The following is a 144179-nucleotide window of genomic DNA, read 5'->3' on the forward strand; positions in this document are numbered from 1 at the left end:
ATAACATGGTACATCTTATTCGTATGCATTGCAGTTCACATATTGTGCATTATATAGTCAATTATATGCATTACTCGTGACCATGTGGTGCATTATTCGCAGATACCAAAATGTGGCAGTTACTTTTTCCGTCAAATGTCAATAATAACCCTGTAATGCATACAACCACCTTCTATAATGCAACACGGAACCAGTTTTATAGAATCAATCTGATCCGTTGATGCCTTAGATCTAACGCGTAATATTAAGAAGGAAAAAGGATCTAAGATGTGAAAAGGAGAATAACGCTCCCATATATATATATATATATATATATATATATAGGGGAGCCTTATTCTCCTATTCATCCTTTAGATCCTTTATTCTTCTAAATATGGGTCGTTAGATCTGATTGATCAACGGTCCGGATGGATGCTTGTTAATCAAACCCGCGTTGCATTATAAGACTGATTTTGTGCATTATAAGGGTAATTTAGTAAAGAAACGAAAATTGGAACCGCTAGAATATGGAAGGTCCGCAATTTAAGCAATCTGATGAATACGACCCCTCCATCGACTAATTCTCTGTCATTCAACACTCTCTAACTTCCTCTCCACTCTTCCGCCTCCCCCTCTCCCCTTCTTCCATTAATCAGCAAACCCTAGCCGCCCATTTTTTCACACAGTAGCCATTTTCTCAGCCGGAAGTCGACGGAAAATTTAACATCACTCTCCTAGATCCCGTCACCCACCCTCCACCAGTGCAAGCATCGAACCCAAACCACCAACACCGGTGCTGTGGTATTCACCAAGTCGACAAGGTATGTGTGAAAAAGGCCGACTAGAAGCCGAATTCATGAATTTTTAGACACGAAAAGCAAAGATTTGAACATCGACTAGTTTTTGATTTTCAAAATTCATAAATTAGTAGTTGTTTTGGTTAGGGTTTTCTCTGTCTCCGAAGCACAGACATTGTTTTGGGTTTAAAAGGATGGATTTGAGTATCTTATTTCTTTTTGTTATGACAGATTCACAATGACTAAACGAGGTCGTCCGTCGCGCTCTCAACCTACTCAAGCTGCAAGTATAACTGCGTGTATAATTGCGTCAGTTGATTGAGTGTATAAAATAAGTGTATAATTGCTTCAGTTGTTCGACATCAATTAGGCTTGCAGTGTGCATTCATCTTCATATCTGGTTAATGTCTGGAAGGGTAATTGCATGACTGTTTTGTGTGCATTAGAAATCTAAAATTTACATTATTGATGTATTGGGATGCATTATTTGTTTAATATTTTGCATTATGTACCCGGTACTTTTGCTGTTGTGGGAATTTGTGGTTATTGGAAGATATGTATGTGCATTATTTGGTTTAGGTAGTGCATTATGAATCTGTTAATTGTCATTATCTGCAGTATATTATGCATTATTAGAGGTATTGTGTATATGGGTTAATCAACACAGTGAAGATTACATATGTGCATTATTTGGTTTAGGTAGTGCATTATGAATCTGTTAATTGTCATTATCTGCAGTATATTATGCATTATTAGAGGTATTGTGTATATGGGTTAATCAACTCAGTGAAGATTACATATGTGCAGTATTTGGTTTAGGCAGTGCATTATATAGTATGTAATTGTCATTATTTGGAGTATATTATGCATTATGAGAGGTATTTTGTATTTGAGTTAATCAACTCAGTGAAGATTACATATGTGCATTATTTGGTTTAGGCAGTGCATTATGTAGCAGGTAATTGTCATTATTTGGAGTATATTATGCATTATGAGAGGTATTTTGTATATGGGTTAATCAACTCAGTGAAGATTACATATGTGCATTATTTAGTTTAGGCAGTGCACTATGTAGCAGGTAATTGTCATTATTTGGAGTATATTAGGCATTATGAGAGGTATTGTTTATATTGGTTAATCAACTCAGTGAAGATTCAAAGTGCGCATATCATGTTGTATTATGTTTTAATGATAATTTTCTGATGTTTTATGTTGTTTGGTCCATATCAAAGAAGCAGCTAAGACTCGACATCGACGAAGCGGCCGACGATGTAATTTCGGTAGCACTTGCGAAAAATTCAGGGATAGATTGGCTGAGGTAGGCCCAAGTACGGCTGGAGATCATGGTGAGCCAAAGAACCCTAGAGGAAGAAAAGGCGATCGTCTCTACTGTCGACGAACCCCATTAGAATTCCTTAGTTGCTTGAAATAGTTGAGTCCAAGACAAAAGTTGGTTGTTTCAGAAATTGGATTTGGGGCGATCCTTCATTTTGACATAAAGGAAATCCCTGGTTATCTGGCATATTGGGTGTTGAACACCCTAAATCTAGCCCGATGCCAAATTCAGCTTACGGGGAGTGAGACCCTGACCCTAGACGAGGAAGACGTCCACCTGACGTTGGGGTTTCCGCGAGGGCCTACCCCGATCTCAAGGCCCGTGGACAAACAAACAAACTTCGCCTTTAACGACATGGTGGCCGAGAGGTGTCAGAAGGGTCGCTTTAAGATGACCCCTAAGGACATATCGCAGCTCATGATGGCTGAAGTTGATGGCGTGGAAGAGTTCAAGAAGCTTTTCATGTTCCTCCTAGGGAATGCATTGATAGAGACCCCCAGCGACGACAACTGCAAGCCAAAGATTCTACATTTCATAGACGATGTAGACGAGATAAAGAATATGAATTGGTGTGGTTATGTGCTCTCCGTCCTCGAGGCCACTCACCCCAGCTGGGCAAACGGACGAACTGTGGAATCCTATGACTGCCACTAAAACCTCTGTATATCATGCATTTTGTGGTTAATATGTAGCATTAAACCTCTACATATCATGCATTATGTGTATATTAATTTGTATTATTGACCATTTACTTTGTTTGCCTAATAATATCAGTGCGCTTATGTGGACCGCGTGGTTCACATCCAGAGGCGCGTCATCCGTGCCTGGCCGACAACGAAGGGGTGGACAGCAGAGACCCTGAGGCAACGAGAGGACGTGGAGCGCGACCAATTCGGCACGGGGAGGTTAGAGGCCCGGGTGGATAAAAAGAGATTGCTTGAGGAAGAGGAAATTAGAAGGCGGGCAACTGTGAGTGGAAGAGATGGCTCATCTACAAGCCTGCACAGAGCGAAGCGGATTAGAGACAAGTTCATCGCTTCGAGCTCATTGCTGGCCCACGCAGTCTCGATGTGGGTCGATGATTTTAAGAGTATACCCGTGGAGCTCCCGGACGATGATTGCTTCCGTGTGGGGAGTCAAATTGGAAGAAAACTGTTGGGAATTGAAGAGCAAGAAGTGGTGGGAAATGACGAGATCGCAACAATGCTGACCCAGGCAAGGGTCGACGAAGAGGAGTACAATAAAGATTGGATAGACGAGATGGAGAAGATGATGGCCGCGTACGACAAGAAGAAGACTATCACAACCAGCTTTGCAAGGCCATCGTTTGTGTTGGATGGATTTGACTGCCCTGACCCGTTTGCTACACATCAAACCCATGAGGCAGGGGTGAGCTGTGGAGGAGGTGTAGCTCCCCAACCTGATGACAGAATAGTTTTTGCCCCGGCTGTTGATCAGTCGGGAATTGAAGAGCATCAAGGAGGCTCGGCCATGCCTGATCCAGTAGGTGATGTTGCCGGACTTGAAGTCCCAGTTGAAGTGCACACTTAAGATGTAGCATCAGACATGGTGGTAGTCGGTGGCTTGAGGAGCAAGGCAAGCGTACCAGTTAAAAACCTAAACACTTTTACAGTCACAAGTTTTTACTTTATGGATTTGTTTTAATTGTTGGTTATATTATGCAGGGGACTGATTCAGTAGGTGACTCTGTTCATGATCCAAGTGGGATTACGAAAGGTGGAAGTGGGAAGGTGGCAAGAACAAAAACTAGGGCTGTGAAGGCAACAAAACATATAGAAGGGGCAGAGGAGAGAGCCAAGGAGTGCACAAACTAAAAATTCAGTGCATTATAAACTGTTTCTGTTTCATTGTTGCAACTACTTCTTCTTTACATCTCATGTGTGACTGAGTTTACAACATAGGGTCAGGCTGAGAAGGCAGCACACCCCATTAAGGATGGGGCTGCTAAGCATGAGCGGGGGAAACCGCCTGCCATGGCAAAGGTTGATGCTAAACTATAGTATACCTTTCTTGTAAATATTGAGCCATTATTTAACAAATTGGTTTGTGATGTGGGGTAGATGGTGAATGCAAGATAACTATGTGCATTATTTTATTAATCTATAAATTATTTAATTTGTTGTGTGCATTATTTGTTATGACTTATGCATTATTTGTACACTGTATTGTTGTAAGTATACACTGTATTGCTATTTGTGCATTATTTGTTATGGCTTATGCATTATTTGTTATGACTTTTGCATTATTAGTTATGACTTATGCATTACCTATACTTGTCTTTTGTGGTCGTATTCATAACGTGGCTTGTGTTTTGTGCAAACAGAAACCTCCCCAAGCTAAGGAGAAGGGGATTGTGATCGCTGGGGCCGGAAAGGGTGCGATCGGTGTAGAGGTGCCGTTACTTACTGCGGCTGTGCAAGGGAAAGGAAAGCAGAAGGAGGTCCATTCGGAGGAGGCTGGACAAGTGGTATGGGAATAAAAGTTTTACATTTTGTTGATGATGATGCTTAGTTGTGTTAAGAACATATGTTGTTTGCAGGAGGAGGAAAACGTGGAAACAGCCCGCGTGAAGAACGCCAGTTTGGCTGTGCGGTCACCTTTCAACGAGCGGGCTGTTAAACTAACAGCCAAGGCCAACATCGTTGACAAGGAGCTATACTTCTGGGTCCTTAGCACAGCCGAGACATATGCGTCAATCTGGTTTGTTTTTTTTTGGTTGGCACATTGGGTAGATTTGCTTACTTGTTTTATTGCTATGCAGGGATGCCATTGTCTACGAAGACAATTTCAAGCAAACGGTGCAGAGTGAGTTCCTGACGTTAGCACCGTTCAAGGCTATCAGCCCACCATTGTAGACACATGGAGCTCTTACCTTAATAACATGAAGAATCTCAAGGCACCGGAGACGGTGTCCAGACTCTTCTTCTCCACGAGGCCATGTGTGAGTGACATATTTTGTATACTCTTATTACCAAATTGATGTTCTACTTCAACATAATGAACTCATTTACACAACAGGGCAGTTTGATTCTTTCTGGACCATCCTTTTCGAGGAAGCACTTGGCGCGGGATGCTATCAGTGGGGGAAGTACGATATGGTGAGTTTGATTATAAACTAATGGCTCTGAGAATCAATTGTATTGTACAAAATAAAAGTTCATTTAATGTGCCCTTTATTGTGTAGTTCTTCTTCCCAATTTGGGGTGAAAGACATCAGTACGTGGTGTGTTTCGATATCCAAGATAGGAAAATGAATATAATAGACCACAACTTGGCAGAACCTCAAGGATCCTTCAGCGTCAAATATGGCAACGCACCCTCTCTTCTGGTACGTAATGCGGTCTCTCGGTTTTGTTGTATCATAGTACACAAAATTTACATTATATTGATGTCTTACACACTTTTTCTATTTGTTGTAGACAAAATTAATGGCTGATGCACTTACCAAGTGCAAAGAACCGAAAATGGTAGGGCTGGTACAAAGCTGCCGTACCCATGTGGTGACAATGCCATGGAAGAACAACATAGTAACAATGGAGACGATTGTGTACGTCATGCACTATATGGATACGTACTTCGGGGAGAAGGAGAAGGATTGAGATTGCGGGCTGAGCGCAAAAGGAACAAAAAGCTTAGAGATGTTTAGAATCAAGTTTGCAAAGAAGCTCCTTACTTGTGCACACAACACCAGAGGTGCCGCAAACCAGTCTAAAGCAACGAGGTATTGGAGAGAGAGACTGGTGAAGTTCAACTTCGAACAGTGGGTCGAGAATTATGGGCTGGAGTGAGAGTTTCGGCTAGGGTGATGGAGGCTCGTGGATTATTTGATAGCTTGATTGATTATTTAAAACTGTAAGGTTTTTAGTAGACACGTGATGGAAAGTGGACGCAGCCACCTTGTGGCGTGGTATATTTATAACAACTTTTTATGTACGTTTTGCTATAAGACACTGATTTTAGGACTATGCATTTTGAATGGGGTATGTGCCATTATTCAGCAATATAGTATGTGCATTACGTTTTTTGAGGTTGTGCCTTATGTGTAAAGCAATTGTCATTATTTTCAATATAGTATGCATTATGATAATTATTGTGTATACGTGTTTTTAGTTTTTTAAGTTCTTTTGTACTTGGGAGATTAAATCAGTTAATTATCACTGTGCGCACCAGTCAATTAAAATTTTACATTATTTATGTTCTGGGATGCATTGTTTGTCAAAAGTGGATATAGATATGTGATATGGATATGTGCATTATTTGATTGAGACCTTGCATAATGCATCGAGAAGTTGTCATTATTTTGAATGTTGTAGGCAATACGAAGAATCAATGGGCACATGGGTACTTCACTTAGTTAATCTCACAGTTATATAGAGTAATTGAAGATATAGAATACAATAATGAACGAAAACAGTGAACTAATGCAAGAAACAAGATGTTGACACTTGGAATACTATGACAACCATTCAAAAAACAAGACGACTAGGACCAACAAAAATCAGTGATGTTGTGTTTATCGAAACTGAGTCAAGCTGGCCTTTTGCCCTTCCGCGTATCTTTCTCCATCGCCATCTCTTTAAGCAATGGATAGTTCCTGGAGTCGTGATGACACATCTCATCGCACGCCTTACACCGTCTAAGAGGCCTAGTCGCATCCTTTATAGCCCTCTCTCTCTTCGAAATCAGACGGCTCACAGAGCTGCTAGCGTGGCCCTTGGTCTTCACGACATCCGCGGGATGGACCTCAACTACTTCAGGCCTTACCATACCATAAAACTCTTCAACCATCCGCCTCTTTTCAGAGGCGGAGGTTGACGGAGTACCGGCTTGAAGAGAGTTGCCAAGTTCTTCGACGCCACCTACGAATGCACGTAGCACTTCAATGTCGGTCTCAAATCGTCTAAGAAACCCATAGAACATCGAAATCGCCTACTTAGACACAGTTTGCCTATCGTCAAGGGTGGAACAGGTAGGCAGGGGATCCGGAAACTCCCCATGTACAACCTTGGCTAAGGGAGTCTTCATCCATCGGCTTTCACAGTATTTATCTGAGATTTTTTTCACTTCATTGTTCTGAAACAAAAAAAGATATGGATGCACAAATAACCATGCCGACCAAATAGTTTGCATTCGCACGAGTAAGTATCATCATTCTTATCATGACGGACAACATATGCATTGCGCTTGCTGTCCCCAAGCTTGTAGGTGTCAACCATTTCTCCGGATGAAAATCCAAGCACGCGACATCTTTCATTACCCTCAACAATTTCTTCTTGTATTTTGTTGAACATACTGTCGGTATACAGCGTGGAAGCACGTTTCTCGAATGGCATAGTAGTGGCTAGTATGGGTAGGGCAGTGGCATCGTGGTAGTTCAACGTTGTTCTACTGTTCCGTTGGAATTCAAGGGCATGGTTGAAATTCAAGTAGAATTAAGCTATGTTAGCTAGGGGCTTCAGAAAATTTTTGTAGAAGCTGTTCTCTGATTCGGATATGTTCGTAGTCCTAATCATCGATCCCATAGGAAAATCCCTGAAGTACGTCGGTATCCAGAAATGCCTATACACATACAATGTGGTGAACCAGTCAATGTTCTCCAGCCGATGATGTCCAACCAATCTATTCCACCCTCCTCAAATTCGTCTGGCTCTACCAGGTCCGACCACACACAAGCATTGAATTCCTTTTTGAACTCGTCGTCCCTCAGCAACCTGTTCGGTACCTTGCTGGCCAACTTATGCATTATATGCCACATACACCAATGGTGGCGAGTGCCAACTAGAACCTCTTCAATAGCTGATCTCATGCCCAAATCCTGATCTGTCACAATCATCTTGGGTGCTACACCCATGCATTCGACGAAATGTCTGAACAACCAAGCAAATGCCCATGTTTTCTCGCTGCACACCAATCCGGCCGCGAAGGTCACAGGTCTACCATGATTATCCTTTCCAGTGAAAGGAGTGAAGATCATACAGTACCTGCGTATCACATAGTAATGTGTCGTCAGCAACGTCAATAACGCATAATGCAACGTCAGGTGATTAGTAATGCATAAATAAATAGTTATAATGCAAGGTGTAATGTACAACTTTATGCTACGTAATGTACAATAGACATCATGGAGTTTATACCTGTTTGTGTTGTACGTGGAGTCAAAGGCCACAAAATCACCAAACATGTGATAATTCCTCTTCATCAAACCGTCACACCAAAATAGAGCAACCAACTGGTTAGAAGCATTAACTTCGTAGTGATTCGTGAACGCCTCGGACATCTCCTTCTTCTTAGCCATATCATCCAACACCATTTGCACATCAAATCCATGTGCGTATGCTTTGATGTCTCGCGAAGCATTCCTGCTATCCCCAACAGTGCAACCAACTAGGTCACCGAGAATTTCCTTCAACACCTTTAATGTAAGTGTGGGCCCTATATTAGCCTTGAAACAGTCAAGAATGAATTTCTGATGTACATCATCCAACTTTCGATTACTTGACATAAATTGCTGATGTTCCGACTCAACCATGTGATGGTTATGAACCTCGTTAAACTCCTGAATAATATAACCTGACAATCCTTCTTTAGATAAAAACTTGAAAGATATACTAGCCTTACAACCACAACGCTTAGATAACTTCATGCGCTTGATAGAGAAACCAGACCGGGCATTCAAGTGGTCATCTTCGTCCGACTTCTTCTTGCCTTCCCTATTGCATACAACGGGATACCAGGTTGTGACATTATCCACCTTTCTCATCGCTTGTTTGCGAGTATCAAAACCAACAGCATGGGCATATACATCGTAAAAAGTGAAAGCACGGATTGGAATTTCTGACCGACGACAGGCTTCAACTCCGGAGAACATTCAGGTACAACCACCACTGTACATAAACAAAAATACAAAGGGGTCAGCAAACATGTACATTACAATTCATGTTCTGCCAATTAATGCACCTAAGACAACCATTATTATGTATAATATGTACATTATGTAAATCCGTCAAAATGAGTCCATAGCCGCGATTATAACAAAACCCTAGTTTTATAACTAAAACTCGTGGTCTTTATTAACGTTGTTATTAATGTGTACATACTACACCCTAGCCCCTAGGGTTGTTAAACCCTTAGGGAAAACAAGAAACGTGCGCCAAACATCGAAACACAACACAACTTAAATTAAACGGGTCAGGATAAATGTTCATTACATATTACAAATAATGCATTACAGAAACTAAACTACGCATTATACTATACAAAAATGTAGATTATGTATATCTATTGTAAAAAATACCTACGCGCTATGCATGTGCAACCCGAGATGAATTACTGCAGCTCGTGTATTTGGACACAGTTTTTTAGACTTAGAACATACTACACCCTAGCCCCTAGGCTTGTCAAGCCCTTAGGGAAAATAAGAATCGTTCGCCAAACATCGATACACGACAAAACTTATATTAAACGGGTCAAGATAAATGTTGATTACATATCACAAATAATGCATTACAGAAACTAAACTACGCATTATACTACAGGATACATCACAGATTATGCATTACATAACTCCGTACAAACACTATATGCTAGACTCTGTACATTACGTTTATGAATTATACTAAAGTAACTAGGGTTTAGGCTCCCCTCAACCTTCGACCAATGAATGAAACTCGTGAACTTTTGTTAACAACACCAAAAAAACAAATACGATTGCGCAGTGAACCTAATAATTTACTATAGTATGCGTGACTTTTGTTAACAAAACCATAAATCACATACGATTTACTACACCAGAAATTCTGCAATCTGCGAAGAAGTAGGCGAACACAGTATTGGAACAAAAACGATATGTACCTTCTTCCATTGTTCAATTAATAACAAACACCAACGAGGCACACCCAGAAATCGACGACGAACCGTTGCAATTCAATATATAAACGACTGGTTTTCTTCAATAACCAAATCCGGAGACGAACTTCAGGCGCGATGATATTTGTGGAGTGCAGATGCATAAATTTTTGGAAGATACCACAAATTGAACGTGATCTCCATTCAAAATAACCGATGATATTGGAAGAGAAAATCATGTGATTTTCCATAACAACCACCAACGTCGATTCCCTAAAATAGCCTTCTCGCAATTTTTAATGATTTAATTTAACATAAGTTGGCATTATTTGGGGCCGTTAGATCTTCAGAATGAATGGCCGAGATTAAAAAGAACAATAGAATAAAAGATACAATAAGGAAATGAATACATCTCTCTCTCTCTATATATATATATAGAGTAGTGATCTAGGGAAAGTGCCCATTAAGTACATAACTAGAGAACAAATCTCAGCCACCTATCTTAATACTCCAAATTAATCTTATGGCTTAGCTATTTTTACATGTTTAAAATAAAAAGTAATTAACAAGGGCATATTTGGAAACCATATTCAACTCCAACTGTCTCCTTCAAATTTCCAACTCTAATTTCAGAAAAAATGGGGCTTCTATTCACACTCATTTTCCTCTCCCCTCTCTTCCTTCTCTCCTCAGCCTCCGCCGCCGAGCTCAACACCACCCGTCGCGCCCTCGCCGGCGCCGCCAATTGCAACATTTTCCTCAGTAAATGGGTGTACGATGCCTCCTACCCGCTCTACGACTTCTCCTCCTGCCCCTCCATCGACGACCAGTTCAATTGCCTCAAATACCGCTGTCCCGATCGGAATTACCTCAAGTACCGGTGGCAGCCTTTCTCCTGCAACCTAGCTAGGTAATCAATTGATTCAATTTCTTCTGATCATCGCTTCCGGCGAAGCAGCGGCAGGCAGACAAAGGTGGCAGAGGAAGCCATGGATGAACCACGGAAGCTTCTGCGGTCCCAGCGATCGCCTCGTGAATCCAACGGCTGAGCATCCGCTTCCAGTTCCTAAATTGCCTATTTAGTTTCAAAATCTGGCGACTTTGCTCTGTTCGTGTAGGTGTTTGTTTGATTGTTGACGAAATTGATAGCTAATATGAAATTGTTAGATTTCACAGACACATCCCTCTAACCATGAAATACATCACTCTTAGCATGTTTTTTACTTCACTGATGTTAACAAAATAGATCACAATAACAAAAAATCAAAGATACCTCACTCTAACCGTGGAACACATCACTATAACCATGTTTTTACTTCACTGATTTTAACAAAATAGATCACTATAACAAAAAATCAAAGAAACATCACTCTAACCCTGGAACACATCACTATAACCATGTTTTTACTTCACTAATGTTAACAAAATAGATCACTATAACAAAAAATCAAAGAAACATCACTCTAACCCTGGAACACATCACTATTACCATGTTTTTACTTCACTAATGTTAACAAAATAGATCACTATAACAAAAAATCAAAGAAACATCGATCCAACCATGGAACACATCACTATAATCATGTTTTTACATCACTGATGTTAATAAAATAGATCACTATAACAAAAAATCAAAGAAACCTCACTCTAACCGTGAAACACATCACTATAACCATGTTTTTACTTCACTGATGTTAACAAAATAGATCACTATAACAAAAAACCAAAGAAACATCACTCTACTGGAACACATCTCTATAACCATGTTTTTACTTCACTGATGTTAACAAAATAGATCACTATAACAAAAAATCAAAGAAACATCTCTCTAACCCTGGAACACATCACTATAACCATGTTTTTACTTCACTGATGTTAATAAAATAGATCACTATAACAAAAAATCAAAGAAACCTCACTCTAACCGTGGAACACATCACTATAACCATGTTTTTACTTCACGGATGTTAATAAAATAGATCACTATAACAAAAAATCAAAGGAACCTCACTCTAACATTGGAACACATCACTATAACAATGTTTTTACTTCACTGATGTTACCAAAATAGATCACCCTAACAAAAAATCAAAGAAACCTCACTCTAACCGTGGAACACATCGCTATAACCATGTTTTTACTTCACTGATGTTAATAAAATAGATCACTATACCAATAAATCAAAGAAACCTCACTCTAACCATGGAACACATCATTATAACCATGTTTTTACTTCACTGATGTTAATAAAATAGATCACTATAACAAAAAATCAAAGAAACCTCACTCTAACCCTGGAACACATCACTATAACCATGTTTTTACTTCACTGATGTTAACAAAATAGATCACTATAACAAAAAATCAAAGAAACATCACTCTAACCGTGGAACACATCACTATAACCATGTTTTTACTTCACTGATGTTAACAAAATAGATCACTATAACAAAAAATCAAAGAAACCTCACTCTAACCGTAGAACACATCAGTATAACCATATTTTTACTTCACTGATGTTAATAAAATAGATCACTATAACAAAAAATCAAAGAAACCTCACTCTAACCCTGGAACACATCACTATAACCATGTTTTTACTTTACTGATGTTAATACAATAGATCACTATAACAAAAAATCAAAGATACATCACTCTAACAGTGGAACACATCACTATAACCATGTTTTTACTTCACTGATGTTAACAAAATAGATCACTATAACAAAAAATCAAAGAAACCTCACTCTAACAATAAACAAAATTTACAGATAATCAGAAACAATTTCACGAAAAACCTTTTAGGTGTGGTTCGCCTCCTGCTCCACCACCGTCACGATCTTCGGCCGCATCGCCTTGATCAAATTCAGAACCTTCTCAACCGCGCCGGGCCGGGCCAGCAGCTGATGCAGCTTGAAAATGGAACTCATCTTAGATATCGAAATAATCCTCCGACGATCGCATCGAAATTGAATCCATGTGATCAGGATTCGGATGTCGCTGATTAGCCACGATTGATCAATCATATTGGAGGAATGAATCGTGGCTGATCAATCGCAATGGATGAATGAATCGTGATTAATGAATCAGAAAATATCACGCTGGAGGAACAAATCGTGGATGATCAATCGCGTTGGACGATACACGATGAAGACGGTCAGAAATCTGAAATAAAGTGAGATGAATAATTTAGGAATCACACAATTTACGATGAAGAACAAATCTGGACGATTCATGATGAAGAACAAATTTTGAATTTCATATTTTTGGAAGAAATCGTAAGTTGAATTCGATTCAGATTGTACAAATTGCGCATAAGGCAATTCATGTTGATACATTTGAGAAATTCAAATTCCAAAAATGCCCTTTGGCTATTATTTTTTGTAAAAAATCTGCAAGATTATTTAAGCCATAAGATTAATTTGGAGTAATAAGATGTGTGGCTGAGATTTATTCTCTAATTATACACTTAATATTAGATATACTTTGATCATCATCCTCTCTATATATATATATATAGGGGGGGTTGTGATCAATTGAGATTTTTTAGCCTAATTGAGAATTGAGATGCATTATAAGCCACTCATTTTTATTAAATGAGTGGTCCAGAATTTGCCACATGGAAAATATTTTTACATTAATTAATTGTGAAAGGGCATATTTGTAATTTCATCATATATTTTATTTAATAAATATTTTTTTTATTTTTTTTAAAAAAATTATTTTTTTTTGATTTTTTATTTTTTATTTATTTTATTTATTTTATTTTTTTTTTATTTTTGTCAACTACATATACAATTCATGTCAACTACACACATGTAATGTCAACTACATATACAATTCATGTCAACTACACACATATAATGTCAACTACATATACAATTCATGTCAACTACACATATATAATGTCAATTATAAGTTGTTGACATTTGATGTGCAGAGCTATTGACATTTGATGTGCAGACTACACATCGTAGTTGACATAATGTCTCAGTAGTTGACATCGCGCGAAAATTTAAAAAAAAAATTAAAAAAATTAAAAAAAATTAAAAAAAAATAAAAAAATTAAATTTTTTTTAGTTGTTGACATTTTAATACGAGTTGTTGACATTTGATATTCTGGCTATTGAAATGAAATGACGATAATACCCATTAGTTGACATAATCTACTTGCAGTTGACATTTCAAAATGAGTGGCTGAAAATGCATCTCAATTCTCAATTAAGCTAAAAAATCTCAACCTAACAAGACCCTATATAGGGGTGCATTATAATGATAACCCCAATTTCCGTAATAACCCTATTATTAAATCTGGACCACACATTTTTAAAATCACGCGGTTGATATTCAAACTTAGATTTACTTCATAAAAAAAAGCGCGGGGGTAAATATGTCATTTCGCTCATGATAAAATTTACGTATCCAAATTTCGCTCATTTAATTTCTGAATTTCGCTCATTTTATCATTTTATCAGTCAGTCAAACGTATCATTTTATCAACTTAGAGTATCATTCTATCCAGGAAAACTATCATTCTATACAATAAACCTAACATATATCATTTTATCATTTTATCAGTCAGTCAAAAGTATCATTTTATTAACTCAGAGTATCATTCTATCCGGCAAAACTATCATTTTATCAGTTTTAAGTCATTTTGTCACGTTAAAGTATCATTTTATCAGCTTATATGCAATTTCTTCAGCTAAACTATCATTTTTATAAGGTTACTGTCATTTTATCCGCTTAGATTATCATTTTATCAGGTAAAAGTATCATTTTATTAAACAAAAATGTCATTTTGTACACCAAAAATACCTATCATTCTATCGGCTGAAAATATCATTCTACCCGACAAAACTATCATTCTATTGGCTGAAAGTATCATTCTATCCGGCAAAACTATCATTTTATCAGTTTTATGTCATTTTGTCACGTTAAAGTATCATTTTATCAGCTTATATGCAATTTCTTCAGCTAAACTATCATTTTTATAAGGTTACTGTCATTTTATCCGCTTAGATTATCATTTTATCAGGTAAAAGTATCATTTTATTAAACAAAAATGTCATTTTATACACCAAAAATACCTATCATTCTATCGGCTGAAAGTATCATTCTACCCGGCAAAACTATCATTCTATCGGCTGAAAGTATCATTCTATCCGGCAAAACTATCATTTTATGCAGTAAACCTAACATTTATAAGCTAAAAGTATCATTTTATCAACTCAGAGTATCATTCTATCCGGAAAAACTATCATTTTTATAAGGTTTCTGTAATTTTATCCGCTTAGATTATCATTTTATCAGGTAAAAGTATCATTTTATTAAACAAAAATGTCATTTTATACACCAAAAATACCTATCATTCTATCGGCTGAAAGTATCATTCTACCCGGCAAAACTATCATTCTATTGGCTGAAAGTATCATTCTATCCGGCAAAACTATCATTTTATGCAGTAAACCTAACATTTATAAGCTAAAAGTATCATTTTATCAACTCAGAGTATCATTCTATCCGGCAAAACTATCATTCTAAGCAATAAACCTATCATTTTATCATTTTATCAGTCGGTCAAAAGTATCATTTTATCAACTCAGAGTATCATTCTATCCGGCAAAACTATCATTCTATGCAATAAACCTATCATTTTATCATTTTATCAGTCGGTCAAAAGTATCATTTTATCAACTCAGAGTATCATTCTATCCGGCAAAACTATCATTCTATGCAATAAACCTATCATTTTATCAGTCAGTCAAAAGTATCATTTTATCAACTCAGAGTATCATTCTATCCGGCAAAACTATCATTCTATGCAATAAACCTATCATTTTATCAGTCAGTTAAAAGTATCATTTTATCAACTCAGAGTATCATTCTATCCGGAAAAACTATCATTCTATGCAATAAACATATCATTTTATCATTTTACGTGATATTTGGCAAAATTTAGAAATTAAATGAGGGAAATGATAGTTTTACCCCCGCGCTTTTTTTATGAAATAAATCTAAGTTTGAATCTCAACCGCATGATTAGAAATATGTGTGGTCCAGATTTGGTTATAGGGTTATTACGATATTTAGAGGTTATCATATGATCACGACTCTATATATATATATAATAACAATTAATGAAGTCATGGTGATGGGGGAGATGAAGAGGATACATATGGATATCAGTAGACTAGACATTGGAAGCTTGAATCCTAGGTGGAGAGACACACTTCCAAATGGCGGTGTTGCACTTGAATCCACTCCCAAACGCCAGCTGGCACACCTTGTCCCCTGTCTCCAACCTCCCATTCGCCTCCAAGTATGCCAGCGCGTACCACGTGGAGGACGACGACTTGTTCCCAAACCTCCACAGCGCCATCTTCGACGCCTCCACGTCCCTCTCCCTTAGCCTCAGCCTCTCCCTGATCGCTTCGATCACTGCCTTCCCTCCCGCATGGATGCAGAAATGCTCCATCCCCTTCCTCAACTCCGGCACGCTCCCTCCCCACACGTACGCCACCTGCTCCCAGTACGACAGCACCACCTTCCCCACCGCCGTCATGTTCTCCTTCAGCGCCTCCCCCGCCACCTAAAATTCAAATGCTCTTACTTTTATGGGACGACAAAAATGGAAAATATACATATTTTTATGAGATAAAGGGAGAATTAATTATTTCATTTTATTATTAGTCCCTTAGATTAAAAACTACTCCCTCCTTTCCCCAAATTGTCAGAGTATGACCGGGCACGAGAAATGTAATGGAAAATGAGTTGAAAGTTGGTAGGATGTAGGTCCTACTTTTAAATTATTAGTTTGATAATAAAATGTGAGTGAGAATAAGTTAGTGAAATGTGAGGTCCATTACAAAAAATAGTAAAAAGTGAAATAAGACAAATTTTGTGGGACGGACGGAAATGGAAAAAATGTGACAAAATTTCAGGGACAGAGGGAGTACTATCTAATTTAGTACTTCCTCTGTCCCATTAAAAATGCAATGTTTTCCTTTTTTGTTTGTCCCAAAAATGAAACGATTCCTAAAATAGAAATAATACTCTCTCTACTTTTTCATCTCTCTTACTTTACTCTCTATTTATTAACAAACAGAACAACACTACATAAAATCTCATGCCGAAACCTAAATGTTTCATATTTATTGAGACGGAGGGAGTAAATTTTTATTTTTTTTATGTGAATTTTACTTTATCAAACTGGTGGATGAGTGGTTCATTTATTACTGATACCTGCGTAATACGCCGGTGTGGTCCTGGGCGTCGTGCTGCTGCATTACGCAGTAATAGGCGGCATTGTTGGCCCCGAGGTGGGTCCTGACGATGTGGGCAAGCTCGTACTTGGAGCGGGGGGCGGTTGGAGAGGAGGGCCCCGGCGCCTCCCATGCGGAACAAGCAGTTGGAAAGGAGCATGGATTTGGTATCCCCTTTGTAGAAGTTGACGGCGACGGACTCCATGCTAAGAATCAAAGCTAAGGAGTTTCCGTGCACGTTCAAAACATCCCTAGCGAGATGGAGAGCGAGAATGCCAGCGCTGCACCCCATGCCTGAGAGATTGTAGGCCTTGACGTTGCTTCAGAAGCCGAACCTGTTGACGACCATGGAGGCCCGGGAGGGGGTCGGGTAGGTGAGGCTGCAGTTGGTGATGATGACGTCGATGGACGTTGTTGTCGGTGAGGAGGTTGTGGACGATTTGGAAGAAGACGGTGTGGATCTCGTAGATTGATGATTCCGCGAATTTTTGATGATGATAAATGCTCGTAAAAATAAATTACGACACCGAGAATTTTACGTGGTTCGATTTACTGAGGTAAATCTACGTCCACGGGGAGAAATGGGGGCAGGTTTGTATTGCTTGATCTGCGAATTACAGCTTACAACACAGACTTGCTATATGATTATTTCTCTAGAGAGATTCTAACCCTTTTCTACCAGATCTAAGTTCTATTTATACATTGAACTAAGATCGTGGCTTACATCATCACTCTAGGTCGTGGAGGTCGTGTAGGTCATGGCCTAAGATCGTGGCCTGAGTTGACGCCACGTGGTAGTGGGTGTGTTGGAAGTTGTGGAAATCCTGCATGGGTCCACTAACTCCTTGTTCGGTCGAATACTGAGACCGAACTGCTTTGGTTGCCGATCTGAGAGTAGAGCTTGATGCCGACCTGAGAGCAGAGCTTGATTGGTTGGCTTTTACCGAGCTGTAGGCTGAGGCCGAACTCTTTGGTAATGCCGAACTCATCCGAACTCTTTGGTCATGCCGAACTCATACTCTTCCTTGGGCTTCGGGCTGATGGGCCGTCATTGCTGTTGGGCTTGTTTAGTCCGTACCCCATCACTACCCCCCCCGAAAGACGAAGCGAGTGATGATTCCGCGAATTTTTGATGATGATAAATGCTCGTAAAAATAAATTACGACACCGAGAATTTTACGTGGTTCGATTTACTGAGGTAAATCTACGTCCACGGGGAGAAATGGGGGCAGGTTTGTATTGCTTGATCTGCGAATTACAGCTTACAACACAGACTTGCTATATGATTATTTCTCTAGAGAGATTCTAACCCTTTTCTACCAGATCTAAGTTCTATTTATACATTGAACTAAGATCGTGGCTTACATCATCACTCTAGGTCGTGGAGGTCGTGTAGGTCATGGCCTAAGATCGTGGCCTGAGTTGACGCCACGTGGTAGTGGGTGTGTTGGAAGTTGTGGAAATCCTGCATGGGTCCACTAACTCCTTGTTCGGTCGAATACTGAGACCGAACTGCTTTGGTTGCCGATCTGAGAGTAGAGCTTGATGCCGACCTGAGAGCAGAGCTTGATTGGTTGGCTTTTACCGAGCTGTAGGCTGAGGCCGAACTCTTTGGTAATGCCGAACTCATCCGAACTCTTTGGTCATGCCGAACTCATACTCTTCCTTGGGCTTCGGGCTGATGGGCCGTCATTGCTGTTGGGCTTGTTTAGTCCGTACCCCATCACTACCCCCCCCGAAAGACGAAGCGAATCACTTCGGCGAAGCGAGTCACTTCGGCATTCTGGATAAAGGTACGGGGGAGGCTGACGTCAGGGGACGTGCCTTGCATGTGACTGCATTAAATGCGACAGTAAAATCCGGCCGTTGAATCCTGAAAAGGTGGGATTCGAAACGGTGCGACGATTTTGAAATCTTCGCCGAATCTGATAAATATGCTCTTTCTTCCTCATTTGAACACCTTTGCTGTTGCGTCTTCTATACTCTCTCTTTCTCGAGAAATTTTCTTCCGCTTTCAAGAGCTTCTTCAGACTTTCTTCACTTTCAAAAAGTAAGAAAAATGTCTTCTTCTTCTTCTTCGGTGTCGGGTAGCGGTAGGAAAGGGGATAAGGGGTCTTCTAGCCGGAAAGAATCCGGGGAGAAGACCGTAGAGTATTTTCACAGTATCTTGAGTAAGGATACTGTGATATCCCTTCACGAGAAATATTTTTTACCTGGGGGGAAGGCGGTGGTTCCCGACGATGATCATAGGGCTAACGACCCGCCGGAGGGTTATGCCACCGTTTACGAAGCCTGCTTAGAATGCGGGCTTCGTTTTCCTCTTCCCCCACCTTTTGTAGAGCTTCTTGATTTTTTTCAACTCCCTTTAGGTCAGGTGACTCCGAACTCTTGGAGGCACTTATCGGCTTTTGCTGCCGAACTGCGTAGGCTAGATAAGGATCTGTCTCTGAGGGCAATCCTTAATTTTTTCCAGTTTAAAAGGAAGGGATCTTGGTTCTACTTGATCCCCTTACAGCCTTTTAGGGCCTTCTGCCGAACCAAGTGGCCGAAATGGCAAAACCGTTTCTTTTTTTATAATAGGACTTCGGCTCCGGGCTTTCCTTGGAGAAGGCCGAAGTCCGTGATTCCCCATCCTCGGTTAGAACCGTTGGCCGAGCTCGAGGGCGAGCTCAATAAGATTCCTATGATTAGGAAACAGTATTCGGAAACTGAGCTCGTCAAGGGCGACCTCGTGTTCAATATCTCGTCTTCGGACGAAGAGGCCGAGGGTGAGGATCTCTCTTTATCTTTATGCTCTACTGCTTTAACGAAGAAAACTAACCTTGTTTTCTTGCTTTTTGGCAGTGTTCATGCTGAATAAGGCTATCCGAAAGTCCTCCGAGCTTAAGGAGCCGGAGAAAGAGAAGGCTACCAGCTCGGCGCCTGATGCCGAGAAGAATCCGAAGAGGCAAAAGACCTCTTCGGGTCCAAAGAAGCCGGAGTCGACTTCGGCAAGTAGGAAGGGGAGGACCCAGAAGCCCCCGAGAGCGCCAGAGAAAGATGTGGTCTTGGCGCCTCCTTCGGAGCATATCTGTGAGCCATTTTTATGGCCCACGGACTTCGCCGAGGTGAATTGTCTTCTTGATTCTTTGGCTTGGCTTCTGTCCTGTATTTTTGGTGCCCTCTGTTGACTTTTTTCCTTATCCATTTTCAGAGGAACGATATGCTCTCCAAGCTCGTCGCCGTCGAACTCTCCAAAGCGTCCAATGACTATGCCGAGATGCAGAGGAAGTTGGCGGCTGCTTGTCATCGGGCCGAACAGGCTGAGGCTAAATTTGAGAAGGCCAGAGCTGCTAGGATTTCGGCCCAGGATGAAGCTCAGTTTGCCAAAAACCAGCTCGTCATCCAGCGAGAGCAGGCGAAGCGGAGCGATGCTGCTGCCGTGGTTGCCCAAGGGGAGGCTCTCCGTGTTTACACGGAGAAACTCTTTTTGAGCAGCCAGTTCTCGGCCTTTGTCGGTAGCCTGGTAAGGCTAATTGCCGATAAGGGCGAGCAGGGGGCCGATGTCGTGCTGCCTCTGTACAGCCGAGAGATAGCAGCTCGGCTTCAGAATCTGCCGCTCCTTGAGGAGCTCGCTTCATCCTCGGTCCTGCTTTCTGCAGACCGAGTCCGGAGTTGTCGAGCTGATCGGGACGAGAACCTGGAGGCTATCTTTGCCTCCGTGGGACCCGTTTCACCCGCTTCGACTTACAACGGAGAGGGTGAGGCCGAGCCGCTGGAGCGGGAGGCCGAAGTCGAGCGGGCCGGGCATCCGGAGAAGGAAGCCGATCAGGAGACGCAGCAGATCGGCTACGGTGGCGCCGAGCAGGCTGAGGAGAGCAAGGAGGCAGAGGCTGAAGCTGAAGCAGATGAGAAGGAAGCTGAACCTCACCGAGAAGGTGGAGACGAAGCTAGCGAAGTATGATTTCGTCTCCCTTCTCTTAGTTTAGTTTCTTCCTTTATGTAAAATGGCCTTGAAGCCCTCCTTGTATAAAAAAAATTTTTTTCTTATGAATGAAAAAATTCTTCTTTCTGCTCTTGTGTCTTCGTATAGCCTTTCGTACTCTCTTACTCCTGTTGTGGTTTACTACCTGCTCGGTAAGCTGAAATGCCGAACTGACGTAGCTGCTTTGTATTCTTAACTCTCAAGGAGCTGGAGGTACTTCACTGGAAGCGGCTGTACTCTTCGGCTTTAGACGAAGCTGAGAAAAGAGCTATAGCCGATCAGACGAAGAATGACGAGCTTCTGGCTCGTTTAGTGAAGCTGGATGCCGATAATAAGGACTTAGAGTCCGATAAGAATGATCTGGAGGCCGAGCTGAACACGACCATTGCTGAGAGGACTGCGTACGAGGATTACATCCGTGTGCGCGGGGGAATGACCATATCAGATGTTCAGAGTCGAGTTGACGAACTGTGGGAGGAATATAATGTACTCCGGAGGAACAATGCGCTGGAGAGCTCGGCTTGCCAACAAGTCGTGACATCATTGCGGCGCTGGGCTTCTCGGTACAACATTGTTCTTTCTCGGCGCCCCTCCATAGAAAGATTCCTTCGGCATATCGTGCCAACAGATGCTCGCACTCCAGATCAAACCTTTGATTCACTTGCTCAAAACCGTACTCCAAGTCAGCAACGAACTCTGGAACAGCCGGAAACGTCAAGACGAGAACAGGCTGAAGTTCGTAGAGGAGCTGTGATTATGAGTGAGCAAGATCGACAAATGCTTCGTGAAGAGACTCTTCGCCGCCGAGGTGCTAGGGCTTCCCGGGCTCAGAGAAGAGGTGGCAGGTCGATTAGAGCATCTCGTCGACCTGCTTATTCTGCAGCTGCCTGGAACGCCCGAATTCAGCTTCACGAGGATTTTGTGAATAGATGGCTCAACTTTAGCAACCCTGGACAGTAGAATAGTCCTTTGTAATAGCGTAACGCCATCTTGTAGGGTAGCGGAGTTGTGTGCCGAACAAGATTTGAAAATGAAATTTTGTTTTTGTTTTCGCTTCTAACACTGTGTATTTACAGCTTAGCGAAAAAATTTCATCGTACTTGTCCTCGGTCTTATGAAGTAAACTTCTTTGACCGGACTTGTCTTTGGTCTGATGAAATAAACATCTTTGACCGGACTCGTCTTTGGTCTGATGAAATAAACATCTTTGACCGGACTCGTCTTTGGTCTGATGAAATAAACATCTTTGACCGGACTCGTCTTTGGTCTGATGAAATAAACATCTTTGACCGGACTCGTCTTTGGTCTGATGAAATAAACATCTTTGACCGGACTCGTCTTTGGTCTGATGAAATAAACATCTTTGACCGGACTCGTCTTTGTGTTCTAATTTGGCGATTTTCGTCGCCGGGATCGAACTTTCCCTTGTCCTAATTCGGCGAGTTTTATCGCGTGGATCGGACTTTCCCCGTTAACCGAAGTGGTCTTATGCAGTAAACCTCTTTGACTAGACATGGTCGTCCTCGGTCTTATGAGGTAAACTGCTTTGACCGAACTTGGTCGTCCTAATTCGGCGAGTTTTATCGCGTGGATTGGACTTTCCCTTGTCCTAATTCAGGCAAGTTTTATCGCGAGAATCGGACTTTTGTTGCAGTTCGTTTCAGACGAAGTGCTTGATTCTTAAGCAGAATTGTGGTCTTGTATCCTCTTTAGAAGCTTTGACACACAATCGTGGGCTTGTTGCAGCTCGTTTCAGACGAACTGCTTGTTTAAGCTGAATTGTGGTCTTGTATCCTCTTTAGAAGCTTTGACGCACAATCGTGGGCTTGTTGCAGCTCGTTTCGGACGAACCGCTTGTTTAAGCTGAATTGTGGTCTTGTATCTTCTGTAGAAGCTTTGACTCACAATCGTTTAGCTTGTATATGTTCTAAGAAGGGGATCAGCCTTCGAAGAACAAGATACCTCAGTAACATTTGTAAGAGACGACACGCACATAGACAGACAAGACGCATATAGACAAATAAAAAGCACATAGAGACGAACAAAAACCAAGCAAACCAAAGAAAGCACATTGACCGGACTGTCTCTTACAAATGGAACTTTTTGAGGTTGGAAACGTACCATGTTCGGGGTACTTGTGCTCTTGACACGTGAGTCAATTTGTAAGACCCTTTGCCGAGGACTTCTGACACCCGATATGGAACTTCCCATGTGGGTTCGAGTTCGCCCAGCTTTTCTGCTCGGCTTACTTCGTTGTTTCTCAAGATGAGATCTCCCACTTGAAATTGCAGCTTTTTCACCCTTTGGTTATAATACCGGGCTACTTGCTCCTTGTACTTGGCTGCTTTTATGCAGGCCAATTCTCTTCTTTCTTCGGCCAGATGTAGTTCGGCTCTCAGTCCGTCACCATTCATTTCTGAGGAGAAATTGAGTTCGGGGACTGGGTATGCCGATCTCAACCGGAATCACGGCTTCAGTGCCGTACACCATCGAGTTCGGCTCCGGTGTGACTTCGGTCATTTCGCCGGCCTCTGATTCCGGCTGCTGTGATTGCTATGCTTGATGGTGCCGAACTGATTGCTCGGCACTTTTAAGCGCAATCTGCGAACATTCACTTGCTCTTTTTCGATCACCTCGGATGACCGCTATCTCTCCTTTAGTGGAGAAGGTGTTCGGCGAGGATGCCTCTGATCGCTATGACCGGGCTTCTTTTTGTCTTCTCTAGATGAGCTGTCTAAAGACCGTTTTCGACGGTCTGCCTCATCGGCACGAGAAAACTTGTCCGCAATGTCCCACATCTCTTGAGCTGTTTGCGGACCGCACTCCACGAGCTTTCTGTAGAGAGCTCCGGGCAGGATTCCATTTTGGAATGCCGAAATGACAAGTAGATCATTGAGATTATCTACTTGTAGGCATTCCTTGTGGAATCTCGTCATAAAATCGCTGATCTTTTCGTCGCGACCTTGACGTATAGAAAGCAGCTGAGCCGAAGTGCTTCTGGCTTCCGCTTTCTGAAAGAACCTCCTGTGGAAAGCATCCATTAGATCTCGGTAGGATCTAATGCTGCCTTGAGGAAGGCTGTCGAACCACCTTCTGGCGTTCCCGATGAGCAGCTCGGGGAACAGCTTGCACATGTGGACCTCGTTGAGACCCTGGTTCGCCATGTTATATTGATAGCGTCCCAAGAAATCATGAGGATCCACGAGTCCGTCATAGGTCATCGACGGAGTTCGGTAGTTCTGTGGTAGGGAAGTTCGGGTAATATCGTCCGAGAACGGAGTCCTCAATGCTCCGTACATGGCGAACCCGACATTTCTTCGGTATGGAGGAGATGGAGTTCTCCTGTGATTCCGGTACCGAGGATTCTTTCTTCTGGAAGACATGATACTACTGCGGGTAGTGACTGTCTCGTATGGAGGGAGAGAGAGAATCCGCCGTTTTCGCCTCCGGCTGCTTTTGGCTTCTCTGCAGGAAGGTTAAGAATTCCTCCTGCTTTTCCGCCAAAAACAGCTTGACAGCCTCGTTCAAATCGGGCTGCTGGGAAGACTCGGTGTGACGGCTTTTGGAGCGGCTTGTTCCTCCACCATGAGAACTGGTGGTGGATTTATCCCTAGGCTGTTTTCCCGACCTATGGGATGGATTGGCTTCCTCCTGGTTCTCACGGGCAGGAATACGGGTACTCTGCGATCTGGTATGCATTTTTTGGGTTGAAAAAATGGTCAAAAATTCGCTTTATCACAAATTTGGTTCTCTGTTTCCCACAGACGGCGCCAGTGATGATTCCGCGAATTTTTGATGATGATAAATGCTCGTAAAAATAAATTACGACACCGAGAATTTTACGTGGTTCGATTTACTGAGGTAAATCTACGTCCACGGGGAGAAATGGGGGCAGGTTTGTATTGCTTGATCTGCGAATTACAGCTTACAACACAGACTTGCTATATGATTATTTCTCTAGAGAGATTCTAACCCTTTTCTACCAGATCTAAGTTCTATTTATACATTGAACTAAGATCGTGGCTTACATCATCACTCTAGGTCGTGGAGGTCGTGTAGGTCATGGCCTAAGATCGTGGCCTGAGTTGACGCCACGTGGTAGTGGGTGTGTTGGAAGTTGTGGAAATCCTGCATGGGTCCACTAACTCCTTGTTCGGTCGAATACTGAGACCGAACTGCTTTGGTTGCCGATCTGAGAGTAGAGCTTGATGCCGACCTGAGAGCAGAGCTTGATTGGTTGGCTTTTACCGAGCTGTAGGCTGAGGCCGAACTCTTTGGTAATGCCGAACTCATCCGAACTCTTTGGTCATGCCGAACTCATACTCTTCCTTGGGCTTCGGGCTGATGGGCCGTCATTGCTGTTGGGCTTGTTTAGTCCGTACCCCATCATAGATGGTGGCGGAGAGGGAGTGGTCCATCGGGAACTTGTGCATGCCCTCGGGGAGGCACGTGTGGTTGCCGATGCCGGACCGTTGGATCATTTTGTTTTGAAAATCCATGGATTGTTGAGACCAGGTGCCGATGAGCTCCATGTGCTCGGCTAAGGTGGTGGCGGTGACGCGGTGGTGGGCGGGGGTCTGGTAGCATTTGAAGTCCATCAGGTAGACCTTTCGGGGTTTGTGGAAAAAGTAGATCAATATGGCTAACACTACTACATAGCTCAGGGAATATGCCTGCGTTTCCCAAATGCCGCTGCTTTCTACCGATGTAGTGATATTCATTTTTCAGTGTTTTTTTTATGAATTAATGGTATTAGTATTTAGTATGGGTATTTATTGAGGTGAGATTGCAATGAGGAAATAATGAGATGCTGTAAGAAAGCATAACCGCCGGAGGAGAAAACGGCCATGCGTCATATATTGAACGACATGCCATCCGGGAACAAGCTGTAACGCTGCACATCAATTGCCCAACTCCAAACTACTGCTACTATATTCTTTTTTGTTTAATTCAATATTATAATTAAATAATCTATTACTTGGATGAGAATCTACACAATGCATGTGTTTACATTTAAACTGTTGGAGATATAGCTATAAAAACACTAACCGGGCGTAATACAACCCGAGAGAAGATCGAAGAAAAGAAAAACAAAAACGAAAATTACAAAAGAAATTTGAAACCGTAAAGATGAACTTAGCCGAGTCGAGGAAGGCCTCTTTACGCAAGACGAGATACGCCCCGGTAGTGTTCTCGGCTATGGCGCGTCGTCCCCGAAGATAAAACAGTTACGTCTCGTTCGTTGCAACACCGCAGTTAGAACGAGCTCCGGTGAACTGGAAGAGGAAGAGGGCAGAGCTTCGAAAAGACTATGCAGAGATGAAGTATGCTTGTGATATTCAGTGTGTGAAATGCAGTGGAATGGCTAGCCTATTTATAGGCCAAGCCACCATGCAGGGTCAACCAAGCCATGAAGGCTCATCATGGCTCATTCGTAACCGTCGGCGGTTACAAGCTTGTGGCAGGAGTGTGCCTTTCGCGTGTGGAGCGTGTGAATTTCTCACGTGGCAGCCGTGTAGTCCAAGATCAAGATCAAGATCGAGGCCCGCGGCGGCGGCGGCGCGCGCGCGTGTGGGCTCTTTCACCCATCTCGCGCGTGTGGGCTTTTAACTAAAGCTCTTTCAAGCTTTAGTTAAAAGCTAATTATGCCCAATTTTAATCCACTATTTCTCACTTACCGAAATTCGGATTTGAGAAAGTGAATATACTACATTTATCTACGTAAAATGTAAATTGACGCTATATCATTTAATTTCACAAAATTAGATGTCTCGTCACATTTATTATTTGGTCAAAATCCATTGACCGAGCATATTTTATTCCATGATTTCTATATAAACTGTATAAATGGACCTTTAGTTTGAACATTAACGATATTTTTTAATATTCTAAAGTCTTTTCGCATTTTTATTCTAAATACGATTGGAGTCATTGGACTGGCATTAATTATTTTAAATAATTTTATTTGTACTTTTGCATCATTCATATCTTCTCTATACTTTAGTCCTTTTAGGTGCATCTATGTAATTAATCAAATTTCACTTACGCAGAGATCACGAGGTCTTATATCTGTGGAGAAGTGCTAATAGCATCTCCAAGTTAAAAAGTAACTAGAGCATTTATAAGGAAGAGAGGTAAATTAAGAAGATATATTTCTCATTTATTATCTAAAAAAAATGATTATATCTTCTTAAAAAGTAATGCACTCCAAGAAATTAAAAAAGATAAATTAAAGAGGCGAACAAAATAACTACTTCATCCGTCCCTAATAATTAGTTACCATTTGATCCGGCATATGTTTTAAGAGATGTAATAGAAAGTGAGTTGAAAAAATTAGTGGCATGTGAGTCCTACTTTTATATATTAGTTTTATACTAAAATGTGAGTGAAAATGAGTTAATGAAATGTAGAATCGACTACCAAAAATGTAAAAGTGAAAGGTGGTAAATTTTTATGGACGGACGAAAACGGAAATAAGTAACAAATTTTCAAGGACGGAAGGAGTAACTTTTTACCTTTTGTATCAAGAAGATGTAAAGATACATTCTCAAAATAAAAGAATGTATAATATCTCCTCAAATACTGTTCCCATTGGAGCATGAAATTTTATGAAGAAAAGGTAAATATGATAGTTATTTATCTTTATCTCTCCGTTTATTATTTTCCTTGGAGATGCTGAGAAGGTATAATATACTCCCTCCGTTCCATTAAATATGCAACATTTGTTTTTTGGCACGAGATTTTATGTAGTGTTGTTTTGTGAATTAATGAAGAGAGAGTAAAGTAAGAGAGAAGAAAAAGTAGAGAGAGTATTGTTTCTAATTTTAGAAACATTTCATTTTTAATGAGACAAACAAAAAACGAAAACGTTTCATTTCTAATGGGACAGATGAAGTATATATCATGCTGACAATACCAGATCAAAATACTTTGAAAATTTATATGGAAATATTTGAAATAAGAAAATACTCCCTCCGTCCCACACTAAAGATATCCACATTCTTGAGTGGCATGAGATTTTAGGAGGAATTTTAGGTGTAGTATCTAAATTTTATTAGGAGTACTTATTTAGGAGGCCCATTGCCCATATTTTTATGGGATGGGAGGAGTATGAAGTGAAATAAAATCGGAGTTTATTAGCATATTCATTTGGTGCAAAACTTAAGCGACATGGCCAAATAAATAAAAAGGTATACTGCAAATCTAATACTAGTATATGGTGAAAGCATGATATATACTGCAAATCCATGAAAGCACAGCATATGGTGCTGTGGACAAAACGCACAAATATAGGCATGAAACGCAGCCTCATTTCCTTTTCTCTACTTTTTTTTTAATATTTTCATTCTTATTTAACATTAACATTATTATATAATTTTGAATACTAAAATACATTGTAAAATCTAATTATCAAAATATTAACTATGATTATCAATTTGTAATAAAATGACTATCTCGAAAATATGTTATCATTATTATTTTATTTTTATATTTAATTGATGATTTCATCAATATGTAATTAGGAAATATATTTATCATTCAATATTTTATTATTTCGAGTTCATCATTTTATTTCAGAAATGATAACATAATATTTATATAATTGAATTTCTACAATGTTTTTCGTATATAAAACTGTTAAATAAGAATGAAAATATTAAAAAAAGTAGAGAAAAGGAAATGGGGCTGCGTTTCATGCCTAAATTTGTGCGTTTTGTCCACAGCACCATATGCTGTGCTTTCATGGACAGCAGGGGATCCTCCCCCGATATATACTTGTGGTATTTCATGACAATAAATTGCAATAAATGACTCTCGACTAGGGTTTAAATTCAGATGAGATATTTTTTCACTTTTACTTTCTTTTTCTCATCAAGGAAAAATTTGACTATTTCTATTTCTTTTTATCTGTATTTTCTTTTATTTCTTCCTTTAACTAATTAAGAGAGACTAATTAAGAGAGAGTAAAGTATGTGAAAAAAAAATAAAGTAAGAGTGATGATATGTTTTATTTTTAGTAAAAAATAAATAACTCAACTTAATTGAGACAATCCTAAAAGAAATACACAATTCAACTTAATTGGAGCCGAAGAGCATGAAATGTTCTATTCCCTGGTTATACATAACATAATTTCTTTGAAAACAAGTAAATAATTCTTCACACAATTGATATGAGATGATATCAAAGATATCAAATTATATACTCCCTCCATTTCATAACAATAGAGACGGTTTTTTCAGCATGCAATTTAAGAAAAAATGTGTTAAATGAACTAAGTGAAGGAAGAATAAAGTAGTATATATGAAAAAAGTAGAGAGATGAAGAGAGAATAAAGTAAGAGAGAGTAAAGTAAGTGAGAAGAAATGTGTTCACTTTTACTAAAAAGAAGAAATGACTCCACTATAAAATGTATCAAAATGGCAAAATGACTCAACTATTATGGAACGAAGGGAGTAGTATGTCTGTATGTGTGAGTTAGCTATGACACGACTTTAAATATTTTCATATTTATACAAAAAATGCTTACATCTATGAATTAACAACTGAAATTAGGAGTATTAAAATATGTAAACATTCTGGATTAACCTTTGAACTTGAATCTTCCATTAATAAATACTTTATTTTGCCATTTTCACCAATCCACTGGTAAAGGACCATTTTCAATTTCTATTTAATACTATTTTTGGTAATGGACCGCGCATTCTACTAATTTTATCTCACTTACATTTTGTTATTCCATTCGTCCCCAAAGAATATGCAATTTAGGTTTGACATGAGTTTTAATATAAATTTGGTAAAGTAAGAGAGATGTAGAGAGAAAAAATAATTAAAGTCTCACCTCAATAGAGAGAAAAGACTTTCCAAAATTAAAAAAGTGCATATTCTTGTGGGACGAACTAAAAAAGAAAAGAGTGAATATTTTTATAGTGGGGAGGAAGTATAAAATTAATAGTAATATATAAAAGTAGAACTCACCTTACACTAATTTTTTCCACCCATGTTTTACTGCATTTTATAAAACCCATGCTATATCAAATTGTGGAGGGAGTAAACATTTTTCTGATCCATATATCCATGATTAAATACCAGCTCTTTGAAGGGTAGTTCTGGTAAAAAAAATAATGTGATATGAAATTAAAGTCGACCAATAAAATAAAATAAGTACTACTAATAAAAATTAGAGCCAAAGTAATCCGAAACGAGTAGAGCACGACAAACGAAAACATCAAATATTGAATCTTCAAACACAAGTTTAAACCAAAGAATAAAACAAAAACAGAGAAAGGTAGCCATTACTTTTCTTGGTGATCGTATTCGTCATTTATCATTTGCCTTTGTTTTATCCAAAGACTCGAATTCAATCCAATATTCTTAGCGCCAAACACAGGACCAGATGACAATTTGATTGAATTGTAGAAAACAAATGATGACGATGGAGGGCATGATGGATACGGCGGTGCTGGATGATATAATCAGGCGTCTATTGGAAGGGAAAGGAGGGAAACAGGTGAAGCTCTCCGAGGTTGAAATTCGCCAGCAACAAGTGAAGCTCTCCGAGGTTGAAATTCGCCAGCTCTGCGTCAACGCCCGCCAAATCTTCCTCTCTCGCCCCAAAGATAATTTTGGTGTTGAGATTTGATAATTTTGGATTGTGCTTGAAGAGATTTTGATATATGTGGCCGGAATCATGTACTAAAAAGATAATTAGTATAATTGTTTGGTGAATTGTGGTTGTGTGGTGTCAATCTGATCAGGTTTAATCAATGTGTTAGTATTAAATGAGATTATATGAAATGAGTGTTGAAAGAGATAACAAAGTTGGTCAAGCCGCTGCATGCCAAGTTGATCAAGTTGAAAGAGATAACAAAGTTGGTCAAGCCTCTGCTAGCCAAGTTGATCAAGCCGCTGCTAACCAAGTTGATCAAGCCGCCACCTGCCGAGTTGATCAACAAGCCGCGATCCGTGATCTCAAGTCACTGGACCGTCAAGCTGATCAAGTTGCAGTGCGTTGTGCGCAAGCCAGAACAACCACGAACTCCATGAGAGCTGAAGCTGGGAATGAGACAAAGAAGAGTAAGGAGTGTGCGGCACAAAAGAAGCCAATGATCAACCTCGCACGTGTTGAAACCACGGACAAGCCAGCTAAGATGGAGGACCACATGTGTACTTGGCGCGACGTGGTGTTGCGCGGTTTAAAGAGGAAACATGTCTTGCAGAGTTTGTTAAAGTAGATTAGTACAGTGTTTTAGGTCTTTTGAATGTAATATATATGTATTGCATCTGGTTACATTTGAAGCAATGAAAAATGCCGATTTAAGAGAACTCTCCAAATATATCTCCAGTGTGCGTGTTCATGGCTCCCGCAGCTTTCTTTCAATGAGGTTAGTGAGATTATATGAAATGCGGTTATATAAGATAGTTGTATTTGTGATAAGAAGTTCTCATGTTTGTAGTGTATGTCTGGTTTACATTGTCTCTAGAAGTTCTAATCTTTTGGCATTACTGAGATTAGATTTCATGTTTTGGATTTCTCAGTGATCACACTTCTATAGTTGTTGTTCAGATAATAAAGGATAACTCATTCTTCACCCTGTATATGAGGGAAATAGGTTGATTTTTCCACCACTTAATGCTTCCTTGTAATATCTATGCTTCTGAAGCTTCCTAATATGTTGATGCATTCATTGCAACCTTGATCATCATTGCTGAGCTCCTCAGTTCTCGCACAATCGTAAAATCTTTCCATAAAGAACATCGTTACATCTAAAAAAATCCAGTTGTGTTCATTTACCTGTCCTATGCCACCCTTATTCTAATATTTTAGCAAATGAGCTACTTAAAGGTATAGTGCAGGTGGTTTTACCTTTCTCTTTTTCACCGTCTAATTGATGTGTTTATACATTTTGATATATTCATCCGGCTCTACATTTAGTTGTATCTAATTATGCATCAAATGAAAGTAAAGATGCGATTGAGAAGATGAGGGCATGAAGAATGTGTTCAAAGTATATAAAGTTAGGTTATCTTATCTGTTTAAAAGTGTCATTCCACCACCATAAATTGCATCATGCATTTCGTTCAATGTGAGCATTTATTTTTTGTGGTACGACAGGGAACTGATAATGTGAGACAGAATGTGTAGATAGAAACTAATTTCAAGTCACCAATTAGAATAGTAGGCTCAACACATTGAACTTACCGGAGACACTATTTTTACAGGTGACATACACGGTCAGTACCAAGACCTTTTGAGGCTCTTGGAATATGGTGGATATCCCCCATCTGTAACTTACCTCTTTCTCGGAGATTATGTTGATAGAGGCAAGCAGAGTTTGGAAACAATATGCTTAGTAAGAGCATCTCCAATGGTGGACGTCCGGTCGGACATCCGCGACGGGCGACCGGGACATCCGCCATTGTGGCGTTTCAACACGGATACGGACGTCCCGTAAGGACATCGGATGTCCTCGGACGTGGGGGCGACGGGCGGGCGGACGTCGCCATTGTGGCGTGGGTCGGACGTCCGGGTCGGACGTCCGGGTCGGACGTCCGGTATTTAATTTTTTTTTTAAACTCTATATATACGGCTCGTTGAACTTCATTTCATTCGCACCGTGGGTCGGACGTCCGGTATTTGTGAATTTGTGATTTTTTTTAATTGCGGGAAGTCCTAGTGGGAAGGGCGGATTGTGAAGGGGATGTCCTAGTGACGTGGCAGTGGGATGGGAAGTCCTAGTGATGTGGCAGGAGGTGTTTTTGGGAAGTCCTAGTGGATGTCCGAATGGGACATCCGTGCATTGGAGATGCTCTTATTGGCTTACAAAGTAAGGTTCAATGTACGGCTTTGGAAGAGGAGGTTCAATGTTCGGCTTTGGAAGATATTCACCGACTGCTTTAATTGTTTGCCCGTTGCTGCACTCATAGATGAAAAGATACTCTGCATGCACGGTGGACTTTCTCCAGAGCTAAAAAATTTGGACCAGATTAGAGAGCTTTCGAGGCCAACTGAGGTTCCCGATAGTGGTCTGCTATGTGATTTGCTTTGGTCCGATCCTGATGCCAAGATTAATGGCTGGGCTGATAGCGATAGGGGGGTTTCTTGTACCTTTGGGGCTGGTGCAGTTGCGGAGTTTTTGGATAACAATGAGTTGGATCTCATTTGCAGGGGTCATCAGGTATATATGCTTCTCCTTGGCATGTTTCATCTTATTTTTCCTTCTGCTTTCTGATTCCTAGACAAATCACAATGTTGGTGTTTCGTGCCTTGTTTTTATGTCGTAATGGTTTGATATTTTGAAGGTGGTGGAGGATGGATATGAATTCTTTGCCCAAAGAAGACTTGTGACTATATTTTCCGCCCCAAACTATGAATCGCTAATATGTTCGTTTGAGATACTAAAACCTGCACCAAGCAATTCAAAAGTTCCTCTAAAGAAGGTACGGTCATTCTCCATTTATTAGCTGAAAATTTGATGGCCTTATGATATCTCTGACTATCATATATTCCCTTTTCTTTACTTTGTGCTTTGACAGCCTCCCAAAATTGGAGGCAGCATGTAGACCATAAACCCTAGATGAACGATTGTCACAGGGAGTAGGACGAGGAGAAGGCTGCTTTTCTTTCTCTGTTTCGTACATCTATAGCCTCATCATTAAAGAAACTATATGTAAATTGGGATAGATGGAAGGTGCTGATATCAGTTGGTTGAAGAGAAGCTTATTATATATCTCAGCACTGTTGCATTTGCGTAAAGCTAATATATATTTGGTGTTGAGAAACTTGAAACGCAGTGAATTGTGTTTGTGTATTATCCCTTTCTCACTCATCGTACTTTACTTTTCTTCATAATCCTCTTAACGATGGTGATCGAGAGAGTTGGGATATTGCATAATGGCGAAGAGAAGTTTAGAGAAGGAGGATTGTATATTGCTTGTCTTTGATCAATTACACGGCTCCTCAAAATATAGTGGAGAGCTTTTCTTATCTATGGTAAGAGCCATAAATTGTAATCAATCTATTCTAGGGAAATATACAATTAAATCAATTACTAATTTCTTGCAATCTTCCTTGCTTGTGGGAATATCCCTTGTGATATGCGTTGACACTCCCCCTCAAGTTGAGAAACGGTATCCCCGATGCTCAACTTGCCCAAAATCTCCTTGAAAGCTTTTGGATGAACTGCTTTGGTCAAGATGTCTGCCAGCTGTTCTTCCGATCGTACAAATGGGAACTCAATGGTACCTGCCTCGAGGTTTTCTTTAATGAAGTGTCGGTCAACTTCCACATGCTTAGTTCTGTCGTGTTGCACCGGATTCTCTGAGATACTAATTGCTGCCTTATTATCACAGAATAATTGACTTTTCCGCGTAGGTGGGTAGCCAATTTCTGTTAACAGCCTCCTTAACCACATGATTTCCATAAGTCCACTCTTGATTCCCCTGAACTCGGCTTCGGCACTTGACAATGCCACCACCTTCTGTTTCTTGCTTCTCCAAGTGACTAGGTTGCCTCCCACAAAGGTAAAATAGCCTCCAGTAGACTTCCTATCAACGGGATTACTTGCCCAATCCGCATCGGTGTACCCGTCGATTTCTAGATTTTCTCTCTTAGCTAGAAACACTCCATAGCCCACCGTGCCTTTCAGATATCGAACGATCCTCAAGGCGGCTTCCATGTGGTCGGCTTGTGGTCGGTGCATGAACTGACTAACTATGCCAACTGCGTATGTAATGTCTGGTCGAGTGTGGGATAAGTAGATTAGCTTCCCTACTAGTCGCTGATACCGTTCGCGATCTGCAGGTACGACTCCTTCTTCTATCTTCAAGCCGTGGTTCGGGATCATGGGAGTTTCTGCCGGCTTGCACTCCAATAGGCCTGTCTCTGCCAATAAATCCAGGACATACTTTTTTTGCCTTAAAAATATTCCGTATCTGGATCTTAACACTTCTATTCCAAGGAAGTACTTCAACGCTCCTAGGTCTTTCATTTCAAATTCCTTGAACAGGTTCTCTCGCAGGCTTTGAATTTCCTCACTATCATCCCCCGTGATGATCATGTCGTCCACGTAGATAATTAGGCAAGTAATCTTGTCCCCCCTTTTCTTCGTGAAGAGTGTGTGATCCGACTGACTCTGTTTGAACCCTTGTTTGGCCATTGCCTGGCAGAATCTCCCAAACCAGACTCTTGGGGATTGTTTTAGTCCGTACAGTGTCTTTCTCAGACGACATACTTGGCCTTTTCCGAATTCTGCCGAGCAACCTGGAGGCACTTCCATATAGACTTCTTTATTCTCTTCTAATTCCCCATGGAGAAAAGCATTGGTGACGGTAAACTGATGTAGGGGCCAATCTTTACATGCTGCTACAGATAGTAAAGCTCGGACAGTGTTAAGTTTGGCAACTGGAGAGAAAGTTTCTTCATAATCTATCCCATACACTTGCGTGTATCCCTTCGCCACAAGTCTCGCCTTGTATCTCTCGATCGAACCATCTGCTCTTCGTTTAATGGTGAAAATCCACCTACATCCAACTGGCTTCTTCCCATTAGGTAGGGTGCACTTCTCCCATGTTTCATTTTTGATAAGCGCATCTATCTCTTTCTTCATAGCTTCTCTCCAGTGCCTGTGTTTTGATGCCTCTTCAAATGATTGAGGAATTTCCTCTTCTTCGTATAGAGCTGCTTCGAATGCTCGGGCCATTTCTGATAGTTGTCCCTGTGTGGTATTCGCCACAGCATATTTGCCCCTTTTTCCCCTCCAGTCTGGTGAGTACCTTCGAGGTGGGACTCCTCTTGTACTTCTTGGAGGTAGTTCATATGGTTGTTCTATCTCTCCATTCCTTCCATTAGTTTCACTTTCGACTCCATTGTTCCTATCATCATTAGTATTCTCTGAAGATATAGTATCATCAATATTCAAACTTTGTACCTCAGGAATCGAAGTCGGGGCTGATCGCTGGTCGATGTCACTTTGCACCTCGTTCTGTATTACTGGTTGTGACGGCCCGGCGGTACCGTTAACCTCCTCTGTTGGACCAACCTCTGTGACAGGGTTTGACTGTGACTCTCCCTCAGAATGGTTTTCCCTTGGACCAATTTTGGGTATGGGTGTAGGCAGCCAATTTAGTAGGTCACTATTCGGATGACTATCAGATGGTTGTGTCTCCCCCTGACTACTAGATTGGCTGTAAAAGTATTCTCCTTCCACAAAGTCACAGTTCATGGTTGTGTGTATCTGGCGGGTGTTTGGGTCATAACATCTATATCCTTTCTGATTTTTTCCATACCCCAGAAACACACACTTGAGAGCACACGGAGAAAATTTTGTACGTTCGTGTTTAGGGATATGAACGAAGACAGTGCATCCGAACACCCTAGGTTCTAAAGATAAAGATGATGGGAGCTCAAAGTGGACAGAAAAAGTATCTAAGGGAGTTTTGAAGTTTAGGATTCCTGTCGGCAAACGGTTCATTAGGTAAACTGCCGTAGCTACAGCTTCGGGCCAAAAAGAGTTGGGTATTTTGGATTCAAGTAGAAGGGCTCGGGTGATTTCAAGGATATATCGGTTTTTTCTTTCTGCGACCCCATTTTGTTCCGGGGTATAGGCACATGACGTTTGGTGAACTAATCCCTTTTCCCTGAAAAAATCTCGCATTTTTGTATTGACAAATTCCCCCCCGTTATCTGACCTAAGGATTTGGATATTTCGGTGATATTGGGTTTGAATTAAGGTATAGAATTCGGTGAATTTGTCAAAGACGTCGGACTTATGTTTCAAAAAATAAATCCAAGTCATGCGAGAATAATCATCAATGAAAAGCACAAAATAACGAAACCCTTGTCCCCCCGTAATAGGAGCAGGGCCCCAAACGTCAGAATGGATTAAAGCAAAAGGAGTTTTCATTCGCGTGTTGTTCAATTTAAAAGTATGTTTGTGGCTTTTGGCTAACAAACAAGTTTCACAATGAAAGGAATTCATAGAAGCTACTAACTTAGGAAAAAGCATGCGAAAGTATCCTATGGATGGATGTCCTAACCGACGATGCCACAGCCAAGCCTGCCTGTCAGTCGGTCCGTGAGTCAGCATTGCAGCACTCTGTTGGGCTATCTCGTCCACATAGTACAGTCCGTTGCGCTCAGTGCCACGCCCAACTATCGTCCCCGTCTTGATATCCTGTAACATGCAAAATTGAGGCTGCATTAGCAATTTGCAATTGAGCTCCTTAGTCACATGACTAATAGAAAGGAGCTTATGTGATAATGACGGTACAAAAAGACAGTTAGATAGGCATAAAGTGGGTGAAATATTAATTGTGCCGGCCCCTTGGACCCGGGCTAGGTCCCCACTGGCCGTCTGGACATAGGACTTAGTGGATTTTGAGATATTCAGAAAATCTGAAGCATCAAACGACATTGTGTCAGTCGCTCCGCAGTCAAAAATCCAATGGGTATCTTTAGGGCCTATTTGGGACATGGAGGAACAGGCTAAGGCATCAAAGGAATTTTTACATGGTATAGTGGGTAGGTTTTCAAATTTTCCAGAACTTTGGGGTGCAATTTGTAGGGTTTTTTTCGTGTAGGGGTTAGGATGGGATTTTCGACATTTCTGGGGTTGAATATCGGATGGGTTTAAAATTCTGGGGTGGCTGTGTAATATGTGGGGTTTATGGGGTCGAATCTGGGAGGTGTTTTTGGCTCGGGGCTCGGAGTAGAATTTTCGGGTTTTAGTGGGGTCGGAAGAGGTTTTTTGAGAGTTGGGGGATTTTAAACCTAAAAATAGGCTTTCCTCTTCATGAACCCTAGCCGAATCCGCCGCCGTTGAACCCTTTCCAGTGGGGACCCAATCCGCCGTCTTCCTCTCGCCGGGGTTGATTACTCTCGTCATTTTACCTTCCGACCAGACTCGTGCAACCGAGGCCACTGCTTTCTCTTCCGGTAATGCCTTGTCTCGATCGCCGCCTCCATTCATCCCGGTCGGACCGACGCCGCCCGCCGAGGATTCGGCGTAGGTGGCTCGGTCTCCGGTCGTTACGGCTGCCGCCGCTCTTCCACTTCCACCGCTGCTACCACTCCGGTTTCCCCTGTTCTGACGGGCTCTCTTCATCTCCTCCCACCACTCCGGGAATCCATGTAGATGAAAACACGTTTCTTTCGTGTGTTTCTTCCCTCCGCAGTGAGTGCATACCATTTTGCTTTTGTCCTCTTCCCGGCGGTAGGGTTTGGAATACGGTGGTGGTGGTGGATTAGGGTTTCGGCTTCGGTCGAATACTCCAAGTCCGACGCCGATTCCTGGATCCTTTGGTTCGGGATTCATCAGTCGCTCATTGACACATTCTCTCCTGACCAGTCCATACGCTTTCCTTGCAGTTGGTATTGGATCCATATTTAGGATCTCTCTTTTAATTTTGTCATATCGATCATCTAGCGCCCATACAAACTGGTATAACCTGTGTCGTTGAATGTGTTGATTGTATTTTTCAATGCTTGATGGTGTGTCCATTGGATTTGGATCCCGAGTGTCGATGGAGATCCATAAATCCTGTAATTTTTGCCACAGACTCTCTAATGACAGGTTTCCTTGTTTCAGGCTGTAGGCTTGCCGATGTAAGTCGGAGATTTGGAATTGGTCGGCGCCGCTCCCGTACGTAGTGGCCAGGCTTTCCCACAAGTCTTGAGCCGTTGCGTATTGGGATACCTCATTTACGAGGCTGGCGTCGATATTGCCGATGATCCAATTAAAGCAGCAATCGTCTCGTTGCTGCCATCGGTTGTAATTTGGATCGGTTGGTCGTGGAGGGTCTGAAACTCCAGATATGTGAGACGCCAGACCTTTCCCACCAATTGCCCGTCTCATCAGCTTTGCCCATAGGGGGTAGTTATCCCCATCGAGCTTGGTGGCGATGTGTACTTCGCCTAGTGATTCTGGATGAGATGAAGGCTCTTCGTTTGATACCTTCTGAGACCCATTCAGTTTCAGAAATTCAGCAAATTGTTCTGCTGAAAGTGTTATTGGTCGATCTGACATTTTTGTGGTTGTTTGGTTGCAGGTTTCAAAAGGTCGGGAAAGGTACCGAGACTATGATGATATTTTTCTGAGTCTCGATCCCGGGATAGAACTGCTCTGATACCATCTTAACGATGGTGATCGAGAGAGTTGGGATATTGCATATAGTGCATAATGGCGAAGAGAAGTTTAGAGAAGGAGGATTGTATATTGCTTGTGTCTTTGATCAATTACACGGCTCCTCAAAATATAGTGGAGAGCTTTTCTTATCTATGGTAAGAGCCATAAATTGTAATCAATCTATTCTAGGGAAATATACAATTAAATCAATTACTAATTTCTTGCAATCTTCCTTGCTTGTGGGAATATCCCTTGTGATATGCGTTGACAAATCCCACTCATCCATGCATCACTTAGAATGTAATTGCAGGAATTATTTCATCTTCGATGTTTATATGATACCTTTTTGCAAGGGTTAATTTGGCCTTCAAAGGTCACATTTCTCTCTCTCTCTCTCTCTCTCTCACACACACACACACACTCTTGCTTTTGTACATGTTTTCTTTAATAACTGATTGAAATGCAGATTATATGTATTGTGTTACAGTAATACACTGTGAGTTCTCCTTTGTGAGGAGAGAAGTTTTAGTAGTAAATTCAACTGAAGTAAGAGATGTATATTAGTAAGATACATAAGATAACAGCATTAGAAGACGGTGTCTTATTTTTCTCATTAAAATCTTATCTTCTTTAATCCAAAAAGAATATGCGAAAAAAAGAATGCAAAAAACTGCCACTTACATTTCACACAAGACATCTATTTCTTCCAACAACAATACAATGAAAAAATTTGAATTAATAATTTTACTCATCAGAAATAGGTAGCAATGGATCTGTGTGGTGAGAATGCTTTGATGGTTGAGTGTTATAAATGGCGTAGAGCGCCAACTGAATTATTCCCAGCAATAATCCAATAACATTTGGCACCTGTCAAAAATAATCATAATATTATCTCTCTATTTTTTTATTTAATTTTAATTATTATCACTGAGCCTACATGTCAAAATGTTTAAGGGGATTTCAATTTATTGAGAAAATAAAAGAGCAATGTTGACTTTAGTGCATGCGCATAGTTGTTAACAAATTAGCAAACATATTAACGCTTACGACTTTATTTTCGATTAAATTCAATAGGTTATATATGTGTAAAAATAGTAATATGTATAATTGATCCTATTAAGTTGACAACAATCTTAAATTAATAACTGACAATTATGTCAATAACCTACATTATAAATGTCAACACAAAGATATTTATACGTCAGCTAATAGTTGATATATGTATGTCTTTTTATTAACATCTATATTTACATGTCAACAAAAGACATACGTATGTCAACTATATTTAGTTGATAGACAATTATCTTCGTATTAACATAATCCATAACGTAGATTATTGACATAATTGTTAGTTATCAATTTGAAATAGTTATAGTATGATAATATGTACTAATATAGTAATTAACAATAGAAAGGATCATATACATGGTAGGTAGTTGTACTTTTTTCTAAACTGCCCCACTAGTAAATTAAGTAGTATTAAGGTAAGGTTTGCTGATTTAATTAATAATGGACACTTATGATATAACTAAAATATTGTCAAATATATGCTCCACTCCCACCTAACCCAAGAGAGAATATAAAAGTTTAGTGGGATTTAATTAGTGGTATAAATTTTGTTAATTTATACTAAGTGCAGATATATTTAATAAAGAGGTAGTTACCCCAAGGAACCAGTCCTGCGCTAGCACTGCATAGAAAGTCCAAACCCCTCCATTCAAGAATAGGAAAAATGTTAGAAGGAAAGGCATATACTCCACACTCTTTGTTGTCATTACCCTTTTCTGCACGCAAACACTTTTCATTATTCATTCACTCATTTTTGTAACACAAAACTATAGTAAAATATTTTAAATGTAGCTGCTTAGTTACTCAAGAAATTACAACTCTAACATTTTGTTAGTGTAGTAATCAAATTAGTGTTGTTTCGACGATGATAAGAAAGAAAGAAAGATGGTAATTACCATGGCTGCAAGAGGTGAAGCATACATAACAATATTGAGGGCTGATGAGATGAAGCCAATTGCATCAATCCTGGCATCCCCTTGCAAAGCCAAATATGTGGCTAATACAGCTGCAACTAAAAATCCCACATCTATCACTCCAAATAGTATTGCTGTCTTAGCCTGCATATATCATACTTAGGTAATTAATTATACAGTCATCGAAATGCATCAATAATGAATGAAAATTTGAAAATGAGGTTAGTAATATAGTACCTTTATAGATGGAAGAGAAGCAAAATAAAAGAACAAAGCAACGTATATGAGCTCCACAACCACTCCGAAGCCATTGACCGTAGCTACAAGGTAAGCGTCGGGTTTAATGATCCCGTAGTATGTCCATAGAGATGAATTCAGCAGCGTACAAATGTAGGGAAGGCTCTCGAACTCCTCTGTCGTCTTATGTTTCACAATCCGAGCAAACGTCTTCCTGCGTAATTATTTTATAATTATATCACCACTCATCAATATATAACTTCTTATACTTATGAATACTTACACAGGAGATAGAAACACAAGAACTGAGATTATGTTCCCTGCAATTGCAAACGCGTTTACCAAATTAATCATCACAAAAAAAAAGATAGTAGTATAAGAAAATACTGGGTTGTGGTTGTGTATACCTATAACACCAACGAAGAAGATTAGAGGCTCCATAATAATTGCCGGAAAGATTTTGATCTTTGCACAATAGAGAAGCAAAATATAAAGGGAGCTATGTCTAGAAAAAAATTGATTTTTCTATTTTTTTTTATATAATTGGATGAGAGATGATGATGTTCACGTTCCATATGGAGACTTTTTATCACAAACGCCTGTGCTGTGATTCACGTGGAGAATATATTATTACTACTATTTTTAAATTAACGATGACAATATTTACTGATCTCATTTTGGTTAAGAACAAAGAAAAAGACAAAACCAAAATTAAAAGTTATTAGTCAATTGATTGCAATTTGAATTCACTTAAAAAATGGTGATAATGTCTGTTCTTAACTTTTTATTAATATAATTAATGTACATCTCAAGAAGACCAATGTTTATGTATCTTGTCAAAATATTAGTAGTTACCAATGTAGAAATTAAGAATTGAGATAATTTCTGATATATTATTCACACTGCATTGTACGTGTTTATATAGACTTAGGAAGAGACTATACAAGGTAACAACGTAAATAAGGTAAAACGTGTATAAAATCTTCCTAATTTCTTGTGATTGATTTCCTCTGATTTCTTCCTTGATTCCATATAATCTTCTCCTTGATTGTGCAGGATATTCTTCGTGATCTTCCAACACTTCCCCTCAAGTTAAGTGATGGGATTCCCGAAGCATAACTTGCTCAAAACTTCTTGAAAGTTCTTTACAGATACGGCTTTGGTCAAGATGTCCGCTAGTTGGTCTTCGGACTTCACATATGGGATTTCTACTATCTTCTCTTCAAGGTTCTCCTTTATGAAATGTCGATCAATCTCGACGTGTTTGGTTCTATCGTGTTGCACCGGATTTCTGAAATACTAATCGCGGCCTTATTGTCACAGAGTAATTTGCACGTCTTTTGTGATTCAAGATTTAGTTCCTCCATTACCCTCCTAAGCCAAAGGATTTCAGTGAGTCCACTTTTGATGCCTCGGAATTCTGCTTCTGCACTTGACAGAGCCACTACTTTCTGCTTCTTGCTCCTCCAAGTGACCAAATTGCCACCCACAAACGTGAAGTACCCTCCTGTCGACCGTCTATCAACCGGATTCCCTGCCCAATCTGCATCAGTGTATCCATGAATGTCGAGATGTCCATTTTTCCGGAACAGTTTTCCATGTCCGGCGGTTCCCTTTAGGTACCGCACTACTCTAAGTGCTGTCTCCCAATGTTCGTCTTGTGGGTTATGCATAAACTGACTAAGTACCCCAACTGCATATGCAATATCAGGCCGAGTGTGGGATAGATAGATGAGTTTCCCTACTAGCCTCTGGTATCTTCCCCGATCAGTTGACGCTGCTCCTTTGATTATTTGAAGGCCATGATTCTGCACCATGGGAGTATCTGCTGGTTTGCACTCGAGCATTCATTCCTATTTCCGTCAAGAGGTCAAGAACATACTTTCGTTGACTAATGAAGATTCCTTTTCCAGATCTGAGCACTTCCATCCCAAGGAAATATTTGAGATCTCATAGATTCTTCATCTCAAACTCTGTAGCCAAATGCCCCTTGAGATCGTTTATTTCCTCTACATCATCCCCTGTAATGATCATATCATCCACATAAATTATCAGACAGGTGACCTTCTCTCCTCTTCGTTTGATGAATAGGGTGTGATCTGAGTTACTCTGCCGATAGCCGTATCGTTTCATTACTTCCGTGAATCTCCCGAACCAAGCTCTCGGGGACTGTTTCAACCCATATAGAGTTTTCTTTAACTTGCATACCTTGCCTTGTCCAAATTCCTCTGTGAATCCTGGTGGGGCCTCTATATAGATAGGATCCTTCAATTCTCCATGAAGAAATGCATTTGTGACGTCATACTGATGAAGTGACCAGTCTTTGTTTGCTGCAATAGACAGTAAAACTCTTACAGTGTTCATTTTTGCGACCGGGGAGAATGTCTCTGAATAGTCAACTCCCTGAGTCTGCGTACACCCCTTTTCCACCAATCGAGCCTTGTATCTCTCAATACTCCCATCTGGTCTCCGTTTGATTGTGAAGACCCATCTGCAGCCGACTGTATGTTTCCCATCGGGCAATGAGTCTACTTCCCAAGTACCGTTTCGTTTCAGTGCTCTCATCTCGACGAGCATTGCCTCCCTCCAGTCCTTGATTTTGAAGGCTTCTTCAAAGGTTCTCGGGATCTCTTCTTCACACAGGGCTGCATGGAATGCCCTTGCCATTTTGGATATGTTGGCTTCAGCGAAGTTGGCCACAGAGTATCTGCTTTTCCTCCCTATCCGTTCCGGGGAGTATTACTTGGGTGGAATTCCTCTCGTACTTCGTGGAGGAAGCACGTACTGCCCTGTGTCCTGATCAATAGTAGTATCTTCTTCCTCTTCTACTTCTGTACCAAGTGGGTCAGGAATAATATCGGTACTTTCATGATTCGGACTAGATATTACCTCGGATTCCGTTACGGTTGGATCAGAGGAACGCGGCGGAAGCGTTCTCGAGATCGTCTCTGTGGACGGGATCGGCTCAGGAATAGTGCCAGCTTGCTTTGTTGGATCCTAATCAAAGTTACTTGGCACATACCACCGTAGGGAGTCATTTTCTTGGGTCTCCCCCTGTCTCACACTCTCCCCCTGAGTCCCAAGGTGGTAGAAGAATTCGGTTTCAAAGAAGTTGCAGTTCATAGTGGTAATAACCCGTTTGGTTTTGGGGTCATAACATCTATAGCCCTTTTGGTTAATCCCATATCCCATAAAAACACACTTAATTGCACACGGGGAAAATTTATTACTTTCATGCTTGGGAACGTGGACATAAACAGAACAACCAAATGTTTTGGGTGGTAAGGATAAGGCTGAGGGGATTTTGGTTAAGGTGGAAATGTGATCTAGAGGGGTTTTGCGGTTTAGGATTTTTGTGGGAAGTCGATTGAGAAGGTAAACTGAGGTGGCAAAGGCTTCAGGCCAAAAAGATGGAGGTACTTTTGAGTCAAATAGGAGGGCTCGGGTCATTTCAAGGATGATTCGATTTTTTCGTTCTGCTACCCCGTTTTGTTCTGGTGTGTGGGAACAAGAAGTCTGGTGTACTAACCCATTTTCGGCAAAAAAATTTGTCATGGAACTGTTTAAAAATTCCCCCCATTATCAGATCATAGGATTTTGATAGACGTCTGAAATTGAGTTTGAATCATTTTATAAAACAACATGAATTTGTCATATACTTGAGATTTATGTTTCATAAAATAAACCCAAGTAGCTCTACTGCAATCATCAACAAATATCACAAAGTATTTAAGACCAAAACTTGTTCCTATAGGCGCTGGGCCACACACATCAGAATGAATCAGGGAAAAAACAGTGTCAACACGAGTATCATTTGGTTTAAACGAGTTTCGGTGGCTCTTGGCCAAAACACATGCTTCACAAGAGAAGTTCTTAGGAACAAAAAGTTTAGGAAATAAGGATTTCAAATAACCCGGAGAGGTATGGCCCATCCGACGGTGCCAGAGCCAAGTATCTTGATTAGTGGATCCGTGAGCAAGCATCGCCGCACCATCTCGTCGAACAATCTCATCCACAAAGTAGAGCCCACTACGCTCAGTGCCACGTCCAATAATCTTCCCCGTCCGGATATCCTGTAACATACAGAAGTTTAGGTGCATTAGTAGAGAACAATTTAAATCCTTAGTCACATGACTAATCGACATTAACTTCTGAGATAATCTAGGCACATAGAGACAATTGGGAATATGAACATTAGGAAAAAGTTCTATAGTTCCAGCCCCTTCGACTGGTGTAACCCCTCCATTTGCAGTTTTTATATGCGACTTAGGAGTCTTATGATATTTCAAAAAATCATTTCTGTCATAGGACATCGTGTCGGTTGCCCCACAGTCAAAGATCCATCCCGTGTCATTAACAATATCACAATTTTGGGTCTCAAAAGCATATGATAAATTCTCTAAGGGTGCAAAGGAATTTTTGCAAATAATGGGGTCATTTCTGCAATTTTCAATAGGCGAGAGGCGATTTCTAACATAATTATCAGGATGGGGTTCTTTTCCATATTACTTAACATGCTTGGATTTAATATCAAAATCGGATTTATTAGGGTTAGGGCATGAAATCCCCAACCCTTTACCTCCAACTTCACCTCCGCCGTCAAGTCTGAGAGAGGCGATCATCGCCTCTGCCGTCTTTCCCCCACCACCGCTGTTCTCGCCTCGCCCGCCACCGCCGGTTGGGAGACCACCGGTATCTGGTCTCTTCTCTTGGAATGCCACCGCCTCTTGGCTTCCCTCTGTCTGGTTTCGGCCTCCGCCGTTAGTTCCGATGGCGACTTTCGCCTTTCCAGCTTTCTCTTCCTCCCACCATTCTGGATATCCCACTAATTGGAAGCATGTGTTCTTTTGTATGCTTGTGCATTCCACAGTGGGAGCACCAGAGTTTGGATCTGTCCGGTCAGTTGTTTCCCCGGCGGTTGGCGGCGGGGCGGTGTATTGGTGGTTGTCCTCTGTTTTGCGGCTGTGATGGGCGGTACTCTCGAGCTCTAAATCCGAATCCAACCCCCGATGATGTCTCATTCCTGACGGTGATGGAGGTCGAATCGGATGTCGGCGACATGATCTTGAGTCGAGCCGTCTCCCGTTTTACCCATCCATACGCGACGTCGGCTGAGGGGTAGGGATCCTCCTTGAGGATCTCGCGTCGGATCCAGTCGTACATCTCGTTTAATACGGTGAGAAATTTGAATAATCGTAGTTCGGATTTGATGTCCCGGTATTGTGCTATTCCTTTGTCACAACAATTAACTGTCTTGTGTGGGCATCGATCGACGTTGATCCATAGCCCGTGGAGCCTGCTCCAGTAAGCCTCCAATGTTGAATCTCCTTGTATAATTCTGCTCGCCTTGTCTCGCAGGTCATATATGTATACGAGTCCGCCAAACTTGCAAAAGTTACGGCGAGTGTATCCCACAGTGCCTTCGCCGTTTGGTGATGTGCGAAATCGGTGATGATGTTGGTTTCCATGTTGTCGATAATCCAGAAGAAGACTATTAGGTCTATCTCTTCCCAATTGGTCTCCCCCGGCTGTGGTGGAGACGGGACTCCTGATATATGGCGGTAGACTCCTCGGCCGCCTATAGACACTTTCATTAATCGTGCTCACAGTGAATAGTTTGAGCCATTCAGTTTGAAGGCTACGGTAACACTCTTGCTTGATCTGATTTTCTCTGCAACAGGTTCGGTTGTTTCTGGTTTATCTTCTGCCATGTTTCTGGCTGAGTTGTTCTTCTCGCCGTTTTGGTCAAGAGAGGTATATTTTTGGGGGCTATGATGAAGGTTTTCTGAGCCTAACCTGCTTGGATGCCATGTAGAAATTAAGAATTGGGATAATTTCTGATATATTATTCACACTGCATTGTACATGTTTATATAGACTTAGGAAGAGACTATACAAGGTAACAACGTAAATAAGGTAAAACGTGTATAAAATCTTCCTAATTTCTTGTGATTGATTTCCTCTGATTTCTTCCTTGCTTCCATATAATCTTCTCTTTGATTGTGAAGGATATTCTTCGTGATCTTCCAACAACCAATTTCGATCGGTAATTTTCTTAGGAAAAGAAATTCTTATATGCATGATGCTCTAATATCTTGGTGTTAAAGTGAGCACGTTTCCTCCTCATATCATATGATAGAGTATTAAAATATGAGCTTGCCAGGTCTCATGGTTTATAGTTTATACATAGTTCGGTCCACATATATAAGTTGTTGAAAAAAATTATGAATAGTTGGATAGGAAGGAAAGACTATCTATATTTTTATTGAATACAAAAGATATGTCAATCTATATGTCCCCATCTTAATCTCATTTAGTAGTACTAAAAAATTATCATAATTCATTCATGCGCACTTCCTTTCAAATTTGAGAAATAATTATATAAAAAATATTAGGTGGCAGAGTTTGCACCTATTGAAAAATACAATAATATGTATTTTCAACTAGATGCGACAATGTTTGTTAAGAGTGGGTCTAATATTTGTGTTAGCTTAGCTGCGACTAGCTGGTTTCTAGTTTTCAGTTGGCCCTCTCTTATTTATTTTATTTTTATTTTTTTGGTTCATTCTAAAAACCAAAAAAATCTATGCTATTTTAAAGTTTCCACAAGATAAGAAAAGAGATCCATTTCGATGCATCATCCAAATTAAACCATACTTATGAGTAATAAATTTTAATTGGAGAATAAATAATTACTAATTGGGGATTGGTGAATTCTAATTGAGATTGTGCATCCTCCTCATGTATGCAAGGATTTTCTATAACAAAATAACACAAGGGATATAGTAATGGAGGTGATGCATGCATCCCAAATAAATTAAGCAAGCATTATTACCAAAACCATAGCATTATTATAGTATTATGCTTATCTAAGCCAAAGAGTTGGGCTTTGAATACGAGTGGATTTAAAGCCCAATATTTGATCCTGAACCTGTTTCAATGTCTCTCTGAGTGAATTTATCCAATTCCAAAGGGCCCAATGAAGGTGTTTTCATAACATTTTGGGTGATGATTGAGTTGTTGGGAAGGCTATTGGCTTTGTGTAGACTACTCCCATTTTTCGTCTTCTCGTCCAAATCTTGGAGTTGAAGCCCATCTTTTACGAGATGGGCCGATCCTTCCTTTTCTTTCCTCTCATCATCCGATTCTACGGGCCTCGATTTATTCTTGTACATCATGTATAGAATTAATTGGAGCGAGCCCAATACGAATCCAATTCCATTTGGCACCTTTAATTAACATCATTTTCAAAATTAAATATGAATTAGTAAAATTAGATTTCCGAATGATGAAAAACAAAAAAGTTTGGTATTATTGAAAAGCTTACTCCAATGTAGTAATCTTTAACGAGTAGGGCGTATGTGGACCACACGCCTCCGTTGAGAAATTGGAAGAAGGAAAGGAGGAAAGGCATATACTTCACACTCCTCGTCTTAATCACTGTCCTCTGCAACATAAGTACAACTAACTCATTAATCACGAGTTAATTAATTTCAGACCAAGTTTTGAACTCTAAACACAGCCCTATAAATTTTAGCTCATCAACCTTACATATTATTATTATTAAAACCCCCAACTCGGCCTAATTCGGTTATTGGACTTCACAATCCTTAAGTTTGAACACCCAAATCTATAATGATAAGCCCAAACCGTTATAAAAAGTACTCCGTCCGTCCCTCTATAGCTGAGTCGTACTCCCTCCGTCCTATTAGAAATGAAACATTTGATTTTTGGCATATGATTTTATGTGGTGTTGTTTTGTGAGTTAATGATGAGAGAATAAAGTAAGATAGATGAAAAAGTAGAGATGATGTTATTTCCATTTTAGGAAATGTTTCATTTTTTATGGAATAATCCAAAAAGGAAAACGTTTATTTTTAATGGAACATAGGGAGTATTTCTTTTCGAGTTGTTCCACTATAGCTGAGTCATTTCATTTTTTGGCAAAAGCCAACACATTTCTTCTCTCTTACTTTACTCCCTCTCTCCATCTCTCTACCTTTTTCATTATCTACTTTATTCTCCTTTTACTTAACTCACTTGACACAATTTTTTTTAAGTCTCGTGTAAAAAAGAAATGCTTCTAGTATTACAAAAGGAGGACGGAGGGAGTACTATTATTGTTGAGAAGAAAGACAAAAAAATGTTCTCCCATTTAATAGATGATAAAAATGAAAACGAAGATAGGTGGGTACCATGGCTGAGAGAGGTGCAGCATACATCCCAATAGTGAGTCCAGCACATAATAGTCCAACCAGTGTGATCCGAGTTTCTCCTTTCAAAGCTAATAGGGTTATAATTATCACAATTCCAAGAAACGCAACATTCACTGCGGCTACCAACTTCACCGATTTTATCTATCATTTAAAAACAACAACATTAATTACTATATATGTATATGTATACGATCCCCAATTAAGATTCAATTTTAGAAAAAAAAACTACTATATGGAGTATGACCTTGATGTTGTGGGGGGCGTATATGAGGAAGATGATGACGTAGACGACGTGCAAAGCAGCTCCTGCTCCGTTTACGGTCACGACGAGCAAACCTCCGGTCTTAAGGAGTCCGTAAAATGTCCACAAACTTGTACTCAGTAAGGTGGTTATGTATGGGAGTCCTTTGTAATCCTCTGTTGATTTGTTTTTCACTACCTGCTTGAATGTGTTTCTAATACAATAACAAAACCCTAATCATTTATACTTGACATCACATAATGCTACAAATCATAACAAAAAGTGACACCTTTCAGTTGTTGGGTTTTGGCTAAGAAATGGGTGGCTACAATACAAATACCTATTAATTAAAAATATGCCTTCTACACTTCATTTATATGTGTGTGTTTATACTAAGGAAATGAACCTAAATATTAATCTTAATTAAAGGAAGAAAGAAACTTACAATGGAGACGTAAACATAAGTATAGAAATCACATTTCCTGCCCCCATCAGAAAAAAAATGGTTAGTTTATAACTGAAACCAAAATTTTGATATAATCTTGTTGAGTAACATGTCATGTCGGTATACAAGGAAATTAGTTATATATTGCAAACAATATATCGTAATTACCAATGATCCCAATAATGAAGCTTAAGCTAGCCATGCCCAATCAACTACTATATTGTAATGATAAGAACAAGACTTGTAGAGTTGAAGGAGCACAAGAAAAAGCAAGCAAATGTTTCTTTTTTCTTGTATGCATATGTTCTGAAATTGAGAGAGAGAAAGATTGTGTTATGGAGGGGTAAGGCTAGAATATATGTATATATAAAAAGAAGGGTTTTTATATAAATGAATGTGTAGTAGGGTTTAGAAGATCATATATATTGTGCAATAGGATGTTGCCATGCCTAACTTTATTTCACTGTACAACAATTTCTATTTCAATCAAACAGATTTTGTGGGCACGAAACACGTGTTGCATTTTGGAGGCATTACATGTTCTTTTCTATCTCATTCATGCATGTCGCATAAACCACTTTCCATTTGCCCTCCTTTTTTCATGTAAGAAATGATTTTCTGTTTCGTTTGCATTATCTTAATAATTAATTAAGTTTCCGAGAAATTGTTAATTTAATTCGATCACGCAATAAATAAAAGAATTTAATGTTGCACATGGGGAAACTCAAAATCATGACGAGAAGGTTTTATGTGTAGCCTACTTTCTAAATTTACTTTCTCCTCATCTTACTGTTATATTGGATTCTTATAATTTCTACACACGTATCACTAAATTAAATATTATTATAACATATGGTTTAAGTGGCATCTTTTTTTCCCACCACCTATATGAGATATGACCCTGACTCAATGGTGGCTATAGAATCAATTGATGATGTCAAACCACGTCAAAACCGTTACATGCTTTGAAACTAAATTTTATAAAGGGTGAATATCCTTAAAAAATCATTAACTTTTTATGAAATTTGTTATTTTCTATACACCGTAAAAGTGGTGGGAATTACCATGAACTTTGATAGATATGTGAATTTCTCGTGAAAGGAATTTTCCGGCTAACTTTAAGTGACATGATTCGCCCAATGTACTACGCATAACATCCGTAAATAGGACAAAATGAAGCGTTTTTAAAATAGCAAAACATTATCGTTTGAATCCTGACTACCATTATAATCATATTCCCCAAAATCAATGAACTTGGATGGAAAATTCATTTAATTGGAAATTCGCACATCTATCAAAGTTCATAGTATTTCACACAGCTTTTAAAGTTAGTTGGCAATACCAAATTTTGGGAAAGTTCATGATTTTTAAGGCTATTCTCCCTTTTATAAACTAGTTTCTGTTCGTTAGCAAAATATAGTAATAAGATATACATGAGATAAGTCACAATAAGATTTGCATAGGATTAGATTAATAACAGGGGTAAAGATAAAATGATTAATCATAAGTACAATCTAATCTTGACATTTATGAAGGCAAACCAAGATATATTGTCACAAATTAAACTTTTTAGAAAAACACACAAACGATATGATTAATCCTAATCTTTAGTCACAAACAATTATGACAACCAAACCTGCCTTGTTAATATGTCGCTCAAAATTACTCCCTCCATCCGCGGATAGGAGTCTCATTTATTTCCGCATGGGTTTTAAGAAATGTTGAGAAAAGTGGGTGGAAGAAAGTTAGTGGAATATGGGTCTCACTTGTAGTATATATTAGTTTTAAATGATATGTGAGTGGAATGAGTTAGTGGAATGTGAGATCTCTTTACCATTTATAGTAATTATGAACTGTGACTCTTATTCGCGGACGGATCAAAATGAAAAAACGAGACTCCTATTCGCAAACTGAGGGAGTAAAATATAAAGCGGAGATTACTATTACTAGCTAGCCAGTTTATCATATGGAGTATGATATTGTTCAAAGAAAATTTTTGCATCAAAATCTGAAACCAAATTGTTGATCTGGTTGTGTTGAAGCCACGTGATATGATAAGCATGCATAATCATCATTAGGTAAATGTCGGTACGAATTTTATGTGCTTTGATTCTTCTAAGTAGAAAAGTGTCATTTCAATGTAGGGGAGAAGTTGCTTTCAAACTTTTGCAAACTGCAAACTGGAATATCAACTCAAAACGTAAAGAATCATACATCTCTAAATGTTGAAAGCATTCAAAGCAAGCTTCTCCAAACATTCAAAGCAAGCTTCTCTATATTTAGAATACATTCAAATTTTCTGTATTTGTATATATAATTTTCATATTTATTTAATTTCTTTGTCGGCTTGCTGGTAATCTTGGACTTTATTTGTAAAGTAATTTATGTGTTCAATAATTTTTAAGCTCACACACACAATGTATATATATAAGTTGATAGTATGTATAATCAATGTACACTTCAATTTTGATTAATTAATTAAAATACTTATTATAGCAAAACAATTGAAAATAGAGTACACTGAAATTACTACTTTGAATTAAAAGATTCTATGCGCATTTGAAAGCTCTTTAGGAAAACTGTTTGACCACGTGTTAGGAGGAAACTGTTACCAATATAACAACCTTCAATTGGAGCATGAGACCAGATTAGCTCAAGATTTTCAAAATTACCATTATGTGAATTAATAATTTCTTTTTCCGTGATGTATTTATCAATAAAATTACACATGAAGATTAGTAATATACTCCCTCCGTCCCCAAAGAGTATGAACTATTTTCTTTTTCGTCCGTCCCTAAAGAATATGAACTTTCTAATTTTGAAAAATTCAAACAACATACTACCCCTACACGTCATTTTATTTACATCTTATACCATTACCATTAAGGGCTTGTTTGATTGGGATGTTGGCAATCTTTGGATATAGCAAGATAGTAAAATAGTGTGGTGTTTCCTGATTTCCTAGATATAGTTATGTATCATAATTTAGTGTTTGGATGTCTAGTTGCTACTTTGTCAATTAAATATATGTGTTTGATTAGGCAGGCCATACCAAAAGATAAGATTTTGAATTGACATCAATGACCCTGCTTTATAAATGAAATTACAGTTTTATCCTATGAAACCCTAATTGGCGCCAAATACAAATAATTCATCTTCATTTGCCGCCACTCGATTTCTATTTTATACAAGCAAATTAAGCAATCCATCTCACTTTGAAACTTGCAATTAGCTCTTGCGGAAAATACGAGGAAGTCGACTACATGTAAAAATCGCCCAATTTGTATCTATTATTGAAACTTAATTATGTTGTCCATATTTGTAATCCTTCATCGTGCAATAAATATAGTGGTTCATATGGGTGTGTCATGCTTTCTTGTTGATTGTGTATTGTGTTGGTTCTTTCCTGTTAGAGTTTTGTATAATAGAAATCACCTTTCGAGTGATTGGATACTGCAATAACTCTTATTTTATTTTCCAAGGAATATAACGGATTATTTTTATCGTAATGTTGTTATGTTTTACATTTAATGGTTGTTTTATTACATGTTTAAATGTATAAGAAACTTAAGAAAGTCTAAGTCTTTGTTTTAGTAGACCGGTTGTGGGCATCGTCCACTTTAAGGTAACAAGGTCAGTTCTGAACAGAAAAAGAAGAATTTCACAACCTAGATAGGCTTTGACTACCTATAGGAATACGGTTCGGCAACCAGTCAGAAGATCTGTGGTCGAGTATTGAAGATCGACACGTGGAGAAGTAGCAAGCCATCCGCGATTCTTTGGAAAATCAAGAAGGTACAACTTCTGCTCCGTAGAAAAGCATGTTTTAGGTGTCAATTAATCAAAAGCATGTTTTAATTCAAGTTATGAGCATGATACATGTGATAATTGCGTGAATATAATTTGTCTAAATAATCTACTAAATAGATCTAGTTCTCTGATTTGTTCATACTTCCGCTGCCAACCCCATCATTTCCACTCAAAATTTATGACTGAATTTGTGAACGTTTAATACATTCATCTCCCAATTGCTTTATAGCTCTGTCTGCGTGATTTACGGCATCATGGGAGACCATATACACGGCAATGATAGGTGTAGCCCACTCAGCGGTGGTAAGTGTAGAATTAACCTTGTTGTTGTTCACATAAATAGAAATAAAAAAATCATAGCATTCAGACCAAATTCTTTTTTTTTTGTTTCTTCAGAACATCAGAATGTAGGCACATGGTTGGAAATCAGATAATGGTTTCCGAGCAGGCTACTTAATAGGAATTGAGGAATGTCTGAAACGTGAATTTCCTACCATTGATATTAAAGCGGAACCACACATTAAGTCAAAAATCACAGCATGGAAGAAGAACTATTACTCTCTCTCAACTATCCTAGCTCGTAGTGGGGTGGGATTCAACGCACATAATGACTTTAAGATCGACTGTGATGATGAACAATGAGCTCAAATCGTTCAGGTAATGCTTTACATAGATGGTAGATAAATCTAAGATTTTTTTAGGTACAAATAATCATATTTGATAGTAGACATAGTTGCATTATTTCTGATTTACCTTGGTATTTAATTATGTTACAGAAGGATGGCAATGCGAAGTACATGCAGAACAAAGCTTGGCCACATTGGGACAGCTGGAATGAGATTTTGGCAAGGAGCGCGCAGGTGGTGGAAAGGCACTCGATTCTGCCAAGACTGTGAACAAATTGCCCTCTGTGCAGCGCAATGAACAAGAGAACTAATTACCCGATGAGCTTTGAGGAGCTCTTTTCAAATGAAGTTCTCCCAGAAGGTATGAATCATGACGTCGATTCAGGAAGTAATACCAATGTCCCCAATGTTTCCAATGTCCCCAGTGTTCACAATGTCCCAAATGTCCCAAATGTGCATGTTGTCCCCAATGTTCCCAACACCCCGAAAGGAAGCAAGTAGGAAACGCAAAGGAATCGACCCGATGGATAAATTGATTGACTTGATGAAGCAAATATGCATGAAGACACTAATGAACATTTGAAGACATTGTCAACACGTATTGGTTATGATTTTGATCTCAGCGCCAAACGGGCTGAGATTTTCAATCAACTTGGTGTTGGGTCGGGTCTCACTTTGAAGCATAAATTCTTTGTTGGTCAGAAGCTGGTTAAGGAACCTGAGTTGAGGGATCTCTTCTGAGGGCTTCCTGAGATCGCACGCCCAGAGTATGTGATGTTCCTCTTGGAGAAGGAAGGACTCATCTAATTCCCAAGAAGTTGGTTTAGACTATTTTGTGCAGGAAAGCCTTTTGTGTAATATATATTACATGCAATTTTTTGTGGATATTTCTTAACACATATTACATGCAATTTTTTGTGGATCTTATATGCAATGCTCACTAGAAGCTCTTGCATTTAAATCAATGCATGTAATAGAAGTGTAATTGATGTTGCATGTCTTTGTTAACACATATTACATGCATTTTTGTTGTGGATCTTATACGCAATGCTCACTTGAAGCTCTTGCATTTAGATTAATGCATGGTTTATGTGTTCTGGTACTAGCTTTTGGTATTGTAGTGACAATGGGTTTTTTTAAATGAACTTTTAGTTACATAATTTGTAGCAATATTGGTGCTTTAATTGCTTTTTGAGGCTTCGTATAGGTCCTTGATCTATAATTATATTCAAAACACATATCACAATTCACCTGCTAATTATACAAGTTCATACATGCATCATCTATATTGCATGAACAATCAAAGCTAATTAAAATTGTTCACATCAAAATCTCAAATCAGATTATACATATCATAATTTCATAGATTTAGTGTCCCTTTCAAATAAGATACCAAGACAATTAACACATAGTTCGCATACTTGATAAGTCATATTCTAGGCCTTGGTTACTGGTCAGTATGATGTGCATAATTGATTATATCTGCAAAACAGTTGCTCAAAGTGTGCAGGTTGAGTGTTCTAGCCAGTAGACAAAGCTTCAGATACTTCAGATGAAAAGGGCGTCAGAACGATTACATACTGACCAGTATGCATGCAAAAATGGCTCGAGATTGAGAAGAAGGATAGCTGGGACTGATCAACCACAATTAAGGGCAAAGAAGTCATCTCGCCACGAGGTTTTACCCAAAAATCAAGGGTAAGCCTCCATATAAAAGGAAGCCACTTGGAGAGAGAGAGGGGCACTCATTCATCATCATCACTCTTAGGTACAATTCTCTCGGTAGTTTAGTCCTTCAGCCCAGTCCAGAGCCTCGTTCCTCGCCACAGCCATGGTCACTTAAAGATCATCAGTTCGCCGGAGTTCCATTCTCTCGTTCCAGTCAGCACGATCGTAGTTAGCAGTTCCATCGCCCGGAGTGGCAAAAATAATCTTTATTTGCTTTCTAGTTAATCTTGTTTGTTTTCTCTACGTTGGATCTTTCGCATTTCCAGTATTTTGCTTATTTTGAAGTCTTGGTTGTGATCCAAACGTTTTCTAAATGCTATGAAGTTGTTTTCCAGCATCGGTTCATGTTTGTTTTCGCTTCTTTCTGCCTAGATAGCTTAGATCTAGCTGTTACGGTAATTTCCAGTGTGGAATCACATGTTTTAACTTCTGTAGTTAATCTCTCTGAGTTTGCAAGTCTAGATAGCTGTTAGATTTTAGATCTGAATTAGTTAAGTGTGAAAACCCAGTTTACGTGATTTCTGCCACCCTGCATGTTGCCCAGTAAGCATAATTGCAGTTTTAGTGTTCGATCTTTTGATTCGAAGTTTTAATTGTAGATCTGAGCTGTGAAGTTTGTTAATCAGTGTTTCTCGTTCATGAAATCTGAGATTGTTGATCTGAGTTTATTCATGTTGAAGAAGATAATATCCACATCCAAGTTTGGGACCACTTTTACTTTTTAGTTACTTTTGCTTTTGTCCTTTATTTTTCTATCTTTTCAGCTGGTACCCTACAGATCTGTCATTCTAGTCACCTAACTACCTCTTTTCCTCTGATATTCTGTTTAACCTTTTATAGTAAACTAGTACTTTCCATATACTTCCTGAAAACCATGTTCCCCACTTTCCACGTACACAGCCGCCTGTCCAACACCTTTCTCACCTCCTAGTCAGTAGAGTACCACCTTACATTCCAGTCTAGATAAGTCTCAACCCAAAGCGTGGTAGCTAACCAAACCTTTCCAGAATATCACCACAATTCCCAAAACGCATTCATCTTTGTGGGATTCGACCCATACCTTCACTATACTATCCAGTAGAAGAGGGTTGAGGAATTATTGATACCAGGTTCAGGTTTAGCAGGGACTTCCATACTGATCAATAGGATACACCCTTTGCTTGAAACGACACCTGCACAAACCTGCTCTTTCAAATGGCGCCGTTGCCGGGGATGGATGGCGTTATTAGTAGCTATTGTGCGTGATACTTTGGCGTATATATTGTGGATAACTTCTTTTCTTTCTTTTTATTTCAGTTTATGAGAAGCAACTCGGCTCCTGACCAGTGGAGGCCGAAGATACTTCAGCGAGGATCTATACTCGTAACCACTCGATCCGGCTTGTCGACGGCTTTGTCTGACTTAGGTTCGAGTAGTGACGAGGAGCAATACACCATAGAAGGACCAATACCGGAAGAGATACCAAGGATAGAGGGAAACCCGAGAAGGATGGCCGCTCAAGGAGAAGAAGATCCTGAGATCGGGACGCTGAACGCACAAACCGAGGGAGAACCACCTCAAGCCATAGTTGTGACCCCAAGGCAAACTGCTTGTGATGTGAAGCCTCATGTGATCCCAATTCTGCCTATATACTGCGGGAAGAGTTACGAATGGCCTTACGAGTTCCTTCATGAGTTTTGTAAGATTTGTAGGCCGCAGAGGAGGCCAGCAGGGGCGACCGAGGATGATTACAGATTGAAGGCTTTGCCGTTCGTTTTGAAAGGGGAGGCAAACACCTGGTTCATGCGCCTGCCCCCCGACTCCATTGAGAGTTGGGCCGATTTCAAGTCAGTATTCCTAGGCGAGTTTTTCCCGTCATCCAAGACAAGCACGGTGAAGAGGGAAATAACTAGTGTGAAACAAGGGTACGATGAACCCTTGAGCGATTATTGGGCGAGGTATATTGGCCTTTTAGATGCATGTCCCAACCATCGCATGGCGGACATTGAGATACATCATACCTTCTATGAGGGGATGAACATAACAACTAAGGACCTGGCCAATTCGTCGTCGGGAGGAAGCTTCACGCAGCTACGGGTCAGCGAAGCAAAGAGGGTCCTAAGGAAGCTACTGAGTGCGAAGAAGGAGTATGACCATTTAAGGGATGGATACAACCGAGAAAAGGTTGCAAGTGCCTCGTCTACTGACTAGGAACAGAAGCTTGAACAGAAGATAGATTTGAAGATGGATGAGCTGAAGAAGTCACTCCTGAGCACAATCGAGAAGAATACACCGCCGACTTCCCCAGTTGGGAACTATAAAGGTGCAGAACAGGGAAACCAAGGACCGAGTTATGATCAGCCAAACGACTTGGTCAGTATGGAGCAGGCTAATGCTGCCGGGTATTTTAACTCAAATGGGAATTGGATCCAGGGGAGACAACGGGACGCACCATGGAGGGATCACCCAAATTTTCAATGGGGAGATGAGAACCAAAATCAAAACCAAGGTCAAGGTCAGAACCAATATAACCCCCACCCGAACCAAAACCCCAACTGTGGACCAGCAAACCCGGACCACCAGTTCAACTGGTCAGGAAGGAACCAACAAACCCAAAACCAACACCCACAAAACCAGAACAAAAACCCTGTTTATGTACCACCACACCAGAGAAACTTTCAAAATTACCAAAATCAGCCGAACCAAGCACCCCAACACCATCAGAACCAAAATCAGTTCCAAAACCAAAATCAGAATCAATATCACCAAGACCAGTATAACTCTCCTGGGCAGTATAACCAATACCCACCTAACCAGAACCAGCAAAACTTCCAAAATTTCCAACCCAACCAAAGTTCCCAGTATAACCAGCACCAAGGCCCAAATCAGTCACAATACCCTAACAGGTCGAGGAGGTCCATGGAGAACATGATGGGAGAATTGCTCGCGTCGCAGCAATGTATCAAGGGCGAGTTGCAATCCCACAACGAAGTAGTGCAGGGGATGCAAAATGCCCAGAAGGAACATAAAGCGAACATGGATATGATGAATAGGCAGTTGGCCCAACTGGCCAGCTCGATGGGTGAAATAAGAGGAAATGCAGGGAAACTCCCGTCTACAGTCCAAATACCCGAAAAGGCGAATGTGAGTAAGGTTACATTGAGGTCAGGAACTACTTATTATGGACCTCGACCGAAACAACCAAGTGGAGAGCCGAGTAGAACGAAGATAGGGGGCGACACCATCTCAGTGGAAGAGCTTAAGAGATCCATGCCTCGGATGCAGGACCTATTTTTCTTGGGGGAGACGCCATGTGGAGGAGGTGAACCCAAGAACGTACTGGTCAGGAAGGAACCCCATCAAGAGGTAGAATCCAGAACGGAGGCTCAGACCCAGAATTTGCCCAAGGAAGATTCCAAGAAGGTTGCTGAGGGACCGGTAGAGGAGAAAAAGGGGGAGAAACCATTCCCTTTCCGCTTTGTTACAAAAAGAAAGAAGGAGAACCCGGTGGACTACTTGTCGATTTTTGGGAAATTGGATGTCACCATACCATTCCTCCAAGCCGTGAAGCTACCCCCACTGGGGAAATTCATTAAGGAATTCATAGCCGGGAAAACCCAGGAGGATGAGAAGATCATGGTAGAAGGGATCGCGTCTGCAATTGTGCAGGAGAAGCTACCGCCCAAGAGGGCCGATCCAGGTATGTTCACTTTGCCTATAACTATAGGAGATGTGAAAGTCGAGCATGCAATGTGTGATCTTGGAGCTTGTATTAATGTCATGCCTTTGTCAATCTATAACCGATTGAAGGGAGTTAGATTGTCGAGTACTAGGGTGTTGATCCAACTGGCTGATAGGTCATGCATAAGTCCTGAGGGTGTTTTAGAGAATGTGTTGGTTAGAGTGCATGATTTTACCTACCCTGCTGACTTTTATGTGATCAAAATGAGTGATTCCGAGGCTAGGGAATCTAGTGACATATTGTTAGGAAGGCCATTTTTTAGGACGGCCAAGACAATAGTAGACATGGCTGAGGGAACAATTTGCATTGATTTTCATGGGGAGAAGTTTACTTTTGATATCAATGAGGCCATGAAAAAGCCTATTGATTCTGAAAATGTATGCTATGTTGATGTGATTGACCCCTTAGTCAAAGATTTTCTTGAGACCGAACTATTGCAGGAGAAACTCCAAGCTTTAGATGTGTATGAGCAAGCTGACGTAGATGCCGCTGCATGGTGTGATCTGATCGGTAGCCAAGGGTTGACCGATGTAGAGATAGAGGGAGCAATTAAGGACTTCTGCCAGAAATCGGAATTTATTGGAGCCGCAGGGGCCAAGCTACCAGTCAGTATAGAGGAATCTTCAGAGGGAGAACTAGAGAAAGAAGGAGAGGCTGAGAAAAACCCTCTACCCGAAGACACACTTCCACCCCAAGTTGAGCTGAAGAAATTGCCATCGAATTTAAAGTATGCTTTCCTCGGAGAGGAGAACTCATATCCGGTGATCATCAGCAGCAGCCTTACAAAGGAACAGGAGACAAGGCTACTGACTGTGTTGAGTAAGAACAAGAAGGCAATTGGATGGAGCCTTACAGATTTAATGGGAATAAGCCCTAACGTCTGCATGCACCACATTAGGCTGGAAGAGGGAGCAAAGGCACATCGAGATGCCCAAAGAAAGGTAAACCCCAACATGCGAGAAGAAATATTGAAGGAGATCTTGAAATTGTTGTCGCTAGGGATTATCTATTCAGTGCCGGACAGCGAGTGGGTCAGCCCGATCCACATGGTCCCAAAGAAGTCGGGAATCCAAGTCGTTCAAAATGAGAGGAATAAGCTGATCCCAACGAGGCTAGTCACGGGTTGGCGAATGTGCATCGATTACCGTAAGCTGAACAATGCGACCAGGAAGGTCCATTTCCCGTTGCCTTTCATCGACCAAATGTTGGAGAGATTGGCTGGGAAGAAGTACTTTTACTTTTTGGATAGATACAGCGGATATTTCCAAGTTTACGTGGATCCTGAGGACCAGGATAAGACTACATTCACTTGCCCATTCGGAACCTATGTATACAGACGCATGCCTTTCGGCCTATGCAACGCTCCAGGTACGTTTCAAAGATGTATGATGAGCATATTCTCCAATCTAATTGAGGACTGTATAGAGGTATTTATGGATGCCTTTACGGTCTACGGAGATTCTTTCGACTCTTGCCTTCATCATTTGGACATAGTTCTAGAAAGGTGTCAAACAAAAAGTCTGGTTTTGAATTTTGAGAAGTGTCATTTTATGGTCACTGAGGGGATTGTTCTAGGACACGTGGTTTCAGAGAGAGGAATCCAGGTGGATCGAGCCAAGGTGGATGTTATATCCAAATTACCGTTCCCTACTGATCAGAAGGGGATAAGGGGTTTTCTAGGGCACGCCGGGTTTTATCGAAGATTTATCAAGGATTTCTCCAAGATCGCCCAACCCCTTACCCGACTTCTTCAGAATGAAGTGGAGTTCGTCTTTGATGAGCAATGCAAGGCCGCTTTCAACCTTCTCAAGGAAAAGCTGATATCCGCACCTATCATACGGGCTCCTGACTGGGACTACCCTTTCGAAGTGATGTGCGACGCCAGCGATTATGCAGTGGGAGCCGTACTGGGTCAGAAGATCGATGGGAAGAGGTACGTAATTTTTTATGCATCTAAGACACTGAATCAAGCCCAGCGGAATTACGATACCACTGAAAAAGAGATGCTGGCAGTGGTGTATTCTTTCGAAAAGTTCCGGCCATATTTGTTGGGATCCAAGGTCATCTTTTATACTGACCATGCAGCGATTAAGTATCTGATTGCCAAGAAGGAATTCAAACCCCGCTTGATCCGATGGGTCCTCTTGTTACAAGAATTTGATTGGGCAGTGGAAGATAAGAGAGGAGTCGAGAACAAGGTGGCGGACCATTTAAGTAGAGTAGTGCAAGATGGAAACAGTGAAGAGGTGCACGACAAGTTTCCAGAAGAGCATTTATGTGAGGTAATTTTTGAGGTCAGGAAGATTGACTGGGAAGAAGTGATGAAGCTTACTGGCCAGTACGATACAGGAAAAGGAAAAGAAAAGGTAGGGCAAGAACCATGGTATGCAGACCTAGCCAACTACCTAGTGACTGGAGAGCTTCCAGAAGTACCGAGTATTACCATGGCCCAAAGAATGAAGATCAAGAGTGAAGCAAAATACTACTTTTGGGACGACCCATATCTGTGGAGAGTGGGATCCGATCAAGTGATAAGGAGGTGCGTTCCTAACTGAGAGCAAAGGGACGTTCTGATCCATTGCCACTCGTTAGCATGTGGAGGACATTTCGGATCCAAGAAGACGGCAAGGAAGATTCTGGATAGCGGCTTTTATTGGCCAACCCTCAACAAGGATGCGTACGAGTTCTGCAGAAGTTGTGAGCGCTGTCAACTGACCGGTAGGATATCTGCGAAAGACGAGATGCCCCAAGTTTCGGTAATTGTATGTGAATTGTTCGACATTTGGGGAATGGACTTCATGGGTCCGTTTCCTTCGTCCTATGGCAATTTGTATATCCTGGTTGCAGTGGATTACGTCTCCAAGTGGGTAGAAGCCAAGTCCACAAGCACGTGTGAAGCAAGGGAGGTGGCCAAGTTTCTAAAGAGTCACATTTTCAGCCGATTCGGAGTGCCAAGGGCGATCATATCGGATCAAGGTACACACTTCTGTAATCGCACAATTGAAGCCTTAATGAAAAAATACGGTGTGCACCACAGACTATCAAGCCCCTACCATCCACAAGCAAACGGTCAAGCGGAGATTTCTAACCGCGAGATAAAGAAGATTTTGGAGAAGACTGTCAATCCTTTTAGGGAGGACTGGAGTGTAAGGTTAGAAGATGCTTTATGGGCATATCGGACAGCCTACAAGACCCCCATAGGGATGTCCCCGTACCGGATTATTTTTGGAAAGATGTGCCACTTACCGGTGGGAATTGAACACCGGGTATACTGGGCAGTACAACAAGTGAATATGGATGCTACAGCCTGTGAAGAGAAAAGGAAGCTGTAGTTGCAGGAGCTTGAGGAACTTAGATTGGAGTCGTTTGACTCAGCCATGTGGTACAAGGAGCGAACCAAACTATGGCACGACAGGAATCTGAGGACTTAGGATCTCCATGTTGGGCAGAAAGTACTACTCTTCCAGTCGAGACTGAAGCTCATGCCTGGAAAACTCAAGTCGAAATGGACAGGGCCTTATGTCATCACCGCACTCCGTTCTAATGGAGCAGTGGAGATTTCAGGGAGTCTTCCTAACTCTGAACCCTTTATTGTGAATGGGCATAGACTGAAGGTATTTATGGCCAATAGTGATGTGGCTGTAGTGGATGAAATCCCACTGCAACCACATACTCAGGTTTCATACTGACCGGTAGGATGGGGATTGGAATTCCACTGGGCTAGCTCCTTTTAGCGTAATGTGCATATGCTGGCAAAGTAGAATTCCAATTTTCCTAAGGAAGATGTAAATATGGTACATATTTGGTAGTTAATTAATTTGAACCTTTGCATGCTAGTTAGTTTTAAGAAAAACCAAAATTATTTTTCGAACCTCAAATATTAATTGGGAGTACGTACTGACCATCAGAATACCATTTTGGTGAAACTCCTATTTTATTTAAGTGTCCTTTTTACTATATTTCTAATCTAGGGAAATATAGGGGGAAATCATTAAGGGACGAATTTGAATTTGTGGACTTTCTGGAGCTTTTGAAGGGTGGCAGCGGCTGGAAGGGGCGCGTGAGCAGAGAGAGTGGACACGCCGACCAATCAGGAGTCGGTATTCTCAACCGGCTCTCCCTCGAAACGACGCGATTTGGAACCGCCTATAACCGGTTGCAAACCCACAACTGCCCTATTCCAACCCATAACCAGCCGTCTCCCCAATTTTTCACTTCACAATTTCACTCTGCAACTTTTCTCTCTGCTAAATTTCCACCATCACCCCACAAACACCAACCCCCACTTCATACCCAGAATTTCACTGATCTAAGCCATGGGAAGGAAAGCATTCGCAACAAAAATCAAACCCACTTCAACCTGCAAGGAAGAAAAACCAGAATCACCACCGCCGCGAGAAGAACGACCGTCGAGCCCACAACCGCAACCGCAACCATCGGAGCCGACTCCTCAAGCGCCAACAATGGTCTCCTTGGAAGCAATGGCGGCGTTTCTTCGACAGCAGGACCCCAATAGGGATTGGTTGGAGGCGCTGGCCAGTTTGGGTCAAATCGGGGGACAAGAGAGAGTAATCGGAGAAAAGCCTTCGGAACCGATTGTGCCATCTACAGCAACACTCCCCACCCCGATTACGACTTCCTCCGGAATTCCACCAGAAAGAGAAGCTCCATCGACTACCCCACCACCTAAGTCCTCGGAACCCTCAGAAACTCCACAACACAGTGATTCAATGGAGATTGACCCCATTTCAGCTCATTACGATTCCGACTCGGAAGAACGTGAAGCGAGGAAAGGTCAGGAACATGGGAGCCTACATGGAGCAGTTGAATCAGAGAAAACGCTGACGGCGGGAGTCGTTCCCTGAAAAGTGGCGAGGGAGGTGATAGATCTGAACGAATCAGCCAAGAAGCAGGGCCTAATGACCGATGAGGAATTTCAGGCTATTTTAGATGATGTCAATCGGATGGAAGATGACACTGCCGTGGTGGCTGAGGGGCTAGACCTCGCATCACGGACAGTAGGGGAGAGTGGTGAGTATAAAGAGGCGGAAGAAACAGAAGCAACTCCAGAGATACCAAAACCAGTAGCAACTCCGGTGACTAAACCAAAGGCCGTCAAGAGGAAGTTGGTGTTGAAGGGCGAACCTAAGGCTAGTCGGCCAAAGCTGCAAAGGGTATCTCAAAGATGCTTAGGAAAGTGGGCAGCTAGTAAGGCTAAGCCGAACACGGAGGTAGATCCCGTGGAGATCTTGAGTGAAGAAGAGAGGACCACTCCCACAAACTTGGGGAGGAGTCTTTACCTGTTACTGACCTAGAGGATACTGCAATGGAAACCGAAGCGGTCTCTCCAACACTGAGTGGCCAAGGTGAAGAGGCTGACGGGATGGCTGAGGGTCTGGACCTCGCATCCAGGTCAGTAGGCCACAAGGAGACCAGTCCTACTACCCAGGATCCACTTTTGACACAAGCTGAGAAGGAACCCGAAGAAGAGAAAGACAAGGATGACGGAGAGGAAGTTAGATACCGTGAAGAGAGAAAACGAAAGGGGAAGGCCCCTATGAAGAAGAAGCCCAGCAACAAGAAGCCACGTACAGTGAACACTGGCATAGTCATTACTGAGTCAGTTCAGCGAGTCCAGGAACACCGGAGGGAACAAAGTGATAGCGAATATGCTGCCAGCGAGGAATCAGCCTCCGACAGCGATATCTCTTTGGAGGATGAGGAGTACGCCGAACAACAGCTTCTGGATGATCGTCGGGAGTTAGTCCACCCACCAGTAGAGAGATTAAGGTACCGGAGGTGGACAGTGGACTTCACTGACGAGATAGCGGAGTAGATAAAGCTTTTCAACTCGAAGGAGCTACAAAAAGTTTTCGATAGCAAGGATGAAGGGAGTAAGCAAGTGAAGAGCGGAAACGTACTTCATATTCCTTCTTTAGATGAGTTGGGTGTCGGTGAGCAGTTTCTCTCTTATTTGCACGCGTTAGGATTCGAATGGTTGTTGGAGAATGGAGATCCGAGTGTCCCGGTTAGATTAGCAAAGGAGTTTTTCACGACCTTTAGGTTTAAGGTCACCACTGATCTAGATGAGGAATGTATCAGTTTTAGGCTGTTTGGCGGAGAGATACGGATGAATCTGATTGAGTGGACCGTGCGTCAGGGAATGTGCAGTTTGGAGGAGGCCATAAGGCCTGAGTGGAGAAGTAGGGAGCGGGAAATTCCCAGCAGACATGTGGAATTTGAGCCCCAGGCGGCATGGGAGGAGTTAACTCCCCCAGCCTCTGGAGAATTTGCATCCACTCTCTCTCGCTCAATCCATTTCAATAACTCAATCATACGCCTAGTCCAACTTCACTTGGAATTCAATTTGTTGGGGCAGTCGAACTCCGCTGTTAGGACATCGATGACGGAGTTATACCTTCTCTGGTGCGCCAAGCACGGAAGGAAGTTACATCTGAGTTTTTGGACCGCCTACCAATGCCATCTAATTGTCACCCACCCAGCGAGAAACCTCACTCTCTGCCATATCTTGGGATTGTTCGTCAGAAACAACATCATCATCACGGTGGCCGAAGACTTATCCGACCAGATCATGGTGGATCCTCCTGGTCTCTTTGATACACCTTTGTTCGTCCGAACGAACACCGTTTACATGAGGCAGGGCGTACCACGTTTCTACGCAATGGGAGAAGAAGCTATACCGACTGGGAGATCTGCAGCACATCCGGGAACACAAGATCAGGAGCAGAGACAGGAAAGGCTAGAGAAGACAGTTGAAGAGTTGGCGGAAAAGAATCGAAAAGCAAGAGCGGAGTTAAGCCGTTTGGCAACTGTGATGGAAGGAATCTTGAAAGAGCTGGGAACCGGGAAGTTGGTCCGTGAATCTGGACCAAGTGGCCATGGAGGCCGAACTAATGAACCACGAGTATCAGAGGAGGTATTAACCGAGACGAAAGAAGCAGAGCAGAAAGAAGAGGCGGAACAAGAGGAAGGAGACGCCGAAGAGTCGGCAGAATCTGGGAACAAGCAGTCCGAGAATGAGGAGGAGCAACCGGAAGAACCACCTGCACCACAACCTGCCCCGCGAAGGAGCAGGAGGAACAAGTGACCACCACCCCACCTGACCAGTTAGTTTTCTTTTTATTTTCAGTTTTTAGTTTTTCGTATTTTAATTGGGTTTTGTTTTTTTAGGTAGTATAATCTGTGTAGTACGTGCACAAACTCCTTTCATAACACTTAGCCTACGCAATAGTCTAAGTGTGAGAAGTAAAGGGTTTGCTATTTTTGGCGCATGTGTTTGTGTTTTTTTCTGTTTTCCTTTCTTGTATGCCGGTCAACTCACACTTAGCCTATTTATAGTCTAAGTGTGAGGAGTTTGTTGTATATACATGTTTCGTTTTGTTGGTTTCTGTTTAGATTTTTAAACTCTCCCACTTAGCCTTTTATATAGTCTAAGTGTGAGAAGCTTTTAGTATAAGTATGTTTTGTTGAGTTTTGGTATTTCTGTGCGTCAACCATACTGGCCATTACCTTTTTCCACTTCACAGCCCCATCTAGGTCTAGTTTTTATTTGATTGGGCTTAAAACTCAACTGTCTTGAGCTGACGGTGAGGGGAATTGAGGTAGATAAGACATGCTGGAAAATGAAAACCACCCCCCTTAGTATCTCCTAGTCAGTATGGATGATGCGAGTATGAGAGAAAAGCCCACACTTAGAGCCAAAACACAAAAGCCCTCTTTAAATGTGAGTTAAAAGCCTAAAGTGGAACCACTTTCCACTAATTCAGAAAAGAAAAGAGTGGCTGCCACAAGGTGCCTAGGGTGAAGTGACTGCGTGTAGCAACACTGAAGGCAGTAGGAACTCCCCCCCCCCAAAAAAAAATATTTATTTTCCAACCCCTTAGAACCCCACTTTCTAGCCATACACATACCCAGATATAACCCCTAGCCCCTGGAATTGTGTGTGAATTGTGTGTGCAAGGCATAAGGCAAGAAGGCAACTGACCAGAAAGTGTACAAGAAAGCAGAATCCAACTGGGCAAGAGTGATTGAAGGCCCAAGGAAGAAAATCGACCAGGGAGTCATCCCAGGTCCCAAAAAAAGAAGGAATAAGGGTGGCGAAGCCACAAAGAAAAAAAAAGAGAAGAATATGAAGAAAATGGTCAGAAAAACTTGACCACAAAAAAGAAAGAGAAGGAATAAGGGTGGCGAAGCCACAAGAAGCTACTGACCAGTTGGAGATCAAAGCCAGAAGCGCCAGCCAAGAGAAGCAACAACCAAGAGCCCAAATGCACACAGTTCCCCCACATCAAATAAAATAGAAGTTTTTGAACCTTAGAGCCTTAGGAACATCCACCCAAAACACTATAAACCAATAGCCCCGTTTCAAGCCTTTAAGCCCTTCAGTAGCTGCACGTGAAATCTATGTCCGAAGCAATTGTGGTCGAGCAATATGAGAGAATGTAGTCCTAACATTCCCGGTGAAGGTATGAGTGACTGAGTGAACCTAGTGTTTGGCCGAGAGTTTGGGTGATCTTGACGAGCGGATATACTGACTAGGAGAGAAAAGGGGGGCGGCGGAAGTTCAAGGCTGTCTAAGGCCGGATTGCACCTGATCCCGAGGGGAGGGATGGTTGAAAATATAGCCCAATTACTGTGTTAATATGTCTAAGTGTTTTAGTTTTCTTTTATGTGTTTGACTTTGTTATGTGTTTTTCTTTGCGTCATAGTTAGAGTCTAGGGTAGGATAGAGTCGGTCAGGGGAGTAACCAGGCTAGAATTCGACTTACTTCTTTTTGTTTGTTCTTCACGCTTGAGGACAAGCATGTGGTAAGTATGAGCAGTTTGATAAGTCGTATTCTAGGCCTTGGTTACTGGTCAGTATGATGTGCATAATATCTGCAAAACAGTTGCTCAAAGTGTGCAGGTTGAGTGTTCTAGCCAGTAGGCAAAGCTTCAGATACTTCAGGTGAAAAGGGCGTCAGAACGATTACATACTTACCAGTATGCATGCAAAAATGGCTCGAGATGGAGAAGAAGGATATCTGGGACTGATCAACCACAATTAAGGGCAAAGAAGTCATCTCGCCACGAGGTTTTACCCTAAAATCAAGGGTAAGCCTCCCTATAAAAGGAAGCCACTTGGAGAGAGAGAGGGGGCACTCATTCATCATCATCACTCTTAGGTAGAATTCTCTCGGTAGTTCAGTCCTTCAGCCCAGTCCAGAGTCTCGTTCCTCGCCACAGCCATGGTCACTTGAAGATCATCAGTTCGCCGGAGTTCCATTCTCTCGTTCCAGTCAGCACGATCGTAGTTAGCAGTTCCATCGCCCGGAGTGGCAAAAACAATCTATATTTGCTTTCTAGTTAATCTTGTTTGTTTTCTCTACGTTGGATCTTTCGCATTTCCAGTATTTTACTTATTCTGAAGTCTTGGTTGTGATCCAAACGTTTTCTAAATGCTATGAAGTTATTTTCCAGCATCGGTTCATGTTTGTTTTCGCTTCTTTCTGCCTAGATAGCTTAGATCTAGATGTTACGGTAATTTCCAGTGCGGAATCACATGTTTTAACTTCTGTAGTTAATCTCTCCGAGTTTGCAAGTCTAGATAGCTGTTAGATTTTAGATCTGAATTAGTTAAGTGTGAAAACCCAGTTTACGTGATTTCTGACACCCTGCATGTTGACCAGTAAGCATAATTGCAGTTTTAGTGTTCGATCTTTTGATTCGAAGTTTTAATTGTAGATCTGAGCTGTGAAGTTTGTTAATCTGTGTTTCTCGTTCATGAAATCTGTGATTGTTGATCTGAGTTTGTTCATGTTGAAGAAGATAACATCCACATCCTAGTTTGGGACCACTTTTACTTTTTAGTTACTTTTGCTTTTGTCCTTTACTTTTTCTACCTTTTCAGCTGGTACCCTACAGATCTGTCAGTCTAGTCACCTAACTACCTCTTTTCCTCTAATATTCTGTTTAACCTTTTATAGTAAACTAGTACTTTCCATATACTTCCTGAAAACCATGTTCCCCACTTTCCATGTACACAACCGTCTGTCCAATACCTTTCTCACCTCCTAGTCAATAGAGTACCACCTTAAATTCCAGTCTAGATAAGTCCCAACCCAAAGCGTGGTAGCTAACCAAACCTTTCCAGAATATCACCACAATTCCCTAAACGCATTCATCTCTGTGGGATTCGACCCCTACCTTCACTATACTACCCAGTAGAAGAGGGTTGAGGAATTATTGATACCAGGTTCAGGTTTAGCAGGAACTTCCATACTGATCAGTAGGATACACCCTTTGCTTGAAACGACACCTGCACAAACCTGCTATTTCAATACTACATCTATACATCAAGTACACACCCATTTAATACACATAAGGCAAGTTTATAGATGTCATTTTCATAGTCATTCATCCACTGACAATGCAGAAAGGCAAAACATAGTCAAGTGGTCATAAAAAAAGAAACTACTTACAAGAACTAAGGTGCAATTTTGCTGGCCCCAGGACACGGGCGGCATGATGCGATCAAACTCCCTCTTGGCGAGAACTTAGACTGATTCATTTAAGCTGGATCCATACGGCTTGGTGGTTGATTATCCATATTCAGCTTCCATGGACACTCATATGTGGTGCCAAGGTTGAGGGGTGGAGCAGCTGTGTTAGAATGTTTATCTCCAGTTTCTAATTCGTCGACAAACAGTTTGCGCTTAGCTTTTGGACCAGGTCGAACACATGGTGAGTTTACCTCGTCAGGATCCGCCGGAGATGCAGCATAGGGACCATGAAAATTGCCAACCAGCTTGGTAGTAATGTCTAATGATATGATGATCGTTGTCTCGTCATCCATGTCAATGTCCAATAATCCCCAAATAGTGTCGAATAAGTTGTATTATGGCTCGTCTCTGTAGTAGTAAGCACCTGCTAAGGGGTTTTTCTGAAATAATCATAGTAAATATACATACAATGCATACATTAGACCGTGAGTCTTGTATAATTTGATATTTCGCTCATCAAAATTGTAATATACTAAATTGTAGTGAAATACCTCAGTAATTTCGACTAGACAATCTCATCAGCTATCACCATGTTATCGTGGACCATCCAACGCACACCATGGGTCGCAATAATCTCACTGGAGAGAGTATAGCGTGCTTTGAGTTGGGGACTGCATTTCCAGCCCACCGTTGGCTACCCTGGTTGCAGAGAACATGCGATAAAAGCAGCCGATCCAGTTTTTGAGTCCAAATCCCCCTGTAGAAAAAAAGCTCTGAGTAGGAATAGTTGGATGCATTGTTGGAAAACTTTAAAAATATGCAAGCAACTACAATACAGTGTGGAGTTCTTTATGGATATATATTGAAATTACCCAAAATGTTTTAATGCAAATCACCAACTACTAGTGACGTCGGTTGAAATATTTATTTCAACAGCAACCTCCGCTTTGATATAGCTTTATTAAACAATCTTCTTATATTGTAATTTTAAATCGAATTTCTTAGATTAAAATTTGCAATTAAGAGTAGTAAATTCCATATCAGAAAATTGACGAAATCACAGTATTGCCTCATTTGAAAGTATAATTTGGAAATTAAAATCATTTGCCTTCATAAACAAATTTAATTATCCTACAAAATCATTCTCCAATTGTCACACCCCAACCCCTCTGTCGTAAATATTTATAATAAACCAATACAAATTATAGTTAAGAAATAATATATTATTTACATTAACTATGCCCAAAATACTATAATAACAAAATCCATCATTTATTAGGATTATTTACAAATATTTTAACTCATAGTCTTTCTTTCAAATACGTATTCTCTATAACACTCTTTTCTTTTTTTCTCATTATTCTTTTTCCTCCCCACCTCTCATCTTTCAAAAACCACAAAGCCCTTATATTCATGAAAAAAAATGGAAGAAGTCGGTTTAGTCGATTTTTCAACAGTCATCCTATTTGGAGACAAAAAAAACTGAATATACTATAATAATAATATTAGGCTAATGTCATGTATGCATTGTGTTTTATATATATACTTTTAGATCTCTAAAAAAATCAAACTATAATGCGTTGAGTCAATCATACCACTAAACATAATTTTATGGTACCCATTAAATATATTTAGACTATAAATGAAAATATAATATACAAGAATAATTTATGACGTAAGTAGATTTGCATATTAGTACCTCTGACCGCGCATAGGAGTCCCGTTTTTCCATTTTGGTCCGTCCATAAATAGGAGTCATGTGCCGAAAATTAATGGGACTCTTATTCGCGGACGGAGTGAGTAGTGTTTAGTTTCCACCTACTAATATTCATTTAAACAAGCAACCTTTATTGAGTTGTATTGCCGACTTGCTCATTTGTGAAATTGAATGTGATTGTACATTACCACAGGCATTAAAGCAACATTAACTAAGTCCAACGCTACTCCACACCGCCACACCCTTAAATGCAGCGAGTCTCCAACTTCAAAGCCACTTCCAAACCCTTGTTCATACAAAGATGGTGATTGTTGGAGATCCCTTTTTCGATGAGTATGGCAACCGAGCGTTCTCTTTCAAAGCTCAATTGTAGAATTCCTTATGTGTTTCTAACAATCTTGTCTTTTGTTTTAAAATGTGGACAGTGGAAATGACGTTCCCCACAACAAAAAACCAACTTTCTTCAAGATATTTTCAGCAAAGAACAACAAGGAACGTATTATAAGGGCTGTGGAGCTGATAGTCACTATTACACATTTTCAGCAAGAGTAGTTCATTTTCACTGATTTTCTCTACTAATATAATATTGTATTTATGTGGATTCGTCTTTCTTATTTATAGTGCATACCTCCGGAGTGGGTAGGCAGGCATGGAAGTGACCTTCCCTTCCACTTCAAACTCATCATGCTGAATGATTTGGACTGGGGTTTCGAGTTTTGAAAATTGCAAATGACTGGTACTTTGTTATAGGATGGGTCGAGTTTGTTCGTGACAATCGTATAGCACACTCAAATTTTCTGACATTCATTCTAGTGGGACCAGGGCTCTTCGAAGTCCAACGCTATGACTTTCATACCCGATGTCCATGTTTGGAAGATATTGATCGTAATATATAACCATTTACTGAATTTACCCACAAATATTGCCCTCAAATAATGCCTAAACTGATATACTTTCTCCATTGTGCAGTTGAGCTTGCAGATCATATGACTAGTGCATTCTCCCAGGATTTGGAGAGCTCGGGCTACTGTGAGCCATCCCAGACTGAGACCGAGACAACGACTGACTCTGTTTTGGATGAGAGCTATGAACATCAACTCGGTGCAATTGACATCAACGATCACCCAACCTTTGTTGTGGTTCTCACAAAAGCACACATCCAGTGCACATTGGTAATGTCATGGTTGAATATGCCGGAATTCAGAATCATACATGATATTCTATAACATCTTCGTTCATCAACAAGAGCTACCTCTTGGTTTTTGGAGGCAACATATTCGTATGTCGGCCAATGAATCTATAGCTTACCTGAAAACCGATGAGAATACGTTCGAGATAACTTTGGCTGAATCAAAATATAAGATTTGGGTTGAACATGGATGGCGCTGTTTTCGAGACCAGAATAATCTCTGGGTGGGTGTTCAATGTACCTTCCAATTGGTGGAAGTGGGCGAGGTTCAGTTCGATGTCACATTCAAACGTTAGGATGTTGGGATGAAGTCTTAAATAGTCAATTGGATTAGCCTAATGTAGACTCGGTTATAATAGTTTTCAGAGATCAGTGCCGCATAAATGGGCCAATTTTTCCCGAGATGATCTTTTCGGTCATCTCTATTTTGTCCGTAATAGTTTGTGGTATATTCATGTATGCCAAGAAGACTTGATGCACTTCTTTTTTGATGAATATTAGGGATGTGGGTTCTGCAGATTCTATTAATCTATACTTATGCTTTATTTGCCAATTACATTGATTTCCATTATGAATCCCTTGATTTGTTTTTGTATGCCTTCAATATCTCACATTTATGCAGATTAACATAACATACTATACTCAACGATTTGAAATAAATCAACGGATCATCCAGAGCATAAAAGATGAACGACAATATAACATCAAAACAAAAGTTATTACAAAGTTTAGAACAACAAAAAGTGCAGTTTTGATAAAACTATTCAGCAGCATATCTACTTATTAAAATCGCCCCACACTGACTGAGCCAAATCATCCCTTCTCATATTCCATGCGTTGCTAGGCTCGACATACGCTATGTATTCCAGATCCGCATCATTGTCGACACAATTGTCATCGTTATCATCACCACTAAGTTGATCTTCTATTGGATCCACTTCCATTTGGCTGCGAATAAAGTTATGTAGCAAAAAACAGGCGTGGATGAGGAGGGTCTGAACATCTATTGGATAGAAAATCGAACTTCGAAGTATTCCTCACCGCATTTTGAGCACAGCGAACGCCCTCTCAATCACATTCCTTGCCTTCGTGTGCCTCATGTTAAAAAGCTCTACATGGGTTTGAGGAGCCGTACAACTAGGGGCCCATTCTTTTAAATGGTATCTAACGCCCTTGTATGGCGTCAAGAATCCTTCGCTATTTGTATACCCGTTGTCAAAGAGGTAATAAAAACATATACAATTGTAGATGATCATAATAAAAATATTATACAAGATTATATTTTAAAAATAAAAGTGAAAATCTGTACCTAACATACACATAAGCATGCCTGAGTTGATACTAACCTTTTGGTACTTTGAGACTGTGTGGTCGACTGAGTGCATCACGCAAGATGCGTGAATCACCAGCCGAACCCTCACATCCCGGAAGCACATATACAAATCTCAAATATCGGTCACACACAAGTAGAGTGTTCGTGGCTATATGGCCCTTTCTGGTACGGTACCTTGGTGCGTCTGCGAGTGGCACTCGAACATTTATGTAGGTGCCATCTAATGAACCAAGACAACCCTGTGTTCGAGAAAATAATGAAAAAAATATCACATCTACTTTCTAAAGCATTATTCTAATGTAATTACATATAAGCATTCAGTTCATTGTGCGAACTTGAAACCATTTCCACCTTGTGTCAATGCAATCTTGGTCGATTGGTTCAGGTTTCACTAATAAGACTTCATATAGTTGTAGCACACCACGCAAAACAATATGCATATAGTGGGAAACCGTATGAGAAGACCGCATAAAGTTGAAGCCCACAATACGCGTCTTCTCGCGATGAGACAATATGCACAAAAACATAGCCACCTGTTCTTCCAGCGTCACAAATTTCTGTTCTATAAGGCCGATCCGATCTCGAAGGAGGCGACATAGTCGCCCAAAGGTGTTTGTGTCTATCCTTAAATAATCAATGCAGGTCCTATTTGTGATACCAACCATTCTATTCATGTGTCGGACTTGTTCAGGAATTCTATTGAGCAACGCAAACGTTCCAGCAAGACGCCTTCTCTTATTTTCTGCCTTCGACGGTTCAACATCGAGAGTACATGACGGAGCAGCAAAATATTACGATCATGAATTCTTATCAGTTCTTCAATAACTAACATGATATTTGTCATTTCTTGTGAAAGTGGTGATCCCTGGTGCAAATCATTCAAATTTTAGAACTCTAAACCACACGCTTATAAAAAACAATTGTCTGGATAAGTCCATTCGAAACAAAAATTCACATAATACAGATCATAAAAAAGGCTTGATTAAAATTTTCGTATAATTGAAGAAGTCCAAAATCATGAAAAAAAATACTTTAAGAAGTATGATATCTACATAATTTCACATAATACAGCAACTAAAAGGAGCTTGAGTAAAATTTTGATACAATTGAATAAGTCCAAAATCCTGAAAAAAATGCTTGTATCTGAAAAAATTTCCATCTAAAAATTGGTGTATTATATGCTCAGATCCGCTCGAAAAAAGGGTAATGATAAAATACCTCTTTGTCAATAACTTCGTCAGCCATGTCGATTTTCCAATGAAATGCCGGGTAGCTGCTGCAAAGCTTGAGTCTTTCTGGTAGTTGCTGCAAAGCTTGAGTCTACCTGGTAGCTGCCACAAAGCTTGAGTCCGCCAGCGGGATGTAGATATCGGACTTAGAGAGGATTTGCACACAACAAAATTGGGCAAACCAACATTATTCGAAAGGGAACTAATGGATGTATACAGAAAAAACGGGGGTAAATCGGTCAACGGCTCATCTTTTTGTATCGTGATTTTCATGGTTGGCCACAAACGCAGAGGAAGAGAGGTATAGGGTTTGCTCTAAAATTGGGTTAAGAAACTAGAAAAAAAAGCGGGTCACAAATATTTTCCCGGATCTTGGGCTAGCACTAACGTGACATTCAAACAATGGAAAAAGGCACTAATGTGGGCCTATTGTGGGTCTAACAAGGGGCATTCAAACAAGCCCTAACACTTAAACCATTAGAATAACGTGGACCCCACTCTCTATTAACATTATTTCCACTACCCTTTCTCTCTCTTACTTTTCTCTTTATTTATTAAAACTCTTATCGAACTCAAGACGGAGGGAGTATCTCAATTAGCTAGTCCAAGCCAAGCTTTCGGAAAATTGGTAAATAAAAGGAGTAGAAGTACATTTTACAGTCAACTATAAACTACAAATACTCACAGATTAAAGATGACGCCCAGACAATATTATTAATATTAATACGCAATTATACGAAAATCCTTTTATTTTGTTTGTATTTCAGAGTGAATCTAAAATTCTTTGTTTGCATTTCAGAGTGAATCTAAAATTCTTTGTTTGATAGAAGTTTATATTTTAGCTTTCATGTAAGTAAATTTCTATTCAATATATCGAATTCATATATAGAGATAGTTTTGACAAATGGGCCGGACGGCATATGATTCAAACATAATATTACTATCATTTACAAACGCATTTATAAAATTATTTGTGTATTTCAATTAATATACTCATAAGATTAATTAGGTTTAGGTTAGTGGAAAATTGTATTTTATCTTAGAAGTGAGAATGCAATATAAAATCATTCGTATTTAGAGTGATATTAAACGCACTAAAAACGTTAGATTAAATATAATTTTTGCTCCCAGTGAAATTCAAGTCTCTAGTACTAGTAAGAAAAGAAAATGCATCAACCATATAACTTGGCAGTTGAACTACTAAAAATTATTTTTATTTTCACAATTGTTAAATGTGTAAATGTTGATTTGGTGATGATCCTATCTCATCTGTATAAGAGTGGATAACTCTCCACTTAATTTTAAGACCTTTTAAGAAAGTGAGTGACTTATTTCTAATATAATATTAAAATAAGTCCAAGTCAATGATGGATCTCTTTATCTATTATCAACCTCACCAATGGAACACCAGTATTCATTCGACCATTAATGTTCATTGTGAGCACCAGTATTCATTCTGTTGGAGAAGATTGCACCAAATCAGGGAAAAGATATACGAGAATCAATCTTTACCAAGTATAGGAGATTTGGAATCAATGTAATTATGTTAATTAGGTTTACCATATAGATGAGTCCTTAGCCCTATATATTGACGCTATGTGTATAATGTAAATTCATTCAGAAATAATACATCGATTCTACCGATACTTTAACATGGCCTCAGAGCAGGAATGATCTTGGCTCAGAACAATATCATCATAGCCACAATATACCAAATTCTCGACCTCATAACCAAATCAACCACAGAAATCGAACCCTACATCAGAAACGATGTCAGACACCGAGAAGGATACAAAAACGGATCTGGAAACACCAACAAAGTTAAGGAACAACAAGAACGTTACTGTCACGTTCAAACTGAACGGAAAGGACTACCCGATCTGGTCCAGATTGACGAAAGTCAAGATAGGAGGCCGAGAGGCCTACGGTTGGGTAAAGAGGGAGGCTGCCCGGAGGAGTATCAACACAGCCCCCCCACCCACCGGAGACGACGACGGCAGAGCATCCGATTCGTCGACAGGAGGAGGAATTGGGCACGGCCTCGCTGCCCAGAGCCAACGCCCCAACTCGCGCGGACCACCACGACCCACCACGACCACTCACCGACCGGGAAGCAGGCCAGACAAATCCCGGCTAATCTGTTCTCATTGCGGGAAACCGAGACACTCCCGGGGGGAATGCTTCCTTCTAATCGGATATCCGAAGTGGTGGGAGGAGAAACAGAATGAGAGAGCTCAAGCAAAGCTCGCAGTCAGCGTAGATGAGAAGGGGCATCCCGCTCGAATTGGTGCCGGAAATAGGGAAACGGCGATTGGCCAAGGGAAATCGTCGGCTGGAGCTTCGACCGGCGGCGACGGCGTTCGTAGAGTCGGCAATTTCGCCGAGAGGGCGGAGGAGCTGAGGACGACGAGCGGCGCCGTCTATGAAGGTAAAGGGTTTGGTTTAAAACCAAACCCTTGTATTTTTCCCTACTCTACTTTTGACCCCAAGAAGAAATGTTTATTACAAATTGGACCCCATGATATTTCATTTAGACCCCCAGATCCTATGGGTTATCAAACACGGCCCCAGAATATGGAAAATTCTCGGAAAAGCCCAAATATTTGCAGTTTTATGTCAAACAACCCCTTTGCACCGTTAGAAACTATTTCCGCTGCATTTCATGTTTATAATAATGATAGATCGAGCAATAAGGGTTGGATTTTTGACTGTGGAGCCACAGATACTATGACCCCGGATAGAAATGATTTTAGTAGCTATGGTGAAATTGCTGATACATTTATTAGAACTGCAAATGGGGAGTTGATTACTGTTGTTGGGTCGGGAACTATCAATATATCTCCTACTCTATGTTTGTCAAATTGTCTACATGTTCCTACGCTATCTCAGAGATTGATGTCCATAAGTCATGTGACTAGAGACTTGAATTGTACACTTCTGATGCACCCCACTTTCTGTATATTACAGGATATTCAGACAAGGAGGATTCTTGGGCGTGGCACTGAGAAACAAGGACTTTACTACGTGGATGAGATAGCTCAACATGGCAATGCGATGCTGGCTCACGGAACCACGAAACAAGAAATTTGGCTGTGGCACCGAAGACTAGGGCACCCCTCTCCTGGTTACTTTAAACTTCTTTTTCCAAACATTTCTATTCCTACCGATTTTTCATGTGAAACATGTGTTTTGGCCAAGAGTCATAGACAGTCTTTTAAGCTTACCAACACCCGTATGAATTCTATTTTTTCCTTAATACATGCTGATGTGTGGGGCCCTGCACCAATTGTTGGTGGGGGCAGTTTTCGATATTTTGTGCTATTCGTGGATGATTGCACTAGAATGACTTGGATATACTTTTTGAAACATAAATCTGAAGTTGTGGAAAAATTTGTCTTATTCTATAAAATGATCCAAACCCAGTTTCACACCACTATCAAAACCCTTAGGTCCGATAATGGGAGGGAGTTTGTTAACAATTCTATGGCCCAATTTTGTAAGGATAAGGGAATGATCCATCAAACATCCTGTGCCTACACACCCGAACAAAATGGGGTAGCCGAGAGAAAGAATAGAGTTATCCTTGAAATCACCCGGGCTCTCATGATCGAATCCAAGGTACCCAAATATTTCTGGCCTGAAGCTATAGCCACCTCTGTCTATCTCATGAACCGTCTCCCTACCAAAATCCTCAACAAAAAAACCCCGCTCGATACCCTCTCCAAAATGACCAAAATTCCCCAACACCTGAACCTTTCACCTAAAGTCTTTGGGTTCACCGTTTATGTCCATATCCCGAAACACGAGAGAACCAAACTATCACCTTGTGCAACAAAATGTGCCTTTGTCGGGTATGGGATAAACCAGAAGGGATACCGATGTTTTGACCCTCTCACCAAAAAGGTCATTACTACCATGAACTGTAACTTCCTAGAAACCGAATTCTTTTACCACACCCACCTTAGTAGTCAGGGGGAGAGTGATCCAGGTAGTTCACCAGACTATCTAAGTTGGGTTGTGCCACTTCCAAACTCTTCGATTGAGGATCCAACAGAACCAGTTGTTATTGCCGCCGAGCAAGTCTCACCACAAGAGTCATCTCATTCGCCGTCCCCGGATCCTCCTTCAATGATATCCGAGGTAATTCCTGAACCCGATCCTAGTGAGAATACAGTTTCTCCTAACCCCTTGAGTCCAGATTTCCCCGAAGAAGATAATACGATTGACAGTGATACTGGAGGGTACGTTCTCCCTCATCGGACTACAAGAGGAATACCACCAAAGAGATACTCCCCTGAGAAGATTGGGAAGAAGAGCCGTTATGGAGTAGCAAATTTTGTGCAAGGGAATTTGGCTAAAATGGCACGGGCTTTCGAAGCCGCACTGTATGAGGAAGAGGAAATTCCACAATCGGGCAGAGGAAGCAATGAAACATAAACATTGGAGGGATGCTATGCTTACTGAAATGAGGGCACTAATAAGGAACAATACATGGGTGAAAGGCAAGCTGCCTGAAGGAGTAAGGACAGTCGGGTGCAGATGGGTGTTCACTATAAAACATAGACCAGATGGCACGGTGGAAAGGTACAAGGCCAGACTTGTGGCTAAAGGGTACACTCAAACCTATGGAATCGATTATGATGAAACATTTTCACCTGTGGCGAAAATTAATACTGTGAGGGTCTTGTTCTCAATCGCCGCCAACAAGGATTGGCCACTTCACCAGTTCGATGTGACTAATGCCTTCTTGCATGGGGAGCTACCAAAACCAGTCTTCATGGAACCCCCACCAGGCTTCGCTAGTGAGTTCCAAGATGGAGAGGTGTGCCAACTGAAAAAGACATTATACGGGCTCAAGCAGTCTCCAAGGGCATGGTTCGGGAGATTCACGGAGGTGATGAAGAAGTATGGATATAAGCAGAGTAATTCCGATCACACATTGTTCATTAAGAAGAAAGGAGGTAAAACTACGTGTCTAATCATATATGTAGATGACATGATTATCACTGGAGATGATACAGAAGAAATGATCGAGCTAAGGAAGAACTTGTTCAATGAATTCGAGATGAAGGATCTAGGACTCCTTAAATACTTCCTGGGGATAGAAGTGCTAAGATCGAAGAAGGGGATCTTCATAAATCAGAGAAAGTACGTCCTCGACCTATTGGCAGAAGTGGGAATGGTGGACTGTAAACCCGCGGACACTCCAATGGTCCAAAATCATGGGTTACAAATGAAGGAAAACGCAAGACTTGCCGACAGGGGGAGATATCAGAGGTTGGTTGGAAAATTGATTTATCTATCACACACTAGGCCAGATATTGCTTATGTTGTGGGAGTTGTAAGTCAGTTTATGCATGCACCACAAGAAGAGCACTGGGATGCAGCATTAAGAATCGTCCGATACTTAAAGGGGACGGCAGATCATGGACTTCTGTTTGAAAAACACGGGAACTTGGAGATACATGGGTTTACTGATGCGGATTGGGCAGGAAATCCGAACGATAGGAAGTCAACCGCAGGATACTTCACCTTTATTGGAGGTAATCTTGTGACATGGAGAAGTAAGAAACAGAAGGTGGTAGCACTCTCTAGCGCGGAGGCAGAGTTTCGCGGAATCAAAAGTGGATTGACCGAACTACTATGGCTAAGGAGGATTATGAAAGAATTGGGCCTAGACTCATCGAAGACCTGCAAATTGTTTTGCGATAACAAGGCAGCCATCAGCATTTCTGAGAACCCGGTTCAGCATGATCGAACCAAACATGTTGAAGTTGACAGACACTTCATAAAGGAGAACATTGAAGCAAAGATAGTGGAGATGCCATTTGTCAAGTCCGAAGATCAGTTGGCGGACATCCTTACAAAGGCAGTGAACTCGAAACTATTTCGGGAAGTATTGTGCAAGTTGAGCATCGGTAACCCTGTCGCTTAACTTGAGGGGGAGTGTTGGAGAAGATTGCACCAAATCAGGGAAAAGATATACGAGAATCAATCTTTACCAAGTATAGGAGATTTGGAATCAATATAATTATGTTAATTAGGTTTACCATATAGATGAGTCCTTAGCCCTATATATTGACGCTATGTGTATAATGTAAATTCATTCAGAAATAATACATCGATTCTACCGATACTTTAACACATTCGACCATTAATGTTCATTGTGAGATCGTAAAATTATTGAACTACACAAACTACACGAGAGAGAGATAAAGCCAATGAGCGACATCTATTATTGATTCGTTTGGGACACATCACCATCTTTAAGGAAAAATTATAAAATGGAGTAGTGGTGGTTAGAGTCTTAGCTTTTAAGGGAATTGAATTTTTTCTATAATTAGAAATATGGAAGATTTGCGGTGGGGAGTGGTGTAGTAGAGTGGAGCATCTTTCGCCAAACATTTGATGTCTTCCTAATCCATACATCATTATCTTTCAATTATTTTGGATAATACTTCCGGAAAATATATATTCGACCCATTGTTGGTTAGTTAGTCGTTTTATTAATTTATAAACTATTAATAAAGTGAAAAGGAAACGTAAAACTTCCAGTGTTAAAAGTTGAAACGTATTCCTTGATAGATCAAGGACATAAATTTGAAAAGATAGAATCAATTGAAACAAACGATCTAGGAAGAAACTAGCCTTCTTTTTGCTTTAATGAACGATAAATTTATAATTTGTTCATAAATTAAGAAACGATATTGTTTGATGTCTTCTTCTTCAAAAAATATATTCTAGATATTGAGCGACGATCATAACGTTTACGGTTGATCATAAGTAAAAGTTAATTAAGTCTTTTTTGCGGTTTAGGCGGCATATCTATTGACTATAAAATGTTTAATAAAAAACATATGAATTTTTTAAAGTTCCAATTGATGTTAATGCTACTCAAGAACGTACATGCAAATATTTATGTCATTAGTAGCGGTGGGTAGTTACAGTGTATCTTATTGAAACCACCATACCGTATACCTTACCGAATATTCGTTATGCGAAAAAATCATACATTTACCTTATCAAAATTTTCGGTATACCTTATTTTCGGTATACCTTATTTACGGTATGAAGAATTTCCATATCGATATCGTATCACATTTTCTGTATACCGTACCGAAATTCGGAATTCCGTACTTTTGCGGTATACCTGACTTTCAACATCAATGAAAATAGAATATTTGAGTTTTTAGAATATTATATTATATTATATTATATTTTATAATTTAATAAATATATTAAACATATTTTATAGGACTATATAATTATAATTATATTTCACAATATAATTATATTTATATTTTACGGTACATACCGAATTTCGTTATGCCGCGGTATATAAAAATTCTTACCGTTACCTTACCGAAATCTTTCGGTGAGGTATCATACTGTACCAAAATCATGGTACACCGAAAATTCAGTATTTTCGCTATTTTTTCGGTACGATAAGAACGATATTTCGGTATTTTGCTATTTTTCCCCAACCCTAGTCATTAGCTTATAGAAATTGAATTTAACGACTAGTTATATTTTCTAAGAACATTTAGGGTGCATACATAAAAGCATGCTTTTAGCTCCTTGTATTTTAAATTCCTTGATTTCTCCAATTTACTAGAAAAAAAATATTTATCCCATGCTTTGCCATTTATTATTAATCGTTAATTAAATTCATAGAAAATAGAAGTAATAGATAATGAAACTGTTGGGAACAAACAATATACTTTTCATAGTACATTGCAAACTGATCGACAGACTCATCTTTAAGTAAATACTCAATCCATTTTCTACAAATAGAAATTCATTCAATTTTGGTATGTTTTCTAAAAATAGAAACTTTCAATATTAGGAAACTTCTTTTCTATGAAGGGAGTAATTGATATTCTCAATCTAGATAGACGTAGAAAATCTATCACCAATGGTATTGGTGTTGATATTAAGTCATTTTCTATCTTTATTGATTGATGATCACGATGAGATAAGCACTTATTGCTTGATTAAGAAAGGTACTACTCACTAGATCGCAGTGAATATTTATTTCTTAATCTATACGAGTAATATTGAGTCTATGGTGTTGGTCATTCTCTACTTTGACTTGTCGATATATGCGGATTTTTTGCAACTAATTACCATATTATCTTGGGCATCAATGATCAACGTACGAGAAAAGCTAGTGTTGTTACTTTATAAAATTGTATGACGACTTTGTGAAGTTGGTATTGTCCCCAAGAGATAATCTGATCAAGTTTATATTGTTCAGAAACTTAGCTAGATAGAATTTATTCCAATACAATATATATAAGATCATTTCATAACTCCAGCATTCTTTAGAAAAAGAAATTATTTTAAACGTATCAAAGATATTAGTTAGCATATAACAATACGAAGAGAATTGCAGATTCACAGTGACCATATACGGTACTAGATGTTACAAACATTTATACATTTATTTGGCCACCAAGAGGCATGAACAACTCAACAACGGTCTCTTTAAACAAAATTACATAAAAAAGGCCTATGCTAACTCAATTTTAAACTCAATTTAGTAGCTCATATATAATTTAATGATTTGGATATATATGACGAGGAAATCCAAATTCGAAAATGAAAGATACTTGAAGATTAGAGGTTGGATCTAATAAAACTTGGTGAAAAATTGATGAAGAGCAGCATTAACCTCATTAGGTCTCTCCTGATTGATGAAGTGGCCGGTATCTTCCACCACCACGCATTCCTCCAGCAACGGCACATCCTGCTTGAACCCTCCTTCCGACACGTACTCCTTCACCCCCGGGGTTGTATACACCATGTCCAGATCCCCTACTATGTACTTCACCGGAACTCTCACCTTCGCCCCCGTCCACGCCGCCGTCAGCTCCCAGTTCCTACAAATAAACAACCCCATCACTCCTTTTTTTTCCATTTACAATTTCATATAAAATTGTCTCCTAATAACTATCCACTTTAGTATAAAATATAAATAGAATTAGTTAATGGAATATAAAACCTACTTATTATTTTTGGTATAAAAAAAGTGAAAATAATAATTAATGAGGGCAGATAGAAATAGAAAAAGTAGACAGTTAATGGGGAACCGAGGGAGTAGTAGTAATTTCATTTATTGGATTAGACACCTACAAATCGAGGGCGCGGTAGTAATTGAGGCCGCCAGTGAAGCCCTTGTGCTCGTATTTACGAGCGTAGTATTTGAGGTCTTGTTCAGTGAACCAATGCGGCAGCTTGATGCTCTTTGGGTCCTCTCCGAATGGCTTTTCTTTCGGCAGGAGGGGCGGTCCCGGCCTTCGCTCCGTTAGGATCTTCTTTATCACTGCTTCCGCTCCGTATTCTGCTATTTCTGATTCTATTTTTCCGACTTCCTGTTTTATAGTAGGAGTAACATTTTCATGATTTTTAACTTTATCGTTAAGATCATTTTTAGGCTCAAGATTTGTTATACTAGTATTGATCAATATTTGAATCCAAACAAATAACAACTAGAAGTAGGCATTTAAGTTTTAATTTTTACGTATCAACTGCGATGAGTGCAACAACACTTAAGATTGAAACGCAACAAAAAAAAGTAAAAAAAAAAACTACTTCATCCGTCCCTAAAAAGTATGAACAATTTATTTTTTCGCCCGTCCCTAAAATATATAAACATTCAAATTCAATTTCTTTTTAATCTGTTCTTGAAAAATATGGACATTCTAATTTTGGAAAGTCTTTTCTCTCTAAAAAAGGTGAGATCTATTATCAACTAACAATACTTTAGTTATTTTTTCTTTCTATCTTCCTCTTATTTTACCAATTATTCATTAAAACTCGTGTCGAACCAAATATTCATATTTTTTAACGACCGTGGGAGTGGGAGTATATAGATTTTGCTACGACTCCACCAACACATTATTTTTGGAACAAAGGTGAGAGTGACAATTATGATCAGGATGGTTATTATTAAATGTTTATTAGTGAGATAGGGGATATTACTATAGTAGTAATAAAATAAAAACCAACTAATTATAGATGGGAGTTATGAGAAAGTCATTTATTTGGCGATTCCAAACAGAGCGACAGAGACAGACAACATGCGGAAGTTCAATGCATTGACAGCTGTATCTTTAATGTTGGAAGTTCAACCGCTTCCTCCTAACCATTAATTAAACCTTTTGAATTTAAATTTCTCAATCTCCAATAGTCACGCTTGCATTAATGTCAGCGGCACCCAACCATCTATTTCATTTGATTTCTTTCTCATAAAAAATGAAATAAATGGTCCCGAACCATCTAGTTTCAAATGTTAAAAGCACTTGCAAAAACATGTAAAAATTGAAAAATATCATGAAATGGCTAAATATTTTAAAAAACTTGCTAGAGTACTTCATGTGCAATTGAAACTAAAAGACTTCTATGGACGAATACTCTCTCGGTCACATAGAAGATGTCCACTTTTCATTTCAAGTTATCTCACTAAAGATGACACATTTCCATTTGTAGAAAAAGTTCCCTCTCACAATAATATAAACATTATATTTTCTCTTTTCACCTAACACACAAAATAAAACCTCCTAAAATCTCGTGTCATCCCACAAGTTTGACATCTTTTGTGGGACGGAAGGAGTGATTTTAATCAAAACTGACACATAAATACAACTACTACTCCCTCGGTCTCACAATAAATATCAAATTTTCACCATTTTCGTCGTTCCACAATAAGAGTCCAATTTTACATTTACCATAAATGGTAAGTAGGTCTTACAATCCATCAACTTATTATATATGTAAGTGAGACACACATTACACTAACTTATTCAATCCACTTTTTTTTACATTTCTTAAAATTCGAGCCCAAACAAAATAGGGTTCTTATTGTAAGACAGAGGGCGCATAAGAAATCATATAAGAAAATAATTTTAAAAAACCTGCAATCTGCACATGTAGTAATCGTCTCCAAAGAAAGCACGCATGCCGGCGATGGGCTTGATGGTAGAATGGCGGGGGCGAAACGGCACGGTGAGGGAGACGAAGGCCTTGATCAAATCGGGGCGGAAGAGGCAGAGGTACCAACCGACCATGGCGCCCCAGTCGTGAGCCACCAGGAAAACCGGTTGGCCGGCGGAGAGGGACTCTATGAGCGCCACAATGTCGGCGGCGACGTGGAGGCACGAGTAGCTGGATGCATCGGGCGGGGCGTCGGAGTCGCCGAAGCCGCGGAGGTCGGGAGCCACGGCGCGGTATCCGAGGGAGGAGAGCGCCACGATCTGGTGGCGCCACGTGTACCAGATCTCGGGGAAGCCGTGGAGGAAAAGCACGACGGGACCTTTGCCTTTCTCGGCTACGTGCATGTTTATGCCGTTAACGTTAACGCTTCTGTGCTCAATGCCTTCCATCGACCACGATTTTTTATCTATCTGCCCCGTTTTCTTGGAAATGCGATTTAAGTGTACCGCATGTAGGCGAGGATGGGTTTATTTAAAGAGCCAAAAAGTGAATGACACGATATCGGGTTAATTACTCATTTAAAATATCGGTATAAAAAGTTTGGAATATGTATAAATAATTATAAAAAAGTTTATTTATGTTTAATTTTACTCTCTTTATCTTCCAATATGTGTCATATTTTGACTCGGTAATGATTTTTAAAAATGTAAAAGAGAGTGTAAAAGTTAGTGACCCGTGGTCTTATTTTTTAATATTAATTTTATAATAAAATGATGGTAGAATTGAGTTATTGGAAGGAATTATCCTCTTCTATTGCTTATAGCATCATAATCCAAAATTAAGACCAAATCTACACCCTTAGATTTTAAAATGAGTAGATGAGATTAAACCTTACGAATTTCAATAAATAGTAGACAAAATATCAACAAAGGGTAAGATCGTCATTCTGTTATTATATCATAATTTTCATATTTTTTTATTTATATAAACATAGTGTATTACAAATATCAACACAATGACTTAAATATTTCAACACAAGTACACGAAAATATCAACACAGTTTTATTGAGATTTTACAAGGTTTTATTGAGATTTTACATGCATTATACTGAAATTTTTTGATGTATTTGTTGATAAAAATCTGTTTATCAACATATACGAAAATTAAAATAAAAATTACCAAATTTCATTATTCGAACGTAGTCAGAACATGTGCAATTGAGATCTCGTTAGAATCCTTATAAAATTACCTTTAATTTGACATATTTTTTGTGAAAAAATAATTTAAATCGATAGAGTTACGCAAATTTATAGTTTTGAGATAATTTTAATAAGAGAGAATTGACATTAATACCATTTAATTTTATTTAATAATTATTTAAATTTAAAATATAATCCAAATGGCATTATATCAACCACTTGATCTCCTAATCTAATGGTTAAGAATTTGTCTTAATTTTGGATTGCTAATTAGTTAGCAATTGATTACATCTAGGGATGTCAGTATAGCCCGAAACCCGTGGGCTGGCCCGAATAGCCCGCTAAATTTATAGGGTTAGGGTTGGAAATTTCTAGCCCGATAAAATTAAAACCCGATTAGCCCGCACCCGATTAACCCGCAACCCGTTAGGGCCAGACCCGAAAACCCAATAATATTTGTATTATTCTATTTTTTTACTCCTAATTCGTCACTTCATTGATTAATTTTATAATATAGATAGCTAAAATAATATCTTTCAATTTTATATTAAATATATAAATTATATATTAAATTTTTATTAATATAATAATTGATAAATAAAATAAAAACTTCAAATTCACTAAACAAATATTTAAATTTCTAAAACATGCATTAAAATCTCACTTTATCTTAGCTGGCCCTCAAGCTAGCATGATAAAGTGGAAAAGAGTAGTAAGTGCTGCAATAAAAGACACTCTAAAAACACAGAATTCATATCGTCAAATAAAAAGTTCTTACACTTAAACCGACCATCGGGCTAAGTGGGAGAAAATACCACATCAAACACAGAAAACATACAAACAAGACACAAACTTCTCACACTTAGACTGGGCACCAGGTTAAGTGTGAAGAAGGCACGACAAACACGTGTATGCAAGAATTAAAAACTAAAAAACTAAAATTACTTGGTCAATGGGGGGGGGGGGTTCATCTCCTTGGCTGATCTCTTTTGGAGTTAGCTTTTCTGGGGTGGGGATCATCTCTTCCAGTTGGTCGCCTGCTACCTGCACCTTGGGCTGCATGTTGGGGAGCCATCTGCCTCTGCAGAATTAACTCTCTGGCCATCAGAGACACCATCTCTCACCGTGAAGACCGATTTCCTAACATCCTCATCATGTTTCATCTGTATTTCCGTCTGGGATGTTAGCAGCTGCGTCTGGACCCCGGAGCTCAGGGCTATTCTCTCAGTACTTAGGGCTATCCTCTCAACTAGCCCCTCCATTCTGGCTCTGCAGTCATCTAGGTGTCCCACTAGCTCCACAAGGCTGCATGTCCAGGGGACACCTCAGGTGCAGCGGATGTAGAAGGTACAACAGCTTCATCTTGTGTTTGCAGAGCGGATGTGGCTGCTTCGATTCTTGCTCTTGTCTCTCTCTCCGTCCCAGTCACAACCACCTCCACCTGCTTCTTCTTACTTTTCTTCTTGACAGCCCCCACCGGCTGTGAAGTACACCACCCTTCTGTACCAGGACGCCTACATTCGTGAGGAATTGCACACCAAACTTCTCCGGTTGGGGGCAGTAGGTCATCCTGTGTATCCTTTCTATGATGGTCATCTCTACACAGTTCTGGAGGATGGCTCCTAGGATATGACAGCAATTTAGATTGCGGGCAGCGCAGCTAGAGATCGACTGACTAGTGCGAGCAAGTCAATATTCCAAGTGCACATTCCTCTTTTTTATCATGCACCACATGAAGTATAACTTAGTTTCTGTGAGGGAGGCGATGGTGTTGGCTTGGCCTAGCAGATTTGCCCCTACAAAGACTTGGGATAGACGGAGGATGAGATTCCTGATGCAATCAGCTGTGGATGTTATTGGTTGATAAGCTTTAGTGCCCCTTGGAACCATTTCTTCCCAGACGGCTTGCTCGTTGAATTCTGGAATATCTGATGCAATTTTTATTAGCACTATAAATACCTACAAGTATACAGAGTAGGAATAGTAAAACTAAAGGTCAATACCGGATATCGATCACGGGGAAAACAATCACAGACTGGCTACACTCTACTAAAACTCAATTACTATTTGGAAAAACCGAAAGATTTGAAGATTTTTGAAATCAAAACAATTTGAAAGCAAATAAATAACTAATTGCAAATAAATCATGAAGATAAAAGTATAGAGATAAGGGAATTTCAGGGATGTGCGTTCACAGTTATGGATAAACAAACTCCAACAACAATACCCTAGCACAGTTCTTACTTCGATAGAACGAGTCACCTAGTTTATGCTCATGCAATGCGAACGTTGGTTACAAACATTAGGGTTGTCAATGCTAAATACGTAACTCCTAAAAACTCCTAAGACCCTTGAAAAGTCCTCACTCTCAATTAACAGTGTCGTTTTAAAGGAAACTAATTGTAGTGTCTATTAAGTGGATCTAACTCGCCAACCTCCACTCACGATTATGTAGCAAGTTATATTAATTCATCACAGAATGTGTCACTCAAACGTGAAGTGTTATCCAACAACTTAAGGAAGAAACAAAGTAAGAACAAAACGGATATTAAATAGAAAATGAATTGAATAACCAAAGTCGTTACTAACACATCCCTTGTATCCTATGAATTTAGTTACACATGATAGAATAATCTAAAGACATAGATTGAAGGGAAAATAATTGGAACATAAACTAAAGCAAATAAAACCCAACGGTTGAATCCTTGTAGCTTTGATGTTCTTGAATCCTTCTCCAACTCCATGCACAATGAAGTACTCTAACTTTTAATCTCTAAAAAATATGTTGTAAAAAGAGGATTGATAGAGGGAAAAGATGAGACTATGACTCTGTGTGTGTGTGTCAACTGGCCAGAAGGGTACCTAGACCTAGCTGTGTCGTTGGGTCTGTGTCTATCTTCCTTATCAACAAAAAAAATACCTCGACCCACTTCTACTGGCTAGTATAGTAGAGTAAAGGTCGAATCCCACAGAGATGGATGTAGGCGAGATACACTTGCGATGACATTCTGGGAGCGGTTGGTTAGCTACCACGCTTTTTTTGGGGTTGAGTTTTACCTAGTCGGAAAATGAAATGGAACCTATACCCCTCCTGACCAGTAGGTCAGGGTGGGCTCTAAATGCTGCGTGATAAAAGAAATTAAAATGCGTGTGTAAATTAGGGTACGAGTGTGCATGTGAGAAACTACTAGACGAAACTTACTAAAAATGGCTAGACAAAAGGTAAAGAGAATCAAAGGACATGCTGTCAGACTGTCTCCTGGGTGTGCAGAAAAGCTGAAAAAATGCAAGTACAAAAGCAAAAAGCAATAAAAGCAACACAAGTGGTCCCATACTTTGATTGTGACATTATCTTCTTCACCAAGATACACAAACAAGATCTAACAAACTCCATTGATGAATGATCAAGCTTGAAAATTCGTAAATGCAATATTTAACTTGAAATCGAGAATGAAAGCTAAGAAAACTGAGATCTACGCAAACTGGTCAGCGGGACAAGCTGACAAAAGCAAGCAGAAACGGTTCCCATGCATTTTTGAGGAACTTAACCTGATTAAAACTTGTAAACACTCTAAGAAAACCTAGATCTAACTAAGCAAAGCAGATTCAAGCACTTAAACAACAGAAATCAACGTAAAACTACCAGATCTAGCTACTAGGTAGAAAGAAATAATAAGCAAGCTGAATCACAAAATAAAACCACAATAAACTACATTGCATTCAAGATTATCACCCAAAAGATGTTCCAACTAAGTAGCTACTGGAATCCAAGTCAAAAGCAATCAAAAAAACACAAGTACTTAAACTAAGAAATCTTAAAAAAACAAAGCAAGTAAAAGATTGTTTGGGTCATCGGAAACTGAAACTGGAGGAATTTCTAGAACTATGGCGGCTGGAATGAATCAGGCATGATGCTCCTCGCCGGCAGGTGGCCGGAATCTTCAAGTCAGGCTGCTGGATTTAGATGGAACTAAGAGCTAGTGGAGCTATTCTCCAAAAAAGTGATGTAGTAGTGATGATAAGTCCTAAGTGAAGTGGTGTTAAAATTCCCCCATTTTCTTTATGTTCAGCTCCTATTTATAGGGTGGCTTGCCCTAATTTCTAGGGCTTTCTCTTCTTGTGGAATGACAATTTTGCCCTTCTTTAAATAGGTGATTATTCCAAGCAAGTCCTTCCTTCTCGTGTCCAGTGCTGTAGCATCCATCTTGACCAGTTTGCGTATTTTCTGCTCATACTAACCAGCTTGCACACTTTTTGCAGCTTTTTCACTCGAATTTCTTCTGAACCTTTCCTTCTGATTTAGTGCTTCAACCTGCACACTTTAGCAGTTATTTTACAGATATTATCCAATAAAGCACCTTATATTGACCAGTAACCAAGGCCTTGAACGAGACTCATCAAACTGCTCACACTTAACACATACTTGTCCTCAAGTATGAAGAAACAAGCTAAATAAAAATAATGAGTTGAGTTCGCAAGCCTGGTTACCTCCCCTCACCGACCTAAGACTCTAAAACTTAAAAGACTCTTCAACACAGATGACTCACAGAAAACAAAAAATAAGAAAACGAACAAAAGAAGAAAAAAAATCATAAGCACATTACACTGGCTATATTTTCAATCAATCCTCCCCTTGGGTTGAATTGATCCGGCTGTAAACAACCTCAAAATTCTACCACCACCCCCTTCACTGGCTAGTCTATCCGCTTGTCAAGATCGCCACTCTTATAAACCAAAAGCTAGGTTCGCTAAGTCACTCATTCCTCACCAGAAATGTTAGGACTATTTTCTCAAATTGCTGAACCACATCAGACTCAGATCTAACGTGCGGCTCCTGAAAGGCTTTAAGGCTTGTAATGGGGCTATTGGTTTGTAGTGTTTTGGGTGGATGTTCCTAAGGCTCTAAGGTTAAAAAACTACTACTTTATTTTGATGTCGGGGAACTGTGTGTATCTGGGCTTTTGGCTGTTGCTTCTCTTTGGCTGGGCGTTTCTTGATATTGACCTCCAACTGGTCAGTAGCTTCTTTGTGGCTTCGCCACCCTTATTCATTCTTCCTTCTTTTTGTGGTCAAGTGTTTTCGACCATTTTCTTCAACATATTTTTTTAATGTGGCTTTGCCACCCTTATTCCTTCTTATTTTTTTGGACCCAGAATTTTTCCTAGTCGATTTTCTCCTTACCTCTCGATTTCTTTCTCCAGTTGATTTTTCTTGTACGTCCTTCTGGCCAGTCACCTTCTTACCTTATGCCTCGCACACACACAGTCCCAGTGGCTAGTGGGTTATATCTGGGTATAGATTTGGCAAGAAAGAGGGGTTCTACGGGTGGTTTTTTTTTTTGCATGGGGGGTGTCCTAATGCCTTCAGGACTTGCTACACGCGTTCACCTTACCCTAGGCATCATGTGGCAGCCACTCTTTTCTTTTCTTTTTTAAATGTTTAGCGGAAAGTGGTTCCACTTTAGGCTTTTAACTCACCATTTTAAGAGGGCTTTCACAATTGGCTTCTAATCGGGTTTTCCTTTCATACTGGCATCCTCTAGACTAGCCTGGATCTAAGAAAGGTGGTTTCTACTCTTGGTGTGTTTTTTTTCATTCGATCATCTCACCTTAAGATTGGATCAGTTGAGTTTTAAGCCCGTGTTTTAACACATGTCCTAAAAAAACTTAACCTAAACTGACTTACTAGGGACTGACTCGACACATGACAACACATATATACAATTATACTGGCCATTATCTCCTCCTCTCACTTCATCCTTGCTTGCCTTCACGCAAGTTTAGTGAAGTGGAAAACAGGATGACTAGTATCCAACACATAGAAGCACAAAAAACCAGAAAACACATAACACATGGAAAACATATTATATATGAAAGTTCTCACACTTAAACTATGCAATAGGCTAAGTGGGAGAAGAATAACGAACATAGAGAACACATAGACAATGTGGAACAAGAACTAATATGCAAAACATACTATGTCAACAAAAACTTCTCACACTTAGACTATGCAATAGGCTAAGTGGGAGAAGATATAGGACTCATATTAAAAAAAAACACAAAACAAAGGCAACTTCTAAACATCCTAAACACACATAACGTTGTAAACCCTCGTCTTCTCACACTTAGACTATGGAATAGGCTAAGTGTTATGAATGAGGGTATACGCATGCTAAAACATGTACAAAAAAATAGAAACAACACAACTAGAAAAAAACTCAAGTTTACTGAAAATAAAAAGAAAGCTAACTGGTCAGTTGGTAGGGTCGGTCATCTTCTCCTCTGGATCCTCTTTGGTCAGGAGCCTTGTGCAGTTTCCTTCTCGGGTTCCTTTGTTGGTACACATCAGGGGTGTCACTCTTTTTCTTATGATTCTTGAAAGTCCCCTTGATTTTCCTCTTTTCCATGGGCCTCAGACGATGGTTGCTGGGGACCTTACTCCCAATCAGTTTGGGCACTTGTCTCAGCTTCTTGATGATAATGGTCGATAGGACCACCCTGGGATTCTTGGTCTCCTTCTGTTGCTTTGCTGCCCATTGCCTTTCCTATTTATTTCTTGGTTGCATTTTCCTTCTTTGTCTTGAATTTCCTGTAAGTCGGTTTCTGGTACTGGTGTCTCTTTCTGGGCAGCAGGGATGGCAAGTGGATTGTCGATGTTGGCCTCCTGTACTGGATGGGCGAAAGTTGCAGTCGTGTTCTCCCCAGGTTTTGTAGGAGAACCCCCTTCCTGGAGAGTAAGGGTCGATGACGGATGTCCAGCCTCTGACTTGGTTGTAGCATGTTTTGGATCCTCCCCAGGTTTTGTAAGAGGTCCACTATCTTCCTGGCCAGTATCAGTGTCCTTGCTCTTCTTTTTGTTGCAAGGAGTCTTGTCCTCCTCGCTTGAGATCTCTACAAGATCATGAACCTTGTTGGGCCCCTTCTTTTTCTCAATCCTACGCCTAATGATTCGCCTCGATGCGCGCTTCAGCCCTTGTTTTCTCTCTGTCTTCTTCTCGGCCAGTTGGTGAGCCCCAGTGGCTTTAGCGAATCTTGACTTCTGACAAATAGTTTCTTCAATATCCTGGTCAGTAAGCGTTTGGCTACTGGTTAGATCACACCATCTTGGGTCACTCCTCTTGGGTGGTAGCTTCTTCAAGACCATGGTTGGAGTGTTGCCTTCTGTCACAATCTATTATTCTTCCCTTGTACTTCTAACTATGTACACCTTTATATTTGTACCGAATGGTCACTTCAAGTTTCCTTTACACCTATATTTGTACACCTTTACAGCGTGATTGCAAGGTATGGTCACTTCAAGTTTCCTAAAGATAGACATGTAGTCTACGGGTTCTCCCTCCTTCCTCTTTTTTACAAAACAGTAAGGGAATGATTTTTCTTCCTTCACCTCTTTATCAGGTTCTTTAGTGGTTTCCCTTGAACTCTCTTCCGGACCTTGATTGATTTGAGGTTCAGCAACTGGTTCAGTTTCATCAGGACCACTCTTCTTGGTCAGTATGTCCCCATTATCCTTCGTCTTGCTTGATTCCCCAAATGACTCCTTTCGTTCAGGCTCCTTGTAGGATGTTCCTGACCACAATGTCACCTTCCTCACATTAGCCTTGTCAGGTATGTGCACCGTAACTGGGAGCCTTTCCGCATTCCCACAAATCTCGTTCATCGAACTGGCCAGGTAGGACAGTTGCTTATTCAGCTTGTCCATATTTTCCTTATGCTCTTTCTGGGCATTTTGCATGCCTTGCACCACTTCATTATTTGATTGAAATTCACTCCTCATGGTTTGCTGGTAAGCAAGCATCTCTCCCATCATCTCTTCCATAGATCTTCCTGACTTGTGTTGGTGTAGGAAAAGGTTAGGGTTTTGCTGATGGTGGGGATTATACTGGGTGTTAGGGTATGAGTGGTAGGTATAGTTTGGCTGATTTTGATGAGAGGGGTACTGGACGAATTGGTTAGAGTTGTGGGGTTGACTGTGATTGGGATTCAGGTAGTATAGGTAGGGATTTTGCTGGTGATGGGAGTTATACTGGCCGTTGGGATGCGACTGGTAGATGGGATGGTTTTGATTGTAAGGGTAGTTTGGCTGATTTTGGTGTGAAGGGTACTGACTGAACTGGTTGGGGTGGTGATGCTGGTTAGGGTTAGGGCATGGGTGATTTTGGCAATGTTGGGGTGAGTGGGATTGGTAATTCTGGTTTCCCATCTGATATTGTGGCACATAGGTGGTATTTTGATATGGATTTAGTGGGTGCGGATTATGCTGGTTTCTTCCTGACTAGTTCGGCTGTGAATCTTGGGCTGGGGGTCCATCGTATGCATTCTGAGGTGGGCTGGGCTGGTTAGAGTTTCCCTCTCCCCATCTAAAGTCCAGGTGTTCTCTCCAAGGCGTGTCCTCCTGCTTTTCAGGATTCCAGTTCCTATTTGAATTCCAAAGCCCAGTCGTATTTGGATAGTGATCCTCTTGGGTAGTTACCGTGGTGGCATTGACTGGAGGAACTTGCGGTTTACTCTTCTCAATTGCTGACAGAAGTGCCCTCTCGAGCTTGTCAATCCGACTCTCTAATTGATCATTATTTCCTACTGCTGCAGCATTTGCCATACCTCTTCTGGACGGGAGAGCACGTGGATTGTCATAGGCTCTTTTCGCGTAGAGAAGTCTTTCCATGATTCTCTTGGCCTCACTAACTCGTAGTTTGGAAAAACTCCATCCACTTGATGAGTTCACTAAGTCCTTGCTCTCCGCATCCATCCTCTCATAGAAAATCGAGTAAATTTCTACTTCCAACATGTGGTGGTTTGGGCATGCGTCCAATAGACCTATGTATCTTGACCAGTACTGACTCAGGGTCTCATCATAACCTTGTGTAACTCCTCGGATTTTATCTCTTAGTGCACTTGTCTTGGCCGCTGGGAAGAACTAATCCAAGAACATCATCTTGAAGTCAGACCAGGTTCTGATACAATTTGGTGGCAGTCTCTTGAACCAAGTATTCGCCTCCCCTTTATGGGAAAAGGGAAGGGCCTTCAATCTCTAGTCGCCTTCGCTCGACCCCGCTGGCCGCTTTAGAGCCTTGCAGATTTTGCAAAATTCATGCAAGAACTCGTATGGGCTGTCATAATTCCTTCCCAAGAACACAGGCTGGACGGCCGTAATGTGGGGCTCCACGTAGATTGCTTCTTGTCCTAGGGTCGTGACGATTTCTTGCGGTGGTTCGCCATCCAAGTGAGCGTACAACGAGCTTATCTCGGGATCATTTTTCTGGTCAGCCATGTTGGCTTTCTCCTCTTTAGTTGCGGATATTGATTCCGGTTCACTCTTGATGGTTGTGTCGCGATCCTCCTCACCGCTCGCATCCAAGTCAACAGGCAAGGCAGTGGTTAATTCTGAATGAGTGGTGACTGGATTTGCCCCTTCTTCCTTTGGCCAGTTGGACTTAGTTTCATTTAACTGCGGAACACAAAAAATAAAGAAAAGTTTATTTACATTATTCACACCAAAATTCTTAACATAACTCCTTATAAACTAAGAAACAAAAGAAAAGAAAAACAATATGTACACCAAAGTGTCATGCAACAGATGTATGCAAAAATGCCATCCATCCCAGGCAACGGCGCCGTTTGATGGAGGGAAAAGATGAGACTATGACTCTGTGTGTGTGTGTATCAACTGGCCAGGAGGGTACCTAGACCTAGTTGTGTCATTGGGTCTGTGTCTATCTTCCCTATCAACAAAAAAAATACCTCAACCCACTTCTACTGGCTAGTATAGTGGAGTAAAGGTCGAATCCCACAGAGATGGATGTAGGCGAGATACACTTGCGATGACATTCTGGGAGCGGTTGGTTAGCTACCACGCTTTTTTTGGGGTTGAGTTTTACCTAGTCGGAAAATGAAATGGAACCTATACCCCTCATGACCAGTAGGTCAAGGTGGGCTCTAAATGTTGCGTGATAAAAGAAATTAAAATGCGTGTGTAAATTAGGGTACGAGTGTGCATGTGAGAAACTACTAGACGAAACTTACTAAAAATGGCTAGACAAAAGGTAAAGAGAATAAAGGACATGCTGGCAGACTGTCTCCTAGGTGTGCAGAAAAGCTGAAAAAATGCAAGTACAAAAGCAAAAAGCAACAAAAGCAACACAAGTGGTCTCATTCTTTGATTGTGATATTATTTTCTTCACCAAGCTAAACAAACAAGATCTAACAAACTCCATTGATGAATGATCAAGCTTGAAAATTCGTAAATGCAATAGTTAACTTGAAATCGAGAACGAAAGCTAAGAAAACTGAGATCTACGCAAACTGGTCAGCGAGACAAGGTGACAGAAGCAAGCAGAAACGATTCCCATGCATTTTTGAGGAACTTAACCTGATTAAAACTTGTAAACACTCCAAGAAAACCTAGATCTAACTAAGCAAAGTAGATTCAAGCACTTAAACAACAAAAATCAATGTAAAACTACCAGATCTAGCTACCAGGCAGAAAGAAATAATAAGCAAGCTGAAACACAAAATAAAACCACAATAAACTTTATTGCATTCAAGATTATCACCCAAAAGATGTTCCAACTAAGTAGCTACTGGAATCCAAGTCAAAGGCAAGCAAAAAAAACAAGTACTTAAACTAAGAAATCTTAAAAAAAACAAAGCAAGTAAAAGATTGTTTGGCTCATCGAAAACTGAAACTAGAAGAATTTCTGGAACTACGACGGCTGGAATGAATCAGGCATGAGGCTCCTCGCCGACAGGTGGCCGGAATCTTCAAGTCAGACTGCTGGATTTAGATGGAACTAAGAACTAGTGGAGCTATTCTCCTCAAAAGTGATGTAGTAGTGATGATAAGTCCTAAGTGAAGTGGTGTCAAAATTTCCCCATTTTCTTTATGTTCAGCTCCTATTTATAGGGTGGCTTGCCCTAATTTCTAGGGCTTTCTCTTCATGTGGAATGACAATTTTGCCCTTCTTTAAATAGGTGATTATTCCAAGCAAGTCCTTCCTTCTCGTGTCCAGTTCTGTAGCATCCATCTTGACCAGTTTGCGTATTTTCTGCTCATACTAAGCAGTTTGCACACTTTTCGCAGCTTTTTCACTCGAATTCCTTCTGAACCTTTCTTCCTGATTTAGTGCTTCAACCTGCACACTTTAGCAGCTATTTTGCAGATATTATCCAATATAGCACCTTATACTTACCAATAACCAAGGCCGAGAACGAGACTCATCAAGGATCCTAATGATGAAGCTTGAGGGGGTATTTATAGGGGAAAATCGCCCCTTCTCAAAAAAGGAATAGGGTTGCGGTCGCCACGCAGTGCCTAGCGGTCGTTGGGCGTGTCTTCATTCCATGCACAAATTTCTGAAATGGACCACTACAGATATGGCGGTCGCTAAGCGCCGGCAGTCGCCGGCAGTGTTGCAGCGGTCGCTGGTCGCTCCCAAAAACTCCAGATTTCCTACTTCGCGTTTTGACTCCTTTTTAAACTCAAATATGCACATTTCTCACAAAACATGTCAAAATACCAAAATATATAAAATATGCAAATAATGGACATGTAATGCAACTTTGTCATTAAAAACGGACCAAATAATGGCCTTAAAACCGTGCAAAATCTGAGTCAGCGACTGTCGTGGCTTCTTTTTCACAGGGTCAGCGACAGCCTTCCACTTTCTCTTCCGCTCTCTCATGTCTATTTCACTGTCTTCCAACTCAGCAGGTGTATCTGGCTGCCCAGAGCTTGGTAGCGCATCCACTGGCGTGAAAAAGACATCGTCTTCCTCCTTAGGTTCTTCGTCAATTAAGAGCCTCCTCCTGCGATGCGGAGGCCCTACAGCATTGTTTACTACACGGTTTACATCTTCCCATGTCCTTTGCTCAAGGGTTTCCCTCGGTTGTTCCTCTGTAGACCTCCTTCCTAAGGCCTCTTCTCTACCTGGCCTCAGCTGATAAATGTGGATGGTCGCAGCTCTTGCTCTAGCAACCTCATCTCTGGGAGCGACCCTCTCAGTCTCCTCCTCTTCATACGTTATGATCACCACCTCTCTATTCTCTGGTGCAGTTGTGTTTGTTGCAATGCCCTCAGCAGGGCTTGTTCCCACCCTCTCGGTAGGGTGCTATTCTTCCATTACCTCCAGTGTTATATCAGTAGCTTTTTTACCCTCTCAGTAGGGTCCTATCCAGCAGTCCTATCTCCATCTATTCACATATTCATCTCAGTGGCCTCCGAATCCCTTGCCGCCAAGTTTGCTGCGACTTCATCTGGAGTGAATAGCGGTTGCTCAGCTTCATTTACTGTTTCAGCATCCATGGGAATTGACTCCGCTTGCAACTCCTCCAGTATTTCAGCTGTCGAGCTTAGCTCCACTTCCTTATCTATCTGCTTGACAATCTCCAGAACTTCATCTCGTTGGACGGCGGGCACCTCTGCGCTTTTCTCTGTAACAGAAAACTGTTATTCAACCTCTTCCCCCCGGTCTACTGGTCCATCCATTTTGCCCCCTACTTTGTCTTCGTCTTCGATTACCGTTGTTCCCTAACTACAAGTTTCTGGAACTTGTACATCGACGGCTGGTGGTGGGGTAGGTATAGCTCCCATTTGAGCCAGCAAAAGATCAGCATCAGCGTCGGGCTTCATTGTCTGGACAAACATCTTAAATGCCTCTAGTAAAAGTGTAATGGTGGTTTGACAGCTGCCTCCAGCGACTTGAGGTGTTGTGTTGGTCGGGATCGTTCACGACCCACTAACTCCTTGCTGCAGGGGTTTCAAACTTCCGGCAGACTTGGGTGCAAAGGTACTTCCTGAAGCGTTTTGTGACTTTCCTTCCATTTTCTTCGGTGGATTGTGGTGGATTTAGGAGCTATGGTTTGCTTTCACCGGAATCTGCAGAGAGAAATTGTGGTGAGAAATTTGGGGAGTAGATTACGGAGGTTTCAAATATTACTATTTTATTCGCGACTCTTCATTTTTCCTCCTAAAACCTCCGTTTCCCCCCCCCCATTTTCCCTACACGTGTCGGTCACTCCTTCTTTTTAACACTTAGCGAAAAATAAGAAATTTTATCTAAAACATGGGAATTCGGACTAGTTGGATCAAGTAAGATTTTCAACTTTTCAACGAGTGCAGCTTGATCCACCTGATCTAAATTCTCGAAAATATTTTTTTCGATTTTTGATAATTTTACTTTGTTTGGATTTTCATTTTAAAACTGAGAAATACACTATTCACAATTATGTACAAGCTTTGCAACTGTTCCAGAGATTCACTTGATTCACTCATGATTCGACATGCTTTGTCCAACTGATTAAGTGGATCACCTAGAACCTTTGCAAGCTGACCAACTTAGGCGAGAACTTCAGTTGTGCACAGTGGAATTTCTTCAACTCTACGCACTTCTGAGTTGTCCCTAAAGAGTTTAACTTGGTGACCATTTACCATAAAAGGAGTAGAGTTAGGATCACTCCCTTGAAGTTCCACGGCCCCATTTGCCCTCAGGGTGACGATGGTATATGGTGCCGTCCACTTGGATTTCAACTTTCCTGGCATCAGCTTGAGCCTTGATTGAAACAATAGAACTTTCTGCCCTACCTGCAATTCCTTGACCCGAAGGTTTTTGTCATGTCACATTTTGGTTTTCTCCTTGTACCACATGGCAGCGTCATACGACTCAAGCATAAGTTCCTCCAGTTCTTGCAGCTGAAACTTCCTTTCCTCCTCACATACCTGGGGCTTCATATTCATCTCCTTTACTGCCCAATAGGCCTTAAGTTCAATGCCAACAGGGAGATGGCACATCTTTCCGAATACAAGCCTGTAGGGTGACTGATAAGTCGTATTCTAGGCCTTGGTTACTGGTCATTATGATGTGCATATTTGAACTTTATCTGCAAAACAAGTTGCTTAAGCGTGCAGGTTGAGTGTTCTAGCCAGTAGGCAAAGCTTCAGATACTTGAGGTGAAAAGGGCGTCAGGACGATTATGTACTGACCAGTATACATGCAAAAATGGCTCGAGATGGAGAAGAAGGATAGCTGGGACTGATCAATCACAATTAAGGGCAAAGAAGTCATCTCACCGCAAGGTTTTACCCTAAAATCAAGGGTAAGCCTCCCTATAAAAGGAAGCCACTTGGAGAGAGAAAAGATAATCTATTTTCATCATCATCACTCTTAGGTAGAATTCTCTCGGTAGTTCAGTCCTTCAGCCCAGTCCAGAGTCTCGTTCCTCGCCACTGCCATGGTCACTTGAAGATTAAGAAGTTCCCAGAGTTCCAGACGTTCTCATCCAGTCAGCAAGATCGTAGTTAGAAGTTCCATCGCCCGGTGTGGCAAAACACTTTTATTTCGCTTTCGTAGTTAAATTGCTTGTTTTTCCTTACGCTGGATCTTTGTTTGCTTTGAATTTCACCGCCTAGAAGTACTTTGTTTGAAGATCCAAACATGTTTTATGCTATGAAGTTGTTTTCTGTTCAGTTTACTTCGCCGATCTCTTTTCCTTTTGCCTAGTTAGCTTAGATCTAGAGTTTCTGGTCTTTTTGAGTATCGAATCGTGTGTTTCCAGTTAGTAGTTTATTTCTTCGAGTTAGCATAATCTGTTTACTTTTATTTCATAGAAGTTTGTTTCATGCAAGGTGCAGTTATGTGTTTCCTGTTTTCTTCCATGCTGATCAGTAGGCGGGATTTCAGTTTCGATGTTTGATTTTCGATTTGGAATGTTTGATTGTAGATCTGTGTTCGTGAGTTATTAATCTGTGTTTTTATGGTGCTGAATCTGGTTTGTTTTCTGATTTTAGTTTGTGTTTGTTGAAGAAGATGATGTCCATATCCAAGTTTGGGACCACTTTGCATTTCAGATGCTTTTTGCTTTTTGTCCTTCACCTTTAGTACACCCTGCAGATCTGTCAGCCTAGTCACCACAACTACCATTTATTCTCTGTTTTTCTGTTTAGCCTTTTATAGAAACCTAGTACTTTCCGCATATTTTCTGTTACACCACATCCACCATAATTCCACGTACACCACTACATGTCGACCACCATTCACCCTTCCTAGTCAGTAGGACACCATCTTAATTTCCAGTGTAGGTAGAGACTCAACCCAAGCGTGGTAGCTAACCAAACCTTTCCAGAATATCACCACAATTCCCAAAACGCATTCATCTCTGTGGGATTCGACCCCTACCTTCACTATACTACCCAGTAGAAGAGGGTTGAGGAATTATTGATACCAGGTTTTAGGCTTAGCAGGGGATTGTTTCATCCTGATCAGTAGGATACACCCTTTGCTTGAAACGACACCTACGCAAACCTGCTCTTTCAGTGACTTGAACGCAGTTCGATAAGCCCATAAAGCATCACTGAGTCGATTGCTCCAATCTTTCCTAGAAGGGTTCACTGTCATCTTCAGAATAGTCTTGATCTCCCTGTTTGAGATCTCTGCTTGCCCATTTTCCTGAGGGTGGTAGGGAGTAGATAGCCTGTGATGAACCCCATATTTTCTCACCGATGCTTCGATAGTCCGGTTGCATAAATGGGTTCCCTGATCAGATATGATAGCTCGGGGCACTCCATATCGGTTGAAAATGTTAGCCTTTAAGAATTTCGTGACCTCTTTTGACTCACAAGAGCTGGTAGCTTTAGCCTCTATCCATTTACACATGTAGTCTACTGCAACCAATATATAAGTGTTCCCACATGATAGTGGGAAGGGGCATATGAAATCCATTCCCTTAACATAGAAAATCTCAGAAACTACAATTGGTATCTGTCGCATTTCATCTCTAGCAGAAATCCCCCCTGTCAGCTGACAACGATTACACCTTCTGCAAAATTCATAGGCATCCTTGTGCAAGTCTGGCCAATAGAAACCACTATCCAGGACTTTCCTGGCTGTCTTTTTAGGACCGAAATGACCACCGCAATCTAGAGAGTGACAATGAGTCAATATATCTTCTTGATCCCACTCAGGGATGCACCTTCGGATGACCTGATCAACTCCCATTTTCCATAGGTAAGGGTTATCCTAGAAGTAGTACTTTGCTTCACTCTTAATCTTCAACCTTTGGGCTTTGGTCACCTCTTGTGTAGAAGGTAGTTCTCCAGTTACCAAGTAGTTCGCTATATCAGCGAACCACAGTTCCGCTTGCCTTTTGCTTGCTTCATTCAAAAAGGCTACTGGATCAGCTGTGTCAAGAACATCCTTCCAGCTGATTAAGACATTTGATCATTGGGCTAAATACAGGTGCTCCTCTGGGAAAGCGTCGGGGACATCTTATTTATCCTCTCCTTGATTTATCCTGCTTACATGGTCAGCCACTCTATTCTCTGTCCTTGCTTTGTCTTTCGCCTCCCAATGAAATTCTTGCAGTAGTAACACCCAACGGATCAGTCTGGGCTTCAACTCTTTTTTCGCCAAGAGGTATTTGATTGTTGCATGGTCAGTATAAACAATAACCTTGGACCCAAGTAAATAAGGTCGAAATTTTTCAAAAGAGTACACTATGGCCAGGATCTCCTTCTCCGTTGTATCATAGTTCTTTTGAGCCTGATTTAGAGTTTTAGAAGCATAGAAGATGACATAGGTTTTCCCATCAATCTTCTGCCCAAGGACTGCTCCAATGATGTCGTTGGCATCGCACATTACCTCAAAGAGGTGATTCCAGTCAGGAGCTCTGATGATTGGGGCTGAAACAAGTCGATCCTTCAAGAGTTGGAACGCCTTCTGACATGGTTCATCAAAAACAAACCCCACATCATTTTTGAGAAGGTGGGTTAATGGCTTAGCGATTTTTGCAAAATCTCTGATCAACCTCCTATAAAACCCAGCATGTCCCAAAAATGCTCGTATCTCCTTCTGATTGGTAAGGAACGAAAATTTGTTTATCACCTCCACCTTTGCTTTATCAACTTGTATCCCCTTCTCTGACACAATATGGCCCAGAACAATTCCTTCATGGACCATGAAATGACAATTCTCAAAATTCAATACCAGATTCTTCTCTTGACATCTTTTTAACACTCGATCCAGATTATCAAGGCACAATTCAAAAGAATTCCTATATACTGTGAAATCATCCATGAAGATATCAATACAATCTTCGAGCAAATCAGAGAAGATGCTCATCATGCACCTTTGGAACGTTCCTGGTGCGTTGCAGAGACCAAAGGGCATCCTCCTATACGCGTACGTCCCGAAAGGGCATGTAAAGGTTATCTTTTCCTGATCTTCAGGTTCCACATAAATTTGAAAATACCCACTATAGCCATCTAGAAAGCAAAAAATACTGCTTACCAGCTAATCTCTCGAGCATCTGGTCAATGAAGGGTAGTGGAAAATGATCTTTCCTTGTAGCATCATTCAATTTCCGATAATCAATGCACATCCACCACCCTGTAACCAACCTCGTGGGCACCAGCTCGTTCTTGTCATTCTTAACGACTTGAATTCCAGACTTCTTTGGTACCATGTGTACTGGGCTGACCCATTTGCTGTCAGGAATAGAGTAAATAATCCCCAATGCCAGTAGCTTTAGCACTTCTTTCAGAACCTCTTCTCCCATGTTGGGGTTCAGTTTCCTTTTCTGTTCTCTGTGAGCTTTCGCGCCATCTTCAAGGCGTATGTGATGCATGCAGAGGTCTGGTCTGATCTCGACCAAATCCGACAAAATCCATCCATGGCCTTCTGGTTTCTCCTCAGTACATTCAATAACTCTGCATCTTGTTTCGCTGTCAACTGGCTGTTAATGATGACTAGAAAAGTCTCCTCATCCCTGAGGTAAGCATACTTTAATCCTGGGGATAATGTCTTTAATTCCTTCTTAAGCGTGACCGCCTCTTGGGGCAGTGGGTTTTTCTCTATATTCTTTGCTGCTAGCTCATCAAAATCGGACACCTTTTCCAAACTACTCAGTTGAGCAAAACCAGTTGATCCAGTTGAAGTCGACTTCTGGAAGAATCTCATGATTGCATCGTTGATCTCTTCATCGGTCATATTCTGTGTCAAAATTGTGTCACACCATCCGGAGACCTCTTCCTCAATCGAGTCGTTCAATTCAGCAGCTGCAAGCTGCTCCTGCAATAGTTCAGTCTCAAGACATTCTTGGACTAATGGGTAAATCACAACTAACGAATGTAGATTTTCAGTATCCATAGGCTTTTTCATTACTTTGTCAATATTGAAAGTGAATTTCTCCCCATGATAGTCCAAGCAAATTGTACTGTCACTCACATCAATTATAGTTTTGGCCGTTCGCAAGAATGACATCCCCAACAATACTCCACTAGTTTCACCATCTTCGAACTCATTCATACGGATCACGTGAAAATCTGTAGGGTATAGGAAGTCATGCACCCTCACAATCACATTTTCCAGTACTCCTTCATGGCTAATGCATGATCTATCCGCTAGTTGGATCACCACCTTTATGTCCACTAGGCTGACTTCAGTCAATCTCTTGTAAACTGAGAAAGGCAGCACATTAATAGACGCTCTCATATCACACATAGCATGCTCAATTTTAACATTCCAAATAATGATGGGTAGAGTGAACATCCCAGGATCAGTCCTTTTTGAAGGAAGCATCCTCTTCTGGATTACAGCAAACACACTTTCCCCGATCACAATCTTCCCGTCGGGTTTAGCTTTTCCAGCTATGAAGTCCTTGATAAACCTGCTGAACGGGTGTAGCTTCAATGCTTGTAGAAATGGCAGGTTGATCTCAAGCTTTCCAAAAATCTCCATGAAATCGGTCGGATCCTCCTTCTGCCTTTTGGCCTCTCCCCTGTATAGGTAAGGTTTCAGACGCTTGACTGCATTGTTGGTTCCTTCACCTGAGTCATCCCTTTCATGCTTCTTAACTTCCTCAATCAACTCCTCTGGTTCTGGGTCAATAGCTTGTGGTGCGGCAACCTGAGGAAATGGCTCTCTTGTCTACTTAAAGGGGGAACCCTCACTGTTCTCTTCTCCATCTTTCTCCTCTGTTCTTCCTATAAGCTCATCATAATCTTGACCCGACCTCAGAGTGATTTTGCTAATGTTAGCCTTGTCCGACATTTTGACAGTCGCAGGTATCTTACCATCATATCAACGTCGTGGCCATCTGGGAGAGTTGTTTCGTCAGCATATCCATAGCAGCTTTCTGCTCTTGCTGGGTGTCCTGTATCTTATGCTCTAAATCATTATTGGCTTGCATGTTTCCTTTAATGTTTTGCTGAGAATTCAGGAAATCCCCTACTACATTATCAATTTGGCTCGGCAATTTGGAATTTGGCTGGCTCGCATTCACTCCCGACGGGTGATTCGACGAAGACCCATGTCCTTGGTAGAAGTTCCCATGTGGCCCTTGATTACCATGTTGCTGCGATTGAGGGTTCTGGTATCCTCTCTGATGTGGTGGAACATAGGATACCATTTGGTTATTTTGATTCTGGTTTTTCCAATTAGATTGGTTCCCTTGTCCCCTGTTGTTGTTCCAATTGTTCTGACCATCTTGGTTTCGGCTCTGCCAATGAGGTTACCCTTCCGACCATGGTGGATAGCTAATAGCTGGAGGCTGTTGATAGGTAATCGCCAGTGGTTGTTGTTGAGCTGTGTTCGGATCTGACCATCTGAAATTTGGATGATCCCTCCATGGGGGATCCTTGATCTTCCACTTATTTCAATTAGGGTCTTCTGATTCCAATTGCCAACTGCATTCGCATGCGCTTGGAAATCTTGCTCCCCTGAATGTCCATAACCGGGATACACCTTTTCTTGACTCGACGCTACCTTCACCTTATCCACGGGAGTGGGTTGTGTATTTTTCTCCATGGCAGACAATATAACTTTTTCCAACCGATCCATTCGTGCCTCCATCATATCCTCTATTGTGTCCACAGTGGTGTTTGCTACTACCCGTCTCATTATCAGGGCTCTGGAAGAGTCATACGCTTTCTTAGCATTCACCAGCCTCTCCAGCACTCTCTTGCCTTCACTTACCCTGTTACCCATAGTTTCGAGAAATCACCTCCACTGGAAGAATTCATCAGATCCTTGCTCTTGGGTGTCATCCCTCATAGAAATTGTTGAAGATTTCCGCATCCATCATATGGTTGTTTGGGCAGGAGTCCAACATTCCCTTGAATCTATTCTAATATTGAGTCAAAGGCTCATCGCAATCTTGATGGGCTCTCTGGATCTCCTTCTTCAGTGCATTAGTCTTTGTGGAAGGGAAAAAGTAATCCAGGAACTGGGATCTGAAATCGGCCCATGTTCTGATAGAGTTGGGCGGTAGCTTCATGAACCAAGTATCGACTTCTGCTTTTAAAGCAAAAAGGGATCACCCTAAGCATGTAGTTGTCCTTTGTCGATCCAGCTGGACGTTTTTTAATCCCACAAATCTTGCAGAAGTCATGTAAGAATTCATATGGGCTCTCAGTTGGTCTCCCATAATATTGGGGGATGACGGTCAGTACGTTGTTCTTCACATCTATGTTCGTCTGCACTAGAGTCACCACTATTGCCTGAGCTGGTTCTCTAGGCAAGTGAGCATTGAGAGACCCGATCTCGGGATCGTTATCTACCAGTGCGGCCATCCTGACTAGTCCTTCTTCTGTAACAGTCTCCTCCTTCAACTCAGCAAACGGGTTATGATCTACTTCCCCTTATGGGCTTGTATTACATGGCATTCCCGTGTTCAGTCCAGATCTTGTAACGACCGGGTTGGCTGCTTCTCTGATCCTCCAGTTGGATTCCGTATCTATCCAATTGGTCGTATTATTCCAGTGCCTAAAGTTCAGGCCTCGGTTCATAAACTGAAAAAAAAATAAAAGGATTAAAAATATGTACACCAAATATCTCAAACACAAGCACATATAACGCCATCCATTCCTGGCAACGGCACCATTTGAAAGCTGGATTTTCCCTTAAACTGGAGTACTCAGAGTTCACATGTAAATTAAAACATGTAGAGCATGCGCAACTTGATCAAGTCCGACAATAGATGGTTCCAGCTGGCTGATGACTACTGGTCGCTGGGTGTGTGAATGGAGAGACTCGGGGCTTTCAAGACCTTAACCCACAATACTATGGACTAGTAAATGGAAATAAGGGTCGAATCCCACATGGACAGATGCGAGTGGAGTTAGGATTGAGACATGTAAGAGGTTTGGCTGCGGCCACGCTTTTTAGTGGGTTAAGTTTAAACTAATGAAAAGGAAATTGATCAACTAACTAAACTAAACTGATCAAGCTAGACTAGAGAAATCATAAATAGAGAAAGTTAATTTGATCAACTACGCTAAGAACGGAAATGGTAAAAAGCAACTCGGGACCACTGACACAAAATAAACGCACTACTAAAAAGCTGTAAACACCGAAAAGGTGACAGAGACTGCGATCCTAACAAACTACTACCTTCTTCTCCGCTAAGCAGCTAAATAAAAGCAACGAAAGCAGATCTAAACAAAGCAATAAGCATAAAACAAAAATTAGACAAAATGAACATAGATCCACATGAAATCAACGTAAAGAAAAGCAGATCTAACGTTCCTAACATATTCTCATGCAAGTTGACGAGCTAAAATGTAAATCTACTTACGAGAAAGCATAATCAAGGCAGAACTAAAGCAAACGAAAGCAATCAAAATAGAAAACACCAGATCCAACACAACTTGAACTAAAAACTCCATTTCATAAACGATCTTCGGTAAACGTAACTAAAACAAAATTCCAAATAAGGATTCAAAGAGCGATTAACAATCGAAAGGAACTAGAGTAGCAACTAAAAAAACATTAAAAACAGCTAAGCTACGAAAACAATGAACTAAAAACATAATAGAGATTGTTTTAACCCCTCGGGGTGCAACAAAAACTCCAACTACGAGGACTTCTACGCAGATCCAGGTCCCTTCTTCCTTAACGAGGAAGAAGAGATGAAAACAGAGGTGGAAACGGTGATTATTGCTGCTAGCTCCTTACTCCATGCTTAAGAAAATAAAGTGAAAATGAGGTGACTCAAGGTGATGATGGTGTCGAACTCCTTTCTTGTGTGCACTCTCTCCGTATTTATAGGATGATGTTGGGCCCAAATACCTAGGGTAAGCCTATCATGTCTTGACATTTATGCCCCTTGAGATGGCATCTTTTCTTCTCCCTCATCTGACTCATCACTTCATGTGGTAAACTCCACTTGATCAACTTATCGGCTGAGCAGGCTTCACTATTCGTACGCAACTGATCAACTTAGCTTCATTTTTTGCCATTTTTCACTCATTTCCCGAGTTGATCAAGTTGTTCCTGCACTTGTCGCTTCTACGACTATAGCCCCTGCCTACTCAAATTCATCATTCTTTTCGCACATTATCAGCCATATTGGTGTAATAAACCCTACAAAACCATGCTTGTAGCATGCTTGCAAATGAACCGTAAATGCAAAATTTAAGCTAGAACTACCAGATCTACTCTACCGACCAAGGGGAATAGCATATAAATAGAAGCGATCCATAATCATGCAGATTCCAAACAGGGGGCTCCAGATCTACTCATTAAAACACTTAGCTAATATGGATCTACCAAAATCAGACATAATCAAACTTGGATCTATGAAATTGAACATCAACAAACTAGATCTAAACTTCCTAAACTACCAATTGCGAAAAGCATCCAACAAAGAGTAAACAAAGCTCAACAAGACAAATCCCAACAAATCACCAACTGAAACATCCATGATTCTGATTTCAAAATAAATTCAAAACAACCCCAAGTCGAAGATTCAGATTCAACAACGTAAATAACCGCGGAAATTAGTTACTAAGATGTTCCAATTATCCACAACATCTCAAAGCATGAAAGTTAAAACTAAAAAGGAAAGTAAAGATTATTTCTTCGCTCCTAAGAGTAGTTGGACACAGATAAACTACAATAAACACCTGCCGGATCAGAATTCCCCATCCAAGTGCTCAGAACTAGAACTGGTATTTGAAGTGAAATGAGCTCGGGAGACTATGAGCTAGGAAGGAGCTGCCTCATTCTTCAATCCCCATCCCTTTATATAGGGAGGCCTGAGGCTCTAAACCCTAGGTCACCTTCCCTCGAATTGACGGTTGTGCCCTTGCAAAGGGATCTTTGAAATCTGTTCTTTTCTCCTAATTTTCGTTCTTGCCACCTTCTTCTTAATTCTCCTGGGGTAGTTTTGCGGCTTGTGGTTATTCACTTTAATTCTGTTTGATCTTGCGTCTACCTGGTCAATCTACACGATTTCCTGGACCTAGCAGATTTATGCGCACCTGAACTCAAATTTACACATTAGCTCCCCGAAAATATAGAAATTCAACCCAATACCAATGCATGAAACGAGCCTTATGATTAACAAAACTGAGGACATAAATAAATTTTTAGGACGTAGTGCACTCCCAAAAGATATACTAGGAACATAAGGAATTACACAAAAATGAAAGACTGCAAACAAACTATGTTGAAAATCTAAAATAAACAATTTAATAGCCGAGTTGGTAAGTCTTTTTGTCACAAGACGAGATACGACTGGTAGTGCTCTCGAACTTGAAGTTTCGTCCCTATAGATGAAACGACTTCGGCTTGGATGTAGCAGAATCGCTAACACACAAATTCTGGCAAAATGGATGACGGTGATGACATAGTTTTAATTTATAAAGATTGAAGAGAAAGAGCTTATGTTCATGCAGGAAAAAGTATACGAAAATGCATGGAGTGTCTTCCCTATTTATAGACATAGTCCAACATTGGTGCTTAATTGAGTCAATGCATCAATGCAGACCATTAAGTCAAGTCTAGCATGCAACCGCTGGAAGTTAGAGACATTAGATGTGTCATTCATGGACGCGTGTTGGACGTGTTCAGAGTATGAACTTGTGCGGATGTATATGGACATGTATCACGTCATTATTCGCTCGAGGGACGTACCTGGATTACCTAATCAATGTGCACACGTATCAAGAAACATACTGACAAATTACTCAAAAATCAAGTGTCAATATCCAAATTCAAGTTCAAGGCCCACGGCATCGGCGAGGCGGGCATGTTTTAAGCTATCCACAAGACCACAACTCATCCCTTAGATCCAACCCTTTGACTACACTATTCATGAGTTACACTCTATTTTTTACTCTATTCCATACTCAATAAATAGAACCCACAATCCATCAGTCCCCCACTTCACTATTCATGGGTTCAACAACTTTATTTTATACTCCTTCCGTCCATAAAAAATAGTCTCATTTTTTTACAACACGAGTTTTAATAAAAAAATTGATAAAGTAAGAGAGAATGAGAAAAAGTAGGTAAAATATGAGAGAGAGAGAGAGAATGGGTAAAATATGAGAGACAAACTTTCCAATTTTAGAAACTAGTGTTATCACCTGTGCTATGCACGGGACATAAAATTTTTAAACATTAAAGATAAATTCTAGGGTAAGTAGATTAAAAAAAGATCATAAAAAAATATAATGATGTTTATAATTAAGAATATGTGTTAATTACACTAAGTATTCATAACACTATAAACAATAACAAAAAGAAAAATGTACTTCTCTAAACCCCTTCTAAATGAAATATTTCATATTCGACAAATGATGCTACACAATTTTAATTTGATGAGTGGAGCAAAATAAAATAAAATAAACGATAAATAGAAGATGTGCGACTAAAGATCAAATAGTACGTGTTAGTTAGAATAAGATATGAAAATGTGCGACTACGAATTAAAGAGGAAGAAATTATATAATTTGAAAAAATAAATAGCTCAATAGTTTTAATCAAAAAAATATATTATACCTAGGTATTTAAATAAAAAAACTAAGTTAATCCATGTTTCTCTCCCTTGATTTTTTTTAATTGCCTCTTCTGTGGCCGCCCGAGGCGTCGCGGGCGATGCCGGCTAGCTGCTCACGTCCACAAAATTATGTGAGTTAATTCGAGCGCACATCATTTTATCCAAGCTAACCCAAATACTAATTAAAAAAAGTGGCCCAAAAGAAAAAAGGAAAAAATAGAAGTAAAAGAGAAGGCTATTACAATGTCATTTTGTTATCTCCTCTCGATTAATTTAACACCCCAATTTATTAAAAGGAAAAAAAAAATCATCACAATTTCCATTGCTCCACCATAGTATGTTGAATTATTATCAGTATAATATCTTTTTTTTCTATTTCTTCTCTGTTGGAGAACCCAATTTGAAATCTCTAAAAAATTGAAATCTAACATCCATATTGAAATCTAACAGGTATATGCATGATTTATAGACTATTACCACCTTTCAAGTTAAATTAAATGTACTACAAAAAAATTCAACATTTTAAAGTACAACAAATTAATAGAATTCATGGTTTAGGAAGATATATAGAATTAATAGAATTTTTTAGAATAATATACAATTATAAATTTGTATATTTGCAATGTGTCTTATTAGAGCACCCCCAATTGCAGCATGGGAGATCGGACCCATCCCGTCGGGACAATCCGTCGAGACCCCATTGCGGGTGTCCCGTCCCATAGAGATACTTGGTGCGGAAGGTTCTCATCCCATCCCATCCCATCCCATAGGTTAATTTATTTTTTATTTTTTTAAATTAATAATATACAATTATAAATTTGTATATTTGTAATGTGTCTTATTAGAGCGCACCCAATGGCGGCATGGGAGCTCAGACCCATCACGTCTGGACAATCCGGCGAGACCCCATTGCGGGTGTCCCGTCCCATAGAGATACTTGGTGTGGAAGGTTCTCATCCCATCCCATCCCATCCCATAGGTTAATTTATTTTTTTTTATTTTTTATAATCAAATTCATACCAAAATTATTTATAAATATCTCATTAATAATATTATTTTTTAATCATTAGTCTCACTAGACATCATATTATCATTTTTCCACATCAAGATATTTATTTTTAAATTATAAACTTAATATTACGCTTATGTTGTCATTTAAATGCATTATTTCTTGATATCAATTTAGATATTGTTGGAATATGTACATTTAACTTATATATACTATTAACAATTCAAACTAAAGAAATATATTATTAATAAAAATACTACACCATTATTAATTTTAATTTTATTTAATGATTTAATTATTAATACTTAAAAAGAAAAATAAATTGTGAGTATCCATTTAACTACTCCAAAATTGGCATTAATTAATATATTAAAGTTCAACGGTGAAGTGATATTATAAGTCATGTTTGGTGAGCGGTTTTAGAGCTAATTAGAAATAATAAATAAATTACAGATATGAAGTTCAAACTTTTTAAATATTTTCTTTTCCATATTATTAGTACCATCAAACCTGATTACATAGTTCATGATTTATATTATGTTTTTTAGAATTAAGAAGACATGAGGAAACAAATACAAAAATCATATTTTTCACAAATAATAAATTCACTTTTATAAATACTAATTTCAATAATGCATGATAATATTCATAAACATAATATTTTGAGAATCATAAAAAAAGAAATAGAACTCAGTCATAAATAACAATATCTTAGCTAGTGGAATAAATCAAAATCAACTCAATTGTAACTATGTATACTACTTATCGAAATTTAAATATAAATATATTTCTATATATATATATATATATATATATCTTGAATGTAAATATATATTTATAAAGTAATTTCAACACATTAAATTAAATTAATATATTTAAATAATTTTAAAAATATATACTATTATATACAATAATAATCCAAATGTAATTTTAAAAATGTGTTCAATTTATAATTCTACTATATTATTAAAAGCTCATATTATTAAATACACAAAAAAGCCCAAACTAAACCCTAATAGACTAAACCCACGCCTCCACATCGACTCTCCCACCTTGAATAAAGTATAGTCAAATCTACAGTTTTTTGTGTATAAAACAATGAGAGAACAATACTCCGTCTCATGCTATTCGCACATTTCATTTCGGACCGTCCCAAACTATTTGCTCTATTTTTATTTTTAGTACAACTTAAGATATTTAATTTAAATATTAGTGTTAATTAAGTGTTCCTTTATTAAGTATTTTCTTATTTTACTTAAAAAGCTAATTCAATTATATTAATTATTCTCTGAACCCTAATTGAAATCTAACATCTATTTTGAAATCTAACAGGTATATGCATGATTTATAGACTATTACCACCATTCAAGTTAAATTAAATGTACTACAAAAAAATTCAACATTATAAAGTACAACAAATTAATAGAATTCATGGTTTAGGGAGATATATAGAATTAATAGAATTTTTTAGAATAATATACAATTAGAAATTTGTATATTTGCAATGTGTCTTATTAGAGCGCACCCAATGGTAGCATGGGAGCTCGGACCCATCCCGTCGGGACAATCCGGTGAGACCCCATTGCAGGTGTCCCGTCCCATAGAGATACTTGGTGTGGAAGGTTCTCATCCCATCTCATCCCATATGTTAATTTATTTTTTTATTTTTATAATCAAATTCATACCAAAATTATTTATAAATATCTCATTAATAATATTATTTTTTAATCATTAGTCTCACATGACATCATATTATAATTTTTCCACATCAAGATATTTATTTTTAATTATAAACTTAATATTACGCTTATGTTATCATTTAAATGCATTATTTCTTGATATCAATTTAGATATTGTTGGAATATGTACATTTAACTTATATATACTATTAACAATTCAAACTAAAGAAATATATTATTAATAAAAATACTACACCATTATTAATTTTAATTTTATTTAATGATTTAATTATTAACACTTAAAAAGAAAAATAAATTGTGAGTATCCATCTAATTGCTCCAAAGTTGGCATTAATTAACATATTAAAGTTCAATGGTGAAGTAATATTATAAGTCATGTTTGGTGAGTGGTTTACTACCAAAAATAATTTTAGAGCTAATTAGAAATAATAAATAAATTAAAGATATGAAGTTCAAACTTTTTAAATATTTTCTTTTCCATATTATTAGTACCATCAAACCTGATTACATAGTTCATGATTTAAAACATGTTTTTTAGAATTAAGAGGACATTAGCAAACAAATACAAAAATCATATTTTTCACAAATAATAAATTCACTTTTATCAATACTAATTTCAATAATGCATGATAATAGTCATAAACATAATATTTTGAGAATCATAAAAAAAGAAATAGAACTCAGTCATAAATAACAATATCTTAGCTAGTGGAATAAATCAAAATCAATTCAATTATAACTATGTATACTACTTATAGTAATTTAAATATAAATATATTTCTATATATATATATATAAATATATATATATATATATATAAAGTAATTTCAACACATTAAATTAAATTAATATATTTAAATAATTTTAAAAATATATACTATTATATACAATAACAATCCAAATGTAATTTTAAAAATGTGTTCATTTTAAATTCTACTATATTATTAAAAGCCCATATTATTAAATACACAAAAAAAACCCAAACCAAACCCTAATAGACTAAACCCACGCCTCCACATCTACTCTCCCACCTTGAATATATATTTATAAATAATTTCAACACATTAAATTAAAGCAATTCATTTCACCATTTTTTTGTCCTATAGATGCTACATTTTATTATAGATACACGCTGCCACATACACAACTCATATACATATATAGTGTGAACACAAATTCTGCAATTAATAACATGCCCACAAAATGATTAAAAGGGTAAAAAATTAGGCTTCACAGTTTCCCGGCCAAAAAGGACATTTTTGACTTTTCAGTAAACTGTCACTTTAGATTAGTATAGATGAGACTATTTTTTGTGTACATTCTAAAATGGTTAAATGAGACTATTTTTTATAAACGGAGTGAGTATTCATTTTCTAGTTTTATGAAATCTGATTAAATTATTTTTCAAATTAATTAAAATACTATATTCGTCAAAATAAAATATACACAAGCAAATTATTTTTAATTAAAATTTTAAGGGGAATTAGAGCCTAATATCACAGCACTTTCGAAAATTTGTTTTTTTTTTCACGAACTGCAAATCTGGAAAATAATAACACAAACATTAAACGAGTTGTCAATTTCCCACCTGTTAGCTGATGTGATAAAATTTTGCGTAAGTGGCTTGTCGGAGCTAGTCCTGAAGTTGATGCGACTATGGATAAATATGCTGAAGAGAGATTAATAAAATGGACAGAATGAGGTGGAGATAGATATTAACGGGAATGTGAAAAACTCCTAATTATTGATGACTTGTCGTTTTTTTAAAACAAATTTTAAGTGATATTCATCAATTAAATGTTAACTCATTTCCATGCCACTTTTAATAAGCTAGAATCTATCGGGGGTTGGAAATTGACGCCAAGTTAAAATTGGTGATATTATTTGTCAAGTTTAAAGTTAGTGGCAAAAAATAAAATTTTATAAATGTTCACGATAACCAAAATTTAAAATTCACATAAAATTATAAATATAAACATTATTCAAATTATATTCACACGATAACAAAAATAGAGGAAGAAAAGCCCCAAATAATATGAAAATAGATTTTGAATTTATAATTTTTTATTTTACAAATAAATTTTAATAAATAAAAACATTTACTTATAAAACTAATTTTTATAACTAAATATCTATTTAAAATTAGATCAAATGAAGACCACTCCAAGTGGGCTTCACGATGGCTTCCTATTAGCTGAATAGACGGGGCGAGTGGAGGGACTGCCCCACCTCCAAGCCTGACAGACGGGTAAAAAAGACACTTGCAATGTGTCCCTATTCCATCTCGTCCCTTGAAATATGACAATGTGTCCCTATTCCATCCCGTCACAGGGAAACATAAGCCGCAAATGCTCTAACAACCCATCTCTTGTGCACTTAAATGATAGTTTAGCTTTTCATAAGGCTCGTTTCATGCATTGGTTGTTGAGTAGATTTATATACTTTCAGGGAGTTAATGTGAAAAATTTGAGTTCAAGTGTGTAGGCAACTGCTAAGTCTAGTGGATCGTGCTAGCTGGACCAAGTAGATGCAGGACGAGTGGAATTGGAGTAAAATTGTTGTAAGCCACCAAACCGACCTAGGAGAATCAGACTAGAAGAAGGCGGCAAATGGAGTAGGAAGAAAGGAGCAAAACTTGAAGACACCCTTGCTTTTAGGGGTACAATTGTCAAATCAAGAAAGATATGCCCTAGGGATTTGGGCCTCAAGCCTCCCTATATAAAGGGATAAAGATTGAAGAAGAAGGCAACTCTTCTAGCTCTTCTTGGCTCCCTTAGTCTCTCTTAGCTCTGAGCTCAAAACCACTCCAAACTCCGCGTTCCAACTTTCTGCCTCACACTTGGAAGGGGAATCTTGTTCCGGCTGTGTTCCTTTAGTTGTAATCGGTGTTCCACCGCTCTAAGAAGCGAAGAAACAATTTAGTTTTATGTTTTGCTACACTTTAATTTCGTTTTTCAAGTTGTTTGGAACTTTGGATCGCTTAGTTTTAAAATTTCAGTAGTTGTTTTGTTGTTGAAGTTGCATCTTGACGTTGGATCTGTTTTGAATCTGAAGCTATGGAAGTTTATGTTGAAGTTCTTGTTGGATCTCATGGTGTTGAGTTTTATTTGTGTTTGTTGGATGCTTTTCGCAGTTGATAGTTTTTAGGATTTCTTAGATCTAGTTTGTTTACCGCTTGATTCCATGGATCCGTACTATTTTATGTTTTTATTTCATAGATCAGGTGTTATTGTTTTTAGATCTACATGATCATGATTTGCTTCCGTTCGTCTGTCGTCTGGTTGAGCCAGTAGCGTAGATCTGATAATTGGCAGTTTAATTTTCTCGATCATGACTTGTTTTCGAAGCATGATCTGTTTCTTTTCGCCAATATTGTTTCATGCTCTGTCTATGCTATGCTTTTAGTTTGATTACATGAAAAAGATGAAATAGTGGTAGTTAGAATCAGATCTAATCCTGTTTTATGCTTTAAGCTTTTTGCAGCTTTTCTGTCAGCTTTGTTAGTTTTGAAATTTTGGTCCCTACTTTACTTTTGCATTTTGTCTGTCCATTTTAGAAAAGTTTCCAGCATGCTCTTTTAGATACAGGTATTCTTAGTTGTTTGATCTTCAATTTGAATGGCTGTCTCCAGTTTAGTCATTATGCATGTTTCTGTACGTAGTCCATCTAGTTAACCAATTAGATAGAATTATGTTTATTCCGCTAAGTCAAGTAGATTCTTAACCCACTTAGATTGTGTGGCAGTAGCCAAAAAACCCTCCCAAGACATCCTGAATGCATGTTTAACACCTTCTTCCTCATGGGATCGATCCTTACTTCTCTATACTAGTTAATAATATTGTGGGTTAAGGTTTTGAAAGTAGCTCTGATAGCGCGTCCGACGACACGCAGATAGGTCTAGGTTCAGCTTGACTAGTTTGGTCCGGTAGATCTGCTTGACCCGTTTGCGATTCTACTTGTTTAATTTACTGTGTGCGTTCTGAGCGAGCTTCAGCTTTTTAAATATGATTTTAACGAATGCTCTTTTTCCAATATGGATTAGTAGTTAACACATATATTAATTAATTTCATAACTTCATATTATTGAGATAAATTTTAACTTTTTATTTCTTATTCACTAGGAATCAATTTTAAGAAAATGAAAACGTATCATGATCATCTACTCATACATAGATTGATTCTACATAATTTTAACTTTTTCACAAAATCAAACAATTACTTAAAGCTTGTGTCAAATCAAAATAGTATTTGAAATGACCGACAAAAAGAGTAGAGATTTTGTAGTTTAGTATTTATATACTCCATCCGTCCCTAAAGAATATGCACTTTGGGTTCGTCACGAGTTTTAATGCAAAATTGGTAAAGTAAGAGAGAAGTAGAGAGAAAAAGTAATTAAAGTATTGTTAGTGGAGAATGAGTCTCTTCTCATTAGAGAGAAAAGAGTTTCTAAAATTAAAAAGTGCATATTTTTGCAGGATGAACTAAAAAGGAAAAAGTGAATATTCTTATGTGATGAAGAAAGTAAATTTTAAAATCTTGATAATTTTTCCCAACACGGAAAGTATTGTTATTAATTATATTCCCAAGATTAATTTATCTCAAAAATTATATTCTTTACCAATTTTATATTTTCATTAAACAAACATGATCTATAATGAAATTGTTTTTTACAACTTCATGGAAAATAACCAAATGTCGACTAATGTTTAATATTAGTATCAATACCCCTAAAATAAATAAATTTAAAGAATCTTTATCCGTGAATTAAATTTGTCAGGTGACAACTGCCAACAAATAATACTGAATGACTCTATTAATATTCTTCTTTAAAATAACAAACGTGTGCTCGGTGTAACTTCTCAGTTCTCACTGTTTCCAGTCAACAGTAACATAACCGATATGGATTTGAAGTACTAAATTGGTGACAGAAACATAATCAGATGTTAGATTTGATTAGTGGTTTTATAGTATATCTAAGTGAAAACGTTAATTAAAGTGTATTAAGAGCATCTACAACCATTTATACTAGACTCAAGTTCATATTAGTGTAAATATTGTATCAAATATAATTTTACTCAAACTTTTACACTAAACTCAAACTTAAAAGAATATCTCCAACCATTTATACTAGACTCATGTTCATATTAGTGTAAATATTCTATCAAATATAATTTTACTCAAACTTTTACATTAAACTCAAACTTAAAAGAATATTCTCTATATTATGTTTTTTTTACTCAACATTTGAAAAACTTTTAAGTTTAAGTTTAGTGTAAACATAAAGATAGTTATTTTTTCCAAAAAATAAAATAAATTGATTTTGGAGTACTATTAGACCAAATAAGGTATCTGTAATTTTAGAGATGGTCTAACATTGGTGCTATTGGGGTCAATGCAGGCCATCAAGTCTATCATGTAACTGCTGGAAGTTACATTGCATTTAGTTTATTACTATGAAGTTATAAACTAATACTAACTTATTAAAAAAAATTAATCTAATTATTAAAATTATACTTATAATACTATATATAAAAATAAATTATTATCGTCATCATATTTTTAATTATTAATTTATTAAAAATATTATAATTTAAAATTATTGAGATAGATGATTATTATTATTTATTTTATTACAATTTTTCTTAATTAGTACTCCCTTTGTCCGCCATTAGGAGTCCCGGTTTACCATTTTCATCTATCCGCCATTAAGAGTCCCGGTTCACTTTTACTATAAATGATAGTTACACATCAGTTTCCACTAACTCATTCACTCACATTCTATTATAAAACTAATATATAAAAATGGGTCTTATATTCCACTATCTTTTATCACCCACTTTCTTTTACATTTCTTTAAATCCGTGTCGAACTCAAATGAGACTCCTAATGACGGACGGGGGAGTATTATTTCTTCGGTCCCATTTAAAGAGTTGTTTTGCCATTTTAAATTATCCACAATTTTAAGAACTATTTACTCTTTTTTTTCATTATTGGTATGCAGAACTCTCAATTCCACACTCCCACTAACTTTTCACGCTTACAATACATTATAAAACTAATTGTACTAAAATTGACTCTCACATTCCACTGACTTATTCTCTCGGTCCACATTCCACCAATAAGTATTCATATTGTGATTTTCATCCATCCACCAATACAAGTCTCATATATCTTTTATTATTTTTTATAATTGACCACACATTCTACTTAACTTTATCTATTCACATTTCATTATAAAATTAATATATAAAAATACTCCATAATTTAAATATAAATTTAAAATCTTGATAATTCTTGAAACAAGAAAAGTAAAAATATTAGTAATTATATTCCCAAGGTTCATTTATCTCAAAAATTATATTCTTTAACAATTTTACTTATTCATTAAACACACATGATCTTATAATTAATTTCACAAGAAAATTTAATTCTTGTTTTTTACAACTTCTTGGAAAATAACCAAATGTGGACCAATGTTTAGCTTTCGGAATCAATACCCCTAAAACAAATAAATTTAAAGAATCATAATAAATGATGGGCGATTGTTTTGAATTTGTCAGGTGATAACTACCAACAAATAAGAGTGAATGACTCAATTAATATTCTCCTTAAAAATAAAAACGTGTGATGGAACCGATATGGATTTGAATAATAAATCGTTGACAGAAACCTAAACGGATGTTAGATTTGAATAATAAATTCGTGGTGCATTTTTACATCAATCATTGATTATTAGCAGTACTGAAAACGTGTAAAAGGCTAACTACATTTGTATCAGTGTCAGCAATCGGCAAAACTGGAAGTAACAAAATCTGAATAAAAAAATGGAATTGAAGAAAAAAAAAGGAATGTGGTCCAATATCATTGAAGCTAAACTCCATGGATTTAGAATGGAGAGGGCTCAAGCAGATTGGACCAAACATTTTCTATGTGCACAAATAAAATCTCGGGAATGAGAGTAATAAACAATCCGGAGAAGAACTATGTGCAGTGGAGCTTTGCAATAAAAAATAAATTGCGTAAAAAAAAGCATTAACTCAAGTTGGAAACAGTTGATAAAAGGGAGGCAGGCGCCGATAGTTATGGCTAACTCTAAACCAATTTCGCTTCTTTATAAGGACAGACAGTGTGGGTTGTGGGCTGGGCCCTTTCACTCAAACCCTAATCCATAACAGCATCAATAATAAATGTTGCAGCAATGGAACCCTTTTTGAGTAAGTGAATTTTATTAACAGTGAAATACATAAATCGTATCTAATCTTTCATTTTCGCACATAAATGGTACATGATCTTTATTTTATATCGTTTTTAGTACTTATAAATCACATTTTTAGTACTTGATGCAATTTTACCCCAAAATACACTTTAAACAAATTCATTTTTCTATTTGTGTCATAAAAGATATTTTAGGCATTTGATAAAACTAGTACCAAAAGTGATATTATAATATCTTCTCGCATTCTCCTCACTCTTTATACTATTATTATTAATCAATATTAATATTATTATTTTGATATTATAAATTAATAATTTATTTATTTTTTTAATATCATTTAAATATACTTAATCATAATTATAGTTATAATTATATTTAATTATTATAATAATATGATTGCTATAATAGTAAAAACTAGTACTAGTAATTATTAAATAATAATTATTATTTTATATTAAATTAATAACTAATCAATATAGTCTTAATCAAAATTTAAAATTGTGAATTGTATTCATAATGATAAATAGTTAAATATTTTTAGTTAGGTGTTTCAACCCTAAAATGAGCATAAATAATTTAATTAAAAATATTCAATTGATTTAATTACTTTAAATAATTAATTTAATTAGGTGTTTTGTTATTGATTTATATTATGAATGCAATTAGATGTATGTATAAAACACTAAAAAGAAAGAAGAAAAAGAAGAGAAAAGAAAAAAGAGGAAACATAAACTAAGGAGAAAAAAGAAAGAAGAAAGGAAGATAAAATACTAAAAAGAAAGAAGAAAATGAACAAAAAAAAGGAAGAATAAACTAAAGAAGAAAAAAAGAAATAAGAACGGAAGAAAAAAAAATCACATATTTGGTTCTATTTAATTGAAATTTCCAAAAATATCCTCCTTAACAAAAAAAATCACATATTTGGTACCTAAGGTTATTTTTGTCATGGGGTACCAAAAACGATATAAAATAAAGATAAGGTACCATTTATGTGCAAAAGTGAAAGATCAGGTACCATTTATGTAGTTCACTCTTTTATTAAAACAATACATGAGATATAGAGTCCTCGTGTAACTTTTTCTTTTTATTACCCGATAGATTTCCGCCAGAAACATATCCTACGTGGTACGCCGGAAGTGTGACTTGGCAAATCGTTGGCAGTATATAAAACGACGTAGTTTTACACACATAAAATGACATCGTTTTATGCGTTTTGAATTAAATTAAAATTAGGATTTCATTCTCATGTGTTGAATACACGATTTCACATCCTTTTCTGAGTGGCGAAGTTTCTCAAGTGGTAATCCAGAATTTAAAACAAAAAAAAAGGTTGCCATGTCATCACACACTTAGCATCCACATCATCTTCCACGTCAATTTAAATACACACGTATGCAACATTTAGCCGAAAAAAACCCGACTTGGGAAATCAGAGCACGGGGGTAAAGTACATGACTTTTCATGCAACATTTAAAGTTCACGGGAAAAACAAACTTTTTTGAAAGTTCATGACTTTACATACAATTTGCCCTTTTATTATTGTATTGTTTTTAGGGATATTAAATCGCCTAATATCACCAAATTTTTTAAATATCTTTTTTTCATGAACTATTAACTTAGTATCATAGTTGTTGAATTTTTTCCACCGGCGACAAAATCCAACTACAATTGGCAACTTTGTAATTATATCACTATCATTTTTCAATAGTAATCATATCTTATTTGATTTTAATAAGAATGAAATGATAGTAGCCATATTTACTGTAATAACAAATGAAATGTAGCTGAATTTTGTGGCTAGTGAAAAAAATTGATTAACTATTTAAGTTCATGATATTATATGTTAAGTTTAAAGTTGTGAAAAAAACAAAGTTTTAGAAAGTTTCGTAAAAAGATTTATAGTTTATTAAAAATAAGGAACGCCCTTTGAAATGCAAATCGACTTTTAAAATGTTCGAGTTCCCAGAAAACGTATATCTTGTTTTGTTTCTTCACTTACTTTATTTAAGCCCATCCCTTGTATAGTTCTTTTTACGAAATTTACGAGGAAAACGTAAGCAGTTTTTCTCTTTCGTGATAATGCATATCTAATTCCATGATACATTAGTATACAATATTTGCCAGAAAACATAAAATCAAGCACATATTGAAAAATTTTCACCATGGAAGGCTACAAAACATTTCAATTAGTACGCTTTTCCAAAGCTGTTAATAAAAAGATAACAATGAAATTCATCCACGACAAATCATCATCAATCATAACTAGCATTCAAGAACTTCAATAGCTCATTCCTGTTGTTCTCAGCCAAGTTGTCTTCCTTTGTTTTATCCAGCTTCAGTAATATCTATAAAAGGAAGTGTCATATTCATTAGTTTAAAATAGCAACATAATATTGTAAATGCTGGTAAGGGGTATTAAACTGATAAGAGGTTCATGTGCACCATTGTAACAATGCAAGAATAAGTTAATATATTTGCGAATGCTGTTCAACGAAAATAACACATGAGCGCTTGCGTGCATTGCATGTATGCTGCATATGCAGATGAAGGAATGAGCCATACCTTTTTCCCAGAGACGGCACTGCGACGAGCACTGCCATCTTTCTGCTTTCCCAAGAACTGAATAAACATGGTATACATCAGAAAACACATGACATATCTATAACTGCGAGGATACAAGCAGCGCATAACAGATTTCAGACAATCAAAATAAAATCCTTGGAAAGCTGCACGGGAGTCGGGACCACTAGTCTCATGCTTCTTCTGTATATAGCTCACATTGGCATGACAACACCAAGCCACAAACATCCAGAGAGCCATATCTTAAAGATGGTAATCGAGAGAGGTATAACAAGATTGGTAAGGCATGTTGAAGATAGAAGTAGAGATGTAGTATTTCTTATGTATTTGTTGTTGTATTTGACTACTCATCACCCTAGTATTTATAGGGATTTTGAGACCTTTCAACTACACAATAAATGAGACTTGGAACTCTACTAGCTAGGAACTATACAATATTGAATGTACTCTAGGGACTTCCACTATAATAAGTAGTGGGCGGCCATTTATGTTTTGTATTTCCAACACTCCCCCTCAAATTGAGCAACGGTATCTCCGATACTCAACTTGCCAAGAAATTCTTTGAAAACTTTAGACCGAGTGCCTTGGTCAGTATGTCTGCAAGTTGTTCCTCAGATAGGACGAACGGGAATTCAATAATACCTCCTTCAAGTTTTTCTTTGATGAAGTGACGATCAACTTCGACATGTTTCGTTCTGTCATGCTGCACGGGATTCTCTGGGATGCTGATAGCTTCTTTGTTGTCACAAAAAAGTTGACTTTTCCGAGAAGGTGGAAAGCCAATTTCTGTTAACAACGTTCTTAGCCATAATATTTCCATCAGGCCACTTCTTATTTCTCGAAATTCTGCTTCCGCGCTAGATAGGGCTACAACCTTTTGCTTTTTACTCCTCCAGGTGATTAAGTTACCCCCAACAAAGGTAAAATATCCTCTAGTGGATTTTCTGTCAACTAGATTGCTTATCGAATCAGCATCAGTGTATCCATTAATTTCCAAGTCTCCCTTATTTTCTAAGAAGACCCCATAATTGGGTGTCCCCTTAAGATACCTCACTATTCTCATGGCGGTGTCCATATGGTCTTCTTGAGGTTGGTGCATGAATTGATTGACAACTTCAACTGCATATGTGATGTCCGGTCTAGTGTGAGAAAGATAGAGAAGTTTTCCTACTAACCGTTGATATCTTTCTCGATCTGTAGGCGTGACTCCATCCAAAATCTTCAGTCCATGGTTAGGCACCATTGGAGTTTCGGCGGGCTTGTAGTCTAGTAGACCTTCTTCCGCTAGCATGTCCAATACATACTTTTTATGTCTTAGAAATATTCCATGCTTTGACCTCAACACTTCAATTCCTAGGAAGTACTTCAGATCTCCCAAGTCCTTCATTTCAAATTCCTTGAAAAGATTCTCTTTAAGATGTTGGATTTCTTCGGCATCATCTCCAATTATGATCACGTCGTCAACATATATGATTATACATGTCATTTTTTCGTTCCTCTTCTTTAGGAATAGCGTGTAGTCTGAATGACTCTGTTTGAATCCTTGTTTGACCATTGCCTGGCAAAATTTTTCGAACCATACTCTCGGGGATTGCTTTAATCCATACATGGTTTTTCTTAGTCTGCAAACCTGTCCTTTATCAAAGTCTTCGTGAAAGCCCAGGGGAACCTCCATGTATACTTCCTTATTTTTCTCAAGTTCTCCTGTAGAAAGGCATTTGTAACATCAAACTAATATAATGGCCATTCCTTACATGCAGCAACAGATAGAAGAGCTCTTACAGTGTTTAGTTTGGCCACCGGGGAGAAACTTTCTTCATAGTCTACTCCATACACCTGAGTATATCCCTTAACAACCAATCTTGCCTTGTATCTCTCGATTGAACCATCTGCACGTCTTTTTATGGTGAAGATCCAATGACATCCTACTGGTTTCTTTCCTGGAGGTAGAGTGAACTTTTACCATGTTTCATTTTTTATCAAGGCATCAATCTATTTCTTCATGGCTTCCCTCCAATGTTTGTGTTTCATTGCCATCTCAAAGGACAATGGAATTTCTTCTTCTTCATAAAGTGCGGTCTCAAATGCCCTTGTCATTTCAGTGACGTGCCCTTGTGTTAGGTTTGCAACAGAGTACCGAGATTTTCGTCTAGTCTGGCGAATATCTTTTGGGAGGAACACCCCCCGTGCTTCTCTGGGGTAATTCATAGTGCCCTGTCTTTTGTTCTGTACACAACTCATCTGCATGGCTCATGTCACTGTCAGAGGTTTCAATTGAATTACCAATATCGGGATCTGAAAGAATTACCTTAGGATTCAAAGACTGGTCGGATAGCTCGGTAGTGTCCTGAAGCGGCGTGTTCTATTCTAGGGAGTCTGACTGCCCGGCGGTACCGCTAACTTCCTCTGTTGGACCGACTTCTGTGACAGGGTTCTGGCTAGGCATGTCAGTTTGTGTATTTTCCCTCTCTCCTGAATGGTTTCTCCCCAAAGAGGTTGCCAATTTAGGGCGTCACATCCCGAATTTTCTGATTCCCTCTTCCCTTGACCGCTAGATTGGCTATAGAAATATTCACTCTCAACAAAGTCGCAATTCATAGTGGTGTATATGCGATCTGTTGAAGGATCATAGCAACGATAACCTTTTTGATTTTTTCCATATCCCATGAAGACACATTTGACTGCACAAGGTGAGAATTTATCACGATCATGTTTCGGAATGTGAAAAATATTGTACAGCCAAAGATTTTGGGCCTAAGATGTAAGGAGGACGGAACCGAGTTAAGAGAAGAAAATATTTCTAGGGTAGTTTTGAAATTGAGGATTCATGTGGGAAGACGAATTAGTAGGTAAACAGCAGTGGCGATGGCTTCTGGCCAGAAGGATTTCGGGATATTGGATTCGATCAAGAGAGCTCGGGTGATTTCAAGGATATATCTTTTTTTTCGCTCGTCGAGCCCATTTTGTTTTGGTGTATATGCACAAGAGGTTTGGTGGACAAGGCCTTTTTCGGAGAAGAAAGATTGCATCTTAGAGTTCACATATTCCATCTCATTATCGGATCTAAGGATTTGAATTTTGGAGTTATACTGGGTCTGAACTAGACTATAGAACTCGGTGAATTTGCAAAAACCTCTGATTTAGTTTTCAAAAAATATATCCAAGTCATTCGAGAGAAATCATCAATAAATAGCAAAAAATATAGAAATCCTTGCCCCCCAGTAACCGGGACCGGGCCCCACACATCAGAATGGATTAAGGCAAATGGAGATTTTTCTCTAGTATTGTTCAATTTGAAGGAATGTCTATGGCTTTTTGCCAAAACACAAGTTTCACAATTCAAGACATACGAAGAAGAAACTAACTCAGGAAAGAGTAGGTGAAAATATCATATAGATGGATGCCCTTACCGGCGATGCAATAGCCAAATCTGTCTGTCAGTCAGTCTGTGAGTCAGCATCACAGTACTCTGTTGGGAAATCTCATCCACATAGTACAGTCCATGCCGCTCAGAGCCACGCCCAACTATCGTCCCCGTTTTGATATCCTGTAACATACAAAACCGAGGTCGCATTAGTAACTTGCCATTAAGATATTTTGTGACATGACTGACAGACAAGAGTTTGTGGGATAATGATGGAACATAAAGACAGTTCAAGAGGTGAAGAGTTGGTGAGACAGTGATAATGCCTTTCCCCTGCACATGTGCTAACTCCCCACTGGCTGTTTGGACATAATGTTTTGTGGATTGGGTAATTTCAAGAAAATCCGACTCATCAAAGGACATGGTATCGGTTGCCCCACAGTCAAAGATCTAGTGGTAGTCTTTGGGTCCTATGTTGGAGGATGAAGAGTATGCTAGAGATTGGAAAGAGTTTGTATAGGTGATGGCAGGCAAAAATTCAAATTTTTTGGGTAGAATTTTTGGATTTTCAAAATTTGGGGGTGTATTTTTGGATTTGTTGAGAATGTGGGGTGGGATTTTAATAATAGGGTTTTTTTGAGGGGTTTTTTCAGCCATTTCGGCCGAAACCCTACCCTCTCCTTGGTCACCTGCATCATTTTCCACCGGAACCCTCTCTGCTGTCGACATATTTTTACCTTCTGTCCAATTTTTGTTGATGGAGATCGAAGCTTTGGCTATGTTGGTCAGATATGCTCCGTTTGTGGAGGTGCTGCTGCTCCCACCGCCGTTGGATTGTTGAATCGGTGGGGTATTGGTTGCCGATTTGTTGCCGCCCGCTGCTCCGTCAGCGTAGGTGGCTTAGGGTTCGGTCGCCACCCGCTATAACAGTCGATGCTCTTATACCACCTCCTCCGTTGCGCTTCCCATTTTGCCGATTTCGCTTCATCTCCTTCCACCATTCTGGAAATCCATGAAGATGGAAGCAAGTTTCTTGGGTATGCCTCTTTCCTCCACAGTGTGTGCATGTTAGTTTGCTCTTGTCTTCATCTAGTTTTCGGGTAGATGTGAATCGGGTAGCCGGTGATGAGGGTGGTCGGCTTCAGTCGAAGGCTCCGAGTCCAGTGTCTATTCCAGATTGTTCTTGTTCGGGTTTGAGGATTTTATCATTTACAACTTCTCTTCGCACCATTCCATAGGCTTTCTAGACGGATGGTAAGGGATCCTGATTTAAGATCTCTCGCCTGATTTTGCCATGTTTCTCATCTAGCACCCATACGAATTGATAAAGCCTGTGCCTTTGAGTGACTTTGTTGTATTTCTCGATGCTCTTTGGGCTTTCCATGGGATTTGGGTCTCTAGAATCAATTGAGATCCATAAATCTTGAAATTTGTTCCAGAGGGCTTCCAAACTTAATTCCCCCTACTTCATCGCCACTGCCTGTCTGTGTAGGTCGTGAACTTGAAAAGGATCTACTCCGCTCCCGTACGTGACTGCCAGACCTTCCCATAAGTCTTTGGCGGTCTTGTATTGTGAAACTTGATTCACCAAATTGGATTCGAGATTTTTTATGATCCAGCTAAAGCAGCAGTGATCCCGTTGCAGCCATTTTGAGTAGCTGGGATCATCAGTAGGGGGGTCTGAACCTCCAGCAATGTGAGAAGTCATCCCCTTTCCTCCGATGGCTCTTTCCATCATATTATCCCAAATGGGATAATTATCCCCATTGAGTTTTTCTTCAAGGTGGACTTCTCCCAAGGACTCCAGTTGCTACTGTTGTGGCTGCTTTGGGGAGTTTTCGGATTTGTTTCCAGATTTATTCATGAACTTCATGAATTCAGCAAATTGTGATGTGAATTCTGCCATGGCTTCAGTTGGTATTGGCTTTGTATTTTAGGGTGTCAAATTATTCCGAAAAATTCGCATGTCACGATTCCATATTCCGAAAGGTTAGTGAATTCAGGGGCGGAGCCACATGGTCTCCATGTGGGGCATTTGCCCCCTCTCAAACTTTTACATGTACTATATTTCTTTGATAAATTGGCAACTTTATTCATATTTCTTTATAAATGCCCCTCTCAATAAATCTAATTTTTCTCATGTACTATAATTTTGCCCCTTCTAAGGACAATTCCTGGCTCCGCCCCTGAGTGAATTTAATCCCAAATTCCGAAAGGCATGTGAATTGAGTCATTTTCCTCAAATCTCTCCGTCTAGAATTAATGCACCTTCGGGCTTCGGCCGTTTGTCATGGGAAGTTCCCCCCGCTGTGTCTCCCTAGTTCGGTTGACGTTAGTCTGCACAGTCCTAGTCAACTAGAGACCCCAAGAGCAATGGAAGGTATCCTGGTCCGATAGAGCCGAGGAGGAAGGCACATGGGAGCCAACTGAGAGCACACAGAGTCATTTTCTGAATGTCCGCCTTAAGGACAAGGCAGTTGCTAACCCAAGGAAGTTGATACGGACCCAATGGAGGCTTACCAAGGATTGCCATCGCCATCACGAGCTGGGTCGCCGCCTCAGCTACACCAGCCGGCGGCGAGGACAAACACAGGCCATCTGCAATGGACGTGTGGTCCAGTGTTATGTCACCTTCAATGGCTTATTATTGTTTATACACTATTTTTTTAGGGCATAGTGTTGATTAATTCAGTTTCTATTGTCTCTTTAACATAGGTTGGGAGTGTTCAATTGTCCAATGTGCTATCTAATTTGACTTGTTCCGATGATAATTTAATAGTGGATTAAACAGAAAGTTATAGTAGGTGAATCTTAATCCCGCGCTTCCGCAGGAATTCGTATTCATTGAAGATTGATTCATAGATTAAGTGTTGAACTAATTATGAACTACACATTATATGCATATTCAGTGTAAGTGATTAGGTTGTTGAATTAATCTCAATATATGTGCTTTTGATGCTTGTGTAGAATGATTCAAGTCTAATGAACAACTTTGAGTGAAATATCTTTCCGTTTGTGAAATCTTTTACTCCCTCCATCCCACTTTAGCAGTCCCGTTGACTTTTCTGCACTTGTTTTGTAAAAAGAGTGAATTACATAAATGGTACATGATCTTTTACTTTCGCACATAAATGGTACATGATCTTCATTTTATATCGTTTTTGGTATTTATAAATCACATTTTTTGTACCTGATGCGATTTTCATCCCAAAATGTCCTCTAAACAAATATATATTCTCATTTGTGTCATTAAGGATATTTTGAACATACACAAAACTAGTATCAAAAGTGATATTATAATATTTTCTCTCATTCTCCTCACTCTATATACTATTATTATTAATCAATATTAATATTATTTACAATAATTTATTGTTATTATACTAAAAACTAGTAGTAATTAGTAAATAATTATAGTATAATTATTTATATTATGAACCATATACTATTATATAATAATAATAATAATAATAAATTATTATTTTATACTATTAAATTAATAACTAATCACTATAGTCTTAATAAAAATTTTAAATTGTGAATTGTATTCATAATGATATAAAGAGTTCGATATTTTTAGTTATTTGTTTCAATCGTAAAATGAGTATAAAATAATTTAATAAAATTATTCAATTGATTTAATTACTTTAAATAATTAATTTAGTCAGGTGTTTTTTTATTTATATTATGAATGCAATTAGATATATGTATAAAACACTAAAAAGAAAGAAGAAAAAAAAAAGAGAAAAGAAAAAAGAGGAAACATAAACCAAGGAGAAAAAAAAAAAGAAGAAAGGAAGATAAAATACTAAAAAAAAGAAGAAAATGAGAAAAAAGAAAAAAGAAAAAAGAAGAAGAAGAAGAAATAAGAAATAAGAAAGGAAGAAAAAAATAATCACATGTTTGGTACTATTTAATTGAAATTTTCAAAAATATCCTTCATAACAAAAAAATCACATGTTTGATACTTAGGGTTATTTTTTTCACGGGTACCAAAAACGATATAAAATAAAGATCAGGTACTATTTATGTAGTTCACTTGTAATAGCCGAGACCTAGATTCTCGAGATTTATGAATTAAATACTAGAAATTAGATAAAGAATGAGAGAGTGATTGTTATTTCTTGAGTAAAAAAAGAGATACAATCTAAAGAATTTCAAGATAATAAATAACAAATGTTTGAAAGGAAACGGAATACACGTTAACGATTACAGAGATTTGGTTACAAGTAGAAAAGCCCTATCTCTTTACAAATGAAACAACTAGCTTCGGGTCCTTTTCCTACCAAGGTTTCAGCCCAGATTCCGAGGCAGGCCGTTGGGCCGAGAACTACAAGTCCGCGCAGTGGTTAATCCTCTCCAAAGTCTGCAATAAAGAAACAAAGTAGTTAAAGCAATTGAAGTATGAAAACTAGCAAACAAAATCAAAGACTACATGTTTTCCTAAGTAGAGAGAGGCAGCAGAGCTTTTCAAAAGAAATAGGAACAACTTACCGAAAGGGGCAGCCGCAGCAGCTGCACTCTGCATACTCCAGCCTGAGCAAAGGCTGCCACGAGGCCAACAAAGCAGCCTCTCCAGCTGCAACAACCTCTGCTCCTCCTGGAGCACCTGCAATGTACCACCGAAATCAATTAAAGAAGGCTGCAAGGGGGCCAAGGACAAGAGTATACTATGCATAACAACAAGGTATACAGCAGCCTAATTAAAGCCCTCCCAAAGTACACCAAGTTAGCCTATAAAACCCCATCACATGCATAAATTTCACCCTTATCATTCTCACAATTCGTCCATCTGCAAGTCAGTAGCAAAAGAGAGTATAAAAAATTTCGTCCCCACTCCTAAAATTCACGGTTACACTCCTTTATTCACGGCAGAAACCGGGAGTTTGAAGAACTGCCAAGCTCCTTATTCAATACCCATTCTAAATCATAGGTAAATTCATTCAAAGTTCATGTATGAATCTCCACAACTCTTTTGAGATATTTAAGCATATACAATTTGTCTTGACAGAATCATAACTGCGAGAGACTTTTCCTTTCGCCTTCACAAAGCGAGTTCAACAGAAGGTAAAGAAAATCCTCCCCATCCCTTTACTCCAAACATCAAGCATGTCACTTTGTTGCATCAATCGAAACTCGAAACCGATTTAAAACGATCAACCAAACTCACAAGAGTGATAACAGTACAACTAATTGAACACTCCCACGGTTAAATCAAAATACGAAAAGAAACATAATTTGGTGATGAGAACTTATCTTCCGGGGCTTTTCGGAGTGAACTCGGGCAGTTGCGGGTTGCTTCGGGACCGCTCGTGTGTCAACGGCGATCTCCGGAATAGGAACTGCACAGCAGCGGCAGGAGCTACTGCCAGGGCTGACCAAGGGCAGCGCCGTCGCTACGGGGAGAGTAACCGGGCGTCCTCTTGGGTCAGAGGAGGCGGCGAGAAATGGCGAAAGACGGAGCGGACTGGGCTGACTCCAGCGATATCACTCCGGCGAGAATGAAAATCGAGCCAGACGACCAGGCCGTCGGCAGCGCCTGCTCCGCTGACTTCAAGTCACTGGAGTCGTCAACGGTGGTGAAGGCACGTCGCTGGCCGGAGTTGAGCGGACGGCGTTGTGAGGTGCGCCGATGGAAGAAGGGGGATGGAATTGAATTTAGGGTTGAGCCTTGATTTGGGGATTTTGTGGAGTTGGGGAAGAAATGTGGAGTGAGGAGGGAGAAGCCGACGTGGTGAAGGGAGATTTTAAAAATTGGGCTTTTTCCTCTTCTAATTAAATTGGGCCATTTTTTTTGGAATTGGGCCAGTTCTCTTAATCAAATTGGACACCACTTAATTAAAGTGGAACACTAATTTTAAGTGAAACTGGGGAGCGACGGATGGTAGTGTAGTTTTGGTTGAAGCCATTATCTTAGATTAATTCAAAGTTTAATGGAATTAATTCTATCGATCACAGAAGAAGAGAAATTATTAAGCCGCGTTAAAATAGTACCCAGTAAATAAATAGATGAGAATTTCATTAATCACAGAAAGTATTTTAAAATACTTAAGATAATCCCAGAATATATTATACCCGAGCAGTTCGGCAAGACTCCGAATAAATTAAATCGTCGATTTAATTAAGATTTAAGACTTCTAAATTTAGAAGGCAGGAAGTAAAATAATAAACACACGCTTAGGCATGCATACATGCTACATGAATAATTACAAAGCCTAATTTAAGTATATTAATTTTTTGTAAAGGAACGTCGTCTCACGACGAGTAATCTCAAGTCAGGGAGCGCCCGTTTGAAAGAGTTTGAGCAAACGAGGTGGGCTTCTTTTCTTTTCTTTCAGAATGTGTTTTATGTGAAAAGCATGAATATTTTTGAATGAGTTGTCATGCCATGTTTTGTGTATGATTACCTATCTGTTGGCTATGCCAAGCAAGTTAAATCGAATTCGGGTCCCAGTAGGGACGCAAACCCTACTCGGACTAGTGTACACATAGGGACCGTGTGCTAGCGCCAGGTTGGCCGGTCTGGTGATCGTGGAATGTGGCCACATTCCCGATTCACACAGATTAGATATGGTACATCATCAGAAGTTTAAATGACTGCAGTCTATTTTCAGAAAGAAATAACAGTTTTAGTGACCATGACTTATTTTCAGAAAAACTCTGTGTTCACTCAGCTTGGTTGACAACTAAAAGAGAAATGTTTTCGTCATGAGCCCACTGAGTGTATCAAGTACTCAGCCCTGCATATTGTTTTCCTTAATGTGCAGGTTGATCGTTGTCAAAGCCGAGGAGGTGTTGGGACAGAAGATTGAATAAGTAGGAAGATAGCTGATGTAGTATGTCTTCATACATATTACATTCGTCTTGGTACTCTTCCGTTGCGCAAATTTAGAACTTGTTTTAGTAAAGACAATTGTCTCATAACTACTCTGATTCAGTATGATTTGTACCCTCAACACATTTAAGACAATGTCTCCCTTGAATTAAGCATCTTATGATGAATTGAGACAATTTTAGTAAGTTTTAGTCGCGAAATAGCTACACTTTCTTTGACTAGGGAGTTGTGATCGTGACATCACTCTTATAAAAATGAAAGTAATAAATAGCAAAAGTGGAGAAATGGTAAAGTAAGAGAGACTATGATAGTAATAAATAGCAAAAGTGGAGAAATAGTAAAATAAGAGAGAGTCTCTCTTACTTTACCATTTCTCCACTTTTACTATTTATTACTATCATTTTTATAAAATAAGTGAAGAAAAGTCAACGGGACTGCTAAAGTGGGAAAGAGAGAGTAATTGCTAATTGATTGTTTAATCTGTCATCGTCTTTGAAAACCAAAAATCAAACCTTTATGTTATACTTTTATTTGCTAGAAAGTTTAAACAATCTTTCCCCTCCTTGTGGATTGACACCAAAATTCTTTTTACGACACAGTAATTTTGCAGTATCGTGGTATTATTAGAGTTTATTAATAAACTTGATATATTATGTGAATTGAATTGGATACGAGACTAAAATACACATCAGATGCTTATTAGACATTTAAAATTAAGGTATATGTTGCTTATATTTGATGCTAGAGTGCGAATTAGTAGCATGCCAAACTTTATAAGATGCTGGCACGGACAAGCTCCACCACCGCTGCGCTCGCGCCGCTGGCACGACGTTGCTCGCTGCGAAGAGCACGTCCATGCCAGCGAGCAGGCGACGTGGCGGCACGCGATTGGGCAACGGCATAGCCGTTGCCTTTGATTTTTTTTATTAAAAATTCGGTATTTAATTTTTAAAAATGATAAAAAATATATATATATATTTTCCAAATCCCAAAAATATGGCCGTTTTTTTGCCCGTTTTTCTGAATTTTTTAATTTTTTTTATTTTTCCCCCCAAAATCATCTATAAATACACACATCCATCATCCATTTATCACTTCATTTCATCTACACCTTCATCTCTCACTCAAAACCTCAAATGGATTTCACCCATCTTATGGCGGAAGCGGAGCGCGAAGAACAAGAATACTACGAACAACATCGTGCCGCTTACGACGCATATGTCGCGGCGAATACCCCCGCTTCTCATCCTCAACGAACTAGATCAATTCGCCGCTACATTCATCGTGACCGGGAGGAAGCCCACGAAAGGCTCGTTGCCGACTATTTTGCCGACCAGCCGCGGTTTCCGGCAGATTACTTCAGGCGCCGTTTTCGCATGTCAAAGCGCTTGTTTATGCGAATTGTCAACACATTGTCCGCGCGTGTTGAATTCTTCCAACCAGGTCCAGATGCAACCGGCCGGCAAAGTATCACGCCGTTGCAGAAGTGTACGTGTGCCATCCGACAACTCGCTAATGGGCAAACGGCCGACCTCTTCGACGAGTATTTGCATATCGGTGAGTCCGCTGGAATCCTTTGTCTAAAAAATTTTTGCGATGGCGTTCGTTCAGCCTTCGGTGATGAATTCCTTCGGGTACCCACCACCGATGATTGCCAAAGGTTGCTTCATCTTCACGAATCAGTCCATGGCTTTCCCGGCATGCTTGGCAGCATTGACTGCATGCATTGGAGGTGGAAGAATTGCCCGACTGCTTGGAGGGGGCAACACTTAAGCGGTCACAAAGGCGGCGGCCCAACACTTATCCTTGAGGCGGTTGTCGACTACCGCCTATGGATTTGGCATGCATATTTCGGCGTTGTCGGATTCAACAACGACTTAAACGTGCTCTATTCTTCACCACTCTTCAATGATGTGGTGAATGGTGTAGCACCGGCGATTGACTTCACCGTCAACGGAAATGCATACCACATGGGTTACTATCTCGCCGATGGTATCTACCCAAGGTGGTCGACTTTCGTGAAGACGCTCAGCAACCCGCACGACCCGAGACGGGTTCTTTTTGCGCAGCGTCAAGAGTCCGCGCGGAAAGACGTCGAAAGAGCCTTCGGGGTCCTTCAAGCCCGATTCAACATTGTGAAGGCCCCGGCTCGGCTGTGGTACGTCAATAATATCGCCGACATCATGTTCACGTGTATTATCTTACACAACATGATTATAGCCGACGAAGGACCGAGGGCGGCTAGCTTCTACGATGAGGATGAAGCCGAAAGCTCAACCGCGAGGTCTCCCCCACGCCGAGGTGTGCATACGACGGTGGGCCAGAGGATCGAGACAAGATACACAATGCGCGATACCCGAACCCACATTGAGCTACAAGAAGACCTAATCAAACACATGCGGGCGAAATTCGGCAACACGTAGTGGTTTTTTTAATTTTAGGATTTTAATTATGTAATTTTTTATTTTTAGGATTTTAATTATTTAATTTTAAATTTTTAGGCTTTTAATTATGTCTTTTTAAATTTATTTGTAATTTGTAATGTTATTTCGGTTTTTTAATGAATTTTTATATTATGGAAATATTTTTGTTTAATTGAATTTTAAATTGAATTGTGCTCGTCCTTGCGGAAGAGCACAGCTGTGGGTGTTGTGCTCTTGCCAGAGAGCAGGCAGAAAAAGTGGGGTCGGACCCACAACCGTGCCGCTGGCAAGAGCACGGTTGTGGATGCTCTTAGGCCTAAGGTAAGAACTGGCTTATTTGATTTGGACAAAATCTACCTTGTGCCTTGTGATGACCAAGTATCTCACAAGAAAAACTAGATTTAATTTATTTCTTATTTAGTTTTTTATATAGATTAAATTTTGATAAAAAATAATATATTTTGAATTTTATTAAATTTTTTAATTATATTCCGTTTAACAACGATAACTATGTCAAGATTGAACCCAACAATGATTATTTTTTAGTCTTTCTCGATAAAAATTTTGTCTCACTATTCAATTAAATTTATCGAGTATTACGTCAATATCTCCGTCTTAGCATTGATCGACAAAGCCGTGCATCAATCAAATGTATTGAAAATTGGACGTAAACTTACACAATTATTATTGTTGGCTATAAATGAAATTTTTCTTGAAATTCATGAACTATTAAGCCTAAAAATGAAAAAAAGCAACGAGGAAATGCTGCTCCCGGTGTTGTAATGGAAAATTCCATAAATAAAACCAATGGATACTTTGTCGGTACTCAAAATCAAGATTCCCATCCGATTATGGTATCAATTTACACAATATAGTAATCACCGAAGACAAATTAAATAGAGCCCATCGACAGCTCCACCACAAGTCAACTAATGAGTTAGTATGAGTTTGGATCCAACATTATCCAAAGCAAATTCCAATATTGCTATGCAGATAGTAACTAATCTCACCTTTTCCGATCAAATCTTCAACAGCAGAATTGCATTCTATGCAATCCCCATCTTGACAGTGATCTGGTACTCATGGCTCCTCTCACGAAAACGAAAACACCCTCTACCCCCGGGCCCGCGGGGGCTGCCCCTCGTCGGAAGCCTCCCCTTCCTCGAGCCCGAGCTGCACTCTCACTTCGCCCATCTGGCCGCATACAACGGCCCCATCTTCTCCCTTAAACTCGGCGGAACTCTGAGCGTGGTGATCACTTCCCCTGCCGCGGCCCGCGAGGTGCTGAAGCAGCACGACGTCGCTTTCGCCAACCGCCCCGTCCCTGCTGTGGTGATGTCTGCCCAGTACGGCGGCCGTGACATAGTGTTCACGCCGCACGGCCCCGAGTGGAGGATGCTGAGGAAGGCCTGCGTGCGCGACATGCTCGGCCACGCCACGCTGGATGCGTTCTACGGCTACCGGAGGCACGAGGTCAAGAGCATCGTCAGCCACTTGTACAGTCTCAAGGGTGCTCCTGTGAACGTTGGCGAGATGATGTTTTCCGGGGTGCTTAATGTGATCACGAGTATGCTGTGGGGAGGGACGGTAGAGGTAAAGGTAAAGGGGGAGTTTAGGGAGGTTGTTGGGGAGATCACGGAGCTTCTTGGGAAGCCTAATGTGTCTGATTTCTTCCCTAGCCTTGCTTGGATGGATTTGCAGGGTTTGAGTAAGCAATATAAGATGGTGAGTATGAAGCTTGAGGTTTTGTTTGACAAGATTATTGAAGAGGAAATTATGACTAGGAGGGCTAATATAATTAATGGAGCTGATCTTGGTAAAGCAACCAACTTTTTGCAAGTGCTGCTGCGCCTCAAAGAAGATGCTCATACTGAGATTCCTCTCACCATGATGCATATCAAAGCATTGCTTATTGTAAGTTTGATTAATTTGTTTTTTAAAGATATTTTGAATGACTATATATATATGGTCCTAACAGGTGGACAACTATCTTAAATTTGATAACTGATAACTATGTCAACAATCTACGTTATGGATGTCAACATGAAGACATTTGTATGTTAATTAAATGTAGTTGACATATGTATGTCTTCTGTTGATATGTAAATAAAGATGTCAACAAAAGACATAGTTGTTGATATAGTTGTCAGTTATCAATTTAAGAAAGTTATCAACTGATTATATCCCTATATATATATATATAATAGGATATGGTCGTGGGAGGCACAGACACAACCTCCAGCACGGTGGAGTTTGCGATGGCAGAGATGATGAAGAAGCCCGAGGTGATGCACAAGGCGCAACGAGAGGTGGACGCTGTGGTAGGCAAGAATCGGGTGGTGGAGGAGTCCGACACCAACAAATTGCCATACCTAAACGCGGTGATGAAGGAGGTTCTACGGTTGCATCCGGCGCTTCCACTCATGGTGCCACATTGCCCTAGTAAGCCTTGCATCGTTGCAGGGTACACAGTCCCAAAAGGCACCCGCACGTTTGTGAACGTGTGGGCGATACATAGGGACCCCGAAAATTGGACTAATCCAAATGAATTCATCCCCGAGAGGTTCTTGAATGGCGAGGGTGATCGTTTTAGTAATGACTTCAGTTACTTGCCTTTCGGGTCTGGTCGGAGAAGTTGCGCTGGAGTGGCAATGGCGGAGAGGGTTGTTATGTATGCTCTAGCTTCACTTGTGCATAGTTTTAGGTGGGAAGTGTGTGAGGGGGAGACTTTGGATCTTTCAGACAAGTTTGGGATAGTGTTGAAAAAGAAGGTGCCTCTTGTTGTTGTTCCTTTGCCAAGATTATCGCATCATCACCTTTATGAGTAGGTTTGTGATTGCAAGATTTGTTGTTTGAGGATATAATGCTGTGTTTCATCAATTATTTGGCATCAAGATAATGTTGCCCCTTGTAACCTTGTTGCTGTTTGAGGAGATAATAATATTGTGTTTCATAGATCAAATAATGGAAATATAGAAATAGATTAATTATAGTGTATTGACAACCTTTGACACCATCTCCAACTATTTACACCAAACTCTCAAACTTATTTTTGGATATACGTCACATCAAAAAATTGTTTTACTCTAACCATTTACACCAAAATCAAAATTTACACCATGTTTGAATTTTTGTCTCACAAAAATTATGCAGTGACACCATATTTGGTGTTGTTTCACAAAAAACACCAAAAATGAGTTTGAGTTTGGTGTATGGTTGAAAAAAATTTCTACACCAAACTCATTTTTGGAGTATGGTTGGAGATAATGGACATATATTGTAGGGTGATACTACGTCGTTCTCAATTCTGATAAATGAAGGGTGAAACTAAAGTAATTTAAGGGGATGTTCGGTTTGCAAGATTGTATATCGGGATTAAATATGTAGTGTGTTTGGTTCATGAGATTCAATCCCACAACTCAATCCTAGATGGATAATCATGGGATAATTAGTCATAGCTAACCCCCTATGACTAAAATAATCTCACAACTCAATCCTAGATTATATCTTGGTATTATTTTATCTAGAAAACTGAACACCGCCTAATAGTACAATAATAATTTAAATATAGTATTCTCATTGATAATAGTCTTATTATAATTAAAATATATTGATATAATCATATTTATGTATTCTCATACATTGATGGAGTAACTGATATTGAACCGTCATTTTATTTATGAATATAGTTTGAGATTAAATCAAAATTGATTATATTGTTACTTATTACTCACTCCACTCTCCTTTACTTAAAAATAAGAACTTTTGGAACGACAAATGTTTTGGTATAAAATTAGTAAAGTAAAAGAGATAAAAATGAAAGAAATATGTGGGAAGAGGAAATGTGTTACTTTTACAAAAAAGAGAAATGATTCCACTATTAAAGAATTTATCAAAATGGCAAAATGACAAAATGACTCAACTACTATAGAACAGATGGAATACTAGAAAACATCACTCTTTTTCCCACTCTCTTACTTTATTCTCTTTACTTTACTCCTAAAATAACACTACATAAAATCTCGTTCCGAATTAGAAACACATCATTTAGAGTAGAACGGAGGATGTATCTTTTGTTGTGTTCAAACTGTGTTAGACTAGACTAGACTAGACTAGATTCCAACAAGTATATTGAAGCCCATTAGCCCAACACTCTTAATTAGTTAATCAAGCTGGTATATACAATCCAAATATCCCAACAAATAAAAATACAACTTGCACATCGGTGTGATTTGAAGCCATGATGAAATGACCTGCTATCAGTTTGGCCAAAAATATGATAAATGTTCATCATTAGGCAGATCAGCTTCTCTACAAGAGAATCATTTCAATATCTCAAGGAATTATTCCACTCCTATACAAATTATCTCCACCTTCTGCCTGTGAATAGTTTGAAGATGTTGGAGCAACCCCTTGATGATCCCTTGCTTGAGATGCCATAACCGCCTTAGCATTCCAATACCAAGGATGAAGTTTCGAACACGAAACCAACGGGGAATACGAAGACGGATGTAGCATCACCGACCCCCAATCCCTCTCTCCAACCTTCGCTTCTCCTATCCTTCTCCGCACCAGCAGCCTCCCGACATCTTCCCTCTTCATCTCTGATACGCTCCGGAGTATAGCCATGCCTAAGAGAAGCACGAGGACTGCATCTTCCTCGGGCAGCACCTCCACCACAAGAAGTTTCCAGTTGAGAAGAGCAGTGGCTTTCCCGGATGGGATCTCCTCCGAAAACCTAACCATGGTCACGTACTCATCTTCCTCTGACCTAACATCTTGTTCCATTTGTTCGTTCTTCGTGTCTGCCTTCCCTTCTTGTGTTTCTTGGCTCGACTTCTTGACCTTGTATTGCATATGTCTACCTTGCAACAGCTTTACCTGCAATTTTTATCGTTGGATTACTTTGTATCTACGCGCGTTTTTCTAGTAGTGTGGGGTTCTGATCTTACCATTGGTTCAGAAGACGTCTCGCTTTGCAGATCAAATCTCAATCCGGAGATAGATTTTGATGAATCCCATTGTATCACTAATTCAATTCCGGATGAGAGTTTCCATGAAGTTTGGAGCTCTTCTTTCGGAGATTTTGGTGTAGCCGTACCAACCAATTTCTCTGCTCTAGATGGTACCACACAACCGGAAACACGAAAACAGACACATAAAAATTGATAAACACGAGCAGTCCAGATAGGCAACGGTCACTTTCTCAAAGAATCTTTGAACTGTTACTGAAGCCTTGAAGAACGAGTGCATACCAGGAGATCTACCGATTGAACCAGAGCCAATAACATAAGACCAAGAGCCCTCGAATATTTGTATAATGCGATCTTCCCATTTCACAGCCTTAGGAGCTTCACCACCTCTTCGATAAAACCCCCCTCCGACTCTGTTGTGCAAATAATGTTCGATATCAATATCCAATTCATTGTAACGTACAAGTTTTTCAACGAATATGCATGCATATCCTACCTCATTCGAATAACAAAACACTCTCTACCTCCATGATCCAGAACAGTACGAGACAACCATCTCCCCTCCTGGGGTCGGTACTGATTCATTTTCAGAATAACATCCGATATCATCGCACCTGAATCATCTGTCACCCGGTCTGGCACGCATTTCAGGAAGTAAGGTGCTTGCACAGGTGGAGTTATTGAAGTAACGACCCTTGCTCTGTCATCGATTCCTTTCTCTGATGCGAGAGAGGGTGCACGTAGCAAGTCATTCCAAGAAAACAATTTGCTATCTAGCAGAGTGCTGCCTCTAGAACAGAAGCCTCCATGGTGACGCAGATCAAGTATTAGTCCTTTGGTCCCGAATTCACAGTAGACATGCCAC

General features: G+C 39.5%; 11 protein-coding genes and 2 long non-coding RNA genes across 14 annotated transcripts in view; 4 read left to right on the plus strand and 9 right to left on the minus strand.

Annotated features, from left to right (window-relative positions):
- Positions 1-7638: 7638 nt before the first annotated feature.
- LOC121796702 (protein FAR1-RELATED SEQUENCE 5-like) lies at positions 7639-9001 on the minus strand. Its single transcript, XM_042195496.1, has 3 exons — positions 8268-9001; positions 7787-8114; positions 7639-7692 (listed from the first exon to the last, which is right to left on the minus strand). Exons 1-3 carry the CDS (start codon positions 8999-9001, stop codon positions 7639-7641), a joined length of 1116 nt encoding a protein of 371 aa, XP_042051430.1.
- A 7170-nt stretch (positions 9002-16171) lies between these two features.
- On the minus strand, positions 16172-17535 carry LOC121796703 (3-ketoacyl-CoA synthase 7-like). Its single transcript, XM_042195497.1, has 2 exons — positions 17332-17535; positions 16172-16570 (listed from the first exon to the last, which is right to left on the minus strand). The coding sequence occupies exons 1-2, from the start codon at positions 17533-17535 to the stop codon at positions 16172-16174; spliced, it is 603 nt and encodes a 200-aa protein (XP_042051431.1).
- Positions 17536-30536: 13001 nt separating this feature from the next.
- Positions 30537-33769, plus strand: LOC121796704 (serine/threonine-protein phosphatase PP1 isozyme 9-like). Its single transcript, XM_042195498.1, has 6 exons — positions 30537-30731; positions 30768-30825; positions 32396-32559; positions 33013-33384; positions 33509-33646; positions 33743-33769. Exons 1-6 carry the CDS (start codon positions 30633-30635, stop codon positions 33767-33769), a joined length of 858 nt encoding a protein of 285 aa, XP_042051432.1. The 5' UTR covers positions 30537-30632.
- A 6092-nt stretch (positions 33770-39861) lies between these two features.
- On the minus strand, positions 39862-42095 carry LOC121794060 (bidirectional sugar transporter SWEET17-like). Its single transcript, XM_042192061.1, has 6 exons — positions 41957-42095; positions 41833-41869; positions 41550-41763; positions 41295-41456; positions 40995-41114; positions 39862-40197 (listed from the first exon to the last, which is right to left on the minus strand). Exons 1-6 carry the CDS (start codon positions 41988-41990, stop codon positions 40075-40077), a joined length of 690 nt encoding a protein of 229 aa, XP_042047995.1. The 5' UTR covers positions 41991-42095; the 3' UTR covers positions 39862-40074.
- A 6111-nt stretch (positions 42096-48206) lies between these two features.
- LOC121795440 (bidirectional sugar transporter SWEET16-like) lies at positions 48207-50833 on the minus strand. Its single transcript, XM_042193976.1, has 6 exons — positions 50620-50833; positions 50452-50488; positions 50010-50220; positions 49745-49906; positions 48877-48996; positions 48207-48778 (listed from the first exon to the last, which is right to left on the minus strand). Exons 1-6 carry the CDS (start codon positions 50651-50653, stop codon positions 48455-48457), a joined length of 888 nt encoding a protein of 295 aa, XP_042049910.1. The 5' UTR covers positions 50654-50833; the 3' UTR covers positions 48207-48454.
- A 3313-nt stretch (positions 50834-54146) lies between these two features.
- LOC121794797 lies at positions 54147-55783 on the plus strand. The gene is made up of 4 exons (XR_006049359.1): positions 54147-54246; positions 54491-54564; positions 54658-54918; positions 55038-55783. It is a non-coding gene; the product is annotated as an uncharacterized LOC121794797 (long non-coding RNA).
- A 24249-nt stretch (positions 55784-80032) lies between these two features.
- On the plus strand, positions 80033-80743 carry LOC121796705. Its single transcript, XM_042195499.1, has one exon. It carries the CDS (start codon positions 80033-80035, stop codon positions 80741-80743), a length of 711 nt encoding a protein of 236 aa, XP_042051433.1.
- Positions 80744-84731: 3988 nt separating this feature from the next.
- On the minus strand, positions 84732-87765 carry LOC121795428 (epoxide hydrolase A-like). The gene is made up of 3 exons (XM_042193959.1): positions 87223-87765; positions 85442-85680; positions 84732-85188 (listed from the first exon to the last, which is right to left on the minus strand). Exons 1-3 carry the CDS (start codon positions 87688-87690, stop codon positions 84939-84941), a joined length of 957 nt encoding a protein of 318 aa, XP_042049893.1. The 5' UTR covers positions 87691-87765; the 3' UTR covers positions 84732-84938.
- Positions 87766-105995: 18230 nt separating this feature from the next.
- Positions 105996-107480, minus strand: LOC121796707. The gene is made up of 2 exons (XM_042195500.1): positions 107381-107480; positions 105996-107308 (listed from the first exon to the last, which is right to left on the minus strand). Exons 1-2 carry the CDS (start codon positions 107478-107480, stop codon positions 105996-105998), a joined length of 1413 nt encoding a protein of 470 aa, XP_042051434.1.
- Positions 107481-125266: 17786 nt separating this feature from the next.
- On the minus strand, positions 125267-126018 carry LOC121796440. The gene is made up of 2 exons (XM_042195297.1): positions 125702-126018; positions 125267-125484 (listed from the first exon to the last, which is right to left on the minus strand). Exons 1-2 carry the CDS (start codon positions 125957-125959, stop codon positions 125392-125394), a joined length of 351 nt encoding a protein of 116 aa, XP_042051231.1. The 5' UTR covers positions 125960-126018; the 3' UTR covers positions 125267-125391.
- A 7156-nt stretch (positions 126019-133174) lies between these two features.
- LOC121797227 lies at positions 133175-134817 on the minus strand. The gene is made up of 2 exons (XR_006049806.1): positions 133578-134817; positions 133175-133449 (listed from the first exon to the last, which is right to left on the minus strand). It is a non-coding gene; the product is annotated as an uncharacterized LOC121797227 (long non-coding RNA).
- Positions 134818-139265: 4448 nt separating this feature from the next.
- Positions 139266-141303, plus strand: LOC121794019 (flavonoid 3'-monooxygenase CYP75B137-like). Its single transcript, XM_042192030.1, has 2 exons — positions 139266-140255; positions 140549-141303. Exons 1-2 carry the CDS (start codon positions 139284-139286, stop codon positions 141167-141169), a joined length of 1593 nt encoding a protein of 530 aa, XP_042047964.1. The 5' UTR covers positions 139266-139283; the 3' UTR covers positions 141170-141303.
- Positions 141304-142468: 1165 nt separating this feature from the next.
- Positions 142469-144179, minus strand: part of LOC121795376 (glycine-rich domain-containing protein 1-like) — a 3917-nt gene continuing 2206 nt past the window's right edge. For both annotated transcript variants that reach the window (XM_042193897.1, XM_042193898.1), the window contains exons 5-8: positions 143811-144179; positions 143597-143727; positions 143294-143454; positions 142469-143222 (exon numbers count right to left, since the gene is read on the minus strand). The exon at positions 143811-144179 is cut by the window's right edge and continues 152 nt beyond it. In XM_042193897.1, coding sequence (XP_042049831.1) covers positions 142677-143222; positions 143294-143454; positions 143597-143727; positions 143811-144179 — 1207 coding nt within the window. In that variant the 3' untranslated portion in view covers positions 142469-142676. The remainder of the gene's footprint in view (positions 143223-143293; positions 143455-143596; positions 143728-143810) is intronic.

Source organism: Salvia splendens, chromosome 3, assembly GCF_004379255.2.
Source record: "Salvia splendens isolate huo1 chromosome 3, SspV2, whole genome shotgun sequence".
Lineage (NCBI taxonomy): Eukaryota > Viridiplantae > Streptophyta > Magnoliopsida > Lamiales > Lamiaceae > Salvia > Salvia splendens.

What these genes read in the sequence shown, in the direction of transcription:
- LOC121796705 (XM_042195499.1), top strand. Translation starts at nt 80,033, where the DNA reads ATGACCAAAATTCCCCAACACCTGAACCTTTCACCTAAAGTCTTTGGG.
- LOC121795428 (XM_042193959.1), bottom strand. Translation starts at nt 87,690, where the DNA reads ATGGAAGGCATTGAGCACAGAAGCGTTAACGTTAACGGCATAAACATG. An exon ending in ACTACATGTGCAGATTGCAG is followed by an intron (nt 85,681 to 87,222) that starts GTTTTTTAAAAT and finishes ACTATAAAACAG; the next exon opens with GAAGTCGGAAAAATAGAATC. An exon ending in TACTACCGCGCCCTCGATTT is followed by an intron (nt 85,189 to 85,441) that starts GTAGGTGTCTAA and finishes GTTTATTTGTAG; the next exon opens with GAACTGGGAGCTGACGGCGG.
- LOC121796707 (XM_042195500.1), bottom strand. Translation starts at nt 107,480, where the DNA reads ATGTCGGACAAGGCTAACATTAGCAAAATCACTCTGAGGTCGGGTCAA. An exon ending in GAAAGATGGAGAAGAGAACA is followed by an intron (nt 107,309 to 107,380) that starts GTGAGGGTTCCC and finishes CTATTGACCCAG; the next exon opens with AACCAGAGGAGTTGATTGAG.
- LOC121794060 (XM_042192061.1), bottom strand. Translation starts at nt 41,990, where the DNA reads ATGGAGCCTCTAATCTTCTTCGTTGGTGTTATAG. An exon ending in CTTGTGTTTCTATCTCCTGT is followed by an intron (nt 41,764 to 41,832) that starts GTAAGTATTCAT and finishes ATAATTACGCAG; the next exon opens with GAAGACGTTTGCTCGGATTG. An exon ending in CTTCACCTCTTGCAGCCATG is followed by an intron (nt 41,115 to 41,294) that starts GTAATTACCATC and finishes GTTTGCGTGCAG; the next exon opens with AAAAGGGTAATGACAACAAA.
- LOC121796704 (XM_042195498.1), top strand. Translation starts at nt 30,633, where the DNA reads ATGATGACGATGGAGGGCATGATGGATACGGCGGTGCTGGATGATATA. An exon ending in CTTCCTCTCTCGCCCCAAAG is followed by an intron (nt 30,826 to 32,395) that starts ATAATTTTGGTG and finishes AGTAGGCTCAAC; the next exon opens with ACATTGAACTTACCGGAGAC. An exon ending in TCATTTGCAGGGGTCATCAG is followed by an intron (nt 33,385 to 33,508) that starts GTATATATGCTT and finishes GATATTTTGAAG; the next exon opens with GTGGTGGAGGATGGATATGA.
- LOC121795440 (XM_042193976.1), bottom strand. Translation starts at nt 50,653, where the DNA reads ATGGCTAGCTTAAGCTTCATTATTGGGATCATTG. An exon ending in CTTATGTTTACGTCTCCATT is followed by an intron (nt 50,221 to 50,451) that starts GTAAGTTTCTTT and finishes TTATTGTATTAG; the next exon opens with AAACACATTCAAGCAGGTAG. An exon ending in CTGCACCTCTCTCAGCCATG is followed by an intron (nt 48,997 to 49,744) that starts GTACCCACCTAT and finishes CTTATGTTGCAG; the next exon opens with AGGACAGTGATTAAGACGAG.
- LOC121796702 (XM_042195496.1), bottom strand. Translation starts at nt 9,001, where the DNA reads ATGTTCTCCGGAGTTGAAGCCTGTCGTCGGTCAGAAATTCCAATCCGT. An exon ending in TCCACGTACAACACAAACAG is followed by an intron (nt 8,115 to 8,267) that starts GTATAAACTCCA and finishes TGTGATACGCAG; the next exon opens with GTACTGTATGATCTTCACTC. An exon ending in CTTGTGTGTGGTCGGACCTG is followed by an intron (nt 7,693 to 7,786) that starts GTAGAGCCAGAC and finishes GTATGTGTATAG; the next exon opens with GCATTTCTGGATACCGACGT.
- LOC121796703 (XM_042195497.1), bottom strand. Translation starts at nt 17,535, where the DNA reads ATGGGGTGCAGCGCTGGCATTCTCGCTCTCCATCTCGCTAGGGATGTT. An exon ending in CCAACCGCCCCCCGCTCCAA is followed by an intron (nt 16,571 to 17,331) that starts GTACGAGCTTGC and finishes TTTGAATTTTAG; the next exon opens with GTGGCGGGGGAGGCGCTGAA.
- LOC121796440 (XM_042195297.1), bottom strand. Translation starts at nt 125,959, where the DNA reads ATGGCTCTCTGGATGTTTGTGGCTTGGTGTTGTCATGCCAATGTGAGC. An exon ending in GTGCCGTCTCTGGGAAAAAG is followed by an intron (nt 125,485 to 125,701) that starts GTATGGCTCATT and finishes TTCCTTTTATAG; the next exon opens with ATATTACTGAAGCTGGATAA.
- LOC121794019 (XM_042192030.1), top strand. Translation starts at nt 139,284, where the DNA reads ATGAGTTTGGATCCAACATTATCCAAAGCAAATTCCAATATTGCTATG. An exon ending in ATATCAAAGCATTGCTTATT is followed by an intron (nt 140,256 to 140,548) that starts GTAAGTTTGATT and finishes TATATATAATAG; the next exon opens with GATATGGTCGTGGGAGGCAC.